The sequence below is a fragment of the Thalassophryne amazonica genome, chromosome 10 (assembly GCF_902500255.1).
Source record: "Thalassophryne amazonica chromosome 10, fThaAma1.1, whole genome shotgun sequence".
Classification (NCBI taxonomy): Eukaryota; Metazoa; Chordata; class Actinopteri; order Batrachoidiformes; family Batrachoididae; genus Thalassophryne; species Thalassophryne amazonica.
In genome coordinates this window covers 33,619,395-33,734,373 of record NC_047112.1, presented here as the reverse complement: position 1 = coordinate 33,734,373, position 114,979 = coordinate 33,619,395, and the positions used below count along the sequence as shown (strand labels likewise).

Genomic DNA, 114,979 nt, shown 5'->3' with positions numbered 1-114,979 from the left:
TTTTGGAAAACTGTTTTTTTTTCTATGCATTTTGGCCTTTTGTTCACACTCAAGCTGTGTTTGAGGTCGTTGCAAGCAAAGTTTTGCAAAACTCCTTTAAGGGTGAAGATTTTCACATACTCTATTTCAGCATTTGCGTGTAGACAAGGGAAATGAAGTTTGTGCCTTGCCATCTCAAACTGTGCACCTTTTTATCTCTTTTGTTTGCTGTCAGACTGCGCACAATGTCTGTTGTTTTCATGACGTCATTTTCTGCAATGGCAGCAGGAGCTGAAGTACTCTTGCTTTCAGTGTTGCTAACCCATAAACATACAGTTACTGGCCATCTACAGTAGTGTTCAGAATAATAGTAGTGCTATGTGACTAAAAAGATTAATCCAGGTTTTGAGTATATTTCTTATTGTTACATGGGAAACAAGGTACCAGTAGATTCAGTAGATTCTCACAAATCCAACAAGACCAAGCATTCATGATATGCACACTCTTAAGGCTATGAAATTGGGCTATTAGTAAAAAAAAAAGTAGGGCATCAAAGCAAAGCTTACCAAATGCTCCTTTTTTTCAGAGGGAGGTGTGTTATTTGGGGCATGTAATTTCTGACAAGGGTGTTGCCACAGACCCCAGCAAGGTCGAAGTGATGGCTAATTGGCAGCGCCTCATCACCATTTCCGAACTGCAGTCATTTCTGGGCTTTGCCACCTATTACCGCCGGTTTGTGGAAGGCTTTGCCAAGTTAGCGGCAGCCCTACACAGGTTGGTGGCTGAGCTGGGAGGCAAAAGGTCCAGAAATGGATCGGACACCATGGCTGAGCACTGGTCTGATAAGTGTCAGCAGAGTTTTGAGTCATTGAAGACCAAAGTCACCACCATGCCTGTGATAGCTTATGCTGACTTTTCCCTTCCTTTCATCTTGGAGGTTGACGCAAGCTATGGTGGTGTGGGGGCAGTACTCTCACAGCAGCAGGACGGCAAGGTGAGGCTAATCGCTTATGCAAGCAGAGGTCTGTGGCTCACTGAGCACAATATGGAAAATTATAGCTCAGTGAAGTTGGAGTTTTTGGCGCTCAAGTGGGCCATGACTGAAAAATTCAGAGAATATCTGCTTGGTCATAAGTATGTGGTCTACACTGACAGCAATCCCTTGAGCCACCTTTTCTCTGTTAAGCTTGGTGCCACGGAACAATGCTGGGTGGCCCAACTGGCACAGTTTGATTTCAACATCTGTTCTCGAACCGGTAGGGTTAACAGGAACACTGATGCATTGTCCCATCAGCAACCTCCTGGTCCATCAGACCTGGAAGCTATGCTGCCTGGCACACCTGTTCCTGTAGCCTTACAGCAAGAACTGCAGCCTAGTGTGGTTGAAGCAATTCAGGGTGCTGTTGTTGCTCTGCCTCACTATGCTCCCCGGGACCTCTCCCGACTCCAACAGACTGACCCTGTCATGCAAGAACTCTTGGCCTTTTGGGTCCAGAAGCAGTGCCCAACTTATGTGGAGCACAAACAACTCTTTCACCCTGCCCTGGTTCTGCTCTGTCAGCGGGACCACCTGGTGGAGAAGAGTGGCCCGCTGTATCGGCAGGCCTTTCACCCTGATGGCGCTGAGGGGGTTTTGCAGCTGTTGTTGCCTGCAGCATTAAAAGAAGATGTACTAACTGAAGTACACTAGAGACATGGACATCAAGGTGTTGAAAGGACCTTAGAGCTATTGTGTTTACGCTGTTACTGGCCAGGCATGTCCGCTGATGTGGCGCAGTGGTCCCAGTTCTGTGATAGGTGCCAGGTTGCCAAAAACACCAAACCAGCTGCCCTCAGCTTTATGGGGCACCTGCTTACATCTCGGCCAAATGAGATCTTGGCCATGGACTTCACAGTGCCGGAACCTACTACTACAGGTCTTGAGAACGTGCTCGTTATGATGGATGTTTTCAGTAAATACACACTGGCCATTCTCACCCGTGACCAATGTGCACCTACGGTGGCACAAGTTTTGGTCACGGAATGGTTTTGTAAGTTTGGGGTCCCCGCTTGTATTCACTCTGACCAGGGTTGTAACTTTGAGAGCTTACTGATCCAGCAGCTTTGCAGTCTTTATGGCATTGAAAAGTCCCGTACAATGCCATACCATCCAGCTGGCAATGAGCAGTGTAAACAGTTAAATCGAACCCTGCACAACTTACTGCATACTCTGCCCGTCTCTTGGAAACATGAGTGGCACTCCTGTCTACCTCAACTTCTTTTCTCATATAACACCACTCCCCATCAGTCAACTGGTGAATCGCCATTCTTTTTAATGTTTGGACAAGAGCCTAGGCTCCCAGTTGACTTTTTGTTGGGCCGTGTCCAAGAGCGTTGACGGAACAACTACAATCAGCGCGTCCGGGATGTTCCTCTGCAAGAGGGGCAGTTTAGTGTGAAGGGGCGTAACAACATTCAGGATTGCTGGAGTTCTGTTTTGTATCAAGTCCTAAAAGCACCAAAAGACGGGGGCTCAGTGTATACTATTGCTCCCACAGAAGACCACTCCAAAATTATAACGGTCCACAGAACCCTGTTGAAGGCGATGGCTGGAGTTGGTACCTCTGTGGACCTTGGTCCCCTTCCTCCTGAAAGAGAACTTCTCCTGCTCTTGAGATAACAGATTTGCCATCTGACCCATTGGCAATTTCACAAACTGTTCCTTTGAATGCCAGTGGGGGTGAGCAGTTAGGCGAACTGCATGGTCAACAACAGGCCAGCACTCCAATAGTGCTATGATTGCACTATTTAGACCTTGGGATTAGTTTAGGCTGAATCGATGCATTGTCGGGACAACGATAAAAAAGGAGGGGGTAGAATGTAACAGGAGGAGTGTCCTTCTCGCCCCTGATTGTCATTTGGTTCACCCAATCCTCGCTCTAGGGGCGCACTTTAAAAAGAGGAGTAGTGCCTTAGTGGCTGCCTCCCTCCTGGCTCTGTATGACATTGAGCAGGCACCTTTAGCCGCTCCACTTACGCCACCCAGTTGTTTGTTTCACTCTCTGTGCAGCACACCATCGTGCAGCGAGCTGCCAGCCTCCTTCCTTGCGCCACCTGGCTACGCGCCTCGCTTTCCACAGTTCAGCATATGAGAAACCCGTATTATTGTGTCATGGGGAAATGTAATCTGCAGGTTGTTACGGTGGCATCATCAGCTGTGGCGCTCCTGCCTCCCTTCCTGTGACCAAACAGCTCTCTTACCAATTCCTGGGGTGGACAGCAGCTCCGTGATTGGCTGCAGGACCGCTGCTGCTTTGCCTTACTTTGCTTCAGCGTGTGTTTGGTACTGCATCTGACCGTGTTAACGTTAGCATACCCTTCAGGGGCTAACTGTTGTGAAAGTGTAGTGACACAGACCCACAACAGGGGGCGCAAATGAACGGTCAATAGATGAGCCAAAAAGTAACAATTTAATGTTGTGAAGGTGCACAACGAATATACAGACAATCTCAGAATATGATTACAGTCAATCCACAAAGGTGACGTGTGGGCAGGCTCGAGGATAGAAGACGTCTGTCCTGAGAAGAGCCGGAACCACACGATTTCCGCCGCCACCGAACCTGGTGAATACTGGAGCCGCCAAGTCCCGAATTCCCAGGTGATCACCGTCCCCGACTGTCGGATCTGGTACTGCTGGCGAAGAACAAAGACAGTCAAGTGTGGGTGTGTGTACACCCCGTAACAACAACGGTGGGAATGCCACCTCCACCTTTAACACAATATTCTGCAGAGTACCGCAGTGATTCCTCAGGGGAAAAGAGTGCCGTCCAGCACTCACTCAGCTTCCACAGACAGAGGGACCGGTACTCCTGCAAACACTCACAATATACAGATTATATTGTAAAACACAAACGGCTGAGTCTATTACCTCCAAAGAAGTACGATATCTCGGCGATGAGGTGGAGATGACGTCTGGGTTTTATGGAGTGCGATGATGAAGAATGAGTGACAGCTGTCAGGAATTAATGAGTGACAGCTGTCACTCCCAGCTGTGTCCGTGGCGGCAGCGCCCTCTCGTGCCTGAAGCCCGCACTTCAGGCAGGGCGCCCTCTGGTGGTGGGCCAGCAGTACCTCCTCTTCTGGCGGCCCACACAACACTAACTTAGACACCCTCAACATAGCCAGGTCTTCTGGTGCAGTAGCCCTTGTGGGTGCTAGGTTTAGAGTTTTTTTTTTTATTAATTGTATTATTCTTTTTTTTTTTTAACTCTTTGTGTTTGTTTTTATTTGTTTTGCTTGTATGTTTTTAGCTCAGTTTGTTGGTGGTTAATTTTAAGTTTCTTTTTCATGAATTGTGTTTCATTTGATGGATTCCCATGCTAATTGTTTATTTTATTTTATTTTTTCATTTGCTGGGCAATGGTGGTGGTGTAGGGGCCCAGGATTTTTGGTGTGTTGTGTTTCACCCCCCGCAGGACTGGACCTTCACAGTGTGAGTGTGGATGCATGTGTCACGTGTGACTGGAGTGATTATATTTTCTTTTAGGGACCATCACTGCTGGTGTCTCCTCCTCCTTTCCACCATTAATCCCTATCTTCTGAATAATCCCTCATTTCTTTTGTGTTGATTATTTGTGAATCATTTTTAACCATAAAACAATCTGTTAATTTTATATACACTCAACAAAAATATAAATGCAACACTTTTGGTTTTGCTCCCATTTTGTATGAGATGAACTCAAAGATCTAAAACTTTTTCCACATACACAATATCACTATTCCCTCAAATACTGTTCACAAACCAGTCTAAATCTGTGATAGTGAGCACTTCTCCTTTGCTGAGATAATCCATCCCACCTCACAGGTGTGCCATATCAAGATGCTGATTAGACAACATGATTAGTGCACAGGTGTGCCTTAGACTGCCCACAACAAAAGGCCACTCTGAAAGGTGCAGTTTTGTTTTATTGAGAGGGGGATACCAGTCAGTATCTGATGTGACCATCATTTGCCTCATGCAGTGCAACACATCTCCTTTGCATAGAGTTGATCAGGTTGTCAATTGTGGCCTGTGGAATGTTGGTCCACTCCTCTTCAATGGCTGTGCGAAGTTGCTGGATATTGGCAGGAACTGGTACACGCTGTCGTATACGCCGGTCCAGAGCATCCCAAACATGCTCAGTGGGTGACATGTCCGGTGAGTATGCCGGCCATGCAAGAACTGGGACATTTTCAGCTTCCAAGAATTGTGTACAGATCCTTGCAACATGAAGCCGTGCATTATCCTGCTGCAACATGAGGTGATGTTCTTGGATGTATGGCACAACAATGGGCCTCAGGATCTCGTCACGGTATCTCTGTGCATTCAAAATGCCATCAATAAAATGCACCTGTGTTCTTCGTCCATAACAGACGCCTGCCCATACCATAACCCCACCGCAACCATGGGCCACTCGATCCACAAAATTGACATCAGAAAACCGCTCACCCACATGACGCCACACACGCTGTCTGCCATCTGCCCTGAACAGTGTGAAGAGAACACCTCTCCAACGTGCCAAACGCCAGTGAATGTGAGCATTTGTCCACTCAAGTTGGTTACGACGACGAACTGGAGTCAGGTCGAGACCCCGATGAGGACGACGAGCATGCAGATGAGCTTCCCTGAGACGGTTTCTGACAGTTTGTGCAGAAATTCTTTGGTTATGCAAACCGATTGTTTCAGCAGCTGTCCGAGTGGCTGGTCTCAGACGATCTTGGAGGTGAACATGCTGGATGTGGAGGTCCTGGGCTGGTGTGGTTACATGTGGTCTGCGGTTGTAAGGCTGGTTGGATGTACTGCCAAATTCTCTGAAACGCCTTTGGAGACGGCTTATGGTAGAGAAATGAACATTCAATACACGAGCAACAGCTCTGGTTGACATTCCTGCTGTCAGCATGCCAATTGCACGCTCCCTCAAATCTTGCGACATCTGTGGCATTGTGCTGCGTGATAAAACTGAACCTTTCAGAGTGGCCTTTTATTGTGGGCAGTCTAAGGCACACCTGTGCACTAATCATGGTGTCTAATCAGCATCTTGATATGGCACAGCTGTGAGGTGGGATGGATTATCTCAGCAAAGGAGAAGTGCTCACTATCACAGATTTAGACTGGTTTGTGAACAATATTTGAGGGAAATGGTGATATTGTGTATGTGGAAAAAGTTTTAGATCTTTGAGTTCATCTCATACAAAATGGGAGCAAAACCAAATGTGTTGCGTTTATATTTTTGTTGAGTGTATTTAGAAATAAAACCCTGAATTATTGCAACTTGGAACCACGTCTCTGTCTGTCTTTTTTTTTTTTAACCTTAGTTTGAGAATCTCTCCTTCGCGTCCTGTAGGGGTTGACACACATAGAAATAGAAGTTTTATTCTCTCTTCTAATGCAAACGAGCAGACTTTTGAAAAGCTTCATGAAATGAGCTGCCATTTTGTTTTATGCAAACTAGGGGTGAAGGGGTAAAGATACAGCTTGCCAACAACAATATTTGAATTCAGCAGGTCAAAATACATAGAAAATGATGTTTAGTTTGCTTTTATAGTACATATACGGATGATTCTTTAAGTACGGGCACTATTGGCCTTGTAAATGTAATTTCCACCACACCATTGCCTTACAATATAAAGCGCCTTGGGGCAACTGTTTGTTGTGATTTGGCGCTATATACATGTGCTCTGATGTCACTGTTTATCTCAATGGAAACTACCCAAACAATCTTTCATACAAACTGTTTAAAGGGACATTAGTGTTGTGGTGGAAATTACGGCAATAGTGTGGGACAACTACATTTTGTTTAAAAAAATCACAACAGTTGTATGACATTGAATACCCCAATTATGTTTTGATTATTTTACTGATATTTTATTCAGAGATATTTTAAAACATTAGAAAAACGTTTCTTTACCATTCATTTTTATCATTGAAGATCAAAAGTCTGGGTGTGGGACAAGCACAAAACGGCAATATTTGCATATAATGATGCTGAAAAAAGGTGAAAAAGTCATCATAGACTACTAGAACAAATTTCTTAACACACTTTCATTGTAAAGATAACTATAACTATATAACTATACTACCTTACTAGCATTGTTCAACACAGACATAACAACCAACCAGACCCCACAGCCAACGTCAACAGCAGTTTCGGATTAGACCTGGTTCTGGACCTGTTTCTCTGGCGTGTTCTTGGCTTGACAATGTGTTTTGAGCTTTCATGTGGACAGAGAATTTTTTTGAAATGGTGTAGATGTGATTTTGTTTTCTTTAAACAAAGGTCCCCACTTTCAAAGACATCCATCTACTTGTAGACTTAACCTAAACAGGTGTGAATTTAGTCATTGGTTTCTGATATTTATAATAAAAAGTGTCATCAGTTGACCAAACAATTTGGTTCAGCATTAAAGAGTCTGAAACCAACTCATGCCATTTCGTGATGGCATCACGAAAAGTAAATTATTCAATGCTTCCTAAATCGTGATACCATCACGAAAAGTGGGGTGATGTGGGGAGGAGGGGTCTGTAGGTGTTAGGGTGAGGGGAAAGGTTAAGGTTAGAAATGTAAAAGGTGACAATGAAAAATGAAAAATGTGGAAAATGATGAATTTACTAATCAGTAGTTCCCATACTTCACAGCAATGATCCTAGTTATTGCCCCTCTGGTAAAGCAGGACTTTAAATATTTTTGTGGTGTGTTTTGGGAGGAGCTCTAATATGAAATGCTCGCTCAGTCACCTGTTCATGTGATTTGTCATATTGGACATCTTCAGCTCTCACAAATCTGACATAAATCATATTAAATAAATAGATTATATTTAATCTATTGCCATAAATAAAGTATTCTCAGGGCCTGTGTGTGTTTGTCATTTCCAGAAAGTGTTTGTCATCTATAGGTGAGGTAGAGGCTGTGTCATCCTGCTGTGGGTGTCAGACTGATAAAAAGAACTTATGCTGTATAGTTTTGGATGAAAACTTTGGACTCTAACTACAGAATGAGTTTCTTTCTTTGCAAGATGTTTTTCAGCAGAGTCTCACTTCTGCTGAACCTCTGCTTTGCACATTTTTATGATACTCAACAAAATGGCATGACATCATTACCACTTTTATAATACTTTGCAGCTCTGGAAACAAGCGCAATAACCACTTTTCCACCCCATCTGCCGGTGTGCCGTAACTGTCTTGATTTAAAAGAATTACATAATTTGTCAACTTTCTCAAGTGTTAGCCAGCTGCACCTATATACATTTGCGCAACATTTTCAGGAAGCTAACATCATGTTCTAGTCTAATGGCCCGTCCCTTTTAGACGTATAATCCAAGAAAACATGACAGTGATCTTCTGTGGAATGAGTGAGAACACGTTTCCTCTGCTGTAACAATTCTTTGTTCTTGACTCAAAGGATTAGTTCCGAAGTGAGTGTTGGGGTTAGTGCATTCCTGTGTTACGAAACATTGAATAAAATCAGCTGGATCTACTTTAAAGTACTCAACATCCTGCATTTGATCTTCTCCATGACATGGACCTTTTGCCAGAAACCAGGCGAGACAATAATCAAATGTTTCTTTGTAATAAACAACTCCAAATCAGAAAAAGTTGGGATGACATGGAAATGTCAATTTAAAAAAGTGATCCTTACTTTTACTTTGACTTCTGTTTCTTTGCAGGCAGTATGAACCCAAGATAGTTCATGTTTTCTGCGTTCAGCTTCATTTCATTCCTTAAACCCTCAAGCAACCGAGTTATTTTAGTGACTAATATGACAGTGGGGCCATTTATGACCCCATTGACTTTATATTGAAATATGTCTATATAAATGATTGTTTTAGGGTTCTCCATATTCAGTGTTGCCACAATAACTTTGAAAAGTTACTTTATTCATTACTTTATACAGTTAGATAATTTTGATCATTCTTTCAAGTCCAGACTTAAGACGCACTTATTTTCCCTTTTGTATGGCTACCATACTGGCATAGTACATGTTACTATGTTTTTTACTTTTTAAATTCATTTTATTAGGAAACGGAGCAGGCCACAGCCTCAACGTTATCTAAATTCTGGGTCTTTTAGTGAAGCTTAGAGCTAGTGCCGGCGATCACCTTAGTATTTCTTGTTTTTCTTGTTGCTTAATGCTGACAAATTATACTGCATTTGTTGTCTTTCTGATACCTGATTGTTTTTTTTCTTTTCTCTCTGTTTGAGGTGCGGCTCCATCCAGAGATAGGTGTGGTATCTGTTTCTTTAAACCTCCTGTCCTGTGCACCTGCAACATTTCCTGTATATTCATTTTGTGAATTGTTTGTAATTTGTGTCTGTAGTATGGCCCAAGCAGAGGGTCACCCCTTTGAGTCTGGTCTGCTTGACGTTTCTTCCTCAGAGGGAGTTTTTCCTTACCACTGTGCCCTGTGTGCTTGCTCTGGGGGTTGGTAAAGTTAGACCTTCCTTGTGTGAAGCGCCTTGAGGCAACTTTGTTGTGATTTGGCGCTATATAAATGGAAAAAAATCATTAGCAGCTGCTGAATATAACTATTAAAGTAATTAGTAATCTAACTTGGTTATTTTTAAGATTGGGTACTCAGAAAGGTACCTACAGTGGGGAAAATAAGTATTTGACCCCCTGTCAGTTTTACAGGTTTTCCCACCTACAAAGAATGGAGAGGTCTGTAATTTTTATCATAGGTACACTTCGACTGTGAGAGACAGAATCTAAAAAAATCCAGTAAATCACATTGTATGATTTTTAAATAATTAATTAGCATTTTATTGCATAAAATAAGTATTTAACCCCCTAGAAAAACAGAGCTTAACAACTGGTACAGAAACATTTGTCAGCCATTACAGAGGTCAGATGTTTCCTGTAGTTCTTGACCAAGTTTTCACACACTGCAACAGGGATTTTGGTCCACTCCTCCATACAGATCTTCTCCAAATCTTTCAGGTTTGGAGTTTCAGCTCCCACCAAAGATTTTCTATTGAGTTCAAGTCTGGAGACTGGCCAGGCCACTCCAGGACCTTGAAATGCTTCTTACGGAGCCCCTCCTTAGTTGCCCTGGCTGTGTGTTTGGGGTCATTGTCATGCTGGAAGACCCAGCCATGACCCATCTTCAATGCTCTTACTGAGGGAAGGAGGTTGTTTGCCAAAATCTCGCAATACATGACCCCATCCATCCTCCCTTCATACGGTGCAGTCGTCCTGTCCCCTTTGCAGAAGAGCACCCCCAGAGTATGATGTTTCCACCCCCATGCTTCATGGTTGGGATGGTTTTCTTGGGGTTGTTCTCATCCTCTAAACATGGTAAGTGGAGTTGATTCCAAAAAGCTCTATTCTGATCTCATCTGACCACATGACCTTCTCCCATGCCTCCTCTGGATCATCCAGATGGTCATTGGTGAACTTCAAACGGGCCTGGACATGTGGTGGCTTGAGCAGGGGGACCTTGCTGCCCTGCAGGATTTTAAACCATGACAGCATCATGTGTTACTAATGTAATCTTTGTGACTGTGGTCCCAGCTCTCTTCAGCTCATTGACCAGGTCCTCCTGTGTAGTTCTGAGCTTTCTCAGAATCATCCTTACCCAAAAAGTGAGATCTTCCATGGAATCCCAGACCGAGGGACATTGACAGTCATCTTGTGTTTCTTCCACTTTCTAATGAATAATCATAACAGTTGTTGTCTTCTACCAAGCTGCTTGCCTGTTGTCCTGTAGTCCATCCCATCCTTGTGCAGGTCTACAGTTTTGTCCCTGGTGTCCTTAGACAGCTCTTTAGTCTTGGCTATGGTGGACAGGTTGGAGTGTGATTGATTGTGTGAACAGGTGTCTTTTATATAGGTAACAAGTTCAAACAGGTGCAATTAATACAGGTAAAGAGTGCAGAATAAGAGGGCTTCTTAAAGAAAAACTAACAGGTCTGTGTGAGCCAGAATTGTTGCTGGTTGGTAGGGGTTCAAATTGTTGTGTGGGCCGCCAGAAGAGGAGGTACTGCTGGCCCACCACCAGAGGGCGACCTGTCTGAAGTGCGGGCTCCAGGCACCAGAGGGCGCAGCCGCCTCACAGGAGCAGCCAGGGTGACAGCTGTCACGCATCACCTGCAACAGCTGTTACCAATCATCTGATCGGCAGGAGTATATCAGCAGGACGACGTCTCCACCTCTTTGCCGAGATATCGTTCTACCTGGAAGGTAATATTCTCAGCTCACTGTGTGACAGTAATCTTTTGTGACTTTGTGCGTTATATAACAGACTCCTTTTCCAACGAGAGGTGGAGGTCGTTTTCCTGCCGTGCGGATTGCTGGGTGCAAACGCGCCCTCATTTAACTGTTCTTTGTTCCTCGCCAGCAGTACCAGGTCCGACACGCGGAGGCAGTGGCCACCTGGGAGTTCGGGACTTGGCGGCTCCAGTATTCCCGGGGTCCTGTGGTGGAGGAAACCGTGTGGTTCCGGTTCTACTTCGGAGAGGCGTCTCCTATCTTCGAGCCTGCCCACACGACACCTTTGTAAATTGAATTTTGTCCATTGTTGTAATCCGTTGTATTTGTTGTGCACGTTCGCAACAGTAAAGTGTTGTTATTTGACCTATTCCATTGTCCGTTCATTTGCGCCCCCTGTTGTGGGTCCGTGTACTTACACTTTCCCAACACAAATACTTATTTTATGCAATAAAATGCAAATTAATTATTTAAAAATCATACGATGTGATTTTCTGGATTTTTTTTTTTTTTTTAGATTCTCTCACAGTTGAAGTGTACCTACGATAAAAATTACAAACCTCTCAATTCTTTGTTGGTGGGAAAACCTGCAAAACTGACAGGGTGTCAAATACTTATTTTCCCCACTGTATTAGCTACTTTGCTGATTACCCAATCAAGTTAGATTACTAGTTACCTTATTAGTTACATTACTTATTAGTTACAAGATGTTGGCATCTCCTAATAAAGTAAGTGCATAAAGCTGCTAATGAAGTAACTGTATAAAGTAATGAAAAACGTAACTGCTAAAGTAACTTTTCAATGCAACTGTGGCAACACTGTTCATATTTAGTACACTCCCTAATGTAGTTGTCCATCATCTAATGTAGTAAAGTATGGAATTTGATTTTTTTTTTTTTTTAGACAAAAAACACACATTGATTACCTGGTAAAATGCACATTACCTTTATTTCTTTGCATTTTATTTCCTTGCATCAAAAATAAAAACAATACATCATAAAAAGTAATGTTTCATTGAGTACAATATGTATTACAATGTGGTAGGATAGTTATAGCATCACAGTATTCCATAATGATTCTATATCAGAGTGGTCTGACATCTCAGGGGTTCAGTCTTCACTGTCTGATGCTGACTCATCTCCATCAGTGGAACTATTTTCATCCTCACTCTGGGCATCAAGAATCAGTTTCAATGCTTGTGCAGCTGTAAATCTTGCTATTCTAGGTCTGTTGGCCATGCTTCATTGGAAAACAGTAAAATATAATGATTAGAGTTGGTAAATTACTATATACTATAAATTATTATACCATCTGTAGTTATGTCAAAAATCTCATAGATCTCTCTGGGGTCATAAGTGACCCCCACAACAAGTTTGGATTATAGTTACCACACAGATCGCCAATCCTGCCAAGATTCTATGAGCATATACAGGACAAATAGATTGACAAATTCATGGTAGTAAAACTTTTTCCCATTTGAAGAAATGGTGCACAAACATATATGCCTGGGGTCGTAAATGACCCCACTCAGTCACTTGAGTGTTAATATGAACAGAGTCATGAACACAGAATTATTGTTCCAGCAGAGGAAACATTTGTTCTCACTCATTCCAAAACAAGATCACTGGGGTAGATGATGGTTTAGTGGACTAAGTGTTGGGCTTGAGATCAGAGGATCCTCGGTTCAAATCCCAGCCTGACCGGAGAATCACTAAGGGCCCTTTTGGGTCCTTAATCCAACTAGTTGCTCTCGGTGTGTAGTGAGTACCTTGTATGGCAGCACCCTGACATCAGGGTGAATGTGAGACATTATATGTAAAGCACTTTGAGCGTCTGATGCAGATAGAAAAGCGTGATATAAATGCAGTCCATTCCTGTCATGTTTTCTTGGAGTACCTCCCAAAGGGACAGGCCATAACACTAGAACACCATACCAGCTTCCTGAAAACATTGTGCAAAGGTATCAAGGTGCAACTGGGAGGGTTAAAGATGAGTGAGTGAGTGAAATTCAAACAGGCAGCAGAGTGATGACCCGACTAAGTTTTGTCACAGGTTGTTTGTCGGTCAGCTGCCCCTGATTGCTCAGGGTCACCACAGTGTATCCAATACAGATCAACATTTGGATGTGGCACAAGTTCTACACTGGAGGCCTTTTCTGATGTAATGCCAGTGGTACATGGAGAAACGTACACAGCCCCTGGTCTTCCCAAGCAGTCTCCCAGCCACGAATCACAACCTACTGTCTTGATGCACCAATCCACGCGAAGTGAAGAGGAAACACTTCAGTTCGGCCATGTGGAATGTTTCTTTGGTCAGGATTCAGCGTACAGGTGATTCAGTGTTGAGGGACCAAGCAGATGTAGAAGGCATGGGGATGTCCACATTTCACCTGTCTGAGGCAAATAGATGGTTACTTTCAACAGGTGGGGATAGACCAGCTGTCTGTCTGACTGGTAGCTATCCAGGACCCAAAACAGTTCTGTAGTGCGGTAGAAGTGGCACCAGATCTGATATGGAAACCTTGACAGTTTGGATTGGACTTTTGGATTGATCTGGTGCATCAATATTTCTTTTTGATCTGCTTAAACTGCCAGTGATTTGTTGATTTTGAATTCTCATGTTAGCAAACTAGAGGGGATCTGTTTATCCATTTATGAACAGATAAATGATCATTTATTCATTTTCTCACTGCATTTTACAAGTTAAGAAATAACTAGGGTTTTTCAAAGCTGAATACCTACATTCTGGTTCAGACTCCTGCAGGGTGTTTGGTTTTATTCTTGAGTAGAAAACAAAATTGCTGCCACAGTGATCTGGACCTGGATAAGTGGCAGAAAATGAATGAATGAATATCAGTGATTTTCATGTTTTTTTTTTATTCTAATTTGCAACAAGAAAGAGAATTGGTTTTGAAATTGTCTGTTGTATTTACAAAATACTTTAGAACTTTAAAAACAAAATGATATTCTTTAAAATAAATAAACTCAATTATTTTTAACTGATATCAAGTCTTACATTTCTTCATTATGTTGGTTAAACTAAAAAAAAAGGCACAAAAATGTCAGTATGACTTATGTAAAACATTTTAATTCAATATTTATTTACATAAAATAGTGAAGAGTCACCGCTCATCTGTTGAAAAGGTGCAAGATTCAGTAGAAAATAGCTAGCTAGAAAGCTATTTGAACAGACCTGAAGTGTGCAGATTTTTTTTTTTACTTGAAATATTTATTTACATAGAATATGACTTTTGCTGTGCTCCTGTCTCGTCTCGTCTCGTGTGCGTTCCCAGGTCTGCTGGGTGCTACCCTACCATTTTGAGGGGGGAGCAGCACATTAGTATTTTAGATTTTCCTTGATCCGTGTAGTTTGTTGCAGTTTCTCTTAGTTTGGTTATCTTCTTCAAAGATATCCTCAGTTGTTACTTTCGGGTACTCTTGCCTATTGATTTGCTGGCATTCTTCTAGTATATGTTTTTGGGTTTCCTCCTCAGGATTACAGAACCTACAGGATACATTGACATATTTATTCCTATAGTTGCATTTTACTGCCAGCATTCTTGTTCTTGCCATCATGATGCTATGTGCTTCCATCCTGTTTAGTTTGTCCAGGTAGGGTTTCCTTTTTCCTATTTCCAACGTTTTTACGTTTTCAATGTAGTGTTTTACCTTTGATTTCAACTCTCCTTGTTCTTTGATATTCTTCATTAGCTGTTCACCTATTTTCCTTTTTATATCGCCTTTGCTTGTTTGATCCGTTAGTTGCAGTTTTTCCCTAATCTTATTGACTTCCCTTTTCCATGGTTTACTGTTGTTGTTGATTATGCTTTTCATTAGGTCTGATCCTACTGTATTTATCCTTTTTTGGAAGTTGACCTTGTTTTTTTGTATTATATGGTCTATATCCCAGAGCCCTGTTTCCGCATACATGATTTCTCTCGGTGTTGTTGCTGGTAGTATTAGGAGCTGTTTTAATATATTGTCCAAGATTTGGTTCCTCATTTCTCCCTCCATTTTTGTTGTTGCCACTGATTCTCCTGCGTACACAATTATTGGGATTATGCATGATTCCACTCGTGCCAGATAACTCTCATATCTATTCCTTTTCAATCCAGGCTTCCTGCTATTTGTAGGATGGTTTGTAAGGCTCCTTCTGCTTTCTTTTTTGCTTCTTCTATTTGGTCGGTTTGGTTGTTGTTATCGTTGATTATTTTCCCTAGGTATTTGTAATTTACACATTTTTCCAGTTTCTTGGGTCCTATGTAGAAATTTGTATCATCTTTTGGTATCCCTATCGTCATAACTTTGCTTTTTTCTTCCCCAAATTCTATGTGGTACCTATTTGCTAGATCGTTTGTTATGTTTAGCATTGTTTGCATTTCCTTGGCCGTCTCTGATATGACGGCTATGTCATCCATCCATAGTAGGCATCCTATTTTTTCTCCTGTACCTGTCTCTATTCCAAGGTTGTTATTCAGGACCTCTTTGCCTATTTCGTCTATTAGTAGTGCGTACATTATGACTGACAGGACTCCTCCTTGTCTGATGCTGTCTTTGATCTGTATTTGTCTTCTAAGTCCATATCTGGTCATTACTGAGGCTTTCAGGTTTTTGTTGAGCTCCTTTATTTTTAGCCATATTTTATCTCTTAGTCCGTTTTTGTAGAGTGTACATCAGGGCATCTGCCTAGGCTTTATCATATGCTTTGGTCACATCCAGGAACGTTATGTATCTTGTTTTTTGTTGTCAATCAATCAATCAATTTTTTTATATAGCGCCAAATCACAACAAACAGTTGCCCCAAGGCGCTTAGTTTATGGATTTAAAAAAAAAACAAACAAACCTGACCAGGTTTTATGGGACACTCACGGGCCACACTCTCACGAGCGCCACTAGCTTAGCTTATGACAAGCTAAAAGTGGACGCTTTCGTTATGGCCGAACAACTGTTCAGTTTCTGGGTATTCTGTGTTAGTACGCGCACGCGGCCGACGTGCTTGATGAATTCCTGCGCAAAAAGTAGTTCCCAGATCATTGTGCTCTCATCTAAATCAATTCTAAAATTTACCAGTAATAAAATTCTAAAGATAACTGAAGTTTTAAGAGTGGTTGTAATAAATATTTAAGAAACTTAAAGTTTATGAACAACTTCACCTCTTGACACGATGTTGTTTGATGCGGAAGAGTTCAGAAAGATACGATTGGAATGTTTTGATGAAAATTTACAGCTGGCGATTTAACTTCGTGTTAAAATCAGAACAAGAAGCTGCGCTAAGAGTGCGGCTTCTATCTGGGAAGAAACAACATTCTGCTGAGCAGGATGACTCGCGGGCATCTCAAATGTTGCCAGATTATTTGCATTCCCGTTCAAATAGGCTGCTTTCAGTTATGATGAGCTACAGGAAGAGAGATTGAACAGGTAGAAGAAGTATTGACTGTTTTTTCCTCACTTTTTACATTAATCTCACCACAGTCTTTGTATTTGTTGCTGTTATATTTCTCTGTTTGATGCTAAAGGTTGAAATGTCAGTAAAAAGCAACTTTGTATTCTGTACACCTCCATTTGTATGGTGACAGTTACAATTCCTGATAAACTTAAAGAAACTGACATCATTGCATTTACTGTAAAGTGCAGGTTGCACAGCCTTGGTGAAGTTGGGAAGGATAAGGATGCACAAGCTGTCAAGGAATCCAGATCACTACAATGTTAAGACTTTACCATGTACACTGTGGCATAAATGCAGGAAAAAGATTAGATTAGAATGACGATTTATTTAACTGTATCCTGGCCGAATGTCGCTGAATGTCTGAATATCGAAAATCAAACTAACCTAACCGCGGTTGGGAAGACTCCCTCAGGGAAACTGAGGTTCCAGCAGCACTGTATAGCAGCACACAGGGTAAGAAGCACACAGAGTATCAAAAGTGAAAAAGAAAAACAGTTTCCATATATATAAATATAAATACAAGCACACAATATAAATACGTACTGATTAATACTGGTTTACTGGCTAGTAGTGTTCCTCTCATTATCATTCCTGTCCTCTGTCTTCCTCCTCCTCCTGAGTGAGGAGTTGTACAGTCTGATGGCTTGAGGGACAAAGGAATTTTTTAGTGGACCTTGGGATATATATATATATATATCCCAAGGTGGACCTTGGGATATATATATATATATATATCCCAAGGTCCACTAAAAAATTCCTTTGTCCTTGATATATAAATTCCTTGATATATATATATATATATATATATATATATATATATATATATATATATTATATATATATATATATATATATATATATATATATATATATAAAATTATTATATATATTATATATAAAATTACGAATCCAATCCAATCTGGCAACAATTGACAGATTTCCATGTGGGCGTGTCGGAAAAAATGACCAAAGCAGCCGCCAATCCGGCAGGTTCGTCATCAGCTTTGAGTGCAAGTCATCCTGCCTGTACGGTTTTCTGTAGCACTGTCTTTGAGTCATAAATAACGAGGAAATAAATCAAATTGTCGCTTGTGTTTAGCAACTTGTGAGTTAGCCGCAAAACAGCAGCATGAACAGCAACGGACAGACTTTGCTGGATCACGCCAAGAATCTGAGGCTCCACACGGGCAATCTGGTGAACAGAAACCGACTAAAAAAGAAGTGTCCGTCTTCTCCCAGCGAAGAGGTAAAAATAAATCAATAAAAACTAAACACAAGAACAAACTAAGGTGCTGTACCTGTAGCTTGTTAGCTTAGCTCACATGCTAGCATGTTTATGTCAGCTTGCTTGCTTCCAGGTGTCACAGCTAGACACGAATAAATGAATAATTCAAGATATATGTGTTACGTTGCACTTTTCGAAAGTCGTTCGAGTGCACAAAGGTAAATCTGTACATTTACAGAATTAAAGGCAGCTGTAGTAGGATCACCTGCACTTGTTACTGTGTCCACAGGTGACATTTGTGCTATAAACAACTCGTTCATTCATAAAAACCTGGGGTTTATTTATTTATCCGTAGTTTGTACATGATATTTCCCACCATACCCTTACAAGCAGGTACATGCAACTCTGCTAATATTTGACTAGAAATAAAACGGTTGCTATTGATACCGTAACAGGGGTGAAAATAAGATTAGATTCTTGCAGGAGCTGTGCTACTCAAAAAAAAAAAAAAAAAATGCTCTTGTTCGAGGTGGGCGGATCGATCCTAATATCGATACCAATGCTGGCATTGATATTGAACGATCCTTGTGTAAAAAGATTGATACTCAAGCTTTTTTTTCTTTCCTGAACACACTGACTGCTGCACACGCAGATTCATCAAAGTCTACTCTCTGTAAGAGCAGCACTGCGCTGTGTCACACAGCACGGAGCAGCGCACCCTTGTGGTTTGTCAGCCCTCTACCTCAGTTGATTTTGTTTAAAGTTGTGTTGAGTGATATTTTTTCAACAAAAATGATTCTGATAATAAAGTATTTTGTTGTCACGTACAATGTTTGGTGAAATTCTATCCTAGGTCTTTTGGATCCGTCGTATACGACGGCTAAGACCAAGCTTTACTAAATTATAAATAAATTTTGAATGATATGAGATAGAAACTTACTTTTTTTGCTGAAAAGTTAAGTTTTGAATAAATGTGTGGAAAATTATTTTTCGCTTTATTTCTTCCTTGCCTATTTTGATTGTAAACCTCTATTACACTTATAAAACACAACAAAAACATATATATTCTGAAAGCACAGGTTGTCCTGAAAAAAAAGAGTCATAAAACTTGATTTTGGGATGCAGGGAGAGCTATTAACAGCAATAATAAAACATTTATGCCAGGCGAGTGAACTGTCCAAAAAATGCCCTCGGACCCCAGAGGGTTAAATATGAAAAATATTGGTATCGATATCGGCAATACTGGGCCTGTATTTACTTGGTATCGGATCAGTACCAAAATTCTTGGTATCGCCCACCTCTAGCTCTCGTGCTTCGCGTGCTCGCATTAAAGATATTAAAGATTAGTCTTTTCTGACTTTGAGATTCTTAAATTCTGTGCACATCCTTGAGTGTATGATGTTAGACACAACAGAATTTATGGCAAAACACTTATTTTTAGGTAAAGTGCAAACAATATTTTGGGAAATAACATCAGAACAACAATAACAGAACAACGTTTAAATCAAATGACGCCGTTTAAATCAAATGACGCCTCTTTCCAAATGTTGTAACACAAACAAACTGCAATCAATCAAAATGTTTTTTTTCCTCCCAAAATGAGACGTCCTGGCTGACGTGCAGCAGCCCAAGACTGTATGGCTGCAGACTCCAGCACCAAGCTGAGCTCATCTCAGACGTATGGAGTGACATCCATGCTGTTAATGTCTGAAAGGAAATGCTTTTGACAAAAAGTAAAGATTTTTTTCTGTTTATGTCCAGAGATCAAGGTTCCACCATGTAGACTTTGTGTGTTCACTGATCAAGGATCCAATGACTAATTTCATATTTATTTACTTTAAGACTCGATAAAATGTTGTTGACATAGAAAACCTGTAAAGCCTACTTGTAGCACACAGAAAATTCACAGGAGGTATCGATGAGGAATTGGATTGATAAGCAGAATCGATAATGGTATCAATAGCGCTAAAATGCGATAAGCTGCAATTTACATATGATCCGACTAATCGATTAATCGCAAAAATAATCGTTGACTAGGCGACTACCAAAATAGTTGTTTGTGGCAGCTCTATTGTTAACCATCAGATGACAAGGTAAAACATTTTAAATCATTCTAAAATCAATTTTAAGGAGAAACGAGGCCTTTTCAAGCAGAAATGAGACGATACTCTGTGATGCTTTGAAATGACCGACACGCAGTGAATGCTACAGCTAGCAGCTTATGTAGCTGCGATGCTCTGATCGCTTCCTCCGTCTTTTATGATAAAATAATGCTGAATTTATGTGGAAGTGATTGTTGTACAAAAGCTCAGATATCTGTGGCAGAGATAGATGATGACTGGAGTTCAGTTTTAAGCAGAAATGAGGTGATAATCGGTGAACCGTGGCTGATGACTCATGCGGAGCCACTGGCTGTAGAGTACTGTGTATCAGTATTTTTCTGTCTTTGCTTAAGTTTGCTGTCTGTTTACATTTGCGTGATGTGTATACCTTTGGAAAGTCTTTTTTTTTTTTTTTACTTAATAATTCCCCCTAGTCTAGATCTATTTTTTTTTTTTTTTATTAACCTGTTATTTAGTATGTTGTTTTTACTGTTGTATGTTATCCTCTGTAAGGTTTCTGTGTAACTTTTTGTTTGTCTCAATAAAATAATAATGATTTTTTTTTTTAAAAAGTGTAAAGTCTAGGGTAACGAGAACTGTTGCGTGGTGGCCCTCATCTCATTGGAACACACTTTAAAAAGTCTACTCATTTCAATTACCTTTTACAAAATGCTTCTGTTACAATAAACTTGTAAATAAGGAGAGAAAAATAGAAAAGAAAAAAAACTGTAGACGTCTTCCACAGTCTCAGCGCTCCCCCAGTCTGAGTGATCCTATTTACAAGGGCACATGCGTGGGTCAGTATATAAACATCAGGCTGGTCTGGCAGCGCCCCTTTCTCTGATCAGCTGTTATCAGTGAAGCATACTAGTCAGGAGATTTCAACTCATCCAAGATAGACTTTGTTCAACCAAGTCACTGTATTTCACTGACAGGCCTGAAGGGTGGCAACCACTGCTGCGACAGAGCAAAGCAATGGGTGTGGGAGGAGTTTGGAGCAACCATGGAGAAGGACTTTTGGTTGGCACCAAGGTGCTTCTGGAGGACCATGAGGCACCTCAGGAGAGGAAAACGGGCAACCATCCGAGCTGTCTACAGTAAGGGTGGGACTCTGTTGACCTCAACTGAGGAGGTAATTGGGTGTTAGAAGGAGCACTTCAAGGAATTCCTGCATCAAACTGGAGTGCCCTCTGTAGTAGAGGGAGAGCTGCAAACTGGCTGGGGATCAGCATCGAGTTTCCTGGTGGAAGTCACTGAAGTAGTCAAACAACTCCGCAGCGGCAAAGCCCCGGGGGTTGATGAGATCCATTCAGAAATACTGAATGCCCTGGTTTTGGAGGGACTGTCTTGGAAGAGGCGTCTCTTCAACATTGCTTGGAGGTCTGGGATAGTGCCAAAGGAGTGCACACTGGGGTGGTGGTCCCCATATTTAAAAAAAAAAGGGGACCAGAGAGAGAGAGAGTGTGTGTGTGTGTGTGTGTGTGTGTGTGCGCGCGCGCCAGTTACAGGGGCATCACACTACTCAGCCTCCCTGGTAAAGTCTACTCCAAGGTGTTGGAAAGGAGGGTTCGGCTGACTGTTGAACCTCTGATTGAAGAGGAGCAATGTGGAGTCTGACCAGACTCTTCAGATCCAGTCTTTGAGCATAGTCCATTTTGCAACTGCCGTAGTCGATCTTCATTTGCACTCATGGGTGTAGCCACACATGCGTCAGCACCACAGGCAGGGGTTGTCCACGCCATCAGTGGGCCTTTCACATGAAGACTGCAGCATTCAGCACCCACCTCAGGTCTTCCACCTCACAGTCCGTCCAGGCCCTTCAGTTTGGATCCGTCCATCGTTCATACCTCGGGCAGAGAGAAAAAGAGCAGAATCAGTCAGCTGGAAAAAACTACACCTGAGGTATTTTCAGTGTTTAACATTTTCAGTGTTCTTCAGACTTCTACGAGGTCTGTTAGAAAAGTATCGGACTTTTTATTTTTTTCAAAAACCTGATGGATTTGAATCACGTGTGCTTGCATGAACAAACCTTGAACCTTCGTGCGCATGCGTGAACTTTTTCACGCCTGTCGATTGCATCATTTCCTGGTAAGCAGCCTTTGTGTGATGTTTGTGTCGTGTGCTTTGCGTTTTTTCATTCCAAGGAAAAAGACGGAACGACTGGAGCAGCGCCGCATCAAATTTTGCCAGAAACTGGGCGACAGCCAGGTGGAAACCATTCAGATTATTCATACAGCTTTCGGTGACGATCCTATGGGCATCACACAGATTAAGGAGCGGTACAACTGGTTTAAAGACGGCCGCACAACGGTGGAGAGCGAGCCAAACTCCGGTCGGCATCAACATGCTGAAATGACCAGATCATTTCCAAAGTGAACGCTGTGGTGATGCGGGACTGTCGTGTGACTATCCGAGAAATTGCGGAAGAGGTGGACATCAGCACTTTTTCGGCACATTCCACTGTGACAGAAGATTTGGCCATGAAAAGATTGGCGGTGAAAATCATGCCGATGGCTTCGGCACGAAGCTGCTGACGGCGGCGCAAAAGCGCCTCCGTGTTGGAAGTCTCACAGGACATGTTGTGACATGCCCACCTCTTCCACAATTTCTCGGATAGTCACACCACTGAAAAGTCACTGAAAGCCGTCTGAATCTTCCGAATGGTTTCCACCTGGCTGTCATCCAGTTTCTGGCAAGATTTGATGCGGCGCTGCTCCAGTCATTACGTCTTTTTCCTTGAAATGAAAATCCGCCGAGCGCGCTGCACACGTCCCACACAAAGGCTGCTTACCAGCAAATGACGCAATCGACAGGCGTGAAAAAGTTCACGCATGCGCACGAAGGTTCAAGGTTTGCTCATGCAAACACACGTGATTCAAATCCATCAGGTTTTTGAAAAAAATACAAAGGTCCGATAATTTTCTAACAGACCTCGTACAGATCCTTTCTTTTCTTTATCAAATTTTGTGTTTTTTTCCTTATCTAAGTTCATGAACTGGTGTGTAAAATCTGGACACTTTGATGTGTCGTGGAATGTCTGTACAGAGTTTGTATACAGAGATGATGTGGTGAGACATTCTAACGCAGACACTTTAATGTGAGCTGTTCAGATCCAAAGCAAACATGTCTCTTTGCATGTGCTCAGACATGTAGCTGTGTGCATCAATGCATTCATGTTCCATAAATACTTCAGTTGTTCCATTTGAATTGATACTGAGAATTATTATTTTTGTGTTCTTTGAATTGTCATTTCCTTTACTGTGTACTGTGAGACACAATGTATGTTTTTTGAATTAAAGACCGGTAGCACAATACAAGTTGTGTGAAAGACTGGGGTGAGAAAATTGACCTGACCCAACAAAAAAAAAAATATTTTTTTTTTTTTGAAAAACAAAAATTGGTGGGTAAAGCACAATACATCTGAGATTTCAAATTTTTCCTGGGGAGGACTCCCTGCCAGGGGCTTCAGTCCTTGCCCCCCCATGGCCCACTTTTCATCACTGTTTCCCTCAGTAGTCTCTTTGCACAGCCACTCAGTTTTTGAGAACTACCCACTCGACACATTAACCAAACACAACCATACCATTTCTATTTCTCAATGATAGATGTAAATGAACTCACTTATATGTATCCATCCCCTGACGTCTCTAAAGCAAACTGATGGTTAAGTTGTATTCTCGCATAGATGTCAAACTGATTCCAGAAAGGACCAAGAGGGTGCAGGTTTTCTTTGTAACCACCCACTGCACCAGGTGATTTCACTGATTAACTGATTCCATCTGCTCAAGTGATGTTAATCAGTGAAATCACCTGGTGCAGTGGGTGGTTACAAAGAAAACCTGCACCCTCTTGGTCCTTTCTGGAATCAGTTTGACACATGTGTGGGTGCCCACGCTGACTTGATTATTTTGCTTTTGGCCTTTTTAAATTTATATAATGCTGTAGAGATTTTCACCGAATTTATTTTTTTTTGTTGTTTTTTTCCTAGTTTGATGTCATTAAAATAGGTAAAAGCCCAAAAGTTCCCTCGTTTTTGCCCATGATGCTGTAATTAGTTGCGACCTCTGCTGCTTTTTGCACGCTACATTCAGTGATGTCTCCTTGCTTTGCTTACTGAGGTGTGCTTTTAATTTCAGTATGGGCCAATGTGTTGTCATACACGACGCCAATTTGTATTGAAAAGATCACATTTCATTATTTGGCTTTAGATCATTTTACAGCATTTATTTTTCCATTTATTTTCAAACATGAATACATGAAACAAATATTATAAGAGATATCAGGAAGTGGATTTTTGATGCGTCTGTACTGACATTCTGGGGAAAAAGAAACAATCATTGGTGTTTAAATGGTTACTTAGAAACTGTGGTATGATTACATAGTCAAATAGCCGTTGTTGGATGAGTTCCATATCGCCGCTTAAGTTGAAGTGGAGTCTGTTAAGAATAGAAAGGTGTACAGTGAAATCCCATGCCGCCGGTCTCTTTGATGTGAAAAGATCAGATTCCATCTTAAAGGATTGTTTTGTTTGTTAACTTCAGTTTGTCCTTGTGTTTCATGTTTTAGTTGCAAGACTGCATCCAAGCCACACTGAGCAATTGGTTTTCCTCTGCACAGCTGCCATCCGTGGATGTGAGTTTCAGAAGCTGTCCAGGTCCCATAAACTCAGCCAGTCTGTAGTTTGTGTGAATGTCGTCCCAACGTTGTGCACAAAGAAATTATGAAAACCTCCTTAAGTTTTAGTAAGGTGGTTATTGGCTGGTGTTGATGTTCAGACCTGCACTGTGTGTGTGGGATTAAACAAATTCTGTGGTGGTTTATGTCAAAGGACACCACGTGTTTTACTGAAAAGAAGCTGTCAGGATGGGTGTTCATGCAGTACTGACTCCCAAAAGCCATTCCTAATGCACATCAGTCTGATGGGATGGGAAATAGCCGCTTCTTTTCAAAGAGTTTATATATGAAGTCATCTAAATGTAGTCGGGTTCACAGAAAATGGTTATTTTCAAACATCTTTATCACATTGACATTCACAGAGGATACAATCTGTCTGTAGTTTGCTCCAGTTTGGGTTGCTTTGAAGTTTATCACTGTGCCCACTTGTTTGAATTTATTATGAGGGAGGTTTGCTAGAAAGAGAGAAAGATCTGAAGTATTTATAATTCTTCATAATGACCATACCTTACAGTGAGACACACAGATTGGATTTTGGGTTGTCATACTGCATTTTGAGTTGTTTAAGTTGTATTTGATGCATGTGTGTTAATTTGATGGACCTATTTTTTTAAGGCTATTTATGCTGAAGAGCTTTATATTGACCAGGATTCAACAACGAATGCAGGATCTGCACACTTTCAGATAAATTTTTTAGAAGAAAGAACAAGATAAATTAACCAATTCCATTAATGCTTCCAAAGTTTCTGATTGGAATAATCTATTCATTCGGTTCAGCTGGCTGGCTCGCTGTTTTCTCTGTTTGGCAGTGGCACACACACACAGCAGGCTGAGGGGTGTGACCACGCCTCCTGCACTCAGGCACAAGACCACGCCTCCTCCTACTCAGATCACAAAGTCAGAGTGACACACAGTCTGCGGACATGAGATGAAATGTCAGTGACTTATGGAAAGAAATACATGCATATGTGTATAATTATACTGTGCAGAGTCGCACTGTATTTTCTGTACATTTCTGTGGTGTGCGTACTGTACAATTCAGTACAAATACATGTATTGTGACACCCCTAGTTCAAAGTAAACATCTTTGTGTGTTACCCACAAAACACACTGAAGTAACTGTTTTTTTGTGTGTGTCATATAGAACCCTCCAGATACTCTGGACTGTTCCATTCCCCAGGCAACGGATACTATCATACCTGAAGAGAGGGAGGAGCTGAAGGTTTCTGGTTTGTATTGTTTTTGTTGCATGGAAGAATTTCATAATCCATTCAACTTTTTTGTTATCATAACAGAGATACATGAACATACATGAGTAAAGTCTCTACCCACCCCATAAATGAAGCAGCTTGGCCACAAGTAGGCCGTTGTTCTTACAGTGTAATGCATTGCAGCATCTTATGGTGAATTTATCTGTACTTTTACACGCAAGTACCCATAAACACACAGTGTGTGCATCTCTCAACATAAGACAATCCAGTCAATACATGGGCTGCCATGAGATTTAGTGACGAGAATTCATACTATGCAACAATTCGGTGTGATACAATGCACTCTGAAACAATTCTTTATTTCATGTAGATATTTATTTTCCATGATAAATTAGAATAAGCCAATATTTTATTGCTTACCTTCAAATACATATTTCATATAAAACCAGGGAATCTCAAGAATATTTTTTGTTACTTTATGAGCTGAGAAAAATATCCAAGGTCTGTGTCCCAAGAATGTTCCCTGTGAATTTGAAGACTGTTGCAGTAATAGAACTGGACTCATGCTGAGCACACACAGACGGATGGACAGACGGAAAGCCTGCGAGATACCTGATGTCCTTGGGTAAAATACGCGCAAGTCGGTAACACTTACGAGGGTAGGCTGAAAAGTTCTAAGGCTCACTATGATGCAGTTAATGCATTAACTGTATCACTTACGTAGAACTTATTAACTTAGAACTTTTCAGCCTACCCTCGTAACTCCATTAACAAAGATGAAAACATTAATGAATGATTACTAAATGTCCTAGTTAACTCTTAATTAAATGTTATTTATTTCTTATTACTGCATTAAATAGCATTCATTTAGACCTTGACAAGCAATTTTTGATAACTGCATTAACGTACCCTTACTTTAAATGACCAATAAGTCCAAATAAGTTGGTTACCCCCAGCAAGCTCAACAATATTTATTGTCATGTATGTTTCTGTCCGCCCACTGTGCCGAAAATGAGTCGACGCAGAATTGAATTTTTTAAGTCTACTTCATATTGTGCTTTATGTAAATGTATAATTTTCTTGCCATTTTCTGCCACTCATTTCGTACCCTGTCACACTTCTGGCTGCTCAGAGGGAACCCCAACATCTTCGTCATTGAGATTCATTCATAAGGTTGATTCTAAGAAAAATGTTTGCTGTACAGACATAGCAGTTACAACCTAGGCTCACCAATTCTATGCACATTTTGTTGGAAGTAATTCACTTCTCCTGCACGTTGACACTGATTAGCTGACAGCAGGCTCCGTTATTAATTGGTGATGTGGTTGATTTATTTTACAGCCAAGCTGTTCCTGTGCGAGTCTGTTCCGTCGTCTATCAAAGACGCAGTTGAGCTGGGTGAGTTTTTAAACTACTGACCTGTATTATTTAGGATTCTTAAGGAGGATGCCGAAATGATATATGCCTGTTTTTTGTGTTTTGTTTTTTTCTCTTTTTCTTTTCTCAGTATAATTAATGTCTTCCTGAGATTGTGCTTTGTTGGACTTGCAGCCTGTCAGACGCTGGGGGTGTTACAGCTCGATTCTGTTATCATTGCCCCACCTGGACTGTCTGAGGATAACAGCCAAACTTTGGCTCATCTTCAGCCGGCCTGGGAGGAGCTGGAGGCTCTGGTCAGGAGCCAGCGGATTGCAGCCATTGGCACCTCTGACCTGGACAAAGACCTGCTGGAGCAGCTGTACAACTGGTCTCAGGTGAGCCAGAACCTCTTGCAAGCTTTAAAGCATGTGTCCACTCTTTACAACCATAAGTGTGTTAAAACATTGTTACAAATTGTTGAAAATATCTGAATTAGCTTCTTTTACTTTAAATAAATGGAGGAGACTCAGGTGAGATGTGTCGTAGCATCAAATCCTTTGTTGAATTTTGCTAGCAAAATGAGTTACAATTTGGTACATAGACCAAAAGTAAACCAAAGTACATAGTGTCACATCATACAACCCCAGTTCCAATGTAGTTGGGACGTTGTGTAAAATGTCAATAAAAACAGAATACAATGATTTGCAAATCCTTTTCAACCTATATTCAATTGAATACACCACAAAGACAAGATATTTAATGTTCAAACTGATAAACTTTGTATTATGCAAATATTTGGCATATCATTGTATTCTGTTTTTATTTACATTTTACACAGCGTTCCAACTTCATTGGAATTGGGGTTGTATTTGTACACAGTAGTGTGGTGCCTTGCACGCAAATGCATAATTAAGGTTGCTACTGAGCCGATCCAATATCGGGATCGGCTTCCGATACCGACGTAATTCAAGTATCAGAAAATACCGATCCAACCCACAACGTTTTCCGATACCGGAGAAGAGCTACTGTGAATCCTTTCAGCTGCTGCTGCTGCTGCTGTTGCTCTCTGTGTTGTTGCTACTGAGCCTGGGGGGTGGGTTCTGAAGCCGAGCTGTTTGAGAGAGCTTTTACTGTGTTCAAGCTGCGGGTAGCGGCAAATTTCCGCTCGGCTCTCGGGTTCAAATTGTCTGTTTGTCCAGCAACGATTTTCCAAAAAATGAACTGAATTGTTGCTGAAAATGTGTGCTCAAAAGTTAGCCGCTTCAGCGCCCCAGGGCTGTGAAACGCAGAGCACAGCTGAACAGAGATTCTGTCCGCATAAAGGGAGAAAATCTCCATTAAAGTCCTTCAGCATTAATCCACTGTTTGTCGCGTGAGTGCCGCTGGTGATACTTTTAGAAATTTACGGTTTATTTTGCAGTTGAAAGGCTTATTGTTTTCAAAAAGTTCAAAGTTTTCCCTTAGCAGGAAAGCAGCGATAGACGGAGAGAGAGAGAAATCACGAGAGAGAGGGAGAGCCAACGAGAGAGAGAAAGAAAGGGAGAGAGAGGACTTATTTTTTACTCTTACCACTTGCTTTCACAATGTAAAAATATGTTCCCCATGTCAATAAATCTCCATTGAAAATTGAGAGACAGGCAGACAGAGGGAGGGAGAGAGAAGACGTAACACTTGTTTTGACAATGTAAACATATGTCTCCTATAACAATAAAGCTCCATTGAAAACAATAGTGATGATAATAATAATATTAAAGCAAACAGAGCTCTGGTTTCGGATGGAAAATGTATTGGCAGATATCCAAATTAGGCCTGCCACAAACGATTATTTTGATAATCAACGAGTCACCGATTATTTTTGCGATAAGTCGACTAATCAGATCCTACATAAATTGCGGCTTACTGCGCCAGAACATGACATTGCAGTTATAACATTACAGCTAACACATATGTGTGCTAAGGCTAATGAAATTATGAAATTGTCATCATTAATGTTAACATTTGCAGGTAAGTAAGTAGCTCACTATAGACGTTAATGTTAGCAGCTAATGAGGCAATTAGCTGACCGAGACAACTCGCTTCTTCTGAATCAGCCACAATGTGTTTCATTTTCATTTATTTATATAGCGCCAAATCAAAATCAAATCAATTTTATTTATATAGCGCCAAATCACAACAACAGTTGCCCCAAGGCGCTTTATATTGTAAGGCAAAGCCATACAATAATTACGGAAAAACCCCAACGGTCAAAACGACCCCCTGTGAGCAAGCACTTGGCGACAGTGGGAAGGAAAAACTCCCTTTTAACAGGAAGAAACCTCCAGCAGAACCAGGCTCAGGGAGGGGCAGTCTTCTGCTGGGACTGGTTGGGGCTGAGGGAGAGAACCAGGAAAAAGACATGCTGTGGAGGGGAGCAGAGATCAATCACTAATGATTAAATGCAGAGTGGTGCATACAGAGCAAAAAGAGAAAGAAACACTCAGTGCATCATGGGAACCCCCCCAGCAGTCTAAGTCTATGGCAGCATAACTAAGGGATGGTTCAGGGTCACCTGATCCAGCCCTAACTATAAGCTTTAGCAAAAAGGAAAGTTTTAAGCCTAATCTTAAAAGTAGGAAGGGTGTCTGTCTTCCTGATCTGAATTGGGAGCTGGTTCCACAGGAGAGGAGCCTGAAAGCTGAAGGCTCTGCCTCCCATTCTACTCTTAAGAACCCTAGGAACTACAAGTAAGCCTGCAGTCTGAGAGCGAAGCGCTCTATTGGGGTGATATGGTACTATGAGGTCCCTAAGATAAGATGGGACCTGATTATTCAAAACCTTATAAGTGGCAGCCCTAATCCAAATTCAGGTATCTGGATCAGAAGCGAAAAATTGTGGATCAGTGCATCCCTAATCTGGGTGCAAATCACAACAAGGTTGCCTCAAGGCGCTTCACACAAGTCAGGTCTAACCTTACCAACCCCTAGAGCAACAGTGGTAAGGAAAAACTCCCTCTGAGGAAGAAAACTCAAGCAGACCAGACTCAAAGGGGTGACCCTCTGCTTGGGCCATGATACAGACACAAATTACAAATGACCTGTTTCCTTCTTAGATGCTCCTGCATCGCTGTTGTACTGCAGTGGAAGGCAAGTTCTGCCTTTCAGATTTTGCATTGTTTTTTCTCGTTAATTTGGTTAAAATGCTCCCAAACCTTTGAGCTCTGTTGCCGGCTAGCCATGATATTGCTTGGGTATAACTTTTTCTGCTGATGTCACAGCTGTCCCGGATTTCCACTACTGTGCATGTGCATCAAGGACAGAAAGGCAGCGGAAGGTACAGCAGCAGTATTGAGAGAAAAACAAAGCTTAACTAGTCGACTAATCATGGCAGCCCTAATCCAAATTCAGGTATCTGGATCAGAAGTGAAAAATTGTGGATCAGTGCATCCCTAATCTGGGTGAAATAAGCTCTTTAGTATGCAAGCAACTGGATACAGCTCCAATCAGTTTCTACCACACCCAAAGATCAGCAGTTACGTCCTATTTTGCCATTTGACTTGCAACAAAGACGTCATGCCTGGTCATGTAAGCGTAGTAGGTTATACTGATAAGAGCAATTGAATATAGTTTGAAGAGGATTTGCAAATCATTGTATTCTGTTTTTATTTACATTTCACACAATGTCCCAACTTCATTGGAATTGGGATTGTAGATAAAATTAAAATCCCAACACAAATCAAGGTGCTCAGTGCTCTACTCCCCTTGACAATTTCTTTGTGAGAAATCTTTCTCTTTTTTGATTTAGGAAGTTAATCTGTGAGAGTGAACTGAATATCAACTGAATGCTCCAAATGGCAACAAAATAACACTCAAAAAATGGCGAAATATGCTAAAAAAAAAAAAAAAAAACTTAAAAGGGTAGTTGTAAAACAGCTAACTGATCATCTGCAGAGGAATGGTCTATTTGAAGAGTTTCAGTCAGGTTTTAGAATTCATCATAGTACAGAAACAGCATTAGTGAAGGTTACAAATGATCTTCTTATGGCCTTGGACAGTGGACTCATCTCTGTGCTTGTTCTGTTAGACCTCAGTGCTGCTTTTGATACTGTTGACCATAAAATTTTATTACAGAGATTAGAGCATGCCATAGGTATTAAAGGCACTGCGCTGCGGTGGTTTGAATCATATTTGTCTAATAGATTACAATTTGTTCATGTAAATGGGGAATCTTCTTCACAGACTAAAGTTAATTATGGAGTTCCACAAGGTTCTGTGCTAGGACCAATTTTATTCACTTTATACATGCTTCCCTTAGGTAGTATTATTAGACGGTATTGCTTAAATTTTCATTGTTACGCAGATGATACCCAGCTTTATCTATCCATGAAGCCAGAGGACACACACCAATTAGCTAAACTGCAGGATTGTCTTACAGACATAAAGACATTGATGACCTCTAATTTCCTGCTTTTAAACTCAGATAAAACTGAAGTTATTGTACTTGGCCCCACAAATCTTAGAAACATGGTGTCTAACCAGATCCATACTCTGGATGGCATTACCCTGACCTCTAGTAATACTGTGAGAAATCTTGGAGTCATTTTTGATCAGGATATGTCATTCAAAGCGCATATTAAACAAATATGTAGGACTGCTTTTTTGCATTTACGCAATATCTCTAAAATCAGAAAGGTCTTGTCTCAGAGTGATGCTGAAAAACTAATTCATGCATTTATTTCCTCTAGGCTGGACTATTGTAATTCATTATTATCAGGTTGTCCTAAAAGTTCCCTAAAAAGCCTTCAGTTAATTCAAAATGCTGCAGCTAGAGTACAGACGGGGACTAGAAGGAGAGAGCATATCTCACCCATATTGGCCTCTCTTCATTGGCTTCCTGTTAATTCTAGAATAGAATTTAAAATTCTTCTTCTTACTTATAAGGTTTTGAATAATCAGGTCCCATCTTATCTTAGGGACCTCGTAGTACCATATCACCCCAATAGAGCGCTTCGCTCTCAGACTGCAGGCTTACTTGTAGTTCCTAGGGTTTGTAAGAGTAGAATGGGAGGCAGAGCCTTCAGCTTTCAGGCTCCTCTCCTGTGGAACCAGCTCCCAATTCAGATCAGGAAGACAGACACCCTCTCTACTTTTAAGATTAGGCTTAAAACTTTCCTTTTTGCTAAAGCTTATAGTTAGGGCTGGATCAGGTGACCCTGAACCATCCCTTAGTTATGCTGCTATAGACGTAGACTGCTGGGGGGTTCCCATGATGCACTGTTTCTTTCTCTTTTTGCTCTGTATGCACCACTCTGCATTTAATCATTAGTGATCGATCTCTGCTCGCCTCCACACCATGTCTTTTTCCTGGTTCTCTCCCTCAGCCCCAACCAGTCCCAGCAGAAGACTGCCCCTCCCTGAGCCTGGTTCTGCTGGAGGTTTCTTCCTGTTAAAAGGGAGTTTTTCCTTCCCACTGTAGCCAAGTGCTTGCTCACAGGGGGTCATTTTGACCGTTGGGGTTTTACATAATTATTGTATGGCCTTGCCTTACAATATAAAGCGCCTTGGGGCAACTGTTTGTTGTGATTTGGTGCTATATAAAAAAATTGATTGAATTGATTGATGTTGTCATACCTTTGTATAGCTGTCAGTCACATAAAACCTGAACAAATACATATGTCTGTATTATTTAAATAGTGAGGACATGTATATTTAAGCCCATGAGCCTACTTATCTTGGTTTGAGTTGATATACAGTCCCTTGGTCCAGGTGAAGCCCAGCAGTAACCAGGTGAACCTGGCCTCCTGTTGTGTGATGCCTCCTGACCTGACGGCGTTCGCTAAGGAGTTTGACATCCAGCTCCTCACACACAATGACCCAAAAGGTGAACATACACTTATTTTCTGGTTTAGATGGGTTTCTTTGAAAACCTTTTCCATGATCACAACACTGTACTTTCTTGGTAGCCTGAAACTGCAGTTTCTGAGTTTCTGTTGGCCAATTGTCCAGAAGTATTTTTAGTTTCTGGTTGTGATGTACAGTGTGATGAGGAAGCCATCAAACTGCCTGAGGAGAACATTGCTGTTGGAACTGTGCTGTGATTGTGATTTGTGTTTCACCTGCTCCCAGTTTCTCTGGATCATAGCAGCGGATCCAGTACAGATCTGCAGTGGCATTTGATAAAAGTTTTACACTGGATGTCTTTTCTGATGAAGCTCCAGTGATTCAGAACAGAGCAATGTAACAAAAAAAGTTTTATTTTGTTTTTAGCCTTCGTTAGTAAGATCTGATTAGCTAGTGATTTGTTTTTAGTGTTTGTCACTCTGATGATGATTACATTTCTGACAGTGTTCCATTAGAACACATAAAAACTTACCAGATTTTAGACAGACATTAATGTTGTACAACCTGCAGTTCCTGAAGTACATCATGATGTCTACAAGAGCAGGTGCACACAGTTATTAGATTATTTTGTTACATGTGGGGTCACCTGTTTGTAGTTTGTTTTTGTTGTTGTTGTTGATTGTTTTGTTTTTTTTTCCTCATCTGTTTGTAGTTTGCATGTGCTGTGTGTCAGGAAGCTCTGTGTTTGTACAAATATGTGTGGAATCCTTGAAAACATAAGCTGCGCCTCCTTGACCTCTTCCTCATTTCTTTCGCAGAGCTGATGCCTGCAGCTATGTTCCAGGAAGCGATGCAGGAGGGAATGCCAGACCTGGTCGTTACTAACTGGAGACTGGAGTGGGTGTTGCGTTACTCCATCATCGTCAAGTGCAGAGGCATCATCAAGGCGAAGGGCTACCTTGTCAGCGTGAGGAAAGTAATCCTCTAACACCGCCCGCAAGGGAAGGAGAAGCAAGGATGAAGCCATTATTTTTCATCCCATTGGTCCACCTCTCATAAATCAAGCTATCAGCAGGTCTGAGTAACAGGCAGGTGTCAGTCAAAGCGGATTATTGTTCTGTCTTGCAGAGGCGTGCATCTCAGTCAGGTACCACTTTGATGTGAGTGTTCATTACATCACCTCAGCGAAATAATCACTGGACCGGGACTCTCCAACTGTCAGTTTGGTTCATGTACTGTAGGTTATCTTATCTGTGTGACAGTGTGGGTCCCGAGGGCGTAGTTTCACGGGCTTTCACCGTAAAGCCTTGGTCCCACCGAATAATGAGCCACGCGTTGGCGTGTCAGCGATTATTTGAAGAATGATCCAGGTTTTAAGCTATCACATATCTGTTACGAAGAAGCCGCTATGTGCCTCCAAGTACCTCGCATGTGCAGGTACTTGGAGGCTCTAGTGAGCCACAACTGACCTGTCATTTGAGTCCCATCCAGGCTTGGATGGCTCGTGTTGCCGCACATGATCCACGTTAAGCCACATATAATCCATGTAACGCGACGTTGGTGCATGTTTAGGCATGGGTTTGGTCCAGACCTCCAGCCCTCCCACACTTGGTCCCTTTTAAAGTGTGGGTTTTCAATTCACAGCATCCATTCAAGATGTTGTCACACAGTCCAGCCGTTCTGCGCTAGGCTGCTGTTCACCCGTGTTCGAGTCATTAAATGCACCAGACCAGCTAGAACCAAACCACGGATTCCTGGACAGTCGCCTCTGTCGCCTCTGCGCTTCTTCTCGCTGGCTTTATTTCTTCCGCAGCTTTACAGTCATTTTAACACCGTTATCAAACTTTTAACTTTGTGTTTGTCCATTATTGTCTGCAAAGTCGCTCTTTTGCGCGCTTGTTCTGCGTTCCTGGACAGTCGCCTCTGCGCTTCTTCTCACTGGCTTTATTTCTTCCACAGCTTTACAGTCATTTTGACATTGTGATCCAAGTTTTAACTTTGTGTTCGTCCATTAATGCCTGCAAAATCGCTCTTTTGCGAGCCCATGTTCTGCATAATGCTCATCTTGAGCACGAGTCATTGCGTCAGTGTGCTCAGAGTGCGCCTCATGTGATCCATGAGAACAGGATGTTAAATCTATCATAAATGTACTTTTACAGCTGCTTATAAAGAAGGAATGAACATGCAGCTGTTTTACCAAACCATTACAATATAAACATTACAGCTGTTCCAAATATGTTCTCCACCTCAGCACATGAGACAGAGGAAAAAAGCTCCATATGAAACAGTTCTGTGATTCCAGAATTGATGAGGTGTTTTCAACATCCATGCTCTGACAGAAAATGATTGATCCACTACAATATTTTTATTTTGTATACAGCGTCTGGTGCACAAAGCAGGTGGAATTGTAGTGCACAAGAGGGCTGAGCCAAAATAGCCTGTCCTGTCCTCGTAGCCGCCAGGTGCTCAGATAATAATAATTTTAACAGCCTTGTCCTCACCACAAACATGCCTCTAAAATCCTTGTTTGTCCTCATAGTACTTCGTACACAAACTGCCCCACAATGTTGCTAAATTTTGAACTTCTTGAAATTAGCGCCACGCTCAGAGATGAGCCTCGTTAGCTAAATATTCTGCCTCTAAGAGCCTCTCAAAGCCACTATTCGCACAGGATTGTTGAATAACTGGACTCGTACCAAGAAAAACATGCTACATGGCTCATTATTTCTCCTTCATTATTTGGTGGGACCAGGACTTAACATTGTTCAGTCGTTCATTAACACCAGTTTTAATGACTAAAAATGTCATGTCGTTAAAGTGAAAACCAAGGTGATTCTTTAACTTTTTCTCATGTGAAGTGCCTGACATCCATTAACTCCTCCTCCTGATTTAAATATCTATCTTGGATTCAAATGTCATGATTGAGTTTCACATTTAATAATCATTATTAAATAAAGCGTAGTCTTTAAAATTGATCAGGAGTCATTGACCAGTCAGACGGCTGGGCAGAATCCATAATGGCATCTATTGATTTAAAAGTTAACAATTCCCTTCTCTATGTACCATAATTTGCATTCCTTATTGAAGAAAACAAAAGATGCACTAATCTAAATTTGTAACAAATAAGATGTTTATTTCCAAATCTTGCTTTGATCAGATGTTTTTCTTCCTTACTTCTTTCAAACAGTGTGCTGTTTTTCCTGCACTGAAAGTTTTTGTCTTGTATGTTTCTGAGATAAATTGGACAGATTACAGCAATAACTGAGATTAATGTGCATGCGGGGTCCTGTTCATGTGTTCTAGCACTGGAAACTCCAAGATGTTTAAATTTGTCATTTGTATTTTATTCCATTTTTGTATTTATTAATCTCGGCTGTGGGCCCCCACCCCAAAATGCTCATGTTGTACTGTAAATGTATTGAATGTTAACCACTGTCTACATATCGTGAATCAGGATTTATAAAAATAAACATATTTGTACTGTCAAAGCTGGTGCCGATGCTATGATCAGTCGACAGTTCAGCCAAATAAGTGTTACGATGTGATTAGACTGTCACATGGCTATTAAACGTATTTAATATTTGACATACAGTAACCCACTCAAACGCGAACTGCCGAAAGGTGAATGACATACAGTAGTGTTCAGAATAATAGTAGTGCTATGTGACTATAAAGATTAATCCAGGTTTTGAGTATATTTCTTATTGTTACATGGGAAACAAGGTACCAGTAGATTCTCACAAATCCGACAACACCAAGCATTTGTGATATGTACACTCTTAAGGCTATGAAATTGGACTATTAGTAAAAAAAAAAAAGTAGAAAAGGGGGTGTTCACAATAATAGTAGTGTGGCATTCAGTCAGTGAGTTCGTCAGTTTTGTGGAACAAACAGGTGTGAATCAGGTGTCCCCTATTTAAGGATGAAGCCAGCACCTGTTGAACATGCTTTTCTCTTTGAAAGCCTGAGGAAAATGGGACGTTCAAGACATTGTTCAGAACAGCATAGTTTGATTAAAAAGTTGAATGGAAAGGGGAATACACAGGTGCCAAAAATTATAGGCTGTTCATCTACAATGATCTCCAATGCTTTAAAATGGACAAAAAACCAGAGACACGTGGAAGAAAATGGAAAACAACCATCAAAATGAATAGAAGAATAACCAGAATGGCAAAGGCTCACCCATTGATCAGCTCCAGGATGATCAAAGACAGTCTGGAGTTACCTGTAAGTGCTGTGACAGTTCGAAGACGCCTGTGTGAAGCTAATTTATTTACAAGAATCCCCCGCAAAGTCCCTCTGTTAAATAAAAGACGTGCAGAAGAGGTTACAATTTGCCAAAGAACACATCAACTGGCCTAAAGAGAAATGGAGGAATATTTTGTGGACTGTTGAGTAAAATTGTTCTTTTTGGGTCCAAGGGCCGCAGACAGTTTGTGAGACGACCCCCAAACTCTGAATTCAAGCCACAATTCACAGTGAAGCATGGTGGTGCAAGCATCATGATATGGGCATGTTTCTCCTACTATGGTGTTGGGCCTATATATCGCATACCAGCTTTCATGTATCAGTTTGGATATGTCAAAATACTTGAAGAGGTCATGTTGCCTTATGCTGAAGAGGACATGCCCTTGAAATGGGTGTTTCAACAAGACAGTGACACCAAGCACACTAGTAAACAAGCAAAATCTTGGTTCCAAACCAACAAAATTAATGCCTCGCAGATGTGAAGAAATCATGAAAAACTCTGGTTATACAACTAAATACTAGTTTAGTGATTCACAGGATTGCTAAAAAAGCAGTTTGAACATAATAGTTTTGAGTTTGTAGCATCAACAGCAGATGCTACTATTATTGTGAACACCCCCTTTTTACTAATAGCCCAATTTCATAGCCTTAAGAGTGTGCATATCATGAATGCTTGGTCTTGTTGGATTTGTGAGAATCTACTGAATCTACTGGTACCTTGTTTCCCATGTAACAATAAGAAATATACTCAAAACCTGGATTAATCTTTTTAGTCACATAGCACTATTATTCTGAACACTACTGTAAATTGACGTGTTTGTTCCAAATTGTTGGCATGACATCACGTGATTTGAAGATGTTATTTTGACCTCTTTCAGATCGAAGTTTCTGATATTTTGCAGACTTTCATTATTGATAACCTGATTTCTTTGGAGGTTTACAGTGCGCAATTCCACAAAGACAAATTCTAAGGGGAAAAAGTGAATCACACAGTTGCTTTTAGTCTTCAAACCTAAACTTTGTTTTTTTTTTAAGTAACTTGACTTTTAAAATTCATTATTTTGACTTTATATATGTGTTTAATGCCAAAGAATTTTCTTGGGCAAAGATAGGGAAGTGTGGGATGACAAAGGCTCACTGGGCCCATGCTTATCCTCGTATGTCACTGTGTGAAGCAGATGAGATTGTACAACTCCCACTGGGTGGGGCGCTCAGTATCAGATGTCTGCAAATAGCTAATGAAGTCACGAGGGCCCTGGTGATGCTGATACCTGTGCAGGAGGACAAAGTCCCAAGTCTTTATGGTCTTGGTGCTTTCCTGTGGTTGTGATACTCAGACTAACAAGGCAACAACTGGATGTTTATGGCACTAGTTCTCTTTGGAGGATCCTTGGGTACTGCTGGAATAACCGGCAAACAAGCTTACTTTGGGGGCCTAAAGTGAAGAGTATAATGGGGTATGGTATGTCATTCCGTAGGATTTTTGTGCTAATTTTTTAATACCTTTTGCCACTATATATTGGCCAATTTTTATATTGACAAATGTGGCTACAAAGCAGGTTGCTCTGGACAATCCAGCTGCTCAAATAATATTAATAATGATAAACACACTGTGTTTTATCTGATTTTTTACTAAAATAGTTGTGAATGATTCCATTAGTTTGTGAAATGATGTGAGTAAAACAGAAACTTAAAATGGAATAAAAATGTGTAGACTGTTGACTACTTATGGAAGCACATTGCATTCACTGGATAAAAAAATAGACACCTTATCTCATAATTGCGAGAAAAGATCTCATAATTATGAGATCAGGAAAGGTGCCACCAGGGGCATAGCACTAAATTCTGGGTCCTAGGTACTAGTCATATTGAAGATCCCGTTTGGGATGTCTGTGTGTGTGTGGGGGTGGGGGGTAGTGTGCCGCCTGGGCTAAACCATTGTACAACTGCAGGGGTGGGAAGGGCCCTCAGATCTTTCAATATTATTGTTAGAGTAGAATTATGTTTTGCAACATTTATACATGCATTTTAATTATATTCTTTTACAACATGAATTATATGGACATTAAGAACATGCAACACAAAAATGTATTTAATGCGGGTTCCCCCCATGCTCTGGGCCCTGGGTACATAGTACACCCCCCCCACCCCCAGTCCAACGCCCCTGGGTGCCACATTGACCACTGCTTTACTCAGAACCACATACTGCACATCCACAAAGAAAACATGTTTATGCAATTCCACTGCTTCCAGTCCCATAAAGACAAGTGTGAGAGTTGCATCTCTGCCTTTTGCAGATGATGTGGCTCTGTTGGCTTCATCAGGCAGTGACCTCCAATGGGCACTTAGCAAGTTTGAGGCAGTGTGAAGTGACTTGGATGAGAATCAGCACCTCCAAATCTGAGACCATGGTCTTCTGTTAGAAAAGTTTGGATCGGCCCATCTGGGTCAGGGGAGAGTTACTGCCCCAATTGGAGGAGTTGAAGTATCTCACACAGTAAAATTACCAGTGTAAAACTAACACTGACAGCGTTAATTTTACACTGGTGATTTTACTGTGCAGGGCCTTGTTCACGAGTGGGGGTAACTTGCGGCATTAGATTGATAGATGGATTGGGGCAGCGCCTGATGTTTTGCAGACGCTGTACTCGACCATCATGGTGAAGGGACTGAGCCAGAAGGCAAAACTCTCAATTCACCAGTTGATTTACACTTGTATCCTCACCTATGGTCATGAACTTTGGGTAATGACTGAAAGAAAGGTGTTGAGGATACAAGTGTGGTAATTGGATTCCTCCATTGGGTATCCAGGCTTGCACTTAGGGACAGGGTGATAAACTCGACTATTTAGCAGGGATTTTGAGTAGAGCCCCTGCTTCATCACATTGAAAGGAGCCAGCTGAGATGGTTCAGGCATCTAGTGAGGATGCCCCCTGGTTGTCTCTCTAGGGAGGCCTTCCAGGCACATTCAACTGGGAGGAGGCCCCAGGGAAGATCCAGGATACGCTGGCGGGAATATATCTCCCACCTATCTTGGGAACACCTCAGAATCCCCATGGAAGAGTTCAGAGAATGAAAATAAAGCTGCTAGAATGACCAAGCCAATCACCTCATTTGAATCCAACAGCAAATCTATGGAAAGAACAAAAGATCAGAGATCAAGAGATCCACAGAACCTTCAAGATTTGAAAACTGTGGAAAAATGGACCAAAATCACACCTGAGTGAACAGGGAGGATTTTATGGAGAACGGAAATTGAAATTCTTGAGGTACTGAGACACACTTTCATTCTTTGAGATTTTGGTGGATTTGGCTTTCAAGTGTTGTCATCGATATAACATCGATATAACACTATCTGCCATGAGATCCACCAGATCAGAGGCTAACAACAATGTTGCAGCCCCTGTGACAGTGAACAGGGAATGGAAATCGAAATTCTTGAGGTACTAAGACCCACTTTGATTCTTTGAGATTTTAGTGCTGGATAGCGGTGTGCATTATTTCCATTCTTCTCTGTTTTGAAGGACATCTTGCACCAAAACATTTCTGACAGTGTTTCTGACAGTATTTACATAACTTTGAGTAAAACATCCCAGCACGTGCTTGAATGGAGGGTAGCGGCTAACATTACGAATGGAGCCACAGATGAATTGCAAAGTTTCCATAAGTGTGATGTCGTGTTATGATTACTTGTTTTTAAGTGATAACTGTTCATTTTGATGCAGTCACTGTAAATGCAGCAGCTGGTCTCCACTGTGAGAAAACTTTTAAAAACAGTCTGGTAGTCATCTTTGTGCACGCTTTTAAATGTTGTCATCAATATAACATCGATATAACACTATCTACCACAAGATCCACTAGATCGGAGGCTAACAACAATGTTGCAGCCCCTGTGACAGTGAACAGGGAACGGAAATCGAAATTCTTGAGGTACTGAGACACACTTTGATTCTTTGAGATATTGGTACTGGATAGCGGTGTGCATTATTTCCATTCTTCTATGCCATCTCCTCTTTGTACATCCTCTGTAAATCTGAACCTTCACTTTCAAGGATTCAAAGGAGTTTATTGTCATATGCACATAGGAACATGTTCCTTGCACAATGACGTGTTTACTGCATATAACCCATCTTAATTGCCAGTTAGGAGCAGAGGTCGCCTTTACGGCGCCCGGGGCTGAGAAGCTTCGTTATTGGACATAGCAGCATTCATTTCACTCTGTCTGTCAGCCATCAGGATGTTTCTGCTTTTCCTATAATGTACATCACATGCCAAGAAATTATGAATTAGCAATAAAATACATCAGTGACCACTAGCTATTACTGCATGTGCAAGGCTAGATTTACAAACACTTTGATGTTGTGTTGCTAACCGGGATGTTAAATAACATGTAATGTCCTTGTTTTTGTACTTGTTTGTGGTTCATTTTTTGTTAGATCTAAGTATCATTTTTGGTTATTTTTCCATTCTTGCAAGAAAGAAGGCATAAGTACTTTAAAGTCTGTGTATATTGATTTCGGTATCAAATTTGGTTATTTCTTACGTTGCAAGTTCGTCATTAGCATGGTGGAAAGGTGGACCTTTTGCTTTTCTAATTTTTTGGACAATATAGAGGGGTGTCAAAATCTAAATCACAGGGTGAGAATTTCACATGAAGTGAATCATGCCCCATTTAAAAATATTTCAAAAAGTAATCTACAGCACACTGTAGAGACTCAGCTTGCCTGATTGATGCTCAGCTGTGAATAAAAAATTAATTTACTTGGTGACATAATTATGGACTTGATTAACATAAAAATGACTATCGGGAGGTCTGGGTGGCTTTGCTTGAGCTGCTGCCCCCGCAACCCGACTCCGGATAAAGCAGAAGAAAATGGATGGATGGATGGATGGATAGATGGATGGATGATTATCATTATTATTTTGAAATTAGTATTGTTTTTTGCAAGTTATATGATTTAACTATTGCATCAGTTATTACTTAGAAGTGGCAAAAGACTTTTCATTGGCAATAGTTATATCTTGAAGTGTATTTATTTGCTCAAAGCAGAAAGGGTGAAGTTATTGATTTGTTTTGTAAGACACACTTAGAATTTGATGAAAGCAGAATTAAAGTTGTCTTTTTTTTTTTTACACACAAAATTTCCCGTGGGGCATGCTCCCAGACTCCCCTTAGGGGACTTCGCGCTTGTGGTGCTCATGTTGTTGCTGCATCGGCCATCCACACACAAAATGTTCAGTCAAAAAAATTTCAGTTTCTTGCAGCCATGTACTCATTTACCTGTTGTATGATATAAATGATAAGGGGGACCTTTGGAAATATCTTCAGTTCCACCATTATTGGGTGATTCTTTAACTATGGGCACTATTGGCCTTGTAAATGTAATTTCCACCACACCATTGCCTTACAATATAAAGCGCCTTGGGGCAACTGTTTGTTGTGATTTGGCGCTATATACATGTGCTCTGATGTCACTGTTTATCTCCATAGAAACTACCCAAACAATCTTTCATACACACTGTTTAAAGGGACATTACAGTGTTGTGGTGGAAATTACGGCAATAGTGTGGGACAACTACATTTTGTTTAAAAAAATCACAACAGTTGTATGACCCCAATTATGTTTTGATTATTTTACTGATATTTTATTCAGAGATATTTTAAAACATTAGAAAAAAATGTTTCTTTACCATTCATTTTTATCATTGAAGATCAAAAGTCTGGGTGTGGGACAAGCACAAAACGGCAATATTTGCATATAATGATGCTGAAAAAAGGTGAAAAAGTCATCATAGACTACTAGAACAAATTTCTTAACACACTTTCATTGTAAAGATAACTAAAAGTGTGAAATTTCCCGTTTTTTCTGTTTTTCATACAATATGATCAAAGGACATAAGTGCCCGTAGTCTAAGAATCACCCATAAGCACAAAAGCATCATGGGAAACAGTAAAACAGCATCTGCCCTGCTGAAGTCAGAGATGGAGGAGATACGACTGAGTCTGTGAATTTATTTTCTCAGAGAAGCTTACATATGTAAATTGAGGCTTAACTAGAAGAGTACTCATTAGAGCACATTCTCCCACCAAACCCCCGACTCCTCTGTGCTTACAGTGTTAAAAATGAAATAATTCTGTGCAGTTATTCAGTTTTGCAGTAAATTTTCAAGACTTTTGTCTTGCGGTCACCTTGAAAAGAAGCTGAGCTTCCTCGCCTCCTGGATGTCCACATCATAAGCAAAGAAATAGTTCTTTTGGGCGGAACCACATATGCCAGAATCATCAGGCCCTGCCCTGAAAAGAAGATTGAAAAGACTGATGGAGGTTCGGCTTTGCAGGTCGCCGCTGTGAGGGACCTGACTGCTGTCGAGAAGCTTCATGCCACAGCAATCCCTCAGCACTCTGGTGTCCTCAGAGCTGCCAGAGCTCTTCTGATAGAACCACACCACTGAGCGGACCTAAAAGAGACGGCAAAACAGGAAACAAACGCATGAAGTAAATCTGAGGATCAATGCAGTCATTTACATAATAATAGTGATTGATCAGTTTCGCCAGGAGGAAATGTGGCCTGCTGTTCTTCTACTGACCTACAACGGCTTACAAATGTATTTACGAGTTCAAAGAAGTCACTAGTTGAAATAACACACCAATCTAAACTTTGTCCTAATTTTCATAAAATTTCCCAGCTTTCAAAAATTATCCACTTTATCAGATGTCATCACTGAGCAAAAACGTCCATACTAGTGTACACTGGGAAAATCAGTTTCCAAAAATATCAAATTCAAAGAATAAATCAACTTTCCCAAAGCACTACTATTATTCTGAACACTACTGTACATTGGGTGGTGTGCACACACACACACATATTGTGCGCACGTTTTAAGCATTGTTTGAGTAAAACAAGGGCACGATCTACTTAAACATGGCCACACTTTGTAAAACGTGCACTCAATTATTCAATATTGCTTTGACACATAAATGTGGGCTATTAGCCAACAAACCAGAAGACAGTGTGTACAGTCAGTTGCCCAGTTCTGGATCACTTTTTTGAAAGTCCTGCTATACGGAGCCATAATGCAACTGAATATACTTTATTGAATATTGTTGTATTGGGTATTTGGATGTTATTTAGCTGAAAAAGTCAGGATGGGGTACCCATTCTACTTAAAGTGTGAAACCACATTATGTGTGGTGCAAATATTTGCCGGAAATGGATCACTTTGCCGGTTCTGGATCACGACACTCTGTGTCACTTGGGGGGCATTCTTGGCATCTGGCTTGAGTCCTTCTAATGCAGAATGATACACACTGTGCCCGAGAATGTGTTTTGAACACAAAATGATATAAATTATACTTATTACCTCCGCCAAGGAGGTTGTGTTTTCGGTCGCGTCTGTTGGTTGGTTGGTTTGTTAGCAGGATTACTCAAAAAATCCTCAAAGGATTTCAATGAAATTTTTACCAGGGGTGTATCTTAGCCTAACTTAGAAGTCATAAAATTTTGGTAATGATCCGGAACACGATCCGGATCCAGTAATTCTTCTTTATGGATTCTTTATCATTGCAGGATAGGGCCAATTTCAACATTTTTGCATCTAACTTCATGAAGACGGGTCACAAAGGCTGAACAAAAATTAAGTTACGACACAACAATATTTAGCATTTGTTTCTACTCATTGAATAAACTTAATAGAAAATAAAAAAAACTTGTGTAGTTCATGCAGTTTCTCTTTATAAATACATTTGCTGAAGATCTAAGGGTTTAACCACTGAATCTGAAACATGACGGTAGATGCGTGAAATGACGTGGAATAAGTCTCTTTGTCAAAGGGTATTCCATGTGACGTCAGTGTCCCTATGGCCTTGGCGGAGGTTTGCGCTCTCCGAGTGCTTCTAGTTAAATGAGAATTTACTTAGTTTCGAAAGGCACTGTTGTACGTTTTTACGAGCAAAAAATTAAGTGTGGAGGTGAGATTTCTCCCGAATTAAAGAGTAAAAGCCCCCCACATTCATGCCCATTTGTGATGTTGAGATGACCCCCAAAGTACACATGGCTCACAAGTACTGATACGAGGCTGCTGCTTCAGTGATCCACAACCGGCAAATTTTCACATCAGAGATAAATGTGTGCTGCAATTAAACAAGACATAACACACTGACATTTTCTACCCATGTAAGTAAGTATTTTTTTCTCTCTAGAACCAATGACACCGAATGGCTAACTCACCTTTGCTACTTAATAGAGATCGTCACTTTCACACTTGCACGAATGAGTGAGAAAACAGGCGCACACCACGAAGACCAGATGTTTTGATTCCTCTGCTGATCACAAAGATGGCTGGATCCGGTCGACCTTGTGGTCGTTTGTTGACAAAACATCAGTCTTTCCACTGGTACAAAGTATTAGCTTTTTCGCGCTGATTACGAGAAATGCAAATACTACAGCAGTGATCTGGAACCGGCAAAGATCCAGAACTGGGCAAATGACTGTAATACATTTCCCCATTAGAAATGGATCTGGTCAGGGTACATCATGGTTTGTGTGCACAAGGATATACAAAGAACTCTCGCTACCCAGCATTACATCATCTGGAGTTTACACACATTAAGAAGGATGCTGAGGGCGAAGCGTCTCCCCCTCACGAGTGTGACAGTTTAGCTCATATTATGGAGTTCATTTTGAACAAAAGGAAAACGTGTGCACATTTTATTAATTCAAGGGGTCAATTAAAGGAAAACGTGGGCTTGTTTTATTCATTCGAGAGCTCAATTACAGGAAAATATGCGCACGAATTATTAATTTGAGAGCACATTTTATTAATTCGAGGGCTCAATTAAAGGAAAATGCGCTTGTTTTAATCATTCGAGGGCTCAAAGGAAAACATGCGCACGAATTATTAATTTGAGAGCACGTTTTATTAATTCATGGGCTCAATTAAAGGAAAACGTGTGCACAAATTATCATGGCCAGAAAAAAATAACACTTTAAGTGACCTCTCCCGGGTTCCGTAATAATCCTCCCCCTTCTCCTATTCTAACCATAATCAGAATATACGTGTGTCCCCCCCACCTTCATTTCATGCCCCTGTCACGAAAATGGGGCACTTTTCATGACAGTGATGCTTTGATTTTGTGTCTTCTTCCGTCCCACAGGAGAAAACACGTATTTAGGCTATTAATAAAGAGATTCACAGGGTTGATCGTTTGGCTTTCCTGCATGTCTCATCCTACATCTACATCCTCATTGAGTACAACTTTGGATGCTGTAGTTCCTCTGAAAAAGAGAGCCTTAAATCAGAAGTGCCTGGCTCCGTGGTATAACTCACAAACTCGCAGCTTAAAGCAGATAACCCGTAAGTTGGAGAGGAAATGGCGTCTCACTAATTTAGAAGATCTTCACTTAGCCTGGAAAAAGAGTCTGTTGCTCTATAAAAAAAGCCCTCCGTAAAGTTAGGACATCTTACTACTCATCACTAATTGAAGAAAATAAGAACAACCTCAGGTTTCTTTTCAGCACTGTAGCCAGGCTGACAAAGAGTCACAGCTCTATTGAGCCGAGTATTCCTTTAACTTTAACTAGTAATGACTTCATGACTTTCTTTGCTAATAAAATTTTAACTATTAGAGAAAAAAATTACTCATAACCATCCCAAAGACATATCGCTATCTTTCGCTGCTTTCAGTAATGCTGGTATTTGGTTAGACTCTTTCTCTCCGATTGTTCTGTCTGAGTTATTTTCATTAGTTACTTCCTCCAAACCATCAACATGTCTATTAGACCCCATTCCTACCAGGCTGCTCAAGGAAGCCCTACCATTAATTAATGCTTCAATCTTAAATATGATCAATCTATCTTTATTAGTTGGCTATGTACCACAGGCTTTTAAGGTGGCAGTAATTAAACCATTACTTAAAAAGCCATCACTTGACCCAGCTATCTTAGCTAATTATAGGCCAATCTCCAACCTTCCTTTTCTCTCAAAAATTCTTGAAAGGGTAGTTGTAAAACAGCTAACTGATCATCTACAGAGGAATGGTCTATTTGAAGAGTTTCAGTCAGGTTTCAGAATTCATCATAGTACAGAAACAGCATTAGTGAAGGTTACAAATGATCTTCTTATGGCCTCAGACAGTGGACTCATCTCTGTGCTTGTCCTGTTAGACCTCAGTGCTGCTTTTGATACTGTTGACCATAAAATTTTATTACAGAGATTAGAGCATGTCATAGGTATTAAAGGCACTGCGCTGCAGTGGTTTGAATCATATTTATCTAATAGATTACAGTTTGTTCATGTAAATGGGGAGTCTTCTTCACAGACTAAGGTTAATTATGGCGTTCCACAAGGTTCTGTGCTAGGACCAATTTTATTCACTTTATACATGCTTCCCTTAGGCAGTATTATTAGAAAGCATTGCTTAAATTTTCATTGTTACGCAGATGATACCCAGCTTTATCTATCCATGAAGCCAGAGGACACACACCAATTAGTTAAACTGCAGGAATGTCTTACAGACATAAAGACATGGATGACTTCTAATTTCCTGCTTTTAAATTCAGATAAAACTGAAGTTATTGTACTTGGCCCCACAAATCTTAGAAACATGGTGTCTAACCAGATCCTTACTCTGGATGGCATTACCCTGACCTCTAGTAATACTGTGAGAAATCTTGGAGTCATTTTTGATCAGGATATGTCCTTCAATGCACATATTAAGCAAATATGTAGGACTGCTTTTTTACATTTGCGCAATATCTCTAAAATTAGAAAGGTCTTGTCTCAGAGTGATGCTGAAAAACTAATTCATGCATTTATTTCCTCTAGGCTGGACTATTGTAATTCATTATTATCAGGTTGTCCTAAAAGTTCCCTGAAAAGCCTTCAGTTAATTCAAAATACTTCAGCTAGAGTACTGACGGGGACTAGAAGGAGAGCATATTTCACCCATATTGGCCTCTCTTCATTGGCTTCCTGTTAATTCTAGAATAGAATTCAAAATTCTTCTTCTTACTTATAAGGTTTTGAATAATCAGGTCCCATCTTATCTTAGGGACCTCTTATTACCATATCACCCCAATAGAGCGCTTCGCTGTCAGACTGCAGGCTTACTTGTAGTTCCTAGGGTTTGTAAGAGTAGAATGGGAAGCAGAGTCTTCAGCTTTCAAGCTCCTCTCCTGTGGAACCAGCTCCCATTTCGGATCAGGGAGACAGACACCCTCTCTACTTTTAAGATTAGGCTTAAAACTTTCCTTTTTGCTAAAGCTTATAGTTAGGGCTGGATCAGGTGACCCTGAACCATCCCTTAGTTATGCTGCTATAGACTTAGACTGCTGGGGGTTCCCATGATGCACTGAGTGTTTCTTTCTCTTTTTGCTCTGTATGCACCACTCTGCATTTAATCATTAGTGATTGATCTCTGCTCCCCTCCACAGCATGTCTTTTTCCTGGTTCTCTCCCTCAGCCCCAACCAGTCCCAGCAGAAGACTGCCCCTCCCTGAGCCTGGTTGTGCTGGAGGTTTCTTCCTGTTAAAAGGGAGTTTTTCCTTCCCACTGTCGCCAAGTGCTTGCTCACAGGGGGTCGTTTTGACCGATGGGGTTTTTTTGTAATTATTGTATGGCTTTTGCCTTGCAATATAAAGCGCCTTGGGGCAACTGTTGTTGTGATTTGGCGCTATATAAATAAAATTGATTTGATTTGATGTCTTTTTACGCACTGGTCAGGAATAGCACTCCTATTTTGTTGTTTTTATTTACACTCAACAAAAATATAAACGCAACACTTTTGGTTTTGCTCCCATTTTGTATGAGATGAACTTGTTGTATGGCTGGGGGTGCCTGGCTGCCTTTTGTTTCTGTCTTCTGTCCTGTCTTTTGTTTTTCCTTCCAGGTGGCACGCGTTTAGGACTGAGTGGCTGTGTGGCTGAGTTATCAGGACCTCACCCTGATCACCTGAGGCTGATCATGTGCAGCTCGTCAGGACTCACAGCTGTGGTGCATCTACACGGATTGGAGCATGGTGGCATTTAAGTCTGGAGTACACAGTGTGTATTTGCCAGAGACTCGACCTTGTGACCAGACAGGTGAGATCGTCGTCTCGAGAGCCATCTCATCATCAGTGGATGCAGAGACTGTACCAGGTTTGACACCATGGTCTGTGAAAGAGGAGGGGGTGAGGTCTCACGCTCGTCAGCACACTTCCTGAGGTACGTTAGGTTTTGTGACTAACATTTGTACAGTCAGTATATGTGGTGTCCCTCACACCTTATTGTATTGAGCTGTTATGTTAGTCGTTTAATCAGCTTCCACTGCAGTTTGAGTATGTGAACAGGGTGTTCCATGCCTGCAGGGTGGGAAGCTGATTAGTGATTAAGCCAGGAAGTGTTTGCTGTTTATGTACACCTTTGAGCAGTCTCTCTATGTGTGGAGTGTGGACTCACATGATGATTTCTTCTTTCACAGACTCGGTTTGTCGCGGCCATCTGGGGGGTGTCGGCGGGGTCCTTGGGTCCGAACAGTTTCTGGCTCCGGACCATTAGTGCTGCTGGGAGCACACCGCAATTCCACCACGCCAGACCGCGCACTCATTTGTTGTATTTTTCACATCACTGTTATGTAATTAAATTTTGTTATCCTTTGTACCGTGCTCTGCTTATTTTATACTGGGGCCTTCAAACGCTGGTCGGTTCTCCGGGCTGCGTCCGACACATAACAGTAATCAAAGATCTAAAACTTTTTCCACATACACAATATCACCATTTCCCTCAAATATTGTTCACAAACCAGTCTAAATCTGTGATAGTGAGCACTTCTCCTTTGCTGAGATAATCCATCCCACCTCACAGGTGTGCCATATCAAGATGCTGATTCGACACCATGATTAGTGCACAGGTGTGCCTTAGACTGCCCACAATAAAAGGCCACTCTGAAAGGTGCAGTTTTATCACACAGCACATTGCCACAGATGTCGCAAGATTTGAGGGAGCGTGCAATTGGCATGCTGACAGCAGGAATGTCAACCAGAGCTGTTGCTCGTGTATTGAATGTTCATTTCTCTACCATAAGCCGTCTCCAAAGGCGTTTCAGAGAATTTGGCAGTACATCCAACCAGCCTCACAACCGCAGACCACGTGTAACCACACCAGCCCAGGACCTCCACATCCAGCATGTTCACCTCCAAGATCGTCTGAGACCAGCCACTCGGACAGCTGCTGAAACAATCGGTTTGCATAACCAAAGAATTTCTGCACAAACTGTCAGAAACCGTCTCAGGGAAGCTCATCTGCATGCTCGTCGTCCTCATCGGGGTCTCGACCTGACTCCAGTTCATCGTCGTAACCGACTTGAGTGGGCAAATGCTCACATTCGCTGGCGTTTGGCACGTTGGAGAGGTGTTCTCTTCACGGATGAATCCTGGTTCACACTGTTCAGGGCAGATGGCAGACAGCGTGTGTGGCGTCGTGTGGGTGAGCGGTTTTCTGATGTCAATGTTGTGGATCGAGTGGCCCATGGTGGCGGTGGGGTTATGGTATCGGCATACTCACTGGACATGTCACCCATTGAGCATGTTTGGGATGCTCTGGACTGGCGTATACGACAGCGTGTACCAGTTCCTGCCAATATCCAGCAACTTCGCACAGCCGTTGAAGAGGAGTGGACCAACATTCCACAGGCCACAATTGACAACCTGATCAACTCTATGCGAAGGAGATGTGTTGCACTGCATGAGGCAAATGGTGGTCACACCAGATACTGACTGGTATCCCCCCCAATAAAACAAAACTGCACCTTTCAGAGTGGCCTTTTATTGTGGGCAGTCTAAGGCACACCTGTGCACTAATCAGCATCTTGATATGGCACACCTGTGAGGTGGGATGGATTATCTCAGCAAAGGAGAAATGCTCACTATCACAGATTTAGACTGGTTTGTGAACAATATTTGAGGGAAATGGTGATATTGTGTATGTGGAAAAAGTTTTAGATCTTTGAGTTCATCTCATACAAAATGGGAGCAAAACCAAAAGTGTTGCATTTATATTTTTGTTGAGTGTAGTTTAAAGACAGTTTCACATTCTATTTGTCATGTATGTGTACCATATATGGGCATGCAGTAAAGTGGAACTGTTGGTCTGGTTGCTGTGGTAACTCCCGCTGTGGCTGCATCTGTCTCTGTATGTCTACCTGATGACTATTAGGCTATAGCCTAATAAATGCTCCATATTTTATTCTTCAATACTGGCACTTAACACACTGGGAGACATTAATGATGTAGTTGTAGTGTGGGTACCTGGTCATACAGGCATTCCAAGTAATGACAGAGCAGACTGACTTGCAAAGTCGGGGAGGTCAACTAAATTTGTGGGTCGAGAGCCCATTGTAGGGATGTCAACTGCTGTCTAGAAGACCGTCCTCCAGAACTGGCTCAGGAAGCAGCACCACAAATGATGGCAGTGCCTGAGTGACTGCAGGCAGGTAACACATTTCATGGAAGGACCAAACCTAAGGTTTTCCAGGGAGCTAGTTGGCCTTCCTAGAAGTATAATAAGTACAGAGGTTGGGACTCTCACAGGTCACAACCTCTTGAACAGACATAGAATGGTAATGAGACTCCAACAGGTAGTACATGTACAGCTTGTGAGGAGGAACCTGAAACGTCTCAATTCAATTCAATTCATCCAGCCATCCATCCATCCATCCATCCATCCATTTTCTTCCGCTTTATCCGGAGTCGGGTCGCGGGGGCAGCAGCTCAAGCAAAGCCGCCCAGACCTCCCGATCCATACACACCTCCCCCAGCTCCTCCAGGGGAACCCCAAGGCATTCCCAAGCCAGCCGAGAGATGTAGTCCCTCCAGCGTGTCCTGGGTTTAAAACACAGCTGCAGCTGACCAAGGTGCTTCACAATAATAGCAATACAAAAGTGTAAAATATTAACAAAGGAAAAGAATAAAAATAAATAAATAAAAAATCTAAAAATACAGAGTTTCTGTGTAGGCTCTCAGTTGTCCAGGTGGTTTCCATAGTAGAGAAGCTTGAATCTTCGACTGGACTGGGTTGCTTGACATGAGGACGTTTCGCTTCAAATCACAGAAGCTTCCTCAGCTACAATTCTTGCTCCATTTCTTCTCTCTCTAGCCAGAGAGAAGAAATGGTTTGAGAGAGGTGTCAAGGAAGCATTCCTTGTAAAACAGTTGAAACCCAGCCTTAACCGCGGAGCGGGTCTCAGACACGCTTTGTTCCCTGTTTACAATATGGTACTCAGGTCAAAGCAGTTTCAGTCTTTTGTTCATGGTAATGAGTCATTCACGTCATCAGGAGAGAGTCGTCAAGGGAGCCATCAGGGGAGGCTTCCGTCCTGTCATTAGGAGAATGCTAACTAGAGCATAATAGGTGCTAATTAGAGCTATTGTTTAGTCACTAGCCGATAGCAGTCAGCCTCTCGGTAGGTGGGGTCTGGTTAGGATAAAAAGCTCCAGCTTTTGTTGGCTTCTGGTTTATTCTTCTCTACAAGAGTGAAGACAGAAGTCAGACTACCAGAGCAAGAATTGTAGCTGAGGAAGCTTCTGTGATTTGAAGCGAAACGTCCTCACGTCAAGCAACCCAGTCCAGTCAAAGATTCAAGCTTCTCTACTATAAAAATACAGAGCAAAATGGCAGAGCAAAGCATATGCCACTTAGCCAGTGTTGAAAGCCAGGGAGAAGAGATGAGTTTTCAGTCTGGGCTTAAACTGTCCCACAGTCTCTCCATTTTTTGGGCCAGTGTCCAGCATGGGGTAGACAGAGGCAGAGGTTTTTTCGGTTCCTTTATCTTGGAACCAGAACAGATTAGGAAACTAACGTTAAGAAAGCTGGTATCCATTTTCTAGGGTACCAAACTCCGAAGGTTTATTTGGGGGGGAGCAATGGTCTCCCTTTTTGTGGTCTATGCTCTGCTAGGCTGTAATTTATCAATATTATTATGAATCATTGATATTGGAAATTTATACAAATTGTAATCATGGCAGCCTGCGATTTTTTTTATTTTTTTTTTGACTGACAGGCTCGTCCATCCAGGGCACTCCCAACTCACTGCAAGGGTGGGCAAAGCACCTTAAGGCCCACCTATGATGTCAGATCTGTCTAGGAAGAGGCCTGGTGGACCCGAACGTCTTCCATTTATGGATGATGGCGGTGACTGTGCTCATTGGGACCTTCAAAGCAGCAGAAATGTCTTTGTACCCTTCCCTAGATTTGTGCATTGAGACAATCCTGACTCGGAGGTGTACAGACAATTCCTTTGACTTCATGCTTGGGTGGGACTGTGGGACCTTATATGTATATAAGGTCCTGTCTTATACCTATCTTATATGTAGACAGGTGTGTGTCTTTCCACATCATGTCCAGTCAGCTGAATTTACCCTGGGTGGACTCCAATTGAGCTGTGAATACTTATGTACACGTGATTTCTTTTCTTTTTTTTCCAATAAATTTGCAAAAAACAAACAAACAAAAAAACCAACAACAACTAACAAAAACAAAAACCTTTTTTCACATTGTCATTGTGGGGTATTGTGAGTAGAATTTTGAGGGGAAAAATTTTTCATCCATTTTGGAATAAGGCTGTAACATAAAATATATGGAAAAAGTGAAGCACTGCGAATACTTTCCAGATGGACTGTACTTGTTAAATGGTACTTCCAGAACACACATTGGTTATGAACAGTTCAGTATGGTTGGTGTTTTTGGAGTATAGAGTTTAACAATTGAAACTTGTTCACATGTTTAATGTGGTGAATGGCACTGCTCCAGATTACCTCACAGTTAATGTACAATTGGGTGAAAATCAGCATGACTACAGAACAAGAGCATCATGTATAGTACGAAGAGTTAAAGGTTTTGGAAAAAGTTCCTTTATTTATACAGGAATTTGTTTGTGGAATACTCTACCTCAATCAGTCAAATTGTGTCAGTTATTTTTAAAAAACAAATGAGAATTTTTATTGAGTAAATTGCAGAATTAAATTAATCACATGTATATTTATTACTGGTTTGCATGATATTTTGAATTTGGTGTTGTCTTGGTAAAATTGTTTTGTAATATCCGCTTGTATGTGTTTTAGCTAATTTTTAAATCTCAAATATTTGTATTTATATTATTAGATTGTTTATATATTCTATTTATATTGTTGTTCATGTGATGTTTTTAACGTTTTGTTTTTAATCTCATTTTTAATATTGTATGAGGACCACTTTGGAAAGAAGTGTTTTTCCCTTTTAAGTGCTATCCTCGGTTTTATTTTGTACTTGTATTTTACACTGGTATGAAATTTAAACCAAATATATCCAATCCAATCCAACTCTGGCCCGTAATCGTTTACTTTTCCTGTCACTCCTCTTTTCGACGATCATTTGGTCGAGTCTTCCTCTCAGGCGGAAGTGAGGACAACGTGCAGCGATGGTGGCCACAAGGAGAAGAGTGTGCGTTTCTTCTACTAAAACTGACACAGATCAGACCTCTGCGGTGCAGGTAGGTGTTAGTTAGAGACATATATTTGTCCAAAACCCTAAAGCTTTACAACGTCCCCGAGGCTTCAGTCCGCACCGAGTGAAAAAGATTTTCAGTGTTTCAGGGACGTCTGCGACTCTAACAGTCGTTTCTAAATGACTAATAGTGGACGTTTTAGCTCCAAACATTTGTTATTAAACAGATCAGAGCATTTCAGAAAATTATAACTGAACAGGCTATGAAATAACAAACAGTTATGCTGAACACTTTAGCCTCGTGTGCGTATGTTGCCCTCCACTGGTCAATAGTGTTACATGTCATTTACAGGATCAGGCACTGCTGATCACTTGTGTTTTTTATTTTTAATAAATAAAAAAATTCTCAGAAAAACTGTAAATAATGAAAACTTTGGTGACTTTTTCAGATGCTTTCTGTTCATCCATCCAAAACCTAAACACATTCAGTTTATACAGATCCGTCAAAGGCCCACATACAGACAGAGAAACACATTCACACCCGTACCTACGGAAAATTTAAAGTTTTTAATCCACCTAACCTGCATGTCTTTGGATGTGGGAGGAAGCCGGAGCACCTGGAGGGAACCCACGCGAACACGGGGAGAACATGCAAACTCCACACAGAAGGTCCACAGGTGGGAATCAATCCCATGACCTTCTTGCTATAAGGCAACAGTGCCAACCACTAGGCCACCGTGCTGCCGGTTAATTATGATTATTTATGTTTGTATGTGATACAACAGTTTAATAAGACACAAAAGAGTCTTATTGCGTGGAGTTTACATGATCTCGAGTGAGAGTGTATTTGTCTGTCTATATGTGGCCTGGCGATAAACTGGTGCCCTGTCCAGGGTGTACCCTGTCTCTTTCCCAGTGACTGCTGGGCTTGGCTCCAGCTCCATGTCCCTTGATTGGAATAATCAGGACCAACAATGAATGAATTAACATAAGGAGTCCTGAATCTGTAAAAAATTCATTTTCTGGAATACCTGATAAAAATTATTTAACTTTTTCATGACATTCTAGATTTGTAACCAATACTTGATACAGACACTTCATATGAATAACTGATTTGTTGGGTTATGCATTGCATTGAATTCTACAGTGACATACGACATGGCTAATTTAGGCATAGTGGTGATTGACAGCAGGGATACTAGCTACACCACAGCTATCATATTTGACAAGCATATTTATCTGTCGAACAAGCCCAAATGATAAATGTAGCACTGTTGTAAATATTGTGTATCAGCCTTATGTTGTTTTTTCCGGCTTTCCCATAGCAGAAAACCATTGTTTTTATTTATTCATTGCAGTGTTGGTCACACAGATTCACAGACCTAACAACTGACCTGTATAGGAAGCGAATGTTGTTTAGTTGCGTCAAGTTGTTGTGGAGAATTCACTTGTTGTGCAGGTCAGGTCGTGAACTGACTTGGTTTGTATTATGACTGCAGCCAGTGACAGAGAAAATAAAATTGTGCTTGTTAGTCTTGTTTTCTGCCTTGTTGATGAGGTTAATATTGCACCCCTCTATCTCCTTGATGTCATTTTCAAAATTACATCGGCTTGAATTCAGCAAAAAGCTGTAGGTGTTGTAATGTTCATCTTGTCCTTTCAGGCACTCTTCAAACAGATGCTTTGTACATTTAGTGGCTTTCCTTCTCTACTATGTGTTGTCTTTGCGTTTTTTTTTGTTTTTTAAATAACAAACATTCTCACACTTCAGTAATGAGTATTAGCTATGTAAAACTCATTGAATGATCCATGCTAAGAATGTTTATAGAGCGCATACGTTGAACAGGAAATCTGAGTTTTGGAGGTGGGGCATTTTCCCAACGGCAGTACACCATGAAACTGGGAATCATCTCTATTACCTGGATACATTCATAAGTAATATCTGTCCAAAGGGAGCTGGGACATAAAATTAGCAGGTTGATGTAATCGATTACTTGAAGTCCAGCTTACTGTGGTTTTGATTTTGTGTAATGCTTCTCACACAGGCCACTCCATCAACTGGTCGAAGGACTCGAAGCACAACTAAAGGAGCAGGAAGCCTTACCCTGAATGCTGTGGTAGACACAAGGATCCAGCTTGAAAAGCGGGAAGAAAATCCCTCAGCATCCCCCCTGAGTCCCCCATGCTCAGTGAAAAGATGCACCAGGTCTTCCAAACTCCACAGTCCAGAGCAGCCTTCTACACCAGTGGGTCCCACCCACGAAGCAGAGATGTCAGATCAGGAATCCTGTTCCTCTCTGGCGTCTGACATTCAAACACCAGCGACATGCAGAAGGGGGAAAAGAAGGAGGTGGCCCTCTGCTACAATTCAGGATGATGAAACATCTGAGGTGGAATCGTGCTCCTCATCTGTGTCCGCATCAAAAATACACCCCAGCGTTCGGCGGAGTACAAGGAGGAAGAAGATTTCTGAGTGTTCTGACATGATTCATGTTGAGGGGGGAGATGGTAACGCTGGTGCGGTGGAGGAGACAGAATCCCAGAGAGCCTCCAGAAGTCCAAGAAGAAGTGTTCGTGCCAGGTTATCTGCCAAGCAGTACATTGAGGAGTCAGAGGTCTCAGATGCTGATAGCTGTACATCCAGTGTGCCAGAGGCAGACATACCTGGACCCAACACCCGCAGAACTACAAGATCAAGAGCACAGCCCATCCCCAAGTCCCAAGATGAGGCCTCAGAAAGCTCCTCACAGGCTGGTCGCAGAAGCAGGAGAATAAGTAGGATGGCAGCAGCTGCCACTGTGGACTATAGTGAATCTCAGTCTTGTGATTCTGATGGTTTTGAGTCAGGCCCCAGTAAGATCTCTCACAGACGGGGCAAAACTAAATCCAAAGCCGCAGACTCTGACTCTGAACTGACGGCTGTGCATTCCCCGTTGAGTGAAGATGCACTAAGCGGCAGTGGTGTGGGATCAGGGAAAAAGAGTTTAACTGTTTCGAGCACCAGGCTTGCCTCCAAGGCTCTCAAGGTTATCCAAGAGAGATCTGACTCCTCTGGAGCTCAAGAACAGGAATTTGGTAACGAAACGTCAGTGGCGGGAGTCGGTGTCTTAAATGACTCTGTGTTTGAAAGCACAGTGATCACTGCTGATGCAGACTGCACCTTGATGGAGGAGGAGGAGAAGAGTCAAAGTGCAGAAGAAAAGATAACCGTGATTCATCCTGCACAAATGACTGTAGATACAACACAGACAGAAAGAGAGGAAGAGTTCTCTGAGGACCATTCCCATGTGTCTGCCAGTCCCTCAGCAGCAGATAGTTCCAGAAAAAAAGGCCAAACTGCTGATGAGCCTGCAGTACTGGTGAGAGACCAGCAGGAGGAGCCATCTGCTGGAAATCAGGAAGGGGACACTTCAGACATGGCAGTGATGCAGGAAACAGACACGTCGTTAGAGCTAATAAACCTTCCCTCCTGCCAATTAGTCAGAGAAACAGTATGTGACATGGACGTTAACTCAGAGAGCGCCATGGGCGGACATCCGTGTGTGGCAGAGGAGACATTGGGCGGGGACACTGTAGTGGAAGCTTTGCCCAGTGGAGAGGAGGAAACGGAAGTCTGCATGTCAGACAGAGCCGATGAGCAGGTGGGTGGCTCAAGTGACGGGTCTCTGCCCCTTACTGGGTCCAGAGATGTCCACAGCGAGTCCACTGATAAAACGTCTAACCGGCAGCACCGGGTCACAGTGGATTCTACCTCTGAGCCTCAACGAGACTCTGTGGCCCAGAATACAACATCAGCCGGCCTGCTGGAGAGCAGCGAGGATGAAGATGACAGTGATAGTGCTGAGGAGGAGGATGGGGAAGAGTCTGAAGAGGAGGATTGTGGGTATACAGAAACAGAGAGAGAGAGGCCTCCCAGGAAACGTGAAGCAGCAGCAGCATCAGTGGCAGGACTGTTTATGATTGACACGCGGCCTGGGCACGAGGCAGACGAACGTTACTACAAGGATGCACCAGGGCAGGAGGAGGAGGTGGCAGCGGGCACAAAGGAAGAGGAAAGTGAGCAGGATGAGGAGTTTATAGATGAAGAGGGAGATGATGATGAGGATGAAGATGCACAGATCCTCTTCTCCGGCAGAAATCCTCAGGTGTAAGTAAATGTTTGGTGGCAGCGATCACATGAGCACGCACGTATAGTAATGTAAAGGCGACGACTTATAGAGACGAGTCTCTGTACAGTGCAGCCGTGCTCTGCAGACAGGTCGCTGTGATTTTTAATGTGTGCACGGAGGTGAGGAAAATTACAGCCGCACCTCCTGAGGAATTTTCTGTACCAATTTGTTTCAGGAAAGAGTTGTCCAGTCGTATTGACCCTGGCCTCAGAATGAAGGAGCTTGGGGGTTTATACATCACTTTTGATGGCAGCAAATCAAAACCTGCCTCCAGTTCTCTGAAGAAACTAAAGGAGAAGATGATCCAAGATGAGGTAAATAAGCGATTGATTTTCTTCCCCTTCTGAAGGTGATCGGTGAACAAAGAACGAGCAGAATGAATAATGAACTTTGTACATGCTGAGTAAAGTCAATAAGGTTTGACGCGGCGTTGCTCTGGTTTTCTCTGCAGATTTGTCTGACTTTGCCGTTGTGTGCACATCGTGTTAGTACTCTGTAGTTTTGTGCTCTGCGGTGTTGTGACACTGTTCATTGCACAGGTGATGAAGAAGAGTGTGATCGGTCCAGACTTCGAAAAGAAGGATGCGGTGCCTCCATACAGTGAATCTAGAAAAGCCTTGAAATTGAAACGCAGAGTAAGTTGAGAGTCGTGCTTTGGTTCATAATGTTTACACTAGAATGCAGATTATGCATCTCATCAATCAGTTATTTAAAAAATGTATGAAAATTTGTGAGCAAACTGGAGAAGATTTTGTGCTCAACATATGTTTGTACAATCCACATACCAATTCAGTTCACTAACCCAACTAAAATGATTTAAAAAAATTAATGCAAGTTATTTCACCTGTCCATCTATGAACAGGTGAAATAACCATTTCAAGAACCAGTGACTGCACAGTCTTAATTTTGGTGTCCAAATTACTTGCAAGATGCAACAGTTTATAGGCCCTAAAGAAACACTGTCAGAAACTAAAGTGTTACCATGGTAATGGAGTAAAAATCTTCACCCATTACTCGAATCCCCCTGATGATCAAATCTGATTTTTTTTTTTTACCTCTGATGCAAATGAAATCATCAGTTGCTGTATCTCTGGCACCACTGAGACTACAGAGCAGATTTTAATCTTAAATTTCTCACAGAACCCATATTTTTAATGGGTCCAATTAAATATTTTTCCCGAAAATGACTGGAAATCTGCCCTGTGATGGACTGGCAGCATGTCCAGGATGTACCCCACCTCTCACCCAGTAATGCTGGGATGGTCTTCACTCCTCCATGACCCTTAACTGGCATAAGTGGGATTAGAAAATACTTGGCTGGATGAATAATTTCAAATCCCTATTTTTACCCTTGACCTAACCACATGCCCAGCTGCCCTGGGTCAGTAAAATGTTTTCATTTAAAAGATAAAAGTTAACAGAATGTCGAGGATCAGTTTAATATCAAGCTTTCAACATATTCTAACATAATGCAGCGGAAATGTTTTTGTATGTTGAAAACAGTTTGACACCAAAATCATAATGCATCCAGTCCAAAAACCTGTTCAGCGGCCTGCAGCCTAGTGGATCATTAGTGTAGTTCATTTACCTTGTATCTCAACGGGTTTTTGGTGTATTTGAATGTCACAGGTGGAGAGGGAGAAAACGACAGGAGAGAGCTGGTTTAACATGAAGGCCCCTGAGCTCACTCAGGAGCTGAAAGGAGACCTCCAGGTCCTGAAAATGAGGGGATCTCTGGATCCCAAGAGGTTCTACAAGAAGAATGACAGAGAAGGCTTTCCAAAGTACTTTCAGGTCAGTGAAGTTACAACTCCTCACATGTCATTTTACACACTTTTATGTGTAGCTGTCCTCCTATGAGTGTTAATTTGTGTGTGACTCAGGTTGGTACTGTGATGGACAACGCAGCAGACTTCTATCACTCCCGCATTCCTAAGAAACAGAGGAAGAGAACCATGATGGAGGAGCTGCTGGCTGATGCCGAGTTCAGACAGTATGTCAGTTTATTTGTGACCATCAAACAGGAACGAAGGAGACCTACAAACCCTGCCTAACCTACCACTTCACCCTTTTCCTGTCATTTTGTGCATTCATGTAAATTTTCAATTTTTCAATTTATTTTAATTTATATAGCACCAAATCACAACAAAGTTGCCTCAAGGCGCTTCACACAAGCAAAGTCTATCCTTACCAACCCCAAATCTGTTCTGATCTAAAAACATCTGTAACATCCCAGTACAACACGTAACAAACAACCTACCCCAGCCCCATTAAAAACCCCAAAGTCTTTTATGTTGAAGTCCTGAGTCACATGGTTTCCAGTCTTGCCTGGAGGTGAACCTGTGCATACGCTTCCATCACGTCTAAAGGGCTCAGACAAAATGCAAATAATGAAAAAAATGATCCTGTTATAATTTAATTGGTTGTAGCAAGAATTTAGTCTTTTGAATGTTTTTCTTTTTTTAATTCTTAGGTCATGTGCAAATTTAGGGATGGATGATTAGAGTATTCTATTGATCACATGACCTTTGAGCTGATGTGACCTTGAAAAGTCAGACTCAGTCATAATGGTATCGTGCAAGCAGTTTGGGACCAGTATGGATTAAACAAACAACAGCAAGCCAGCGCTTCTGTCTAAGATCAGCGTTCTCTCAGCAAAAGACACCTGGTGACCAGAGAGAGGAAAAGACTTATTTTCACAGGCATACCATCTTGCAGACATGCCACAGGGGGTCATGCACAGCAAGGCAGTTTTGACTTATGGTTAAAATTTTAAACTAATTCCGGACAAGTTGTCATTTTTACAAAGTGAAAATATCAGCTATATGTTTTAGTTTTAAAGTAATGTATGCATTCTGAAGGTTTGACATTAAGCAGACATGTGCCGAAAGGCATTGTGGGAAAATTCAAATGACCTGCTCTCACCCCCCCAATCAAAATGCAGAGAACACTGCCATCTACTGAATGGGACTGTAAATAGACCAACTGTAATTTGTGTGTGAGGTTTCAAATGTCGCAAAATGTCAGAGTTCGCATTGAGACTGTTTGATCAGGCTGCAATTTAACTGCTGCACTGCACATGAACAACAGCATTAAGGTCATCCCAACATAAAACTCTTTGTATATTGTGCCTAAAAGTAGTATATTGTGAATATATGATCTGGGTTTATAGACGGTTATTGTGTTTGTTTTATGTAAACCGCAAGAAGCTCGGGTTGTTTCACCGTTATTTACAGTGAGTGGGGAATTGCTGAGAGTCGCAATCGCTTCATGTTAGGGCTGAAACGATTAGTCGAATAACTCGAATAATTCGATTACAAAAAATGTTCGAGGCAAATTCTGTGCCTCGAAGCTTCGTTTAATGTTGTAGTACATATGCCAGGCCTGTGTGTGGCGCTGCAACGTCCGCAGGAAAAAAAAAAGACTAGAGCATAACAGCTAATCAAATTAGCAACGATAGCTACCGCTTTCCAACGTGACACAGAGAGTAAAATAAAGCCTTTAAAGAGAAAGATGGTCCACACTGATCATCTGAAATAGACTTACTGTGCATTTAAAGCGAAGCAGTGTGTTTGTCTATTTTTAAAAACGCACGGTCTGCTCTACGTGGGGAGGGACTATTGACCCGGTGGCCAGCTGCTGTCTCTCTCTGCCCGGCCGGTGTGAGGGGCTGTCAGACCGGGCGAGTCACAGCTCTGTCCCCGGCTACATTGACAAACAGCAGAAGTCCACTCTTTCTTCTGTGTTTCCCTCAGACTCACACTGAGTGTTTGACTTCTTAATTTTTGCTTTTTTTGGGCAACACACAGCACTTCACAAACACGGTAACTTAAATAATAATTAAAAAAAATTAACTGCAAGGCTTACATGTTCATCTTCCAGCTGAAATGCATCTGCTGAATTGCAGAGAAAGAGGGATTAAAAAAATCACGCAGGGACCCAGTCCATCAACCTTTATAAAAAACAAAACAAAAAAAAAAAACAACAAAACTTAAAAATGGTTACATTTTACAAGTTGGAGAAAACAAAACAAAGCCACATCCCATCGCCATTTCAGCAAAATGCCAACACTTTGGCGCAGTGACATTATGCCCTTGCTTAGGGAGAGCCCTGGACTATTGATGTTTAAAAACGCAGAAGTACTTTTTATCCAATTACTCGATTAATCACCAGAATAATCGATAGAATACTCGATTACTAAAATAATCGATAGCTGCAGCCCTACTTCATGTTCATGTCATTCTATCTGCAGGAAACTAAAGTTTTCTCTTTAACATCCTGCTTATTGTCCTTTACAGCACTGTTTGTTCCAGAGTTATATATATATGTGTGTGTTTATGAAGTTCCACGCAGGTTAAACGTAGCAGACATGGAATATTTCTTTTAGCACGTTTTCAGGGTCTCATGCAGCAGTCTCTTAAAAATGTTATGAAAGGCATAAAAGTTACATTTTGGTCATATAATGTTCATTTGCAGTTGTCATCGAGTAGTTTCTCAGTGTTATTTTGGCTGCAGCAACTCTCTTGTGCACAAGGGATTATGGAATATCTCAATGGGGCGAATTGTGGTACTTTAAAATGATATACTCTCGTGAAACTGAAATAAACAATAACAAAAAAAAGACAATTTTGACACCCCCTGTAAAGTTACTGTAACTTCTGTGTTGGTTTTTACAATGCTTGTGATCTGTGATCCACTTATATTGAGACGTTCTGAATATGTTGGTCTATTTACACTCCCATCCAGTAGACAGCAGTGTTCTCTGCATTTTGACAGGAGGGAGAGGAAGTGATGAGAGCGGGTCATTTGAATCTTCCCATAATGCCTTTCGGCACATGTCTGTTTAACATCAAACCTTCAGAATTCGTGCATTACTTTAAAACTAAAATATATAGCTGATATTTTCACTTTGTAAAAATGACAGAGTTGCTGTTATTTTCACTAAACTATCTGGAATTAGTTGGTTTTAAATGAAACCATGAGTGAAAGGTGCTTTGCGTTTCATGACTGCCCACTATGAGTATTGTCATAGTAGCTGAGCTGTCCACTTTTACTGGGGGAGGATTGAGCTTCTTACAGCGGTCTGTTTACTGCAAAGCACACAACACAAATTATTAACATGTAGGATTTTAGGTTTTACAGGTGTTTCTGACCGTTCAGCGTTGTCTCTACACGAGCAAAAAAAGAAAAGAAAAAAAAGTGGACTGAAAGTTATTGGAACTAAATTTAGCGGAAGCTAATTGGCCCGCTGATGGTTTTCAAAGTTATCTGAAAAGCTAATCTGCTAACAAATATGTTATCTTTGCTAATTCGTGGTTAGCAGATTAGCGGAACTGTGCCCACCACTGATGAAACTTAAAAATAGATGTTTCTTTACAGTAATGTGAATTGTATAGTGATGCTAATATCTTTACAGGAAAGTGAAAGTCCTGGTGCAACATTTTGACCAGGTGGCACATTTCTCTGGGCCTGATCCAACACATAGGAGAAATGTGCCACCTGGCTGCAGCAGATTACAGTGGTCCCTCGCTAGAACGCGGTTCACCTTTCGCAGCCTTGCAGTTTCATGGATTTTTTTTTAAGTGCAATTTTGCATGTTTTTTTTTTTGTTTTTTTTTTTTACAACACATTATGTTCTGCATCTTTATTAGGTGGGTTGGTCGCAGCACCGGTCGGCATCACCGCGATTGCTCTCAATGCCTCCGATGCGCTTACTGAGTCTGCGGGCTTGGTAAATGCAGCAGCGGGCCACTCACACCGCCCTCCTGTCTGCTGTGCGGAGCTGCGCCAAATCTGGCAACAGTTCCAGAGACTACGCTCACTGTTTTGATGTGGATGTTGGCCGCGGAGCTCCATGGCCACCGAGAGAGGACTTGGATTCTTTGCAGGTCCCACATCCGTACCTCCGGAGGCAGTGAGTGAAGGGAGAGTTCTGCGTGTGTCTGTTTATAATCTTCTCACCAAGAAGAAAAAAAGAGAGCGTTTACACAGGAGAGAAAAGTGAGAAAATGTGTGTGGTGTGTAGTGAGGGGTTTTACGGCCTTAAAACATCTATAATAATTGCAAAAAATAGCGCTGACTACTTTGCGGATTTTGCTTATTGTTGGTTATTTTTAGAACGTAACTGGACCACTGTACTTTCAAGAGGTGGGCATGGAGCCAATCGGGACTTAAGGTGGTTTCCTTAGTGTGGTGGATATGGCACCAGAGCTTGCTCCCAGATCTGATCTGATAGTGAATTGTACAGTTTAAGGCTGGGAGTTGGTTCATGTGTTTAAAGGTGGAGAGCAGATGGAAAATTTCCAATGGTGAACACCAGGGTGGTACTCTGTGTCCAAATTAGCCAGAGATAAAGGTAACTGTTATCAGACTCACAAAGCTTAAACTATGTTTTTGTTTTTGTTGTTTGTTTTTTTTTTGTTTTTTTTTACAGAAACAACAAAAAGAAGTATCAGCAGATTATGGCAGAGAGAGCAGCAGAGCGAGCTGGAAGAAAGAAGAAGAATAAAAAGTCCCTTAAGAAGTAAATCTAGATGTTTGGTGCGATGCCAAGAGACTCACCATAGATCCTGAAGAAGTTTGACCTTCAGCAGAAGCAAAAATGATATTTAATGACTTCAACCATATGAAGTGTCAAAAATCCGGCTCTATGAAGAGCCTTCATCTTCAGCAGTGAACTCAGTGTGTATATTCTGAAGATATAGATCATGATAAAACATAAATTTTGAAAGACTGATGACTTTGTATAGTTATCACTACATGTTTTATGATACATTTTTAATCAAATTTTCCTTTGCGATCCTTTACCTGTACAGTGAATATCACATGAATGTTACAATGGGTACATTTTTTTGAGCTACACAGTACTGGTCACTAATGGACGTTCAGCCCTTCTTTTAAAGAGATTTGCAGAAATGTGGACTAAGTGCTCATTTTAAATATGTGCTGTGTACCTCAAAACTCATTTCAGTTCCATTAGTAGAATGAATGAGGGAAGGGAGCAGCTTGAAAACCATGTTCTTAGAGAAAAAAGCTGCTGTAAAATTTGGACATTCAGAATCTTCACCATGTGAGAAAGTATTACATTACAAGCAAAGTGCACTGTAATTTATTATGACTATCAACTTTTGTATCAGTTTATAAAAATCACTTCAAATTGAACAGTTAAAGAAAAAGTACACAGATACATACAACACAATAAAATAAACTCAATTTTAAAATAATTATGCACGAGTTTGGTAGATGACAATCTGCTACTTCAATGAGAAACTTAAAGTGAGCCTTTTTAAAAATATATAATTTCAAACTAAAGTGGTAGTTCACTTTAGTGAAGGCCATATTTCATTTGTAGGAGACTTACAACAAACTTGTTGAGCTCCCAAGTGTGTTCTACACATAGGTACATATATGAAAGCTAGAGGGCAGACTTACGCCTGGCCATGTGCTGGCAAGGAGCATGATGTGTCATTATTACCAAAGAGGGCAAACAGTTGTGTCTGTCTTGGGTCTGGCCTCCGTATTCATTCATTCATTCGTTGCACATCTGGGTACGTCGTACTTTTTGCCCTCTTTGGTAATTGTGGCTGTGCCCCCATGTAGGCAGCGTTAACATTAGTGGTATAGGGAGTGTACATGCTAGCTTTCATATATGTAACTCTATGGTTCTACATATACAGGTACATGCTGTATTGTCACTGCAAAAGCTTCAATGTGCCCCTGTAAAAATGCAAAAGGCCATTAAAAAATAGTTTTGTAACAAAGCATCTCCCTTCATAATATACAGTGTATCCATTACACACAAGAATGTAGACTCTGCTGCCACACCCCTTCATTATCCACAGTTAACCAAAAAAATTGAGGGTCTCTATTCTATGCCAGGCCGAACCTTTCACCCATTTCAGTGCAAGTCTGGTTCAGTTACTGGCTTATCAAATCACACAAGAGAAACTTCTTGATTTACTGAATTGCCAATTTTTAGTAATCATTTAAGGGTGTTCATGTTAACCTCATAATTTGTACAATTAATTTATTAAGATACACTAAACATAAGTGATAATGCTCATTACTGTTGTTTATAAAGTAAAAGTGAATTGAAACATCACTGTTTAGTAACCATTTATTAAGGGTGTTCGTGTTAACTAAGATACTAATTTGTTTAACAACTTACCAATATACTGAACACTATTAATAAATGATTACTAAATATTGTTAAATGGCCGTTGAGTCTTATTACTGAATTATCGAACACCATTAATAAAGGATTAGTAAACATTGTTAAATTACTGTTAATTCTTATTACTATATTATTGAACATCATTAATAAATGATGACTAAACAGTTAACACTTCATTTACTTAATGCATAATGCTGCATTTACTGGTAACATAAATGATGTTCATGTTCGAAAGACAGATTTCAGTGACAAAAAAAATAAGCATTTATTACAAACTCTATGTAATCACTAAAATGAGCTGAATTACAGCTGTATTTTGCTGGTTTCTGTCTATAGTGAGGTATCAGCGTACCTGCTGTAACAATGACCGAGGTTTACTAACAACGTTGCTCAGCTACAACCGCTAAATGAACACCTGTACAGATGAAACGCATTATAAAGTTAAGCACTCGTGCCCACAGACTGTATTCTAAAGACATTTCAGTCAGCATTTTAGAACAGGATGATTTAATGTTATTACTAAATGTTAGCGTCTGCCACACCTTTGGATCAGATTAGTTTTGTTCTTGCTCTGTTAAATCTGCTCTTGTGTCGCCGCTGGCTGACAGCGGTGGCTCTCGGCTACCTTCTTGTCTTCTTTGTGTGTTGAGAGCTGAGTCCTTAACAGCTGCAGCTTACATCCACACCGTCTCCTTCCCACACACAAAATGTTGCTGCTTTTTCCTCCCCGAGCCAATTTCACACACTGCTTTAGAGAAATTAGACGCTTGGTTTCTCCATCAGGGTGGTTTAAAACAGCCCAGCTGACTGGTGGGTGGGAGGCGGTACAGCTAACATTCCACAACACAATCCTTCAAAATCTCAGCGTAAACGCAGCAAACTTGGCTCGACAGGTGTTTGAATCATTCTGAATCTTAAAAAATATCGAGCGCATATGTGAGATGGCCTGACTGCAGGACTGATGAAATTCTAAGTAATGAGTGTGTGTTATCAGTAATAAAATAAAAAAAAAAAATGCGATATACACCCAGTGAAACACCTTTAAAAAAAAAGTCATATTTGACCAAAAGTCAGAAATCTTTAAAATATTTAATTTACAGTGATGTAACTGAGAAAAAGTAAAATCTTCACACTGGAGAAAAGAATCAATATATTTGGCATTTTTCTTCCTAATTAAATGATGAATCAACTGTCAGAATGATGACTGTTTGCTTTCCTGTCGATCAATGAATCACATGAACTCGTGTCCAGAGAAAGCATGGTGCAGGTAAAATCTGGAACGTTTTCTTTTATCCCTGAATTCTGCATTATCAGACTGGATTTAACACCGACGTGTTAGTCAGCAACTTAAAGGTCAGAGGTGGTTACTTGGTGGTTCTGGTCAATTCTCCTTTAGACCTGCAGGTGGATTTTCTCCAAGTAGGCTTAACTGGTCCAGAATCTGAGAACAACACATAAAGAGATTAAATGTTGTTCCACATATGTGTGTCAAATTGAATTAAAACCCCAACCTCCCACTGACAAAAACAAAGTCCTGGACACAAACTAACATTGGCTAATGCAGTAAGAAGCATTACTTATAATTAATAATTAAGCATTAGTTAATCCTTTAATAAGAATTAACTGTTAATGTGTTTAATACTCATTAGTCCTCAGAATGCACTAATAAGCATGAACTTACAGTGTTATAGATAAATGTCTTTATTAGTCAAAAATGATGCTGAAATAAGGGTTACCTAACTGAATTAACTGTTTAGTAATACATTATGGGTGTTCAGTGAATGAATTGTTTTTTTTAGTAATAAGCATTACCTAATAATGAATGAATGATTTCAATTTATTTAATTTATATAGCACCAAATCACAACAAAGCTGCCTCAAGGCACTTCATACAAATAAGGTCTAACCTTACCAACCCCAGAGCAAGCACACAGACGACAGTGGTAAGGAAAAACTCCCTCTGATGATGTTGAGGAAGAAACCTCAAGCAGACCAGACTCAAAGGGGTGACCCACTGTTTGGGCCATTCTAACACAAGGTTTTTACAAAGTTTTACCACGCTGAAGAAACAGGAAAAAAAGGCGCAATTGTTGAGATGACCATGCAGGCATGAGGGGTCATCCAGCACCCTGGAGTGCAGGGCCAGTGTTCATTTCTCATGCTGTCAGTGGGCCTGTCACCACGGCAACGTCTATTCCAAATGCAAACTACAGCGTGCTGCATCAGCTTCAGGCATGGCATCTCGTGGTCAGTCCAGCATCCTGTGATCTGCAGCTGTCAATCCTGTGTGATGTTATCCATACCTTGGCTAGAGAGAAAAAGAATCAGTCGGCCGGAAAAACTATACCGAAGGTATCATTCAGAAATCGACAGGAAAGCAGAGAGAATACTAAGGTGATCGCCGGCCACTAGCCCTAAGCTTTACTGACAGACGCAGAATTTCAATAAAGTTAAGGCCGAGACCTGTTCCGTTCCTAATAAAATTAATTTAAAAGGACAGGAGGCATAGTACCGTACTATGCCAGTATGCTAGCCATATGAGAGGGAGAATAAATGCATCTTAAGTCTGGACTCGACTGTCTCTACAGCATCAAACTGTTTTATTTCCATAGGGAGATCATTTCACAAAGCAGGTGCACGATAAGAGAAGGCTCTGTGACCCACAGACTTTTTATTCACTTTAGAGACACAAAGTAGTCTTGCACCCTGACAACGCAGAGCCTGGGCCAGTACGTAGGATTTAATTAGGTCAGCCAAGTAGGGAGGTGCTAGTCCGCGAATAATTTTATAGGTTAATAGCAGAACCTTAAAATCCAACCTCACAGAGATAGGAAGCCAGTGAAGAGACACCAAAATGGGTGTAATGTGGTCAAACTTTCTGCTTCCTGTCAAGCGTCTGGCAGCAACATTTTGAACCATTTAGAGACCCCTAATGCTGAACTGCAGTAAATCAGAAAATGAAACATTGCAGTAGTTCAGTCTAGAAGAGACAAACGCATAAATCAGGGTCTTAGCATCAGCCACAGACAGGATGGGACGAATCCTGGCTATATTTCACAGGTGGAAGAAAGCAGTCATCCTAATATCTGTAATGTGTAGGTCAAAGGACAATGTGGGATCAAAAATCACCCCAAGGTTCCTCACTTTGTCAGTGTGACGTATGACACACAAACCTAGGTTAAGCTGGTCAAACTGATGCTGATGTCTCGCTGGACCAAACACCATCATTTCGGTCTTGTCCAAGTTTAAAAGCAAGAAAACCGCAAACAGGTTGTGCTTTTAGCAGATGTTAAAAGTTTCGTCAGCACGCCTACTGAAATACTAATACTAATGTGTCAACGAAGACACCCACCTCAATAAGAGGGTGTAGTGTAATTATTATCTGTTTAGCAATAACTTATGTGTGTTTATGTTAGTTAATGCAGTGAGGCAGGGGTGGTGGCCAAACCACCCCTTGAAATCCACCCATACCCATTTCTTCATGTAATGTGGAGTTGCGGCAGAAACGGCATCCAGCATAAAACTGTGCCAAATCAGTACGCAGAGCCACCTCAGATCTGCTGTGGTGACCCTGAGTGAAAAGGGGGCAGCCAAAGGGACTTGCTATGTTAGTTTATGCAGTAATAAGCGCTACCTAACAGTGAAAGAACTGTGTAGTAATAACTTATTATGGTTGCTCACTGTTAGGTAATTACCCAACAGTGAAAGAATTATTAACTGTGTAGTAATAATTTACTATGGTTGTTCATGTTAGGTAATGCATATTACTGCATTAACAAAGTGAAAGAATTATTAACTGTGTAGTAATAATTTATGGTTGTTCATGTTAGGTAATGCTTATTACTGCATTAACTAACAGTGAAAGAATTATTAACTGTTTAGTAATAATTTATTTTGGTTGGTTGTGTTCGGTAATGCTTATTACTACATTAACTAACAATGAAAGAATTATTAACTGTGTAATAATTTAATCAGATCTGTTCATGTTAGTTAATGCACTAATAAGCGTTACATAGTTACCTTATTAATAATGTTCATGTTGACTCAGTTATTCATTTACACAATAATGAAGAATTTATAAAGAACATGAACACCCTTAGAAGACTACGTCACGCAGTTGACTTCAGTCACTGTCAGTTAATGTTTATTACTGCATTAATTAATTCATGTACCCTCTGTAAAGAATTACCAAACATCTTATAGTTATATGTAAGGTAAATGATAATGTTGTGGCCTAAAGTACATGACTCATTTTTCTAAATGGTAAATGTGATTTTATTTTCAGCATCACTTGCTCAGACAAGCAGTCAGAGATCATCTCCCACTTTTCTCTGTGGCTTTGTTTTAATTCAGGAGCTTGTGTCTTTACCACCCTGTTCGAAGGTTTGTCCTGCACTATTACATGTTCATAAAAACATGGTCACAACAGCTGTGATTATATCATACACTGATTTGTGAGGAAAGTAGGCAGTCAAATTTCAGTGACAAAAAAAAAAAAATCAAGAGAAGCATTTATTTCAAACTGTCTATGTAATCACTAAGATGAGCTGAATTACAGCTGTATTTAATGAGCTTTATAGCCTCCTTATACTTTTAAAGTTATTAATCTCCTCTGACAGCAGGTGTTGTTTTTGACCACTAGTCTGTGCTATAACCAAAACAACCGTTTGAAACATATGCATGGTGTTCAAGTTTCAAAATGACAATGTTCTGTCCAACAAAAAGACTTTTATTCTATTTCCTTAATATTCAGTCATTCCTTCAAAAATTGTTAATTTCAAAACTGATGGAAGAAACCGTGCATTTGAATGACAACCACAAATGATGTTTATCAATATAATCTAAGCATATGTGGTGTGCACAGTGGCTCTGGGCAGTGATGAAATAAAAGCAGTGAGCAGTAATAAGTTTGAAGTATTGTGTCTGATCCACATCCATTTGCTGGGAGTGGAGGTGTGATGACTGACTGCAGGCCTGGCCCAGTCTGAAGCGCGGGAATGGAAGCGCTTCATCCGTAATCAGATAAACTCGCTACCTGCTTCAAAAAGTCATCAAGGACAAATCATACAGAGACATGAACAGACTGAGACTTTGGGGCTTAGGGGCCAAATGATGCGACTGGCGTCTGTCATTTTCTTTCTGAATCAAAGAGTTTTGGCAAGGCGTGCTCGTCTCCCAGTCGGAGGGAATCTACAAAGGCCCGCGCTAATCTCCTGCCCCGCAACTCCTGGCGTGTTTTCACCGAAGAGAAAACATATCATTCATTTCCTACAATTTACTTTGCAGTTTAAAATTGTCTATTGATTTTAATGTTTACTTATGGACTGAGCAGAAGGAAAGGAGATCAGAAAAAACAAACAAAACATCGGTTCCATCAGTGTGTTCAACCTGCAGCTATCGTGATCGATGACAAGGTCTCTGTGAATGTATTAAAGGGTGCAGCGGGTCAAATGCATCAGGCTCGAGCTGAAATACAAATCAATACCATTTTCCTCTTTGTTTTAGCCCTTCTTTCTCAGTAATGAACAAACATGACAAGACATCAGCTTCTGTAATTTAAGAGGTGGAGGGGAATTCATTCTGCCTGTCGAGTATAATCAAAATTAAAGGCCGTATGAGCGCGCACACGACGACGCGCCAACACCATCTCACTGCCATGGACCGAAATTAGAAACTCAGACCGAAGCTCGTTTTGCTTTACGACCCGTGAGAAAACAAATGATTTACGCAGACCGAATGGGAAAAATTAAAAGAAAATACAAGACAAAAGACAAGGATTAGAAAGCAAACATCAAATCAGTGTCGGGGCAAAATGATTCACACAAACAGTTTTCATCTTTACTCACCAACTGCACCTTAAAACCTCTGATCCGGATTAATATTTCTATTTAATAAAAATGTCTATTTTTGATTTTGTATGTGTAATGTGCATTTTTAAAAAAATTTTTTTAATTATTATTAGCATAAGTAGCTCAGTGGGGTAAGGAGCTGGGCTCACAATATCTAGACCTGAGTTAAATTCCCAGCCATGTAGCCTGTCTGTGTGCATAGATAAGACATTTCATTTGCATTGCTTACGACTACCTTGGCGGGGGAAGAAACCAGTGTTGGGCTGGCCTCACCATCCACGGGGAGTCATAAATTGACACTATGCAATCCAGGAATAAGGCCAGGTATCAATGGGCCTGTATAGGACGTAGGACTCTTAGGCAGGCCACACCCCAGAGACACTTTCACAAAATAAAATATGTTGTTCAACCTTGATTACTCAACTCGATTACTCAATCAATCAATCAACTTTTTTCTTGTATAGCGCCAAATCACAACAAACAGTTGCCCCAAGGTGCTCCACATTGCAAGGCAAGGCCATACAATAATTATGAAACACAGTCTACGTCTAAAGCAACATAACCAAGGGATGGTCCAGGGTCACCCGATCCAGCCCTAACTATAAGCCTTAGCGAAAAGGAAAGTTTTAAGCCTAATCTTAAAAGTAGAGAGGGTATCTGTCTCCCTGATCTGAATTGGGAGCTGGTTCCACAGGAGAGGAGCCTGAAAGCTGAAGGCTCTGCCTCCCATTCTACTCTTACAAACCCTAGGAACTACAAGTAAGCCCGCAGTCTGAGAGCGAAGCGCTCTAATGGGGTAATATGGTACTACGAGGTCCCTAAGATAAGATGGGACCTGATTATTCAAAACCTTATAAGTAAGAAGAAGAATTTTAAATTCTATTCTAGCATTAACAGGAAGCCAATGAAGGGAGGCCAACACGGGTGAGATATGCTCTCTCCTGCTAGTCCCCGTCAGTACTCTAGCTGCAGCATTCTGAACCAACTGAAGGCTTTTTAGGGAACTTTTAGGACAACCTGATAATAATGAATTACAATAGTCCAGCCTAGAGGAAACAAATGCATGAATTAGTTTTTCAGCATCACTCTGAGACAAGACCTTTCTGATTTTAGAGATATTGCGTAAATGCAAAAAGGCAGTCCTACATATTTGTTTAATATGCGCTTTGAATGACATATCCTGATCAAAAATAACTCCAAGATTTCTCACAGTATTACTAGAGATCAGGGAAATGCCATCCAGAGTAACGATCTGGTTAGACACCATGCTTCTAAGATTTGTGGGGCCAAGTACAATAACTTCAGTTATTGTACTTGGCCCCACACTTGGATTAGGGGCCTTGGGCAAGGTCTTTAATCCCCTAGGTGCTCACGGTTTGTAGTGGGCGCTTTGCATGGGAGCAGCCTGACATTGTGGTGAATGTGAGGTATTGATGTGTAATGTTGTAATGTGTAACTGATGTGTAAAGCACTTTGAGCATCTGATGCAGGTGAAAAAGCGCTATATAAAGCCCCTTTCACACTGGCGTATTCGTAGAGCTGCATATTGTGGCGTTGTGTTTCATTTAAATACACCAGAAAAGCACGTGTACTCAGCCTTTTTCCATGTTCGTAGATTTGCTTGCAGCTGCGTGTTCGCTTTTTAATGTGTGCACACAGTCGTGTGTAGCCCTTGCCACTATTTAAAACCAGTTCACTCCTGTCGGCTGTGCAGAACACATCGCTGCACTTGGAAAACAGTGGACTGTATCATGAGGTTTATACAGTCGCATTACTGCCATGTATGTAGCCAAAGCTGCTATTTTCTGTGGAAGTGCGCTGTGTTCTCTAATGCACGGTGTGGTGCACGTCACAGAGTCATTTAACATTATTTTATTTATTTATTTTGTCTTGGTGGATCATTTTCATTGTGTACAGATGCTGCTGAGTCTGGCTGTGGTAAAGGCTGCTGTGAATGAAGCACTATGACTCTATACTTTTAAAGCTCCGGTTGCTCCGATCAGTTCCGCTGATTTGATCAGACCTGATCGATCAGGACATCTGATGATCGTACCAACATGCAACGACGAGGCTTTTATTTTAAAGAGTCATAGCTCTTTCCAGGTTTGATCAGACCTGATCAATCAGGACATCTGATGATCGCACCAACATGCAGTGACAAGGCTTTTATTTTAAAGAGTCACAGCTCTTATTGTTTGATCAGACACACACACACACACAGAGAGAGAGAGAGAGAGAGAGAGAGCAACCTGCTGTTTCTGTTGTGTTTCTGGATTTCTGAGTTGAGGTTCGATTCCATGCTCTGAGCACACACGTCCATCAGTTACATCAGCTGTTCTGATCACACACAGGCGCTGTGGGATGTGTGATCCTCTTCTCCAGCTGATTCCTCTGGATTCACGCACTCAGTTTTTGGTTGTGTACAGAAGTGCGTGTTGCACAGACTTGCATGCAGTAACGCTGTGCTGCACAGACCTGCTTAAAACTGTGTCCAGCGCTCTACGCCAAAGAAAATTTAACATGTTTAATTTCTTCCGTCCTACGCACATAGCCCTCAACATACTGCTGCGAAGGGAGCAAAAACTTGACGCAGAGCGGCTAAAAGTGAGCATAGAGCTGTTCAACTCTGCGTAGAAGATACGCCACAATAAGCAACTCTACAAATACGCCAGTGTGAAAGTTGCTTAAAAGCAGTCCATTTACCATTTTACCATTTACTCAACAATCATCCAAGAAGCTTCTTCAGTTGAGACTGCTGAGGAGTTGCAGCCATTTTTAACCTTTTGCACCGTTCACACACTCGCGTCCTCAGAGGGTCACTGAGGCCACATGTGGCATTAGTATTTGGTGCTAATTTGACTGGAAGCAATGTTATAATGATGTAGGTAGCTGGGAAGTAGTGTCTCAGGTCTCTTATGTGCAGGGGTTGTGATTGTGATGACATTTGGATATAGATTATTTCCTTTATTACATGCATCCAGTTCAGCTCAATGAGACATGTACAGATCTATGTGCATCTAGTCGGCTGAATCACAATCAAGTTGACCAACTTGCAAGTGTTGATGTTATAGCCCAATCTACAATAAACTGTGTTCAAAAGTATGGCGTTTGTTGTCATTTCCATTGTTGCCAAAAGATGCCCTTAACTTCCAAATTTGATAGAGATTGGATGAAAACTTTTTTCGAGTGACAGCGATTCTAATTTGGGGAATTTTACCGTTATGCTGGTGCATGCAAAATATTCAATTCAATTGATACAGCATTACTTGATATTTCATTTTTGTAATTACTTTTTCAGGTTCAGGAAGGCACAGCAACTAATCTGAACCATGATGACATATCTATATGAACATAAAAGAATATTTAATTTCAGACTTTGTTTTTTTCAGATAAACCTGCGGTGTTAAAATTTTTCGTTTTGTAAGCACTTGTAAAGGCCTTGAAATAATAAAATATGTTCATTTATATTGAGGAGTTACAGTTGTATTAACAGTATGTTGAATATCATTGAATTTGGATTGTTTGTTTTCCCAAAAATTCGAGTTTTGTGACCACACCTTTTGTTCACCAAAATCCTGTAGTGTCCGTACATAGCCCTGGAGAATCCTCTACCCAAAGGATGTCAGTGGATCAAATGGTATGTAACAGTAGTCTAGCTTAGTCTGTATTCATAACAGAAAAATTGTTTTTCAATTCTCATTTGAAGAGAACATTTGGGCACTAACAGTTGGAAACCGTAGTGTCCGAACATAGTGTAGTGTCCATACATAGTATCATGTATTGTGCTAAAATCAGGATAGTAAACAGCAAACCACTGATATTTCAGCAAATAAATTTAGTAATACACAAATAAAAAAATAAAGCATGATTTTGAATAATTACATTTTTTTGTGTAGTGTCCGTACATAGATAACTTCAGTTCTGTTATATGGTAGCAGAGGTCGCATTAAACAATTTTGACAGAAGTTCTTTTGATATATGTATTATACTATGTGTATTCCCACTTTGGGGATGGATGTTTCAAGTTAAGCAATAAAGTTACTTTTTCCAGAAGTGATGTCGTGTTCTATTTTTGATCATATAAAAAATACATTTTGAGCCGTTTCCATGTGAAATCATGAATAATTCCTTATATACTGATTGCATTCCATACCAAGAACTATGGTCACATGTATCCCTAACAATACAATCACAACCTAAAAACTGATAATATAATCACGTACAACAGAGCTATTACAATAGCATGTACATAGCCAATTTCAGAATATAATGTTTAGTTCAATGCGCTGTAATTTTGCAATGAAGACAGTTACTTCAAAAATATTTTCAGGCATTGAGCTCTGGATACCATAGATTGTTTTAGAAGTATTTTCATCTTCATCTGAGGAACTTCATTTTTCACCTCGTGCACCACAGTTGGTCAACTTGATTGTGATTCAGCCGAGTGCATTTCCGAGTACAGATCATCAGCTACTCAGCTCAGGATTTGGTAATGTACCACCAAAAGGACAACAAACACTTTGTGGACATGGAAGACTGATGCTTAACAGAAGAGAAGCAGACATCATTATTCCTTTCAGAGTGGGATAAAGATACATTCGTGGCTGATTTGAAAGAGTCACCAATGTGTGGAACTGAAGCATACCTACACAGATCTACACAGTTTATGCTTAGGACTGAACTGTTAGGCTGTGTCACAGGTAGAAACTCACTGAATGTTCCTGTTAGTGTAAAATTAGAATTAAGGTTTTATAATTTGTACTGTTCCACACTAGCTCCAGGCTGCAGCACCACTGTCCGGTCTGCTGATGTGATGGGCAGCTCTGTTAGCAAAGTAACAAATCTTAGAATGCATACTGTTTCCAACCTTGCTTGTTGACTCAGGCTTCAGTACTGTATAATGTCTCTGGGGACAAGTGGGGCCTTACAGAACCCGACTCCACCTAAATGTCATAGGCGTGTCATGGCCAGTAATTTTTCCATCTTAAAGTTTTAATTTGTATTTTATAAATTTGATAATTTATAAATTCTGCATACTCAATGTGATTTATATGACTGGTATTTATTTCCTTCTTTGTTCTATTTTTTAATATATGATTCATAGTGCTATATAAATAAATGTTGTTATCATTAATTACTATTAGGCAATACAGCTGTAAGTTAATAAAAGACTTTTTAAAACATTATGTTGCCTGCAAGATCACGTAAGAGAAAGTAAGAAATGGGCAGCATAAAATCTCACAATATTAGCATCTGAATAAAATAATGTCAAGTCATCATAAATATATCAATATTGTACAAAACAAAAATTAAACTGCAATTTTTTTCCAATGGCACTTATGTTGAGAAGAATAATATTCTGGATTTAAATTAGAGCTTAGTCAATATTTCTTTTCACCTGTAAAGAACTGCAGCTCTGCTAAAGAATGACAAAGGTTTAAGATTATGCACCCATCACAACATGTCCTTCATGTTTGGGATGTTTACCACTTGCAATTTAAGTGGTATGCAAAAACCTGTGGGAAACTTAGATAATGAAATAAAACAAAGCAATCATTGAGTTTCAAAAAGAGTGATCAGTGAAACAAAGAGCCAACATAATCACTCATAAACTAAAGCTAAATCACATCTGAATTGATATCTTCAACAAATTCATTTAAATAATCAATAATATAATTTCATGGTCAATTTTTTTTTATTTTTTAGGCAAAGGGTTTCACTCTGAGTGCTGCTCTAGCTCCCTTTGGCTGTACTTGGTCTGTAACTACACAGGAGAAAAGAATATGAGACAAGATAAGAGTTTTAAAAACATAGTAAATTCTATTTATTCTCTAAACAAAACAAACTTGTTCATAAATTATGAGGCAGCATGAAAGTGAACAGTAAACACCCAGAATGCAAAGAATTCAAATCTCAGCTTTGATGCACAAAAGTATGTGTGTTGGGTTACGCGTGTGAGTTACGAGGCCTACCCGTGTGATCAGATGCAAACCTGACGCAGCGACGATGCACACGACTGTTCTGATGAGACAACAGATGGTGGCAAGAAGGAGTTCCCAAACAAGAGGCACTATGGCAGTGAGGAACCTAGAACAGCACACCGCAGACAAAATATTATCCATGGTGCACTGCAGTAGCTCAAGTTAGCAGTGTCTCCTCTTCAACATGACTTCATGTTTTTTGTCTAACTTTAAGGGGCCATATTATACTGTTACTACAAGACAACAGGTGATGTGTCCAGGAAGCAACCCATTTCTGTCATAGTGGTGGGCAGAGTTCAGCTAATAGCTAAACTTCAAGTTTCATTGAATAAAAATGTTTGCAAACCCTAAAATACCACATTTGTTCCTGTTGGAGATTATATCCAATAAGCAAAACTGACATCAGCTCAAGGAGATCAAGGAGCAGGAGGTCAACACGAATAAAAGAATTACATTATTAAAATAATTCATGTTTTGATTTTTGTGGAATTTATTAAATACTTCTGTACTGTGAATAAACGATATGTTGAATGCAAACTATTTAAATTCATTTGTTCATTTAATCATTTATGGACCTCTTGATCATAATCATGTGATTATGACATGCTAAATCTTTTTTGTAATCTCTTGGGTTTAAGCTACAATTTATTAAAATTTACGCTTTATGTCTGTTTTTCTGGGTTTCAGAGAAAAAACAAAAAACAACCCAAGCCAAAACTAAATTCATATAATAAAAGCTAGCAGTTAGCGGTAGCTGTAGCTAAATGTTTAAAGAGTTTTTGTGTTATCACAGCTAACTTTTCAGTTAGTAGATTAGCAGTTCACTCACTCATTCTCAACTGCTTATCCAGGATCGGGTCTCGGGGGCAACAGCTCTAGCAGGGGAACCCAAACGTCCCTTTCCTTGGCCGCATTAACCACCTCTGCCTAGGGGATCCTGAGGTGTTCCAGTGTGGAGATATAATCTCTCCACCTAGTCCTGGGTCTTCCCCGGGGTCTCCTCCCAGATGGGCATGCCCGAACCACCTCAGCTGGTTCCTTTCAACGCAAAGCAGAAGCGGCTCTACTCCGAGCTCCCCACAGATGACCGAGCTTCTCACCCCATCTCTGAGGGAGACACCAGCCACCCTCCTGAGGAAACCAATTTCAGCCACTTAGCTGTGTAGCTGCGATCTAGATCTTTTGTTCATGACCCAACCCTCATGACCATAAGTGAGAGTAGAAACAAAGACTGACCAGCAGATTGAGAGCTTCGCATTTTAGCTCAGCTCCCTTTTCATCACAACAGTACGGTAAAGCGAATGCAACGCCGCCCCCGCTGCACCGATTCTCCAGCCAATCTCACGCTCCACTGTTCCCCCACTCGTGAGCAAGACCCTGAGGTACTTGAACTCCTTTACTTGGGGCATTAGCAGTTATCAAAGCTAATTTTTAAATTAGCTCTGCTCACGACTGGCATGCCGCAAAGAGGAGGACAAACTAGCTCAGTGGGTGCATCTGACAGAGAAAGTAGGAGTCAGATATGGGCTCCTAAAATAAGCAATGTCGCACTAAATATTTACTTAGAGCAGGAGAGGTTTAGCATGCATGAGAACTGTGGGTTTTTGAAAGTTTTTACATAAAAAACCCAATTGTATTTTAGTGTAAAAATCAGATAAAAAGTGATATGGCCATTATAAAACATTATCAACATCTCCCATTTAAAAAGATTAAAAAATAGGCACACATTTTGTTTGTTATATTTACTGAAATTGAATTAATAAAGGCACACACTAATCACATTCACTCATTTCATTTAGTCTGTGGTAAGTAAAGGTAAAATAAAATAAAAAAGTGTCACAGGTATGCAATTTTTTCATCATCTCAATGAAGAGTGGGGGGAAAAAACAAACGAACTTGGAACCAATGGCAATCACAAATGAATTGTTTTATCTGTAGTAAAGTGAGGCCCTCTTCCACACAACTCAAACACTAGGGCTCCAACATGCACTGATAACTCGTTCACAGAGGGTCTAAGCTACTTCATTAAGTATCTATTTGTTAATTGCAGTTTGACACTCAATTACCAGAGTTAATTGTTGCCAGAACATTCCCACAGGAAAACTACTGTGGAAAAACCATTTGCTCCTCTTTAATAAAATGCCCACTGTGGCCTCGTGAATTCCATTCATGTGTGAGATGACAAGTGACAAATCTCACCTAATCATCAGCACACAATCACTCCTTTTAACAATACTACAAGAGTGCATTTTTTGGCATTTAACAGGGGCAGCAAAGAACTGCAGTTCAATCAGTTCTATCAGTTCTATATTTTTATCTGAATATTCCTCAAGCCACTGTGACCATAAATTTACTGATGTTTTAACTGCGAATCTCTGACTGTACTGATGAAGAATGTTCTGTTGCCATAACAGTGAAATAATAATAAAAACATGTTAACGTACATTTAGCCTGTCAGGTCCATAACCAGTTCAACATTGACACAATTTATAATTTTAATTTGTCTCTGTACATCACCATAATGATGACAAAACAAAACAGTCAAGATGTGCTTGTAGTATACACTGTTAGCTTTTATTTAAATGGTTTAATCAAAATAATCACATTGTATACATAGTGGCAGCACGGTGGCTTAGTGGTTAGCACTGCTGCCTCACAGCAAAAAGGTCTTGGGATCGATTCCTACCTGTGGCCTTTCTGTGTGGAGTTTGCATGTTCTCCCTGTGTTTGCATGGGTTTCCTCCAACATCCAAAGACATGTAGGTTAGGTGGGTTGGAAACTTTAAACTGTCTGTAGGTGTGCGTGTGGGGTGTGAATGCATTTGTCTATATATGTGGCCCACTGACAGATTGGTGTCCTGTTCAGGGTGTATCCCACCTCATGCTCTCTGGTTTCCCTCACTAGTCTGCTTGTAGTTTCTGAGAATGTCTACTTCAGACAGACTTATCACAGGGTACTATACCATACAGCTTGTATTTCTTTATAGTGGATGCAAATAAAGTTCAAAACAAGATATTCAGCGACTTGGAAATGTTCATGTATCCATCCCCTGACTTGTCAAAAGAAAACTGTCTGCGATAGATTGCATTAAACATGACTGTTATATTTAGTTTGTTCAATTACATATGGCCCCTAAAATGAAGGGCCTGTGCATACAAAATAGCTGTAATTCATAAATGGTTGATGAAATATTTTTGTGACACCCCTTGAACTAAAGTTGAATGTCTCCCCAAACACATCTTGATTGTTTTATTACTTCAGCTCCATTGTGGTGGTATACTGAGGCAAGATTACAAATGTGTCACTAGCCAAGTACTTATGAACATGAGTGGACAATTATCCACTCATCAACTGCTGTCAGTTTGGAGGGCTTCTCCAAGGGTACAAACCAAAAATGGTGGCAGACTGAGCACTTCCTTCTTGAAGTGGTGAGGTCCCAGCTGGAGGTGGCTGAGTCTTTGCATGGCATCCTCAGAAAGCTCACACATCTTACGGTGAGTGTATGGGGACAGGGCACGAGCTGTGGAAGAAACTGTGGGTTGCTGATAACCAGACTCTGTAGGCTGTGGTTTTTTCTTCTTATTTGTCCTGCTCTTGTGACCAGATGAGTGTGAAGAAGGAGGGAGTCTGACTGAAGGTGATGACTGCTTTCTGGCCTCACCATCTAAAGTTTCATTCCCACCTTTCACACAGCCACAGTTCCCATCGTCTTTTGTAGAAAAATAGTACCAGGATGGCAACTGATGAAGTGCTTTAGAGGGTGAAGTCATTTTTGCTGGGTTCTGTTTGGATGCAGGTAGAGGCGTCTTCGCTGCAGAAATCTGGTGAGTCTGAAGTTCAAGGACAAACGTTAATGTTTTTCTAATGTGTAACACTACACACTCTTCATACACAAGTGTTTCAATTTATCTGCAGTACATCATCAGCTACCTTAGCTTTTACAGAGCATGTTCACTGTTTGTCGACCTTTGCATGATTAAAATTTGGCAGTAACCTCCGTTGCAGAAAAATGAAGCCAACACAAAAATGCCAAATCTTGCATTTAACACGGACCCCCATGTTAAAAGCCTCATTTTACAGCTGAAAAAAAAAAAACATTTACAGAATGGTACAAAAAAAAATTTAATAATAATAAAAAAAAAAACAATCTTTGATCTCGGCAAGCTAGTTTTTCTTAAATAACTCATTAGTTTAAGACATCTGAACCTATCAAGTTATGAATAATTGGGGGCGTGGTTACTTTGAGTGACAACTGTGCACCGGTGAGAGAAGACCAGACCCCACGGCACCTCTAGCAGTGGCTACTAGCTAGCTGCTAGCTAACTTGACCATGTCTAGAATCTCTCACACAGACTGCGTGTTTGTGGGGGTTCTAAAACACAGTTAGCATAAACAGTACTAACTAGCAGCTATTGGTAGCTTGGTGACCCTAGCTTCACTGATAGTGAAACAATCACTGAGCCAAAATGCTGGCTATAGTTTTTTTTAAACACCCACATCCAAGCTATCAGATATAAAAGTCACTACCCAGTCCACAAATTATGCATTAATCAAACACCCAAATCAAAATTAGTCTGTTAACTCTAGCTTATTTGAACTTCATGTGTTTCTGCCCAGGTCAGTGTTCTTGCTCATGTTCCACCTCTTTACCAGTTTGTGGGTTGGCTGGGAGTTAAATGGCATTAGGCACTTGTGGTTAGCACATGTGGAACAGCACCATTTGAACATCAAACCTGCTCTTCAGAAAACCTATGGGTACCATGGAGAATTTGTCTTTGAGTGAGTTACTTAATATCTTTGACAAAATGATAATAATGGAAATACATGGATACTAATAAAGAACTTAGAGGCAGAACTTTCAATTCATGTTTCTTTCAGAACCATTTACTACACAGTCAATTATTTATTGTATTTTATGAACACTTATAAATATTACTAGAAATACATATTGGAATTAATGCAGTGTAAATTAATATAAGAACAATTTAATATGTGGCACAGTTGCCATAACTGGAGTTATCTACCAACACAGATAGGTTGATATAAACCTGATAAGTAGGGAAAAATATGCCAAACAGATCATATTTCTTTAGACATTTGCTATTTTTTAAAAAAATTAGGTTGTTTGCATCACTTCCTATTTTGAGCGTATGTGGGATTTTTTTTTTTTAACTCCAGGATGACTCCTGGATTGATTCTCACAATCACTGACTTTCAAAGCTGATTTAAAAAAAAAAAAGGATTTCTCACAAATGAAGCAATCCTCAAAGGTGAGTATAGTCCACAGCAGCCCAACTGCTAATAATATTTTAATATGGCTAAGTTGTAAAAAAGTGAACTTATCCTTGAAGACAGCTGCTTAATCTCAGACTTGTTCTCCCTGGATGAAGCCATTAAACCCTTAACTAAATCATTCATCTTAAGTCTTACAACAGCAGCTCTGCACCGCCTTGTAGACAACCTCTGCAAAATTACTTCAATAACTATAATAGCCACTAAAGTCATTGTCAGATGTAATATCCCACTTCCTGCAGGTAATGCCAGCTGGGGATAAATAAGTTAAGATAAAATGTTAATTGCATTCGATGACCATCTCCAGTCTAATGTGATAAAGACGCATAACCTGACTGTAAAACAAAGATAATTTAAATGCTAATTAGAAAAATCACACAATATTAAACTATTTTAAGACAAACTAAGTAATGAATAAATCCTCATGGATGATGCCATTTGAGAACCGATAGCCGACCCATGGCTCTTCTGTTGGTTCTGATTTGGTCAAAGAACAACAGACAGTCACATTCACTGTTTCATATGGTATGATAAATAAACTGCAACAAAGCTAACTGGAAAAAATGTATACCAGTCTCACCTAAAACAGAAATTATTCATCAATTTGGGATTAAAACAGCCATTTTAAGAGAGAAATCATGAAGAAGAAAAAACAAAACATTATGCCATATGAAAATAAAGAAGGATCAAGGGAGAAAGAACTTTACAGAAGCTGCTATCATTCTTGTCTGTTAAAGCAGGACGGGGTTTGTCAGCTTGGCGTGGATAGTCAGACAGGGAGATGCCGATGCTGAGGAGCCATTAGACAGAGAAAATGGAGAAATTCTCCTGTCTGACAGCCACAGCGGTGCTTTGATCCAGACGTCCCCCTCAGGGTTAGGACAACATACTGACAATCTGCTTTGCTGTCAATGATATCCCATTTAAACAAACAGCTTATCTTAGGTTACTGCACCTGGGAAATACATGCCGGTGTATTTGACCAAACGCATCAACCGCTGTGTAATCATATTACTCCAAACACAACTTTGCTAAAAGACTTTTATTCTTTCTGATTATTGAGCAATAGCCTTTTGTTAGGTCGAAAATTGGAGCAATAAATTGCACCATCACATTATCAATCTGTCCACACAGCGCACGACACACACGCGTGACAAATTCATGGAGGAAAAAGAACATAACAAACACACAACAGCTTCAATATACCTTGGCACTGATTTGACAAGTCTTGCAAACTACTCGTATACTGGAGGGATGCAACATTCATTCATTTTCAAAACCCGCTTACTCCAATCAAGAGCCACAAGGGGGCTAGAGCCTATCCCAACAGTCACAGGGTGAGAGGCGGGGTACACCCTAAACAAGACGCCAGTCTATCACAGAGCCACGTATGGACAGACAAACTCATTCGCACTCACATCTACAGTCAATTAAAAGGCTTCAATTCACCTGAAGTGAGAGGAAGCTGGAGAACCCAGAAGGAAACCATACAAACACAGGAGAAGATGCAAGCTCCACACAGAAAGGACCAGGTGGGAAGCAATTTCAGGACATTCTTCCTGTGAGGCAACAGTGCTAAACACTAAGGGTATCTCACTGGGCTGCGACCGCTAGCAAACGCCACTGGTGAAGGATTTCATGCAATGTTCGTGGGGGGTTCACCATCTCCTCACTTGAGATGCAAGGCATCGTTCGAGTATCACTTGATTTTTCAACTGTTCAAAAAAAATTGCTCAACAAAGTTCCTTGCCAAATAGTCATGCGGGCATTACAAACCCAACTGGATGTAGTCTTTGTGACTCAGAACATGCAAGAAATGTGAGACAACTGTGTGAGGAGTTGGCGATGGATGAAACTGCATGGCAAGTGATTGGAGACAAAAATGAGGATCTTGCATTCCTTGTGGGAGACACGCAGGACCTGCCCCGGGAGCACAACAAAATAACAGAGATGATCGGGGAGGACCAGCGCCTCTTGAAGCGACCGAGTGAGTCAATCAATCAATCAATCAATTTTATTTATATAGCGCCAAATCACAACAAACAGTTGCCCCAAAGCGCTTTATATTGTAAGGCAAGGCCATACAATAATTACGTAAAAACCCCAACGGTCAAAACGACCCCCTGTGAGCAAGCACTTGGCGACAGTGGGAAGGAAAAACTCCCTTTTAACAGGAAGAAACCTCCAGCAGAACCAGGCTCAGGGAGGGGCAGTCTTCTGTTGGGACTGGTTGGGGCTGAGGGAGAGAACCAGGAAAAAGACATGCTGTGGAGGGGAGCAGAGATCAATCACTAATGATTAAATGCAGAGTGGTGCATACAGAGCAAAAGAGAAAGAAACACTCAGTGCATCATGGGAACCCCCCAGCAGTCTAAGTCTATAGCAGCATAACTACGGGAGTCCAGCACACATCTGTCTGCCGTGCACACAGATGCAGCAGGCTGCAGGAATCCCGTCCATGCAATCTGGACTCATCCTTTTGATTTATTTTTTTATTGAGGAGCACAATAGAAATTTTATGCTGCTGGCCCGGCTCTGACCTGCTGTGCACACAGGCGCATCGGGATGCAGGACTCCTGTCCGCATGATCTGGACCACAATGAGAATATGTTTATTACTTTATCGTTTTATCCTCAGCAATTCGTGGATGGAGAGGTGGCCATTCCAGCAAGCAGAGGAACACCGTTGGCTGTGTGCATCAAGGAGTACTTCCAGAGAATCCCTCAGTCCATGTGTGTGATGGAGCTCATCCCAGCAATCGTATGGCATGAGTACACACTGGACAGGGAGCCAGTCTGTCGCAGGGTCACATAAAGACAAACGAACACATTCACACCTGCACGCACGAGAGCACGGTCTGTCCCTCCAAAATCTCCCACAGGTGTTCAACTGGGGTGTGATCTGGTGACTGCAAAAGCCATAGCGTTTGACTTACAAATAATTTTCACATTTATCAAACCAATCAGGCACCCTCCGTACCCAACTGATAGGGGTATTTGTTGTGTTTTTCCACTCATTTATGATGCCTCACATGCAACCATTCACACACACAAATCAATGTCAGCCTGTTGCCATGCACAGCACTCAACTGCACATCAGGAGCATCTTTGGGATTTGGACCTTGTTCAAGAACAGCTTAGTGGTTTTCCTTCCCTTTCACTTATGTGGTGAAAGGGAAGCTATGCGGTTACATTGTACTGAAGACAGGGACATGTCAAAAAAACAGATGGGGTGAAACAAAGAGAATGCAGAAGAACAACCACATTCCTTTTTTGTGATATGAAGCTGAGAAGTCAGTTGCCCTTTATTATACACAAGGGCACAGCTGAAGAGAAGACTGAGCCTAAAAACAAAATGTAAAAAAAAAAAAAAAAAAAAAAAAATATATATATATATATATATAAAATAGTGGAAATTCCCAAACAACAGGATATGTGAATGCTCACTATCAGTATCACAGATCTCTTTGCCCATAATTACATTCATACAGAGAGAACAGATACCCTTGAAACACTGCTACTATGGACAGATAGATGCAGTAGCCATGGCAACAATAAAAAAGTAGGCTTATTTCCATATGTATGGTGGAAATAGTGATTCCAACCATTAAAGCCCTTGACAGGTTAATTATTACTGTTATGAGAACACAGGAAAGCTTAGCTGGACTGACCAACAAACTAATAAAAAACACTGTTTACACCAAGAGCAAATAAAGGTGGTGCTTATGAGCACGTGGCACACTTACAGGTGAGGCGGAGCAGCTGTCTTTCCCGTCATTCTGTTCGATGACGGATGTCACCGCAAACTCCACTTCGGGGGAGATTCCCTGGAGGGAGAGGAGAGTCAGCAACAAACACTACGCCTTTAGCAGGGAGATGAAGACGAAAGGACAGATAACAGAGCTGCTTCAAATAGCAATTTACAACTGCAAATCTTCAATCTATGCCTCGCTTGAGAAAAACAAATTGCAGAGAAATAAGAACTACTCTGCTGATGGTTAAATAACATAGAATTTGGAGACAGGCATCAAAATTGCTATGCAAGAAGTAAAACAAAAATGTATAAAAGCATATGTGAGAGGAACAGTACTTAAAATAATTTACATATGCCAGTTGGTGCCTCAAAGGACAAGAAAAAAAAAAATCCAAAACACCAGGGCAGAGATATAATGGAAATAAGAGGTAGAGGAAAAAAGATAATACAAATAAGAGTGAAAAGCACAAATGCAAAGACAAGGAACAGAAAAAAAACAATTCTGTGCACTTTTATGTAGACAGCAAAGATGAGAAAGAACTTTCAAAGAAAATAAACCATCCAAAAAGCAAGAATCCTTTGCTATGTGCGAGAAGCTTTTGAACTGTTATCTTGTCAGTTTACCTGCCTGTCGTGCAGACATGACAGCCATTTCAGATCAGGAGGGGGACTGACAAAAAGAAAGCAACAGTCTCCTGATGTGTAATATTGGTGCCAATTAATTACAGTTGTACATAAAAGTTTGGGCACCCCTGATAATTTTGATGATTTTCCTTTATCATTGGTTGTTTGGATCAGCAATTTCAGTTAAATATATCACATAGCAGACAAACACTGATATCTGAGAAGTGAAATGAAGTTTATAGGATTTACAGAAAGTGTGCAATAATTCTTTAAAAAAAATTAGGCAGGTGCATAAATTTGGGCACCCCAACAGAAAAAAAGATCAATATTTAGTAGATCCTCCTTTTGCAGAAATAACAGCCTCTAAACACTTCCTATAGCTTCCAATGAGAGTCTGGATTCTGGTTGAAGGTATTTGGACCATTCTTCTTTACGAAACATCTCCAGTTCAGTCACACCACAGATTTTCAATAATATTTTCAATTTAATATTTTCAATAATATTCAGGTCTGGAGACTGCAACGACCATTCCAGAACATTGTACTTGTTCCTCTGCATGAATGCCTTACTACAACCCCTGGCAAAAAGTATGGAATCACCGGCCTCAGAGGATGTTCATTCAGTTGTTTAATTTTGTAGAAAAAAAGCAGCTCACAGACATGACACAAAACTAAAGTCATTTCAAATGGCAACTTTCTGGCTTTAAGAAACACTATAAGAAATCAAGAAAAAAAGATTGTGGCAGTCAGTAACTGTTACTTTTTTAGACCAAGCAAAGGAAAAAAATATGGAATCACTCAATTCTGAGGAAAAAATTATGGAATCACCCTGTAAATTTTCATCCCCCAAATTAACACCTGCATCAAATCAGATCTGCTCATTGACATTGACCCTATGCCATGACATTGACCCTATGTGTCTTTTTGCAAGGAATGTTTTTGCAGTTTTTGCTCTATGGCAAGATGCATTATCATCTTGAAAAATGATTTCATCATCCCCAAACATCCTTTCAATTGTCCAAAATATCAACATAAACTTGTGCATTTATTGACGATGTAATGACAGCCATCTCCCCAGTGCCTTTACCTGACATGCAGCCCCATATCATCAATGACTGTGGAAATTTACATGTTCTCTTCAGGCAGTCATCTTTATAAATCTCATTGGAACGGCACCAAACAAAAGTTCCAGCATCATCAGCTTGCCCAATGCAGATTCGAGATTCATCACTGAATATGACTTTCATCCAGTCATCCACAGTCCACAATTGCTTTTCCTTAGCCCATTGTAACCTTGTTTTTTTCTGTTTAGGTGTTAATGATGCCTTTCGTTTAGCTTTTCTGTATGTAAATCCCATTTCCTTTAGGCGGTTTCTTACAGTTTGGTCACAGACGTTGACTCCAGTTTCCTCCCATTCGTTCCTCATTTGTTTTGTTGTACATTTTTCGATTTTTGAGACATATTGCTTTAAGTTTTCTGTCTTGATGCTTTGATGTCTTCCTTGGTCTACCAGTATGTTTGCCTTTAACAACCTTCCCATGTTGTTTGTATTTGGTCCAGAGTTTAGACACAGCTGACTGTGAACAACCAACATCTTTTGCAACATTGCGTGATGATTTACTCTTTGTTTGATAATCCTCTCCTTTGTTTCAATTGACATCTCTCGTGTTGGAGCCATGATTCATGTCAGTCCACTTGGTGCAACAGCTCTCCAAGGTGTGTTCACTCCTTTTTAGATGCAGACTAACGAGCAGATCTGATATGATGCAGGTGTTAGTTTTGGATGGATGAAAATTTACAGGGTGATTCCATAATTTTTTCCTCAGAATTGAGTGATTCCATATTTTTTTCCTCTGCTTGGTCTAAAAAAGTAACCGTTACTGACTGCCACAATCTTTTTTCTTGATTTCTTATAGTGTTTCTTAAAGCCAGAAAGTTGCCATTTGAAATGACTTTAGTTTTGTGTCCTGTCTGTGATCTGCTTTTTTTCTACAAAATTAAACAACTGAATGAACATCCTCCGAGGCTGGTGATTCCATAATTTTTGCCAGGGGTTGTAGATTTTGAGCAGTGGGTCATTGTCTTGTTGAAAGATCCAGCCCCGGCACAACTTCAACTTTGTCACTGATTTATGAACATTGTTCTCAAGAATCTGCTGATATTGACTGGAATCCATTTGACCCTCAACTTTAACAAGATTCCCAGGACCTGCACTGGCCACACAGCATGATGGAACCACCTCCAAATTTTACTGTACGTAGCAAGCGTTTTTCTTGGAATGCTGTGTTCTTTTTCGGCCATGCATACCGCCCCTTGTTATCTCCAAATAACTCAATTTAAGTTTCATCAATCCACAGCACCTTATTCCAAAATGAAGCTGGCTTGTCCAAATGTGCTTTCGCATACCTCAAGCGACTCTGTTTGTGGCGTGTATGCAGAAAAAGGCTTCCTCTGAATTACAGCATCTCCTTGTGCAAAGTGCGCTGTATAGTTCAACGATGCAGAGAGACTATCCGCAGCAAGATCACATTGTAGGTCTTTGGAGCAGGTCTGTGGGTTGACTATGGCTGTTCTCACCATCCTTCACTTCAGCTTATCTGAGATTTTTCTTGGCCTGCCACTTCGAGCCTTAACTAGTACTGTGCCTGTGGTCTTCCATTTCCTCACTATGTTCCTCACAGTGGAAACTGACAGCTGAAATCTCTGAAATAGCTTTTGGTATCCTTCCCCTGAACCATGATGTTGAACAATCTTTGTTTTCAGGTCATTTGAGAGCTGTTTAGAGGCTCCCATGTTCCCACTCATTAGAAGAGATGCAATGAGGGGAAACATTTGCAAATGGCCACCTTAAATAGCCTTTCTCATGATTGGATTCATCTGTGTAAGGAGGTAAGGGTCAATGAGCTTACCAAACCAATTTTGTGTTCCAATAATTAGTACTAAATGTATTCAAATCAATAAAATGGCAAGGGTGCCCAAATTTATGCACCTGCCCAAATTTGTTTAAATAATTACTGCACACTTTCTGTAAATACTAGAAACTTAATTTCACTTCTCAAATATCAGTGTGTTTACCTGCTATACGATATATTTAACTGAAATTTCTGATCCAGACAACCAATGATTTATAAAGGAAAATCATGAAAATTATCAGGGGTGATCAAACTTTTGCATACAACTGTATATTTGTAATGACTGCTGAACACCTCGCAGTGACATGTGACTTTTGTTCAAACATGCATGATATGGTCCTTCTTTAACATTCACGACACTACAAGCAAGACATGTGCAAGACAGTGACAGCCAAATTAGCAGTCATGCCACCAAATGCCATCTGAGACAAACATTTGAATGTGACAGAATATTAAAATGACAACACGAAATGATGGCAACACTGACACTGTAAATGTAATTTGAATAATGTCACTTAAAAAATAAAGCAAAATTTAAACAAAATCTATTCGGTAATTTCTATAAAGACATTCAGGTGGCTTGATCACATAGATAAATAAATTAAGAGATATTCACTGAAGCATGTCTTTTGTCTTCTAATCCTGAATTTGGCAAGAAAAAAAAAAAAAGCTATGCTGCTGACCTACCCACACTAAATAGAATATTTGGAGTTTCTATATCCACCAAGACAGCGCATATACGATCACACTTTCATCTGTGCTTGTGTGCATGCGCCCATCGTTCACATTTTTCATTCAACACTGTAACTTATGAAGGCCTGATCCTATTAATTACAGAATTGATATGTATAATCATATACTGTGTTTCCTTGACCTATGAGCATTTGGACCATCTATCACTCAGAATTTTTACAACGTGGTGCATTATAGTAAAGTAAGTCCCTTCGGCTGCTCCCTTGTTTGCACTTGGGGTCGCCACAGCAAATCCAAGCTGGATCTGCATGTTGAATTGGCACAGGTTTTACGCCGGATGCCCTTCCTGACGCAACTCCACATTACATGGAGAAATGTGGAGAAAAGTGGCAGGGGTGGGATTTGAACCCGGAACCTTCTGCACTGAAACCAAGCGCAACGTGGTGCATTATATCATTGTTAAATAATATCTGAAACCTCTATCTGAGTGATTCCAAAATTTTAATGCATAATCATATACTAAGTTTCTCCAACCTATGAACTTTGGCTCTTACAGCGTTGTGCTCTACCTGTGTGCATGTTTCTGTCCTTTTCTGGATTATGAGTGTTACATAGACACGAAAGGTTCAGTTCCTACGAATGGGGGGATTGTCAGCCACAAGGTGCTTTGTTGCTGGCTGACTGGCTAGAGTACGAATATAAAAAAGAGACAGAGCTGATCAGGACCCTCCTCGGCCCCCTTCCCAAATATCTCTATGGCTGCCAGGAGATGATAATATACATTAAATGGAGGTTTCAATGTTAAATTTAAATGGCCACAAAACCTGTACTGCAGATAAAATCGATAAAGGATACCATCCCAGATAACATTCTCAAATATGAGAATATTTGACAGAGTTATGAATATCTGAAAAAAAAAAAAAAAATCATTCAATGTTAAAGGATAGGGATTCCAATTTTCCAAGATTTTTCCTGACTTTGATTTATGACCTTGAAATTTTTTGCTGCGTTCACACATAGGCAGCATGCAGTACGAATGTCATATTTGTGTCATACTTGGCACATTCCTGACATTCTTAACGTGACTTAACACACATGTGAATCGGTTTCTTAATAGTGCATGTTGGTGCGTGATATTTCTGATTTTTGTGGAGCATGTTTTTGGCTGTCAAAAACATCTTCCACGAATGTCACGCACCACCCTCATTTCGCCTCATGTCGTGGAGGTCGCAACTGAGCGTGTTGATCCATCTTGATTAGTGTTGATCCTTAATAGAGTGTGACAGCGTTCTTCTCTGATATGCGCACAATTAAACCCTGCTGGACCGCATTCATTTTCCTTGCTGCAGTATGATGAAGAAGGACAGTGACATCATGTCGGCTAAAAGTTTCATTCCAATGCTCATCAGCGTGCTCTTGCAGGTGTTCCACCTGCTGCTGCTGCATGTGCCTGATGTTTGGGAAAACGCGCGAGACAAGAGCCGCGTGGAGCCACACTTCTGGCTCTCTCCATCTCCTCCTCCTCTCTGCGCCACTCCATGGCACAGAGCCCAACTAAGCATGCAATCACAGAGTTCTTCTGCTGTGGATTTTGGGGAGCAAACTGGAGCGATCTGAATTGTTCAGCAGCTGATGGATGAATATGGGTGTGAGTGTGCGTGGAGACAATTTGCCTCATTCACAATGTGATAGAACGTAACGATACACTGTTATGTGCAATAGCGTGGAACAGCGCGCAACGTTAATTCTTGTCCGTGAGTAATGGTTCCTGATAATTCACCAGCAACATATGCCATTAATCGTAACACGTGATAACAGGTTGCAGCAGTTCCTGAGGACACCTGACGCCTCTGCCTCAAATCATCACATCCATGATCAGCAGAAGAATGTATACTTCATGGCATTCATGACTTGTCGTTGTTATGTGTAAATGCAGCATAAATCAGTCAGTTGTTACCTATCAGGATATGAATCCTCTGTAAAAAAAAAAAAAAAAATTCTTAACAATACATGAAAAGTTGTGGGTTACAGGCTGTTCACAAATAGACGAACAAACAGGGGTGAAAATATAAACTCTGCCAAACTTTGTTGGCAGAGGTAACTAGTACAAAAGAAAAGGTCAGCATCAGGAAGTGTATCTAGCTGTAAATCTTTCTTGGAAACAAACATGAATGAGTAGGAGCTGCATATGTTCCACCTGGTGCTGGAAAGAGGAGCTAAATAAAAATTAAAATGTACATGGAAAACAGCCTACAGGGAAAGATGAGGTCCTCTTCATTAGGATCTCTCTCTGTGGAGCTCCTTTTGTAGATTTTCGCCTGGGACGTGGATACAGGAACTCTCTGCTGTTTTCCTCCATTGTGGCCAGGATCTCACCCTCTGAAACGTAGGCAAAAACACATTGATATCCTGTTTTCTGCAGTGCAGTGACTGGATACAGTGGGGACATAACATGCCCATATTGACATCATCAGAAAGCATATACCTGGAGGCACCAACTGAATCAGCTCAAAAGATGTGGTGTCAGCTAAAAGGAAAGAAAGCACAAATAGCCTGTGAGCTAATGATTGGTATCGCACTAATAGCCTATAAGCTTGCATAGCAAAAGATTCAGAACTGGGAGATGAGAAAAGAAATCCCAGGAGACCATTTTACCTCCGAGAAGGTCAGCTACATCAGCAGGGTCAACCACACCAGGAAACATCTAGTAAAACAGACAGTACAGACAAAACAAATCAATACCTACAACAAGATAAGACAAACAGCCCGGTATCTAATCCTAATTTACTCTGTGGTACATTCCTCAACAAAAAAAAAGGCTTTTTTCAGCATTATGAATGGTTGCTCATTTGAATTCATTAAAAAACAGTGGCCAAAAGAAGATTAAAGAAAGTATGATTCTTTGTGATTCTGCCAACCAATAAGCAAGAATCTGCTCCCTGTTTTTTCCATCCACAAATGATGACTGTAATGTTATATATTCTGGCCTGCAATACACTACTTACTGCAAGACCTCTTTAAAAGGTGGCTGCTAGGATTTTAATTAGGATGAGGCAATTGTACCATATTATGACACAGTTAGCCTCACTTCAGTATCTCCCCGTAAATTCTACAAACTTTTTTTACTGAACGGCAGAGCGCCTTCTTATCTTGTAGAATGTCTGAAGAATTATGTACCTTCCATGCTCTACATTTTCAAGTTGTAGGTTTTTTCCATTTCCAGGCTGCAAGACCTTCTCTTAAGTGCCAGTCACAACCCACCGTGCATTTTTTTTCACCGTACGTTTTCTGCGGATGCCACGGCCACTACCTTTTTGTGAAAACGTACAGAGGCAGTAGCAAGAGGAGGGAGGGAGTACGTTCAACGCACGTCTCTAGGAGTGTAACGATAAAGAGAGTTGACAATAAGCAGTGTGTGTGTGTGTGTGTGGTGTGTGGGGTCGGCTTTTCTTTTGATGTGTGTGTTATGAGCGGAACCGGACCGGCAGGTGTTTTTCAGCGTCGGTGATGCATGAGCATGTCCAGCCTGCAGCGGTCAGTTGTACGAGTGTTTACTTGCCTCGAAAAGTTACAGCTAGTTATCAGACTGAAGCTGTGGAGTGTCTGTGTTGCTGAAGTTTGGAAATAAAGTCCAAGTTCAAGTGAGAAGCTGCGTCGTGCATGCAAGTCTGTCGGCCTCCCCACATCAGAGTTAGTGAAAAGTAAGGTGTGAAACACTGATAGAGGAATATATTCACTACACACTTGATTACCAGCTTTTTAAATTTCAACTTAATTCTAATTTATATACTCAACAAAAATATAAACGCAACACTTTTGGTTTTGCTCCCATTTTGTATGAGATGAACTCAAAGATCTAAAACTTTTTCCACATACACAATATCACCATTTCCCTCAAATATTGTTCACAAACCAGTCGAAATCTGTGATAGTGAGCACTTCTCCTTTGCTGAGATAATCCATCCCACCTCACAGGTGTGCCATATCAAGATGCTGATTAGACGCCATGATTAGTGCACAGGTGTGCCTTAGACTGTCCACAATAAAAGGCCACTCTGAAAGGTGCAGTTTTGTTTTATTGGGGGGGGATACCAGTCAGTATCTGGTGTGACCACCATTTGCCTCATGCAGTGCAACACATCTCCTTCGCATCATCTGTGAAGAGAACACCTCTCCAACGTGCCAAATGCCAGCGAATGTGAGCATTTGCCCACTCAAGTCGGTTACGACGACCAACTGGAGTCAGGTCGAGACCCCGATGAGGACGACGAGCATGCAGATGAGCTTCCCTGAGACGGTTTCTGACAGTTTGTGCAGAAATTCTTTGGTTATGCAAACCGATTGTTTCAGCAGCTGTCCGAGTGGCTGGTCTCAGACGATCTTGGAGGTGAACATGCTGGATGTGGAGGTACTGGGCTGGTGTGGTTACACGTGGTCTGCGGTTGTGAGGCTGGTTGGATGTACTGCCAAATTCTCTGAAACGCCTTTGGAGACGGCTTATGGTAGAGAAATGAACATTCAATACACGAGCAACAGCTCTGGTTGACATTCCTGCTGTCAGCATGCCAATTGCACGCTCCCTCAAATCTTGCGACATCTGTGGCATTGTGCTGTGTGATAAAACTGCACCTTTCAGAGTGGCCTTTTATTGTGGGCAGTCTAAGGCACACCTGTGCACTAATCATGGTGTCTAATCAGCATCTTGGTATGGCACACCTGAGGTGGGATGGATTATCTCAGCAAAGGAGAAGTGCTCACTATCACAGATTTAGACTGGTTTGTGAACAATATTTGAGGGAAATGGTGATATTGTGTATGTGGAAAAAGTTTTAGATCTTTGAGTTCATCTCATACAAAATGGGAGCAAAACCAAAAGTGTTGCGTTTATATTTTTGTTGAGTGTATATGTGTATCACAATCTTCAAGATCTGATACATACAATTTAATTCCATAGTATGTGGTGAGTAGCCTACTGCCTCTGTACGGATATGGTTAATTCAATAGTAATTTAATGAAAATGTGCTGCTTTGAATCCGTACTGAGGCAGTACTCACAACGTGCGTCATCTGTACTGCTGGTGAATCCGCAGCCTGACCGCAGTGAAAGTTCTGCATGCACTAAAACCTCTACGGCGTGTCTGCGTGCTCCTAAATTCGTACTGAGGCAGTACTTGCGATGTACGGATCTCCAAATTTAGCCCACGTTTTTGCAAGTAGACTGCACGCACGTGCAAGTACGGCAGGTTGTGACCACGGCTTTAATGTGCTGCCTTTGTACAGAACAATTTGCCAACAAGGAGAACAGACAGGCAATTCTGCTGGGTGTAGCTTTCAAATATGAAATTCATATTTTGATATGGACACACATTTCAGTGCACGGTCACGTTGGACTTGGACTTCTTGTGCAAGGTCCTTAATCTCCAATGTGCAGTTGAGCGACTTTCATGACAACACCCTGACATCAGTGTGTGTGTGCGTGCATTAATGGGTGAATGTGAGACATCACTGTAAAGTGCATTGACTGTCACCATCAGATGAAAAGTGCTATATTGCTGGTGATCATTGTCACCTTGTCAAAGACCATTCTATGATGGAAGGGCAAAGGGAAGATGGGAGGCAAACAGCAGGTCTTCCTGTACTGGCCCACGATGCGCACACCGAGGTAAATATCACCCTTTTGGTGGAGCACCACTCCTGGACATGTGACCTGCACACAAACACAGTAACACAGCAGCCATATTACAGACCAAGCAGTGCTGTCAACCCAAGGCCCAGTATACTGCACATGCTGGCTAACCATCATGGCTTATATTACACCTAAATACGTATGTATCTTCACATGTACTATTCCTGCTACATCTAGTAAAAAAAAAGTCTGCTGTACAGGTGGCCTACTACTGGCTGTCTGATGATATATAAACAACAGTCTCTCTCTCTCCAGACATTATGTGAAGCTGGAAAACTCAGTCCAACCTCAGTCAGCTGTTTTTTAAAATGTTATATGGGCAACAACTTTGGAGTTCTCCAAGGACAGACTCTTCACAAGCTTCATACTTCCTTTACTGCTGCAAAAAAAGAGTAAATGCCGAACTAATTAAGCCAAAGTACTTTGAGATCCTTAATGGCAATTAAAACAAATCTTTTTTCACTACATTACAGACACTGCAGATAAGAAGCAACATTAACTTTAAAAATATAATAAATGCAAGTTTACATTAAATACAAAAGCTCTGGTGTATCACTCAAAAATAAGTGCTAACAAACACACTTTAACAGTCTGACCTTTAGATAACCAGCAAGCTTTAGTTATAACACTGCTTTAAGGAGAATCTTTAACTTTTTGGTTTTAGTGAGCATGGACAAGTGATATATTTGTTAAAATGCGTGATTGAATGCTAAACATTTCAATTTCAATTTATTTTCATTTATATAGCGCCAAATCACAACAGAGTTGCCTCAAAGTGCTTCACACAGGTAAGGTCTAACCTTACCAACCCCCAGAGCAACAGTGGTAAGGAAAAACTCCCTCTGAGGAAGAAGCCTCAAGCAGACCAGACTCAAAGGGGTGACCCTCTGCTTGGGCCATGCTACAAACATAAATTACAGAACAATTCACGGACGAATATACAAGAAATGCTATTGGCGCACAGGACAGGAGGATCACCAACACGAATACAACTCCCTTCTCTGGATGGAGCTGCACCTTAAACAGGGAGAAAAAAAACAGAACCAGGCATCAGAAAGACAAAAAATACTGTATAATTTGCCAGCATTAAACAACAAGAAAAACAGAGAAATACTAAGGTGATCGCCGGCCACTAGCCCTAAACTTCACTAAAAGACCCCAGAATTTAGGTAAAGTTGAGGCCGCAGACCGCTCCAATTGCTAATAAATGAATTAAAAGAGTAAAAAGCGTAAAACAAAACTGTACCAGTATGCTAGCCATATGAAAGGGAAAATAAGTGCGTCTTAAGTCTGGACTTGAAAATCTCCACAGAATCTGACTGTTTTATTGACGCAGGGAGATCATTCCACAGAACAGGGGCACGATAAGAGAAAGCTCTGTGACCCGCAGACTTCTTATTCACCTTAGGGACACAAAGTAGTCCTGCACCCTGAGAATGTAAAGCCCGGGCCGGTACGTAAGGTTTAATTAGGTCAGCTAGGTAGGCAGGTGCCAGTCCATGAATAAGAGCTGAAATTTCTACATCACAATCTGGCTTTTCGAGGGCCCAGTGAACAAGCAGGACAATTGCCATCTTGGATTTGCATCACAAAAAAGCAAAACAAAGCCTGCCAATCATAACCACAATATTAAGAGAAAAAAGCAGAAGAACAACTGACAGACATCACCCCCGGCCATCCCTCTTAATCATGGCCCCAGTTCAAAGAAGAAAACCTACAAAATAGAATCGCAGTCCTATTCCATTATTCCTAGCTGGGGTATTCAGGCGACCAGGCTTGCTTTGAACACACTAATTTTCAAAGTAAATGCTTCGGTCCACATTATAATGGATACAATCCACCAGACTCATTGAGGAAATGAAGTAATGCAGACTGTATTTTCTTTGGAGGTGTGTTTATTATTGTTTTATTACTACATCTAATTATTTGTTATAGGTACTGAGAATTGTCACTGTATTCCTTTGTTCTGTTTTGCCCTAATAAAGTCCTAAAAAAATGCTTCAGACATCGCGGGACACTCAGCTAACAGCATCGAGGGGGCGTCAAAGAGCAGGGGCTGGGACAGACGGCAGCTCGATCCTGAGATCCAATTACGAGCTTTTGAACTGTAGCAACTTTAAGATATGCTATTGGAGCTGGAATGTCTGCTGCCACTACACAGACACAAAATACTGATAAACAGAAATTACTTGGATTTAAATAGTCGCTCACACGGGTTGGCTGGGTTTGGGTCTAATGACCTCTCACCTCTCCCACAATGCAGTGTACACCACACCAACACTGCTGATTTGACAAACTTTAACGGTAACGTATAATGTTTAGTAATACCTTTTATATGTCATTTCTTGCCAAAATGAAAAAAAAAAAATTAAGGTCGAGTTTAGTAATATGGTTTATGGATACTCAGTAAGGTAAGACACACTGTACTGATTAAATTTGTTTAAGGTTTTGACTGATTATACAGTATATATTTCTTTTTCTGCACATCATAATAGCCTGTGCCCATAAAAACGTTAAACTGTATCTGTTACAAGAGATATATTGTTCATTCCTCTGTTAAATAAACAATAAATCAATCAATTTATTAATAACTACAGGGTGAAAGGTCAGATATAACACGATACGACCATTACTTAAACACTTTGTTTTACCTCAGCTAGCGAGTTACCAAGTTTGTTTCCTATCTTAACAGCAATAGACCACTATAAATAGTCACCTACTGTATGGATGTCCAAATATACGGTACATTTTAGAGACATTTGCTTCACTTCAGTGGCAGAGCCTCATTCCAACATAAAACGTTCAACCAACTTTCAAAATTCGTTGTCATAGCTGCAACAAGTAAAGTCACATGACCAAGACGTAACCAATCGACAGCGCCAGCCTTTCTTCTTCATGATCTTTTATTTGAGGTTCGCAAACTAGGTACTTGGAGCATTCCTGCCACCTTCTGAATTGGAGTGTGTAGCGGAAAAAGCATAAAATTCTGTTATTTTGGTCTTTTCTTTAAAAATTTTGAATTATTGTCCTTTGTTGAGTGATTTGTCTGTGAGACTAAGGACAAATGACTAACTATTCCATTAACAATAAATATTATCAATAAATAATCCTTCAGCCATTCCCACTATTCTGACTGTGCATGAAGAATTTACCTTGTTCTAAGTAAAATTAAAGCCCAAAGCAGTATAACATACATCATCGTATTTTATATGTAGACTCCTATTTACTCAAACACACACCCACTGGTCCTGGCATTGATCCATATGACACACTGTGGGAAGGAGACACATGGCCCAGCTACTTATCAGTTAAAGCAACAGGTACAGAAACAGGTTCTTTCTTAGAGACCTAAATACTTTAACATCTGGCAATGTGAACTAATGAACTGCTTGTGCTAACCCGACCCTTGTCACCGCAGCCTGAGTGACTGTGGAGTGCAACTTTTCCTCAAAAGCCGAACTGATAAATCCGCTGTCCACTTTGTTGATGGCCAGATAAAAGTTCTGATCAAATCCGATAAAAATGCAGCTGCACACACACTCTGCAGGCCTCTGGTGCACAGGTGGACCTACAGGGGTGAGGGGTGGGAATTAAACCCCCCACCCCCCCCAAAAGGTCCACTTCTGTTTTTTGCACATAGTAAAAATTAGATTTTAATACTTTGAAAAATAAGATATTATTTATTATTATCACTTTACCGGGGCGTTGCTAGGCCGGTATCGTAGATTTACGTCGATGCTACCTAGCTATACCCACCCGCTGTGCGTAAACAAATGACGTCACAGCGCGCAGCCCTAGAACTGTCCGCAGGGGGGGACTGTCCGCACAGGAAAAGATAAAAAAGGCGAGAAGTGTGTGTTGGTCCCAGTATGGATATTCTGGATGATTTTCTCATGGATAGTACGACAATGAACAGCACCCAAAGCAGCCAGCTTGATGAGGACGCACTGCTGAATTTGAACAGCAGCGCGCGCCAGCCGACACGACAAAAGTTAAGTGAGCCAACTTTTTATGTACGTGTTAACGTGTTGTGTATCTCAGTAAAAAGTGATAATAATGCAAATAACATGCTGTTGTCATGCGGCATGCATTTTCTGAGTCCCTCCGTTCATGCCCAGTCGCCCAAAATGACATATATATATATATATATATATGTCATGAACGTGAACGTCGGGCCTCTGAAAATGCATACCACCCTCCAAAAGCATGTTATTGTATTAATATTATCATTATTGGCTTACTATTTGTAACATTTAAGAATAAAGTAATTTTGCCTAAAACCCAGGAGCGTATATAGTAAATACCATAAGTATGTAGTGTATTATTTTTAAAATGACTAAATTTGAAATGTATAAAGATACTGTAGATATAGAGGGGGAATCCCACTCAAACAGAGAGACATCACGTGACATCACTATTCATAGCAGAGCTGCATGGCGCCATGACGCTGTTATTACAAGGCAGACAGGTAGGCAGTTAACGTAGGCCAGCTTTAGACAAGATTTTAATTCTACATTATAGTTTTATGTTATCTTGTTTGCACATTCTGCCTCTGTAAAGCCTATTGCTACCATGTACAAAGTATTCACTGACAAGAGGACAGTTTCTATTTATGTTGTTGAAAAAAAGGAAAAACATATTTGCGGTCACTGGGACTGACTGAGTTAAATATGCATTGCACATTTTGAATTCTGTTTTTATGTTATATTTCACTGCTTTGTATTGTTTGAACATAGCACCTTTTTATTATTCATATTGGGAGAGCTGTCAAGACTTAAATATTTGAACAAAATCTGAACAGAAACTCTGTAGGCTTATTTGTGTTTTTTCATTATTTTTTTATTGTTATTTATCTTATTTTATGTTACTTTAAGGTTTGGTTGTTTGTGTGTTGGTGTGTTTAATCAACTATTACAGTACATCCAGAAAGTATTCACAGCAGAGCAAACCTCAAAGTAAACTGGTTCTTGTCACCACTGAAAATATCATTTTAAGTGTCTGCTAACATGAAGAGGATCACCACAGAGGTAAATGAGTGCATGATTATTGCACTAAATGAAAAGAAAGAAAGAAAGAAAGAAAGAAAGAAAGAAAGAAAGAAAGAAAGAAGAAAGAAAGAAAGAAAGAAAGATTTCAGATTATATAATTAGTGTTGTTGTGTGGGCCGCCAGAAGAGGAGGTATTGCTGGCCCACCACCAGAGGGCGCCCTGCCTGAAGTGCGGGCTTCAGGCACGAGAGGGCGCTGCCGCCTACAGGAACAGCCGAGGTGACAGCTGTCACTCATCAACTATGACAGCTGTCACCGATCATCTGCATCTCACCTTGGATAAAAGCAGGATGACACCTCCACCACATCGCCGAGATCTCATCTTCTGTGAGAGGTAACTTTCTCTGCCAGCATTAAGTGATTCCAAGAGCTATTGTGTTGCAGCTGTCAACCAGAGGACCGGCGTGGGTCGCGACTGTTTCGTCCTACGTCCCGTCAGATAAGTGGTTAAACAGACGCTGCACGAGTGTGTGTTAAAGGTGGAGGTGGAATTCCCACCGTTATTGTTACTGGGTGTACACACACCCACACTTGACTGTCTTTGTTCTCCGCCAGCAGTACCAGATCCGACACACTGAGACGGTGGCCACCTGGGGACTTCGGGACTTGGCGGCTCCAGTATCCTTCGGGTTCGGTGGCGGTGGAAATCGTGTGGTTCCGGTTCATCTCCAGACGGGCGTCTCCTATCGTCGAGCCTGCCCACACGACACCTTCATTAATTGACTTGTATCTATTCTGTAATCTGCTGTGTGTGGTTGTGACATTCACAACAGTAAAGTGTTCTAATGTAACTCCCTGTATTGTCCGTTCATTTACGCCCCCTGTTGTGGGTCCGTGTCACTACACTTTTCCAACAAGTGTCTTACCTTAGCCTTCTTTTATTTTGGCAAGTGGCTCATTTTTGTGCTTACAACAGGAATGACCCTTTCATAGAAACTCAGCTTATTATGGCTTATGCTGAGTTCCACTTACCTCAGAACTTTTAAAGTTGTAACTTTGAATGACATCACACCCAAGGTGGGTGCTTTCCATTTTCCATACCCCCTGCAACTCGGAAAAAAGCTGGATACCTCCAAGATTTTGAAGTATGGAGTGCTACAAAAAATATTTAGTCCACCTACGAGATCTTATGGAAGAAAACAGGTGGCACAGAGCTTGCATTAGTGTTTTAATTTACCACTCGGCATTGAAGATAGCCATTGTTGTTAGCAACAGCTAAATGGTTAGCCAATTTCAGTGCCACCTGTTGATAAACAACCCATTACGCAGCATTTTATGCATAAAAATGGTGCAGCAACATGTCCACATACAGCAGTAGGACAATACTTTCTTCACAATATATCAACCCCTTAACGCCTGAATTTATATAGCTGTATATATAAAAATGTTTTGTGCGTGTTTTTGCCTTTAAGTAGATGGTAAGTAATGTTGAGATTATTAATTTCACTTTTGCACAAAAAATAAATAGTAATTTTGGTATTTTGGTAATAATTTATGTTATAATGTTCTAATAATGTCGGACTCTGTAGTTTTCTCTGGGCCCCTCCCCAATCAGACCGGGAGTGACATGTTTAGCCGCATGTTCTCCTTGAATTGCTGGCTGTCTGAGTGGTGTCCAAAAAATGAGGTGGGCTTCATAGATAATTGGCAAAGCTTCTGGGGAAAACCTGGTCTTGTTAGGAGAGACGGCATCCATCCCACTTTGGATGGAGCAGCTCTCATTTCTAGAAATCTGGCTAATTTTCTTAAATCCTCCAAACCGTGACTATCCAGGGTTGGGACCAGGAAGCAGAGTTGTAGTCTTACACACCTCTCTGCAGCTTCTCTCCCCCTGCCATCCCCTCATTACCCCATCCCCGTAGAGACGGTGCCTGCTCCCAGACCACCAATAACCAGCAAAAGTCTATTTAAGCATAAAAATTCAAAAAGAAAAAATAATATAGCACCTTCAACTGCACCACAGACTAAAACAGTTAAATGTGGTCTATTAAACATTAGGTCTCTCTCTTCTAAGTCCCTGTTGGTAAATGATATAATAATTGATCAACATATTGATTTATTCTGCCTAACAGAAACCTGGTTACAGCAGGATGAATATGTTAGTTTAAATGAGTCAACACCCCCGAGTCACACTAACTGTCAGAATGCTCGTAGCACGGGCCGGGGCGGTGGATTAGCAGCAATCTTCCATTCCAGCTTATTAATTAATCAAAAACCCAGACAGAGCTTTAATTCATTTGAAAGCTTGTCTCTTAGTCTTGTCCATCCAAATTGGAAGTCCCAAAAACCAGTTTTATTTGTTATTATCTATCGTCCACCTGGTCGTTACTGTGAGTTTCTCTGTGAATTTTCAGACCTTTTGTCTGACTTAGTGCTTAGCTCAGATAAGATAATTATAGTGGGCGATTTTAACATCCACACAGATGCTGAGAATGACAGCCTCAACACTGCATTTAATCTATTATTAGACTCTATTGGCTTTGCTCAAAAAGTAAATGAGTCCACCCACCACTTTAATCATATCTTAGATCTTGTTCTGACTTATGGTATGGAAATAGAAGACTTAACAGTATTCCCTGAAAACTCCCTTCTGTCTGATCATTTTTTAATAACATTTACATTTACTCTGATGGACTACCCAGCAGTAGGGAATAAGTTTCATTACACTAGAAGTCTTTCAGAAAGCGCTGTAACTAGGTTTAAGGATATGATTCCTTCTTTATGTTCTCTAATGCCATATAACAACACAGTGCAGAGTAGCTACCTAAACTCTGTAAGGGAGATAGAGTATCTCGTCAATAGTTTTACATCCTCATTGAAGACAGCTTTGGATGCTGTAGCTCCTCTGAAAAAGAGAGCTTTAAATCAGAAGTGTCTGACTCCATGGTATAACTCTCAAACTCGTAGCTTAAAGCAGATAACCCGTAAGTTGGAGAGGAAATGGCGTCTCACTAATTTAGAAGATCTTCACTTAGCCTGGAAAAAGAGTCTGTTGCTCTATAAAAAAGCCCTCCGTAAAGCTAGGACATCTTTCTACTCATCACTAATTGAAGAAAATAAGAACAACCCCAGGTTTCTTTTCAGCACTGTAGCCAGGCTGACAAAGAGTCAGAGCTCTATTGAGCTGAGTATTCCATTAACTTTAACTAGTAATGAGTTCATGACTTTCTTTGCTAACAAAATTTTAACTATTAGAGAAAAAATTACTCATAACCATCCCAAAGACGTATCGTTATCTTTGGCTGCTTTCAGTGATGCCGGTATTTGGTTAGACTCTTTCTCTCCGATTGTTCTGTCTGAGTTATTTTCATTAGTTACTTCATCCAAACCATCAACATGTTTATTAGACCCCATTCCTACCAGGCTGCTCAAGGAAGCCCTACCATTATTTAATGCTTCGATCTTAAATATGATCAATCTATCTTTGTTAGTTGGCTATGTACCACAGGCTTTTAAGGTGGCAGTAATTAAACCATTACTTAAAAAGCCATCACTTGACCCAGCTATCTTAGCTAATTATAGGCCAATCTCCAACCTTCCTTTTCTCTCAAAAATTCTTGAAAGGGTAGTTGTAAAACAGCTAACTGATCATCTGCAGAGGAATGGTCTATTTGAAGAGTTTCAGTCAGGTTTTAGAATTCATCATAGTACAGAAACAGCATTAGTGAAGGTTACAAATGATCTTCTTATGGCCTCGGACAGTGGACTCATCTCTGTGCTTGTTCTGTTAGACCTCAGTGCTGCTTTTGATACTGTTGACCATAAAATTTTATTACAGAGATTAGAGCATACCATAGGTATTAAAGGCACTGCGCTGCGGTGGTTTGAATCATATTTGTCTAATAGATTACAATTTGTTCATGTAAATGGGGAATCTTCTTCACAGACTAAAGTTAATTATGGAGTTCCACAAGGTTCTGTGCTAGGACCAATTTTATTCACTTTATATATGCTTCCCTTAGGCAGTATTATTAGACGGTATTGCTTAAATTTTCATTGTTACGCAGATGATACCCAGCTTTATCTATCCATGAAGCCAGACGACACACACCAATTAGCTAAACTGCAGGATTGTCTTACAGACATAAAGACATGGATGACCTCTAATTTCCTGCTTTTAAACTCAGATAAAACTGAAGTTATTGTACTTGGCCCCACAAATCTTAGAAACATGGTGTCTAACCAGATCCTTACTGTGGATGGCATTACCCTGACCTCTAGTAATACTGTGAGAAATCTTGGAGTCATTTTTGATCAGGATATGTCATTCAAAGCGCATATTAAACAAATATGTAGGACTGCTTTTTTGCATTTACGCAATATCTCTAAAATCAGAAAGGTCTTGTCTCAGAGTGATGCTGAAAAACTAATTCATGCATTTATTTCCTCTAGGCTGGACTATTGTAATTCATTATTATCAGGTTGTCCTAAAAGTTCCCTAAAAAGCCTTCAGTTAATTCAAAATGCTGCAGCTAGAGTGCTGACGGGGACTAGAAGGAGAGAGCATATCTCACCCATATTGGCCTCTCTTCATTGGCTTCCTGTTAATTCTAGAATAGAATTTAAAATTCTTCTTCTTACTTATAAGGTTTTGAATAATCAGGTCCCATCTTATCTTAGGGACCTCGTAGTACCATATCACCCCAATAGAGCGCTTCGCTCTCAGACTGCAGGCTTACTTGTAGTTCCTAGGGTTTGTAAGAGTAGAATGGGAGGCAGAGCCTTCAGCTTTCAGGCTCCTCTCCTGTGGAACCAGCTCCCAATTCAGATCAGGGAGACAGACACCCTCTCTACTTTTAAGATTAGGCTTAAAACTTTCCTTTTTGCTAAAGCTTATAGTTAGGGCTGGATCAGGTGACCCTGAACCATCCCTTAGTTATGCTGCTATAGACGTAGACTGCTGGGGGGTTCCCATGATGCACTGTTTCTTTCTCTTTTTGCTCTGTATGCACCACTCTGCATTTAATCATTAGTGATCGATCTCTGCTCCCCTCCACAGCATGTCTTTTTCCTGGTTCTCTCCCTCAGCCCCAACCAGTCCCAGCAGAAGACTGCCCCTCCCTGAGCCTGGTTCTGCTGGAGGTTTCTTCCTGTTAAAAGGGAGTTTTTCCTTCCCACTGTAGCCAAGTGCTTGCTCACAGGGGGTCATCTTGACCGTTGGGGTTTTACATCATTATTGTATGGCCTTGCCTTACAATATAAAGCGCCTTGGGGCAACTGTTTGTTGTGATTTGGCGCTATATAAAAAAAAAATTGATTGATTGATTGATAATAATAATAATGGTATGTTGCAAATTTGCGACAACAGGCATACTGGTCAATTTGGTATGTTGCATATCTGAGTCAAATATTGTAGCATATATGCGACAATAGGCATTAAGGGGTTAAATTGGACGCAAAACAGAAGGACTAAAAACATTTTTTTAAAACTTTTAAAAACACCTTTCACTGCTGTTGCTGTGGGAGCAGCCATGTTGGATTGTGAACTCATAGTACACAGGGTTCATATGAGTTGGAATTCAGACTTCAATGGGTGCTCATGGGGGGAGGAACTGGGAAATTCCAACCTCCAAGTACACATGGAATGCACCATTCATGCAGAGTGGTGGCATCAAAACACAAGAAGGCTAAGGTAAGACACTAACCGCATAATCAGGCTAAGTCACATTTGGGGCATGTTCTGGTGTCGGGCTTTGCCACATCCGCCAAAGTATAGAGCCACCATGGTCATTACTGGCAAGTGTCCAGGCAGACCACTGGTTCACCTCCTATTTGGTGCAACCACTGATCTGTATATAATACTGGATAGCTCAATGGCCACAACACTCTGTATAATCCGCTGAAGCAAAATGGCGGCCATCCTACCACTCGCAACTTATGCGGACCGCACATAGACAACTTATTAGAACGTCAACAATTTCAAGTAATAACAGCCGATTCTCTCCTTATTTTTGCTCTTCGGATAATGTAAGATTAATCCCTCCTAACCTATGTCTGCCATGATTAGCTATTTGATTTATTTTCTTTCTTTCTTTAATTACTTTGACACTTTCTTCCCTTCTATTCGCAATTACTCATATCTCACTGCGACAAATACTAAATTCTACAAATGATCAATTATCATTCTTTAATCAAAGTTTATACAAGTTTTGTGGAATCATCAGCAACCTTATATATATATATATATATATATATGTGTGTGTGTGTGTGTGTGTGTGTGTGTGTGTGTGTGTGTGTGTGTGTGTGTGTGTGTGTGTATGTATGAATGTATGTATTATGTATTGGTACCATATCATGAACAAAGGTGAACAAGAACAAAAGTGGATGGATAACAAAAGTCATGATGGATAATACAGAAATAGTGGATTGTTTTTAAATAGTTGCACTAAAATAATAAAACACCACTTAACTAGCTACAGGAGAGTTGGTTTTCCCTGCATTGACAACATTTATTACACACAGCTCTGTGAGCTTCAGCCTAACATTAGTAATAAAGCTCGTAGCAACAACGCTTAAAGCTCCAAAACTATGCACAAGTAGACATAATAAATGTCTTAAAATAGGTCGTCCAACACAAAACTCAACATGTGGCTACACATGTTGAGTTAATAAGCCACTTATTATTATTATCTATGCTTATATGCTGGAATAAGGGATAGAACTTCAAATTATTGTTCATTACTTCCCATTTCACTTTACCAGTCTTAGATCTGGCAATTCGTGCAGTTTATACCTGCACATGAAGGTATTTTTTAACAAAATTAAAAAGAATAAAGCTGCGTGCACCTCATTAAAGAACAATAGAAAAGAGCGTTCAGGAGCCGTGCATGCAAGTGGTAATATCGTGGCCGATTTCTTCAGAAATATTGGCCAATGAGCTATCCTGTATTATATAGAGATCAGGAGATGCAACCAGATTAGATGTGAGTATCTCTGCCCCGCCTACCAATCCTGCATTTTTCAATTTATAATGAATCTTAAACAAAAAGTTCTATTCACAAGATCTGTCTAATCCAAGTCAAATAAGTATGTATGAATAATCTTATTGTCCTGTGTCTTATTAAATTCAGTCCACTGTGATGAGGAAGGCAGCAATGCAGATTTATTTACATGGAACTTCATTGCATTTACATTAAAATGTAAACAGCAGCTAGTAACTGATAGGAAACTTTAAAATAAATAAAGCACAAAAACCCATCCATCAAACAAAATACTGCAGTGCACATGGACACAGCCAGGATTTCCAGTGGGAAAGTATGCAATTGGCCATACAACTGTAAACAGGTGCACAATAAATGATTATTTCAGTAATATTATACAGTACAGAGCACTGCTTAATTATCGGAGTGAATAAACTAGTAAATACTGTGTCTAAATGGACTATCAATATGTCTTTTCATATACAAAGGCCTGTAAGTGCCAGTTATATGAGAAAAGCAACAGAAACAATACCGCAAGCAGTAGTAGTAGTAGCAGCAGGGGAACATGCATTTATTTACACCTGTACCGACAATCCTACCCCTTTAAAGACAGTGGACAAAGAGCTGCTGAATGAATGCCTCAATGAAATTTAGATGGTGTAAAGGAATCAGACTCCTCTCAGCATTCCATGGTACATATGTTAGAGCTTCTAAGTAAGCCAGGAGGAAACCGTTCTGGTTGAAGTCCTGTGAGTACCACTTGTTCCACACTTACAAGTCTGTGAAATACCGAAGTACTTATAGTCAGTGAGATGTTGAGCTTCTAAAGGCAGTGAAGTCTGAACGAACACCCCCCACCACCACCACAGAGCTCTGCTTTTAATACATGACCAGTCTGTGAACATTTCTGTGTCTTCTAGTGCCTGACACCCTGGCCCTTCTCCTTCTCTTTGTGCGATGTCTCTCTGCCGGCAGTGCCCCGTCCATTAACGCCTGTCTGAGATGATATGTCCAAACTGCAAAAAGACAGACACACACACACACTGATGAAGTACACAAACACTAAAACAGACAGTGATGTGAAGTTCAGAAATTGATGTGAACAAAATGCATGTTTTAGTTATTTTAAATGTATTTTTTCATTTACCATTTACATCCACCAAGGGGTTAATGTTTTCACTGTACTATAGCTTGTCACCAGGATTACTCCAAACATATAGTAAATCAATTTTCAGGAGAGAGAGGATACTCTCCCCTGAAAATCTCTCTCCTGGAAATCTCTCCTGGAGATGGGCCAACAAATACTGTAACTCATGACTTTTTTTTGTCTTCAGATGTGGATACATGGGCAGAACTAGGTATCTGTTTAACTATTTTGTCAGTTTTGCCAGATAGGGCATTTTATTGGGGAGGATTTCCCATGACATAATGCACTCATGTCAGTACAAAACAAACAAGGTGAAGTTATGCACTCGACTAAGTGCCTCTTCAGTTCATAATCGTATTCAAATTTACCTTGGCATGTGAGATGGTCCGTTGTCCCTGATGAGGTAATTGAGTTTGTAGTAATCCAGAAAGGTTCTTGCCACATTCCTGCCCAGCTTCATGTCTGATGACAGCGAGTTAAAGCTAACAACTTTTGGATATGCTATTTATTTTCTATTTAGTTTAGTTTCATTTGATTTGCACTGACCTTGCACTGGAGACTGTGTGTACCAGGGTGGGCGGTAATTTCCACCCGGCTCTTGGGTTCAAATTGGCTGTGCCACCCAGTGCAGAATTTCTGAAAAATGAACTGAAATGTTGCTGAAAATGTACCAATTTGATCATATTTCAAGCTTAGTCATAATTTTAAACCAATAATTAAAGTAAGAAGAAGTATATTTCTCATTTTCTTCGTATCAAATCACAAACATCAGAGATTACAGAGTCAGTGTGTTCTGTGGCCACAAAGCTGTGAATGGCAGCAGCTGAAAACAGCATCTCTGAGTTGAAGAAAAAAACATTAACCCGCCATGAAAATTCTACATTAAACAATCCAGTGGTCCTTCTGTGTCCGTATGTGATGATATATAGGAGGAGGGGTGGAGAGGAGAAGAGACACAGCGTCTGTGAAAGAGGTGAAAAACTGATTCACAAACTTTTTCATTTAAAAGAGCAGGCTTGACAAATCGGTCCAGGTTCAGTTCCTATTCAAAGAAGGCAATTAGGTGTTATATTGTTTAAAAAGTCATACAATCCCACTCAAAAATGTTTTAAAAAACAACAACAACAAAAAAAAACTGCCAGGATGACAGAAAAACTGCCTGGTTCACTGGATTAAAAACTACTGTCATTTTTTTTTTAAGAAGAAGAGAGTAAATGCTACCTCCATTAAATATTGTGTTTTAACATTTTCAACATTATTTCACCCCTTTGAGTCTGGTCTGCTTGAGGTTTCTTCTTCAAATCATCAGAGGGAGTTTTTCCTTACCACTGTCACCTGTATGCTTGCTCTTGAGGTTGGTAAGGTTAGACCTTACTTGTGTGAAGTGCGTTGAGGTAATTTTATTAACTTAGATTTTGACAGAAACATGCAAAAAAGAACTTTGATCTTACAAATATTCCAACATAATTTTTTGTTTGTTTGTTTATTATTCTTGCTTTCAATGCATCTCAAAATGAGTTAAAATAGGGCTTGCCAATAATGTTTTAGTGGTATAAAACCCCTATAGCTACGTATAAGCCGTGATCACATAATTTACCCGGCACTAAAATGGTCCTAGCTAGAACTCTGGTCTGTACATACATCAACTGTAAAAGAAACATTCTAAAGGTTTGTTGAGAGGTCCGCTCAGCAACAAGTTACACCTTGAAATCAACCGCACACACAACAAAACACTGACGGACAAACCAAAGGAGTGCAGGATCGCACAGAAACATCAACAGGGAACATGTCAAAATTTAAGCACAACTGGAAAGATAAACAAAAATTGGAGATGTGCCATTTCTGACATCAGGTACACTGTGAAAAGGATTTTGGACTCCACTTGACTGACTGTAGTGATCTTGTTGTGTTGCCTGAGTTACGTTGTGTCCAATGTAAAGCATCACGTTTTCAATAATGATATGATACTTGACACAGATAGAACTTAAAAAGGTGCTATACAGATTATTTCCTGCCACTGTATGTCAGACTATAAGCAGCAACTCAGACCAAACACCAGCTTCTCGTCCATTTTTTTTTAATTGTGTAAGTTATTGCAAAAGAAACATTTCTCAAATCATCTGAAGGCCAGAAAAAAAATCTTAGTAAACTACAACATTAAACACTTGGGTTAGAGCTGTGGATTAAAAAAATATTATACATAAAAAAATGAATATATGAGACTATTAATTTATCTGCATGATTCAGTAAAGCCAGTAAACCTTGAGTCAGATTTTGCAGAACATCCATCCATTTTCTTCCGCTTTATCCAGAGTCAGGTCGCGGGGGCAGCAGCTCAAGCAAAGCCGCCCAGACCTCCTGATCCACACACACCTCCCCAGCTCAAAACACCTTATAACGATCAATCTGGTGTCAGCAGCACCAAACAGGTAAACCGTACAGCAGAGGAGTCGAATCTAAAGAAATGAGGCGTGTGAATCATCTCCATTCTGAATTAAGCAAGGTTATATGAACTGAATTTCACTTTCATCAGCTAAATCTACGATGCTGGTATGAATCACACCACAGCAATTACTTACCCTGAGGCCCTATTGAAATTCAGAGGTAAGCATGGAGCACACAACATGTCACAGGGACATGCCTGATTGTCCCTCACTACATTAGGGACAATATCAATAACTTCACTGCTTTAAAAATACAGCTGAACATCTATGAGTGCTGTTGCTACGCCTGTGCTCATTAGCCGACCAAGGCAAGTAATGAAGGCGGCCTGGATCAGATAATGACAAAGTAGAGAGCACCAGAAAAAAAAAAGTTTCCATATAAAACAGAACATCAACATTAACAGAAATTAATTTAATTTAATTTGGTTACTGAGACAATTGGACCAAAAATCAAAATCTAGCTGCCAATTAGGGTTGCCAACCGTCCCTTGAAAAACGGAATCATCCCTTATTTGGAAATAAAAGTGTGCGTTCCGTATTGACCTGAAACGGGACGCAGTTTGTCCCATATTTCTGTGAGAATCAAAAAGTCTGTAAAATGTCAATGGAATTGACTGGCGCTTTATATGGAAACTTACGGTAAATTTGATCCCAGCCTCTCTCCTGCTTTTCACCAATGAGCTGACAGACACGAGTTGACAATACAGAATCACTCTTATCTCATTGGTCGAGGGACATCTGCTCGCAAGAAGATACCGACGTCATGAGCCGACGACGGTCCCTGGACGACAATAACAAAGCAGCATGGCTGATATCGATACAGACACCGACACTGGCACTGCAGATATGCCTACGGACAGCAGTGTCTGTAACGTCGTTACTACTCCTCCTAAAAAAACAAACAAACAAAAAAGAATGCAAAAATACAAGGGAGAATGAGAAAAGGAAAATGGCTGGGTGGAAAAGGTGCGCGACAACAGTATTGTTTACTTTTCAGACTATTTTTTGCACTTTTTATTACACTAAATGTGTAAATGTGCACTGTTACATTGTTTTGGATGATGCAAATTTTCTATTGTTTTTTTTTTGTTAATTTATACAATTTTAAGTTAAGCAATAGCACTACAGAGATTTATTTTTAAAGAAGACAAAATGCTCATATTGAAATTGTGAGTGAAAATTTATTTTGCACTAAAAATAAATTGGTAAATAATAATTTGTTTTCCACGTGTTCATATCAGAACAAATGCATGTATGCATCTACCTAAATTCAGGGTCAAGTCAACAGTCAAATGGTTAAAAATCTTTCCACACAGACGCTGGGAAGGGTGAAGGCAATGGTCAGTCGGCCGGTCGGCCCTGGCGGTGAGGTGTCCCTTATTTATTTTTCAGAGAGTTGGCAACCCTACTGCCAATCAATGTTTTTTTGTTGTCTGTCCACAGATCGTCCATGTGGCCAAACCATATGTCATACCTATGGATGACATCGCACTGGCCTGTGTGATGTCATCCATAGGTTTTCTACAGTAACCTACAGTTTCCCGGTTTCGT

General features: G+C 40.7%; 3 protein-coding genes across 4 annotated transcripts; 2 read left to right on the top strand and 1 right to left on the bottom strand.

The window, feature by feature from the left end:
* Positions 1-17,627: 17,627 nt before the first annotated feature.
* gclm (glutamate-cysteine ligase, modifier subunit) lies at positions 17,628-34,041 on the top strand. The gene is made up of 7 exons (XM_034179729.1): positions 17,628-17,892; positions 24,540-24,605; positions 25,792-25,876; positions 27,200-27,256; positions 27,410-27,612; positions 32,959-33,073; positions 33,852-34,041. The coding sequence occupies exons 1-7, from the start codon at positions 17,776-17,778 to the stop codon at positions 34,019-34,021; spliced, it is 813 nt and encodes a 270-aa protein (XP_034035620.1). The 5' UTR covers positions 17,628-17,775; the 3' UTR covers positions 34,022-34,041.
* A 20,604-nt stretch (positions 34,042-54,645) lies between these two features.
* On the top strand, positions 54,646-66,088 carry dnttip2 (deoxynucleotidyltransferase, terminal, interacting protein 2). 2 transcript variants are annotated; one of them, XM_034179724.1, is made up of 8 exons: positions 54,646-54,783; positions 56,783-58,884; positions 59,082-59,220; positions 59,446-59,541; positions 60,536-60,700; positions 60,790-60,899; positions 64,903-64,906; positions 65,340-66,088. In XM_034179724.1, the coding sequence occupies exons 1-8, from the start codon at positions 54,712-54,714 to the stop codon at positions 65,412-65,414; spliced, it is 2,763 nt and encodes a 920-aa protein (XP_034035615.1). In that variant the 5' UTR covers positions 54,646-54,711; the 3' UTR covers positions 65,415-66,088. The 2 variants fall into 2 exon arrangements, with proteins under 2 accessions (XP_034035615.1, XP_034035614.1); XM_034179723.1 differs by lacking the exon at positions 64,903-64,906.
* Positions 65,999-100,817, bottom strand: spata6 (spermatogenesis associated 6). The gene is made up of 9 exons (XM_034179727.1): positions 100,590-100,817; positions 97,753-97,890; positions 94,840-94,888; positions 94,670-94,711; positions 94,439-94,563; positions 87,948-88,028; positions 82,300-82,740; positions 78,901-79,015; positions 65,999-68,520 (listed from the first exon to the last, which is right to left on the bottom strand). The coding sequence occupies exons 1-9, from the start codon at positions 100,626-100,628 to the stop codon at positions 68,444-68,446; spliced, it is 1,107 nt and encodes a 368-aa protein (XP_034035618.1). The 5' UTR covers positions 100,629-100,817; the 3' UTR covers positions 65,999-68,443.
* Between the last annotated feature and the right edge of the window lie 14,162 nt (positions 100,818-114,979).

What these genes read in the sequence shown, in the direction of transcription:
- gclm (XM_034179729.1), top strand. Translation starts at nt 17,776, where the DNA reads ATGAACAGCAACGGACAGACTTTGCTGGATCACGCCAAGAATCTGAGG. An exon ending in CGTCTTCTCCCAGCGAAGAG is followed by an intron (nt 17,893 to 24,539) that starts GTAAAAATAAAT and finishes TTCATGTTTTAG; the next exon opens with TTGCAAGACTGCATCCAAGC. An exon ending in CACACACAATGACCCAAAAG is followed by an intron (nt 33,074 to 33,851) that starts GTGAACATACAC and finishes TTTCTTTCGCAG; the next exon opens with AGCTGATGCCTGCAGCTATG.
- dnttip2 (XM_034179723.1), top strand. Translation starts at nt 54,712, where the DNA reads ATGGTGGCCACAAGGAGAAGAGTGTGCGTTTCTTCTACTAAAACTGAC. An exon ending in GCTTTCCAAAGTACTTTCAG is followed by an intron (nt 60,701 to 60,789) that starts GTCAGTGAAGTT and finishes TGTGTGACTCAG; the next exon opens with GTTGGTACTGTGATGGACAA. An exon ending in GCTGATGCCGAGTTCAGACA is followed by an intron (nt 60,900 to 65,339) that starts GTATGTCAGTTT and finishes TTTTTTTTACAG; the next exon opens with AAACAACAAAAAGAAGTATC.
- spata6 (XM_034179727.1), bottom strand. Translation starts at nt 100,628, where the DNA reads ATGTCTCTAAAATGTACCGTATATTTGGACATCCATACA. An exon ending in TATATTTGGACATCCATACA is followed by an intron (nt 97,891 to 100,589) that starts GTAGGTGACTAT and finishes GTTTGTGTGCAG; the next exon opens with GTCACATGTCCAGGAGTGGT. An exon ending in AGAGGACCTCATCTTTCCCT is followed by an intron (nt 88,029 to 94,438) that starts GTAGGCTGTTTT and finishes CTCTCCCTCCAG; the next exon opens with GGAATCTCCCCCGAAGTGGA.